At 44.6% G+C, this 126,487-nt stretch overlaps 3 protein-coding genes across 7 annotated transcripts; all 3 read right to left on the bottom strand.

The window, feature by feature from the left end:
- Nucleotides 1-857: 857 nt before the first annotated feature.
- EDEM2 (ER degradation enhancing alpha-mannosidase like protein 2) lies at nucleotides 858-20,057 on the bottom strand. Its single transcript, XM_066586163.1, has 11 exons — nucleotides 19,893-20,057; nucleotides 18,353-18,463; nucleotides 16,652-16,691; nucleotides 13,708-13,813; nucleotides 10,791-10,916; nucleotides 9,764-9,975; nucleotides 8,527-8,668; nucleotides 7,791-7,915; nucleotides 5,603-5,747; nucleotides 5,345-5,466; nucleotides 858-2,832 (listed from the first exon to the last, which is right to left on the bottom strand). The coding sequence occupies exons 1-11, from the start codon at nucleotides 19,997-19,999 to the stop codon at nucleotides 2,371-2,373; spliced, it is 1,698 nt and encodes a 565-aa protein (XP_066442260.1). The 5' UTR covers nucleotides 20,000-20,057; the 3' UTR covers nucleotides 858-2,370.
- A 2,831-nt stretch (nucleotides 20,058-22,888) lies between these two features.
- Nucleotides 22,889-32,165, bottom strand: SMIM19 (small integral membrane protein 19). Of its 2 annotated transcripts, none has more exons than XM_066586429.1 (5): nucleotides 32,109-32,165; nucleotides 27,291-27,349; nucleotides 26,562-26,725; nucleotides 25,086-25,210; nucleotides 22,889-24,387 (listed from the first exon to the last, which is right to left on the bottom strand). In XM_066586429.1, exons 3-5 carry the CDS (start codon nucleotides 26,693-26,695, stop codon nucleotides 24,332-24,334), a joined length of 315 nt encoding a protein of 104 aa, XP_066442526.1. In that variant the 5' UTR covers nucleotides 26,696-26,725; nucleotides 27,291-27,349; nucleotides 32,109-32,165; the 3' UTR covers nucleotides 22,889-24,331. The 2 variants fall into 2 exon arrangements, with proteins under 2 accessions (XP_066442526.1, XP_066442527.1); XM_066586430.1 differs by having other exon boundaries at nucleotides 32,048-32,126.
- A 16,351-nt stretch (nucleotides 32,166-48,516) lies between these two features.
- Nucleotides 48,517-125,492, bottom strand: PHF20 (PHD finger protein 20). 4 transcript variants are annotated; one of them, XM_066586627.1, is made up of 20 exons: nucleotides 125,175-125,492; nucleotides 100,078-100,194; nucleotides 99,813-99,984; nucleotides 98,069-98,153; nucleotides 97,263-97,342; nucleotides 94,846-95,218; nucleotides 94,408-94,509; nucleotides 92,870-93,076; nucleotides 92,518-92,709; nucleotides 89,222-89,278; nucleotides 82,546-82,821; nucleotides 72,438-72,623; nucleotides 69,285-69,362; nucleotides 67,619-67,768; nucleotides 65,606-65,787; nucleotides 64,269-64,368; nucleotides 62,123-62,318; nucleotides 60,037-60,430; nucleotides 54,300-54,480; nucleotides 48,517-52,974 (listed from the first exon to the last, which is right to left on the bottom strand). In XM_066586627.1, the coding sequence occupies exons 2-20, from the start codon at nucleotides 100,158-100,160 to the stop codon at nucleotides 52,835-52,837; spliced, it is 3,234 nt and encodes a 1,077-aa protein (XP_066442724.1). In that variant the 5' UTR covers nucleotides 100,161-100,194; nucleotides 125,175-125,492; the 3' UTR covers nucleotides 48,517-52,834. The 4 variants fall into 4 exon arrangements, with proteins under 4 accessions (XP_066442724.1, XP_066442725.1, XP_066442726.1 ...); XM_066586628.1 differs by having other exon boundaries at nucleotides 60,037-60,427; XM_066586629.1 differs by lacking the exon at nucleotides 89,222-89,278.
- Nucleotides 125,493-126,487: the final 995 nt, after the last annotated feature.

The following is a 126,487-nucleotide window of genomic DNA, read 5'->3' as shown; positions in this document are numbered from 1 at the left end:
TGATCACTAAGGGACTGCTATTGCAGATGCAAGTCTAACAATAGCCTCTGGGTGTGTAATTTACAGATGTCTATCAGGCCCTGCTTCAGTGTAATACTAACAGGTACTAACAAGTATTGCAGTGTATTATGTGAAAGATCCATGCATGAGCAGTTTAAGGCCTCCTTCCCACGAACGGATTTCCGCCGCATTGCCTGCTGCTATTAGGTTCTATTGAACCTAATAGCACTATGCTCACGGTACGGAATTCCACCGCGGAATTCCGCACCGTGAAATCTCCCGTCCTCACCCGCGGCATGCTCTATTTGCCGCGCGTACACCGGTGTACGCGCGGCCGGCTTCCATTGCAGTCAATGGAAGCCGTCCGTTCACGCTATCTTCCGCTGTAGCAGTGGAAGATAGCGTGAAAACGCTTCCCCGCCTACCACCGCCGCGTCACATGACACGGCCGGCTGCGTCATGTAACATGGCGGGCGTGTCACGTGACGCGGCGGCGGCGAAGCGCCATGCGGGAGCGAGGACGCCGGATCCGCTGGTAAGTATGGGGTCTCTGGGGGGCGCCGTGACGGGCTTCGCCGCGGAAAATTCCGCGGCGGAGCCAGTCACGGCCGTGTGCAGCCGGGCTAAGTCTTCCAGAGGGATCAAAATACAAGGCAAAAAAGGAAGTTGTTACAAAGAAAATCCCATTACTCCCTAATGTAAAGGAAAAAAACCCTCTCAACCCTCCTCCCGAAGAGGTTGATCGTCGAATCCACAATGACTCAAACTATAAAGTTATCTTGTTTAACCTAAATGGTAAATGCTATTAGGAAACAAAAATAAATAAATAAAAAACACAGGGGCAGAAAAACAAATAATTTGTTTTAAAAATGTATTTATTGTGCAAAAATGGTAAAAACACTAAATATTTGTAATCTTTTACTTTTTATATTTCTGCAATCGTACCAAGTCTCAGAATTAAGTTCCACACAGTGAACGCTGTAGGCACACGGAACCAAAATCCCAGGGAATGACCGCATGGAAATACCGCAAGATTTCTGCGGCAGAAATGCAGCTTCAAAACTTGGGTTTTGAAGTAGCTTCGCTGCTTGTATTCTGCTGCGGCCATCTCTCCTTATAGAGAGTAGAGAGGCCGCCGCGGAAGCAGCGATACAACTGACATGCCTCGGCTTTGATTTCCGCGCGGCATGTCAAGTTCAGCGCTGCTCGGCCGCAATGCACTGGCTGCAGCGTGTGGACGAGAGTTTTGCTTTGTCTTGGGATAAAAATTGGAGGCAGAATTTCCGTGCAGAAAGTCTACCATCAAGTTAAAAAAATAAAGTTAAAGAATTACTGTTTTTTCACATATTCTCCTAGAAAAGTTAGTAAAGCGTTTTCAATACATTATATGTATCCCAAAATAGTGATATTGAAAAATACAGCTGCAAAAGACAAGCCCCCATACAACTATCTCAGTGGAAAAAAAAAGTTATAGCTTGAAGAAGGTGGAGATGAAAGGAAAAAAAAAAAAAAGTACATAGAACACAACACGCTAGAATGGTCAAAACTCTCTGCCATGACGAGCTGTTACAGAGCACTAGAAAGTTTTCATTTTGGTCTGGAGAAATGGTTTAATATAGCCAAAATGGCAGCAACCAAAAATCCAAAACTGTATGTGAAAATGTAGAAGTAATTGAGCAAGACAAATAATAGAAGGTGATAGATTCTCAGTAAGCTGATATCTGTGCTGCATTTACTATAGAATCCAAACCATGTATTCAGCATTTCCAAAAACATTTATTTAAAAGTGAAAAGTAACCCGGATTTACGCATTTTGGTCATTATATTGTTCACCGTGAAAACCAAAAAAACAACTGTCACAAATAGAGATGAGCGAGTATACTCACTAAAGGCAATTGCTCGAGCAAGCATTGCCCTTAGCGAGTACCTGCCCGCTCGAGACAAAAGGTTCGGCGGGTGCCGGCGACGGGCAGGGAGAGCGGGGCTCCTGCTGACTGCCGCTACTCACCGCTCCCCCGCGCCGGCCCCCGAACCTTTTGTCTCGAGCGGGCAGGTACTCGCTAAGGGCAATGCTCGCTCGAGCAATTGCCTTTAGCGAGTATACTCGCTCATCTCTAGTCACAAATACTCTAAGCAATAATCGAGGTTGGTGGATCTTGACACAAACCTCCAGTATGATCCAGTGAGATCCAGTATGAAAATCCACAGCAGAAATTGACATCCCATGGATTTTTTTAAAAATCTGCACAGCAGTCAATCTATTCAAATCTCCTCCATATGCCTGACACTGTAACTAATTGCGGATATTCTGCTTAAAGTTAACAGAAAACCCGTAGCAATTTCAGTATATTTGGATATATGCCAATAAGATTACTCTAGAAAAACCTGTCCCAAAATTGAGAGTTTAGAGCTAAAGGGCTGACTGGGACAATGGAGAGCAGAAGTGTGCTTGGTTTTAGTTCTGTTCTGTGTTCCAGTAAGAAATGAATCCTGTTGCTTTAGATCATCAGCTTTTTCTTTTCTGAACTTCTCAGTCTTTGGCTTGACCGCGAAAAATTCTCTGACCAGGTCTTCCACCTCCCACTTCTCTGTATTGTCCTGTTTGCAGCAATGCAATGCGGCTGGGTCAATCGGATGGGCTTCTGTATTAAACACATATCCACCAGCATCCAACACACATTCCCCATAGGGAGTCACTACCAAGTCAAACTCAGAACCGTCATTGTGGATGAAGTTGTCCGGGTCAAAAAGTAGGTAGAGATATTTTATCGTCTCCGCGAGAAAGAAAGACTCCATGCGATTGTCTAGTTTATGATCTCGAACATCTTTGATCTACAAGGAGAAGAAAAAAGGAGAATAATAAACACATAAAAGTCCAAAATTAAAAAAAAGCTGTAATAGTAATTACTGAAAGTAAAACAGGCCAAAGCAAAAGAGATGACACCTTCCACAACTACCAACATTGTAATGTCTTTTACTGCTGGGGTGCAAAGACATTCAAAAAGATGTGACCATTTAAGACTTTCCCATAGGACAACTTATTGGTCAACTGATCTGCTCTCTTATGTGAGCATAAAAATACTTGCTGATCGGGGGGGTACATCTTCCTGTGTCACTGGCCTATAGGGATGAACAACCCTATTAGCGATCGTTTGCCCTCATAAGCTTGTTCTGCTTTTCATATATAAAAGTGGAGGGACACTTTCATTTAACCCTTTCCAATCCAATTTGTATCCTGGTTTTCCTAGGGGGCTTACTCTTTTTTCTGCCATTATAAAACGTCGCTATCTGCTGGCTAAAGCCAGTACTGCATGAGGTGACACGTTGGATAGGCTCCGACAGCAGAAAGGCTGGCAATATACAGTAAGAAAACCCCAATGGACGTCTTCCAACATCGGAGCTGTACAGCCTTAAATCATAATGTCTTTAGACGTCAAACAGTGGATTGGAAAGGGTTAAGCTATTGGTTGAAATCTCAAGACAAAAAATTACATATATTGTGAAACTATTTTTAGCACCATTTATACTTTATTTTTTTCCACATCAGGTCTCTGGTCTTCTATCTGGTAAATAACACGGAAACCCATTGAACACGTACTCAGTGGGCCCCATTTATCCAAAGTAATAAAACTAACAATCTTGTCCTTAGCAACCAATAACAGGGCAGCTTTCATTTTGGTAATGAAGTACTAGAAGTTTTTCACTTTTATTTTATTAAGAGCCATAACTTTTTTTTTTCCAATGACAGCCATACAAGGGATTGTTTTCTGCTAAACGAGTTGGATATTTTAATAGTAGCATTGAATGTACCATGTAATGTACTGGGAAACTTTAAAAAAAATTTAACTGGGGAGAAATGGGGGAAAAAAATGCAATTATGCCACTTTTTTTCCCCATGGGGTGGGTATTTTTTACTGAGCACACAGTGCATTAAAAAAGTTTAAAAAAAATAATACATTAGCTTTATTCTGTGGGTCAGTATGTTTATGGTGACACCAAATATATATCTTTTATACTTTTAAAAATTAATTTTTTTAAAACAAAAATTGCTTAAATTGATTTCCATTGTCATATTCCATGACCCAAAACTTTATTTTTTTTTGTCACTTGAACTGTCTGTGTGCTCATTTTTGAGAGGGTGGGGGAGGGTTAGCTTTAGTTTTTATTAGTACTAATAATACTAATTTCATAGCCATCTGTGCATGAGAGCACTGGGAGTCTTCAGTAGGCTCCAGGCTGCCATGCTAGTCCATCGGCACCCCCTGATCACGTTGGGCATGTGCCGATGGGGCAGGAAACGTGTTACCTCTCTCCTGCTGTTTGTTTAGATGCGTGGTCAGCTTTGTCCGTGGCATCTAAAACAGTTAACGGTTATAACTGCCACGGTCAGAGATAACTCTAAGGGTGGGTTGACACGGGGCGTAATTGGCGCGGAATTTCCATGCAGACTTTATGCACGGAAATTCCGCCTGCGACTTTTTATCCCGGGTTTAGCCAGCAAAGTGGACGAGATTTGCAAAAATCTCGTCCACAATCTGCGGCCGATCCGTTGCGGCCAAGCCACGCTGATATTGACATGCTGTGCAGAATTCAAAGACGCGGCATGTCAATTCTTTCCCAGTTTCCGCAGCGGCCTCTCTATGGGGAGAGATGGCCGTAGCGGAATGTAGGTGGTGAAGCCTCTCCAAAACCTGCGGGTTTTGAAGCTGTATTTCTCCCAAGTAAATCTTGCGGTATTTCCGTGCGGTCATTCTGCGTGATTATCACGGTATTTCAGTCCCGTGTGACCCAGCCTAATAGCGACAGTTGTGAAAAGCAGCTGATAAGCCACTGGCTATGGAGCAGGCTCGGCGATCGAGCTTGGACTATACACCCTTCACTACATGATGTATATTTATGTTATACGGTTGGGAAGGGGTTAAAAAGAGAAAGCCAATTGTTTGCTGTGGGCAACAAGGCAACTTGCTGATAAACGAAGCTCAGCGAGCATGTGTCCATCAGGTTTTCACGTTATTTACCTGCTCAGATTGTGTATTCTATTGTATTTCAGACATCAAGGAGTAACAGAGATTTCGCGGACAGAAATATAAAAGTAGTTGTACAGAATTTAGAAAATACGGCTGCTAGCTTCACAAAAACAAAACCATATTTGTTCATTAGCTGGGTCAGGTATTGCACCTTAGCTGTTTGAAGTGAATAGAACAGAGTTGCAATACTGCACACAACCAGTGAACATGTGCGGCGCTGTTTTTTGGAAGAGAGCAGCCATATTTGACAGTCTCCAGTAATTCACAGTATGTAGATTGTTTGGTTCTAATCTTATGTGTGACCATAAAGGACGTACAGTTGCAAATCCACAATCCACTTTACTTATTTTCTCAATGGATTCTATAGCATCTCTCCCCAGTTCCAGAAGTGTTGGGTCCTTCGTGGCTTTATACAAATACATTGCACTCTCAATCAGCTCTGGAAGACAACACAAGCAAATGTCATTATAAACTGATTACTACGAGTATTCGGTACAAAGTGTGGCATTTATAACTATTTCCTTAGTGTAAATCTACAGTAATTGGATAAAGCACAACACTTTGCAGGAACTTACCGGGCCGCAGTGGGTAGCCCTCTCTTTTGTCCACAGTAAATCCTTGAGGAATGTTGTAGAATTCTGGTAATCCCCCAAACTGTTTCCAGACTGTGTAATAGTTGAGGAACGTTCTCATGCCATTTCCAATGTCTCCTATCAAGCTCTACGGGACAAATATCATATCATTAGACGCTTATTGATAGTGCCAATCCAGTTAGGAGGCAAAGAGCAGGGTCAATTAGACTAATGTAACAAGTAAAAAGTCCAATCATCCAACCAAAAAGAGAGAAAACCTGACAGCATCCGGTAGTGCAAAAGACAAAAACTGCTTTATTCCATCCGGACGAACAAAATAACAACGATGTTTTGACTCACCTGAGTCTTTATCAAGCTTAAAACGAACATGTAGCTACACATTTAGGGCTGTATTTTGTACTTTCTTACACTATATAAATATGTAGATACATTTTAGTTTTAACCCTTTAGTGACCAAAAGAAATTTTTGGAAATCTGACATGTGTCACTTTAACATAGAATAACTCCACAAAGGCTTTGCATGCGCCGAAGCTGGGGAAAGGTCCGCGGATAAAAATCCCGTTGGATCCTGTCAAGGGTCGGATCCGTGACGGGAGGTGAAACTTTAACTTTTGTTTTTTACTTTTACGCGATTGCCGTTATCCCTTGAATAACGGCGATCACGTGACCAAGGACCATGTACCACAGCCCCCCTGCGAAATCTCCAGACTCTCAGGTACGTTTGGTTGTCAGGGGCAGGAAGATTTTTAATTACTCTATTAATCCGCAGCTTTTGCTATGTGTCCGCCATTTTAGCGACGGTGCGTGTGCAAAAGCTGGGGTAAGGTCTGCGGATAAAGCCAGGGGCCTTAGGTACATAATTTCATCTCCCCTTTGCAGATCATATCCATGAGGGAAGATGAAACAAACTTTTTTTTACTTTACATAATCGCCGTTATCCATTGGCAGCTCCCTGCTTTCAGCTACTTCTACTAGCCGTGAGTTTTTAAATTTCCCGGGCGTCCCGTCCTTCTGCGTGTGACGTATAAACATCTGGCGCGCATGCGCAGATGCCGGCGTCAGGTCTTGGAAGACCAAAACGCTGCGGGACATTGCGCTATTGATGCAAAACCATAGCTAATTTTACACTTTCAATTGAGCGTGTGAAGTCTGTTGTAGAGCTGCATCAAAAGCTGCACCAATGGTCCGGATTGTGATACATATTTTCCACTGAAGAAAATCCCAAACAATTCCTCTATGTGTGAAGTACTCTTAAAGGGGTTGTCCCGCGCCGAAACGGGTTTTTTTTTTTTTCAACCCCCCCCCCGTTCGGCGCGAGACAACCCCGATGCAGGGAGGTAAAGAAAGCTCACCGGAGCGCTTACCTGAATCCCCGCGCTCCGGTGACTTCTCTACTCACCGCTGAAGATGGCCTCTTCCTCCGTGGACCGCAGCTCTTCTGTGCGGTCCATTGCCGATTCCAGCCTCCTGATTGGCTGGAATCGGCACGTGACGGGGCGGAGCTACACGGAGCTACACGGAGCCCCATAGAAGACTGCAGAAGACCCGGACTGCGCAAGCGCGGCTAATTTGGCCATCGGAGGGCGAAAATTAGTCGGCACCATGGAGACGAGGACGCCAGCAACGGAACAGGTAAGTATAAAACTTTTTATAACTTCTGCATGGCTCATAATTAATGCACAATGTACATTACAAAGTGCATTATTATGGCCATGCAGAAGTGTACAGACCCACTTGCTGCCTCGGGACATCTCCTTTAAGAGACCAGTCTGCTACAACACTCATTTGGCTGACCGCTATTCAATCCTGACATCTAGCGATGTGTCTGAAGTGCCCGATTGGCTGAATTTATCAGCTATGCTAGCTCCCTCCATACACGTGACAACTCTTTGCTCATCAATAAAGGGGCTGTCCAGAAATAGATAAATATGGCTGCTTCATTCTAGATGCAGCACCACTCCTGTCCATTGATCGAGTCCAATATTGCACCTTAGCTCCATTGAAGTGATTAGGGTTGCGCTTCAATACTGTATACAACCAGAGACTGAAGTGGCACAGTTTTTGGAAGAGAGCAGCCATGCTTTTCTAATCCTGGACAACCCCTTTAAGGCTGGAGTATCAATGAAAAGTGTTCAAGCTGTATAAAAGGATTTAACAGAAGACAATTTACCTGTAATCCCGGCCAGAAGGCTTCCAAGGACTGAAATATTGGCATAGAGACAGTGCCTTTATACATCTGCACCCAGACGTACCAGTCATCATACTTGGTATAGTTCTGAATAGCCTTATTGTAATCTAAAGAAAGGAAAGATTTGCTCATAAGATCTGGGATATTAAATGCCTAAAACCATGGTTGTATCAACAGCGCTGCCAAGAGATGTTTTCTTCGGCCTCCTACAGTAGAATTAACTCCCCGATTTTAGTGGGATCATTCTAATATTTAATGTGCATGCAGCCCTCCCGATTCTTCGTCGGTGGCGTATGCTGGGGAAAAGAGTGATCAGGTATGTCGGATTGCAACATGTCCAATCCTTTGTTCTCATGGGAAATAATCCATGGGGGTATTGTGTGGCTTACCTCCCTCTCCTAAATAAAATAAACCTGAATGAGTGGGTAAGTTTATGGTGGAGTAAAAAAAAAAATATATATATATATATATATACACTATTCAGCCTTCTCATGTGCATAGTTGGCTTTAGGGAACTGCAGGAACTGGGATTGGAAACTGACACTACATTAAAAAATTCAAAGTGCACTTTAGTTGATGTAAACTTGCAGTTTATACTGTTTAATCTCTGTTGTTATTGTATACTTTTGTATTGTACCCAAGTTATTTTGATCCTTTATTAAAAATAATAATAATAATAATAATAATAATAAGTCTAAACACCAGCATGCTTCCCTACCGAGAAACATGGACATCATCTCCTCATCCTGTAAAAGAATGGCTCCTTTAACAAGATATTCAAAATAAGAGTCAATGCCAGCACCAATCCCTGCATCTTGGGCCACCCATTTAGAAGTCATTACATCTATGTGATTCCCGACCTGCAAAAGAAAGACATTAAAAAGATTTGAACAAAAACTCAAAATCACAAGCTACCCTTTTTGCTTTCTAGCTGCATAAGAGCAACTCTCCGAGAAGACCACCTATTATCTAGACCAGATTCTTTTTCAATGGATTGTCAATTCCAATTCTACCTTGTTTTTTTTTGCCTTCCTCTGTATCAACGTTGGGGGGTTGATATTCTCAACTGGGTGGGCATATATCTTTTTTCGGCCTTACATACTATGTTTCTATATGTTAATATGCGGACCACCCCCTGGAAGACCGTTTTTATTGCATTTCTGGATGATTGCTTCAGAAGTCTGTTGCCCATTACAGTGATACCTTGGCTTAAGAGTGCCTCAGCTTACAAGCTGTTTGACTTGAGCAGGCTCTCTCCCAAGTTTTTGCTCTGATTTAAGAACAAAAACTTGGGTTACGAGCCTTGCTCTCAATGGGGCCACCGCTGCTCCCATTGAAAGCAATGGCCTGCCAGCAACCCCTGCAGTGATTTTTAAGGGAAGGGCTTTAAATATAAGCTCTTCCCTGAAAAATCATCCCTAGCTGTAGTAAAAAATATATACTCACCTGTCTGCCACGGCTCAGGTGTGTCTGGCCCCGCTTGTTCTCCCTGCATTTTTAATCTCTGCCTGCTGAAAAGTTTCAGAGCAGTGCAGGGAGAACAAGCGGCGGCTAGACGTGCCTGAGCCTTGGCAGACAGGGGAGTATATATATATTTTTTTATTTTTCTACTACAGCTATGGATGATTTTCAGAGTAGGGCTTATATTTAAAGCTTTTTCCCGAAAATCACTGCGGGGGTGCTGGTGTCCTATTGCTTTCAATGGGGCAACTCCATCCCCATTGAAATCAGTGCGAGAGCTTTGCAATCCTGAACGGATTAATGGCTTTTCCATTCATTTCAAGTGGGAAAATTGATTTGACTTAGAGTGTTTTGGGTTAAGAGTTCCATCACGGAATGAATTAAAATCTTAACTCAAGGCACCACTGTAAATTGCTGGATGCTGTAAGACTACTGAAATAATTGTGCATCAGTAAGTGTCTCTTTAGAGTAATAAAACAATACTTTCTCCTCACCAATCCAATCTCAGAACGACTCTCCCACAATCCTTTGAGGGCATGTCTTGCTACCCTTTCAAACTCTGGATTTCCTGTTAAGCGACTAAGTGTTGCAAATTCAATGATGTAGGTTCCAACACCAGCAGTGCATGTTACTGGAGTCTCTGTAGGGTTGACACCTTTAAGGAGGTTGACTGTTCCAAATGGCATTCCAGTCGGCGTGTCAAAAGCTGCGAAACAAAAGGTAAAATAATGTGACACCATGCTATATGTATAAAGGAGAAAATGATTAAAGGGGGTCCTTCTATGAAAAAAAATAAAAATAAAATGTATCCTCTACTACTCAATATGATCAGTGGGAGGGGTGGGGTGTTGGACTGGGATACCCACGAATCAAGAGAACAGGGGTCCCTGAGTGTGTCAGAATGAATGCAGTGGTGGTCACACACGTGCACTACTGCTCCATTAATTTCTTTGGGACTAGAGGAGATGGCAGCATAAAAGTTCTACAGTGAACACTCACTTTATAAAGTTGTTTCACCTATAGTCCAATGCAAGGAATATGTAGTATAATAATCTGGTTTTTCAAATGAATAACTGAATATTTAACCCTTTGCGATCCAATTTTGGGTTCAAGATTTCCTAGGGGGCTTTTCCTTTCTGCCATTATACAATGGTGCCATCTGCTGGCTACAGCCAGTACTGCGGTATGTAACATGTTGGAGAGGCCCCTGACAACAGAACGACCAGTAATCTTCAGCAAGAATACCCTGCCGGACGTCTTCTAACATCGGAGCTATACAGTCTTCAATCAGCATGTCTTTGGACGTCAGACAGTGGATTAGAAAAGGTTAATACACGAAGGGGTTTGTGCCTGAACGACAAACATCCTTTTGTTAGCACCTCTCTGCTGTGGCTCATATAAGGGGGCTCCACAGTGGGAGACCCCTTTATGATGCCCAAATATCCTTGATAGAAGACATGGAAATAGGTTGTTGAGATGAGACAACCCCTTTAACTGAAGTTAAATACTCCCACTATTTACCTGGAAGAAGCTTCCTGGCTGCATCTTCTGCCATGCGAAGTAAAGGGCCAGAGCATGGCCAACCGGGTTCCAGCTCAATGCCAGCTCTCTTCGACAGGAGGTGGGCAGACAAAAGTCCTCCTACCACTAAAGTGAAAGTTATTGGAATGCTAATATGAAGAATCCACTACAAAAAAAACTTAGCATTACATAGTGTGATATTACAGATTATGCGATTATCATTTTTACGCCTTCGTGACTGCAATACGCCTTTTTACTGATCTCACCTCACTAATGGGGGGGGGGGGGTAAGGGGGGTTAAACTTGCACATACATCTTTTTAAGGCAGTGTCTTAGCTAACTACTGACAGCCAGGCTCCTGCGCTAACTGCCAGGAATGGTAAAGCCTCAGGACCTGGCAGTTTAACCCCTTACATGCCACAATCAATAGCAAGTGCAGCATGTAAGCAGATGACAGCGAAGGGGGCTCTTTCTGTCACCCATCGGAACCCCACAATGCAATCGCAAGGTACTAATGGGTTCCCATGGCAGCTGAAGACCTGACAAAGGCCTCCTTGTCTGCCAAGTAACTCAGCCTATTTGACCCTGCCTCCAGCAGAGCCTAACAGGCTACTGTCGTAGGCTTAATAGAATGCACTGCATATGTAATGCAGTGTACTATGCTAGCGAACCAACATTTATATTTACAAATCCCCCTTCAGGGACTAAAAAATATCCTCAAAAAAGTTTGATGAAAGAAAAACCATCCAGTTAAAAAGAATATGCATTTTTCTCAACAAAAATCCTTTTTCTTTTGGATAAAATGCCAAAAAGCAGCACATTAGAAGTATTACTGTGTCCGGAACAACACAAACAGTGGAAATATTTTGTTATTTATTCAGTATAATTTCCGTTACAAAAATGAATGCCAGAAGTGCCATTTTCATTTTGTCCGTCTCCCAAAAAATGCAATAATAAGCAACCCAAAAGTCACATGTACCCCAAAAAGGTATCAAAGGTATTACAACTCATCCCACAAAAACCAATCCCTCATATGACTGTCCACGAGTTATGGCTTTTGCACTGTGACAATGAAAATCGGTTGGTCCTTAAAGCACAAAATAGGAGTCTCACTAAGGGGTTAAAGAAATCTCGTCCACATGGTGCGGAAACATTCTACATGAAATCCACAGCAAAATTGACATGCAGATTTTAAGTCCGCAGTATGTCAATTTATGCTGCATATTTCCAATGCAGATACCATCTCTTCAAATGTAACATAGTATGTTAGGCTGAAAGAAAACAATGTCCATCTAGTTCAGCCTGTTTCCACCCCCATGTTGATCCAGAGGAAGGCAAAAAAAAAAAACCCATGAGGCAGAAGCCAATTAGAATATTTGGGGGAAAAAATTCCTTCCTGACTCCATAATAGCAGTCAGAATAATCCCTGGATCAACGTTTGAAAGTTCCTACTTGTCTCCAAGACCCGGATCAACAACCCTGCTTGTTATTTAATGCCTATATCCTGTAATATCATAGCGATCTAGAAACGCATCTAGTCCCCTCTTAAAGGAGATGTCCCGAGGCAGCAAGTGGGTCTATACACTTCTGTATGGCCATAATAATGCACTTTGTAATGTACATTGTGCATTAATTATGAGCCATACAGAAGTTATAAAAAGTTTTATACTTACCTGCTCCGTTGCTGGCGTCCTCGTCTCCATGGTGCCGACTAATTTTCGCCCTCCGATGGCCAAATTAGCCGCGCTTGCGCAGTCCGGGTCTTCTCCTCTTCTCTATGGGGCTCCGTGTAGCTCCGCCCCGTCACGTGCCGATTCCAGCCAATCAGGAGGCTGGAATCGGCAATGGACCGCACAGAAGCCCTGCGGTCCATGAAGACAGAGGATCCCGGCGGCCATCTTCAGCAGGTGAGTATGAAGACGCCGGACCGCCGGGATTCAGGTAAGCGCTGTGCGGGTGGTTTTTTTAACCCCTGCATCGGGGTTGTCTCGCGCCGAACGGGGGGGGGGTTTAAAAAAAAAAAAAAACCCGTTTCGGCGCGGGACATCTCCTTTAAACTCCTCTATGGATTTTGCCATCACCACTTCCTCAGGCAGAGAGTTCCACAGTCTCACTGCTCTTACAGTAAAGAACCCCTTTCTGTGTTGGTGATGAAACCTGCTTTCTTCTAGACGTAGCGGATGCCCTCTTGTTACCGTCACAGTGCCGAGTATAAACAGATCATGGGAGAGATCCTTGTATCGTCCCCTAATATATTTATACATAGTTATTTGGTTGCCCCTTAACTGTCTTTTTTCCTGGGTGAATAATCCCAATTTGGATAGCGCCTCTGGGGATTCCAGTCCTCCTATGCTGTTTATTAGTTTAGTTGCCCTTCTTTGTACCCCCTCAAGCACTGCAACATCTTTCCTGAGCACCGGTGTCCAGAACTGTACGCAGTACTCCATGTGGGGCCTGACAAGTGCCTTATATAGTGGGAGGATAATGTGGGGGTGAAGTCTGCACCAAATGGAAGATTTGGTGCGTATTTTTTCTGCGGTGGACAATCTGCAGCATTTCTGCCCTGTGTGGATGTAGCCTAAGGGTATGTTCACAAGACGGAATTCCGCCTCAAAAACCGGGTCAAAATTCAGGGCTTTTGGTGGGGATCCACATATAGAATTTGTCCAATCAATGGGCAAAATCCGCTTGTGAACATGTGTCAAAAAGTTGCAGATTTCGACACGGTTTTTGAGGCAGAATTGCAGGAGAAAATTGTGCAGCAAATTCTGCCATGTGAATATACCGTGAGAGGGCCTGTTTGAGGTTATTAGTAGGTGACTGGGATAACATATTTTGACAAGTTTTTACTATGTAAAACAATAAAATTGATACAAAGACATCATTAATTAAAATAAAAAAAATATATAAAGTGAACCTCGGATGTTGGTCTCAAACACTGAAGCGTTGACATCGATATCAAAGTCCACCGTGTCCTGTAGAACATTCACAACTCTCTGGAACTCTGTGGTATTCCCAATAATCTGTAAATCCCAAAACAGATTAGATTTTTTTTTCATACACGCTACCATTCACAACATTTAATAATGCTACAAAGTCAGATTTCTGACTATGGAGATACCATTATTGTTCAATTGAATAATTCAGATTAAGGCCTTAGTCAGACGGGCGTTTTTTCTCGCGATTTGCGCATGCGATTCGCGCATATATAGAACCAATGGTTCGCTATGGTATCGGTCACATGTCCGCTTTTTATGCGGATATGCGATAAATTATAGGACACGACGATTCGCAGATCGCGCCTATCTGCGTTCGGCGTTTTATGTGCGCACCAAAATCATTTTTTTCGCCGGCCAGTCTAAGTTTCATGCGCATTTTGATGCGCACGGCGATTTTTCTCCGGTCAGACAGGCGTTTTGCTGCGACGATTAACGCGGCTAGGTGCAGATTTTTCCCGTGATTTTTCGCCCCCGGTCACGCGATTTGCGCATGCGCATCCGACATGCGATCCGCAAATCGCGCAAAAAAACGCCCGTCTGACTAAGGCCTAAAAAGGTTGTGAGACTGGAGGAATAAGGATTAATTAGCCGAAATCACTGTGTGCTCAAAATATGGACTGTATTGGTACCCATCTTGATGGTTGCAGCTAACAGGGCTGGTAGTTGTGTAGAATGTTTATTGACTAGTTCAGAACTTTTGTGGAAACTTCTGTTTGTTGTCAATGAATAAGAATATTTTAACCCTTTCCAATCCAATTAGTATCCTGGTTTTCCTAGGGGGCTTACTCTTTTTCTACCGTTATACAATGGCGCTGTATGCTGGCTAAAGCCAGTACTGCATGAGGTGACACGTTGGATAGGCTCCAACAGCAGAGAGGCTGGCAATATACAGTAAGAGAACCCCGACGGACGTCTTCCAACATCAGAGCTGTACAGCCTTAAAGCATAATGTCTTCAGAGGTCAGACAGTGGATTGGAAAGTGTTAATTTACATCCAGAGGATGAAAAATTATTTTAACCAAAGACAGCTGAGAGTTTGCTAAAACTGTATAAAGTAAGAGTAGATGAGCTGAACAGGAATGACTGGACTGTCACATTTTACTTACACTAATATATTGTAGAAGGCTATCAGTACAGGAAAGAAGTAGTAATGTTCAGGGTGATTCAAGAATGGTGTGCAAGTAAGGCTGGGCTCACGAGACTGTAAATAGCTGCACGCAATACATGCCAAGATAGAACATGCTGCGATTTTTTTAGTGCATTTTTCCTGTGACTTGGGTGAACGTCAGCAAGAAGGTGTATGCGAGATTCCGGAGCGTGTAATACGCAGTAGCAAATACACACTTGCCATATAGTTGTGTGAGCCCAGCCTAAAGCGGATTTATTTATACATGAATTACCACACAACAGTCAGAATAACACGAAAAGACAGAAGAACACTTCAAGTTTTTAATCGCATCTTACAGATGTTCCACCTCCGCTGCAGTGGAATGGATAACAGAGGATATGCTGGGATGTGTCTGGGCAGAACTGGACTACCGACTGGACATTTGCCGTGTCACCAACATCTGCGAAGTGTATTAAAAATTAGGAGCTCTTTTATCTTTTCATGTCATTCTGGCTGTTGTGTGTCACTTCATGTAAAAAGATAATAACTAGAGATGAGCAAGCATACTCGATAAGGCAAATTACTCGAGCGAGTAGTGCCTTATTCGAGTACCTGCCCACTCGTCTCTAAAGATTCGGGGGGAGAGCGGGGAGATCTCTCTCTCTCACTCTCCCCATCCCCCCCCCCCCCCCCCGCCTCCCACCTGCTCACGGCCGCAACTCACCGCTCACCCGCGCCGGCAGCCGAATCTTTACAGACGAGCGGGCAGGTACTCGAATAAGGCAATACTTGCTCCAGTAGTTTGCCTTATCGAGTATGCTCGCTCATCTCTAATAATTACTTTTGAACCATTCTTTTTTGAATCAACCTATATTTACCTCTTAGACTAGATACATTGTCACAAAATCTCAGCTGTCAGAAGTATCAGGAGCGGAGGGATGTGGATGTTACTCTTCTCTTACATCAAGCAAAAATCATAAAAATGCTAAGGAGTTGAAACCGGATACTAAAAAGTTATATAAGATTTCATTATGCAGTTGTTAAATGTGTTTTCTAGTTTTATGCAAATAAGGCCTAATCATTATATAACAGTTCATCCCCACTGGCATTAGCCCTCGTTAATCATTTCCATTTCTCCCCCGCCCCCTGAATAATAAAATATTTAGATTATATTTTAGGGGACACTACCTTTGGGTATTTTTTGCCTTTGGCAGTTAAAATTATGTTTGTATGTCCCGAAGTATGCTTAGGGCAATTTTATAATATATTCCTAAGATTTTAGCTTGATCTAAGAGCAGCTTTCTAATATACTTTGTGTCTCAATGTCTTATCATTTTAAAAGACTTTTGGTTGCAAACCCCCAGTTGTCCTGCGCTCATCTGAGGGCGGATATAATGGTATCCAAGGCCAACAATTCTCCGTGAGCTAAGCATTTCAATGGCAGCACAAATCTCTCTAGTAGATCGCTACAATGTATCACCTATATTTTTTCTAATAATTAAAACTAGGGAGTGAAAAATATTCTAATTTCCTAGTCTGTTTTTATCTTCTGATTGTAGATTTTTTTTTAATTGTATTTTCTGTACATGACTAAACTCCAGGCTTCCAACGCAGCACTGCAAAAATGTGCATTCATCGGAAAAAAGCCCTTGGTGATCGCTGTAAAAAGGCATCTGAGTGGTCACTAATGGGTTCAGTCAATATGTGCAATAATAAAGGTTTGGCTTATGGGAGTTCCACCAAGAAATACCTACCAATAATGTATCCAGTGCATCAATTAAAGTCAAAGAAAAACTGCAATGAAAGAGAATACAGTAAATACACAGAGGAAGCGTAGGACTTACACAAAGTGAATAGAAAACTAAGCAAATGTCTAGTAAGTGTGTCCCCTGTAAAGTGCACAGAGGTGTAATGTAAGAGGCATTCGGGTTCTCCCTACATGACGATGGAGCAACAGTTCTAGAAGGAATAACCTACTGGAATTGCTTTTGTTACTGCAGAACTGTACAAACGTAAATTAGGCAATAGGAATGTCACTCAAATGGTGGCCATACTCGTTAGGCCTCGTTCTCATGAGCTACAAAATCATTGCTACAAAGCGCATGTATGTGAAGCACATGGTTTCCAATGGGGTCTTTCAGGCAACAAAACATAGTGATGATTGTATAGCGAGATTTTGTAGCCCATGTGAACGAGGTTAGCACTAAATACGGTAAATGCCATTTTGGGGGTCATGGCCTTCTATCCAAACCAAAGACTTACTAAGATAGGAATGATATAACTGTTGTATATAATGGCATGTAGAGGCATTATTTTACTTGTTTAATTGCCCAATACGATGTTAAAATCAGAGATACTAAGACTCCTTTTAGACAATACTGTTATAGTAATCATGTAATAAAGGTGATACTTAAGGAGTATCGTAGCCTTATCCATCATGTATGCCTGATTATTATTTGATGCATCAAAAAAAATTACAATGAGAAACACTCAAGTGATGTTTCCAATCACTTCTGTATTATAGTTACAATGCAAGAGGTTATATGCTGTGTCTTCCCCCATAGTCAACAATTCAAAGTCTCAAGCATGCGTGGTACTTCTATCTTAGTAAAACATTATAAAGGTTGATTATGTCAAAACTGCATGCTCAGCGTCTGGTACCCCGCTAGTAAAACTACAATACGTGTCTTTTGTACACGTACGTCTTGCTATGTACACGGCACAAATATTATGCACATGCCCCTACTGCATAAAATATAATTCAATACTTTCACACTATATACTCAATACTTTCACAGCACAATCTCGTTTGCATGAGCGAATGAGCTGGCAACAGTCTGTTTAGAAAGGCATATTCATTGTTGACTCGTTCAATGCGAATCGTTTACTTTTCATTCAGTGATCAACGGATGAGAAGCGAACAATTCTCGTTCATCATTGGCTCACGTTTAGGGCTTATTGCCACGAGTGTATATCGGCCTTCATTTTCACGGCCGGCCGATATACGCTTCCATCTAAGCAGTCCCCCCTTCCCTCCCACTCACTGACTCTTTGCCTCTCTCCTTCACTCCTGCTTTTTGCAATGGGAGGGGGCCTATTCCCATTGGGGGCTATGGACAAGGGGCAGGGAGAGGGTGGGAGCTTAGCTCCACCCCATCCCGCCCACTCCCACTGCAAACCACTCGGAGGGGAGGAGAGAAGCAGAGATCCGGTGAGTGGGAGGGACAGCGTATATCGGCCGGGCGTGAAAACCTGGCTGATGTACGCACGTCTGAATAAGCCATTAGACTGAATGATACAGTTCTCTTTTGTTAGTTTGAACGATAATCTTTCCTTCTAAAAGCACCCCAAGTGCGACCCTCCTTAAACATCATTCACTAGTCACAACGTGACGTTCAAGACTCTGGAAACCCATAAAAATAATAAGTTCTAGGATGATGCTATAACTACCTCACCTGCCCCATGTGTCCTGTCCGTCACAGGTCAGGGGTCTCAGCTCATCATAGGGGAACGCATTGTCCAGGTAGTTGTTGTATGCATGATAAAACATGGACTTCACCCGATCCCTGGAAATACATTTCTACACTGAATATAAATGACAAAGAAGACAAAACAGATAGATAGACAGACAGATAGGCAGGCAGGCATGAGACAGACAGGCAGGCATGAGACAGACATGAGATAGACAGACAGACAAGGGTTTGTGTAGTTTTGCTCACAGAAACAAGAATAAAGCCCAAATATTATCAGATTCTAGTTTAAACAAAAAAAAAACCCCATTTATACTGAATTGGGGGTGGTTATTCCAAAATGTTACCTTATTCCCTATCCACAGGATAGGAGATGATGAGTATCTAATATGTAGAGGTTTAAACACTGCGACTTCCACAGATCACAAGAACAGGGGTCTGATGTACCTCCAGATGAATATAGCAGTGATCAAGCATGAACGCTGCCTCTTCATTCATATCCCCATGACTGTCACAGATAGCGCAGCACAGTACTTGGCTCCTCTTCCGCAGTCCCATAGAGATGAATGCTCGGCCGCTGCTCTATTCATATTGGGGGACAGAAGATCCCTGTTCTCATAATCAGTAGGGGTGCCAGGGGCCAGGTTCCCACTGATCAGACACTTATCACCTATTCTGTAGATGGGCGGATAAGGTAAGAGTAGCTGCACTTTCACAAACTTTCGAAATGTCAGAGAGACATGTCAAAAGTTTTGATCAGTGGGGGTCTGGCTGTTGAGACCCCTGTTTATCACTAAAATGAGGAGGCTACAGCGCTCACCCAAGTACTGTTCCCACTTGGCTGTCTTTACTGCTTTTCGGCACCTTCCAGCAGCTGAAGACAGCTGCATACAGGTTAATAGAAAAAGTCAGTCAGTCTTCAGCAGGTGGGGGGAATCAAACAGTGCCGCAGCCCCCTCATTGTAGGGATCAATGGGGGACTCAGCAGCTGGACCCCACTGATCAAAACTTTTCACATGTCTCACCAAGATATCAAAAGTTTGTGAAAAGTGCAGCTACTCTTCAAATGATGCCCCTTTTAAATTGGTAATACAAGTCAATTGTACGGCATTGCGTCAGGACTAAAGCCAATATTCCACGACAAGGCTATGTTCACACGCAGCAGATCTTCTATGGTCTAAAATTAGCTGCGGATTTTGGTGCAGCTCTGTGCTGAAATCTGTATGTAACATGCGGATTTCATGGTCTAATCGGAGATGAAATTCATGCTGAAAATCCACAGCATAGATTGATCCATCATGTCAATTCTGCAGAGAGTTGATGAGAGCAATTTCTACTGCTACCCCATTAAGCAGTCACTTGTAATCACATGGCAGAAGAAAATATCCCATTCATTATATTTATCATCAAGGTGCTTTTATAAAGAAATACTATGGCATGGGGGAAATCACCCAGGACTACACAAAAAGCATGCCAGGGGTGTACAACTCAGGACATGCTGAGCATTATAGTCCCCCAGTCTTACCTATACTTAGCCATGTCCTGCTGTGTAATCGGGCTGTGCCTGGCATTATAAACGGGCAGCACAGCGCTCAGCAACCCCGCATACACCAGATACACCACCCCAATCATCAGACACCCAGCCACTACTTTTGCTGCTCAAAGCATCTTGACATTGGCTCCGCCTACTTCCTGGTGCAGTCAGCTGCGATTGGTCCACGTCACTTCGCTGTGCTAAGGACGGATAAGACGTTGCGGCCATCTTTCTTTCTACTGGAGGAGTGGTTTGGACTGCGCAGACTCAGTGCAAGGATGGATCCTAGTAAGGCAAAGGACCTTTGATGATGTCATGACCATGTGATCAGTCATGTGACTGATTAAAGAGAACGGGGAATTTCTCTGTATGTTGCGTACAGCAGAGCCGAGAATGTTTGCTGCTGTCAGGTGACCCTACAGGGGATCCGCATGGATTGCAGTACAGATTTGTTTTTGCACATGTAGTATCAGACCCACATACAGGAAAAAAATGTGACATGTTGCTTTTTGCTGCGGATTCTGATGCAGCTTTTAGAATCCAGAACACATCCAGATGGTGACGCAGAATTCTCTCAACTATATATCTTATATTGGTCTTCTAATCTGTACTGGGGATGGGCCGGCTGTCGCACATGTGCAGTACAGATTATGCAATGCCGTCGCTAGGTGAGGACGCGTATCCCGTGAACTTTCTGCAATGGTGATTGTGGAAGCCGCCCGTGCGGAGTCCACACAGAATCGCACCATGCCGCGATTTCTCCTCCACAAGCAGAAAATCACAATCAATTTCCGTTCATGTAAATGAAATTGCATTTTGCTATTGTATGCTATGGGCGGTTTTGGCTGCGGAATCTGGAGGTGGACTTCTGCTTCATGTTATGCAATGCAACTCTGCTGTTTGTGCAGGTGGCCCTATGCTGAAGATTTCTCCTACGAAATCCAACCCTTAAAATCCAAGGGTTAAATCATGCGGCAGATCCACTTCAATAACCGTAGCCAAATCTGCACCATTTAGGTGTGCATTGGCCACTGCAGTTTTTCAGCATAATTGCTGTGGGTCTTCCATTGCGGAGCGCCTGCAGCGATTAGGCTGTGTGTGAAGGCAGCCTCATACCCCCTGTGGGGTTTGTTGTAACCGCATTCACAGATGTTTTACTGTACTTTTATTTGTGGAATTTCAGCGCACAATCCACATCTGAAATTTTGCGAAAACCATCTAGAAGGCTTATATTAAAGGCAACACGTCTCCTTCATGGACATCCGCTGATCGTGTCAGGGGAAGTTTTCCTCTCAAGTTCACAAATCCAAGAAATGGAATCCCAGCGAAGCCCTTTACATGGTAACAGGAGTGGTGGAGTGGTCTTTTAGAGGAGGATGGCATATTAGGGTAGCAGTAGAAATTGCTCTCATCAACTCCCTGGAGTAATTCACAATCCCCTGCATCTTGGAACTTACTGGACTGGGTCATGTCTGCTGGACACAGCTTTCATCCGTATATTACTGGGGAAAGCTTTGGCCATATACTGGGTGTGAAACCATATGGGCGGTTCCCACGCAGCAATTTAAGTGAGTAGGGTTTTAACAACAATTCCCAATCACAACAATGATTGGGAATTGAAAACCAAGCCAGAATCCATACACAGACAGCTGTTTCAGGGTGTTTGCCCTTCATTAGTGTGCAGTAGGTTGCTGGCTTGGCTAGTAAGAGGTCTGTGACGTGAGTTGGGAGGGGTATTGTCTCTCCTTGAGGACAGCACCTAGAACGTGAGTGAGGAGGCTTATAAGCTACGTATATTCCTCTGGGAAATGTATGCAAATAAGGAAAATGGAACAATACATCTGCAGAATCCTACTGCACACTGATGAGGTGCAAACACCCCGAAATAGCTGTCTGTGTATGGATTCTGGCTTGGTTTTCAATTCCCAGTCATTATTACAAAGAGCTGTATAAAGAGTCGGACATTGATTTGCAGGAATGCTGTCATCCAACAGGTGGCGTTGCAGAGGTATTGTTCCATCTTCCTTATTTGCATATATTTCCTAGAGGAGCATAGATGGCTTTATAAGTGTTCTCACTCCCCTTAAAGGGGTTTTGTCTTAAAAAAAACATTATCTTAACTTCCCTATTCCTTCCCTGTCAGTCTCCTTATCACATCTCCTGGTTGAGCTTCTCCAGTGCCCCAGGTCAGCTCACTGCAGGCTGAGCCCAGCTTGTTATGAATGCTGCTTTATCACAAACTCCTTCCTGCTGGGTCAGTGAAGGTCAGGTCCCTGTGCTGCAGCTTCACTGCCAAGGAAGGAATTGTAATCTATTTCAGAGGCAGCTCGCATGAGCAATCTCTGAAGAAGATAGGTAGTCCTCCTGCTGACCTGTGACATAACCTTACAGGAAGGAGAAGAATCAGGCAGCTGGAGCAGAAGTGAGCACCCGGACTGCAGGAGAGAGGAGAAGATTAGGGAAGTGAAGATCTGGTAAGTAGACTGATGGGGGAGGAATAGATAAGAATAGCATTTTTCTTTTTTAGTGACAGAACCCCTTTAAGAAGTGATGATACCCTTACCCATTTGTTGCTGAAATGCCACAGATTTTTACCACGGAACTCATTCCTTGCAGGAAATGAATAAATTCCGTTCACTCATTTTCTGTAGATTAACTCTGCGATGTATGATCATATCCTAAATCAGCAACTGAAGAATTATACAAAACTAGGTGAATTGACACATCTGAAATCCATGATAAAAATTCAGATGTGGATTTTGCTGCGGATTCTTACTGCAGAGGGTATCCACGGGTACAAATACACCACAGTGGCATCCAGCATGGAAATAAGTGAGCGTGTGCCACTGTGAGGATTACGTGGGATGGGGCAGACGCTGTCATGTCAACCCAGTCCAATCCTCCAATATGGTCGGGGTGTGTGTGTGTGCTCGGAAAATGAATGTATAGATTGTAGCCATGCAAATGCTGGACATTCTTTTTCCATCTATATTTCTGGCGTGCCTAGCACTAGGCACACGTTTATTATCGTGCTGATAATAGCAGCTTTATTAGTACAACAACACAGCCATAATAAAGACACAATGCTACAGATAAAACATCACTTATGTCCTCTACTTTCCTAAAACAGGATTGTTTCTTGTTAACTGCTACAAGCTTCTTATGAAATAAATCATTCGGCAGTATAAAAACATTTTTCTTTCTTGTACATGGTTCACAGGTAAATCCGCTGTGAAATCAGGTGGCCAGGCTTGTGAGATTTGGAATCAGAAGTGAATTGTCTCTGCCAATCTACTAGTTCTTCATTAAAGCGACAACCGGATATAACTGCATCACTACTCCGACTACCTGATGCACATTGTGCATTGCTATACATCATTGCACTACAAGCTGCTCCGATTGGCCAGTGCTGCCCACATGAGCAGTGCTGGCCAGTCAGAGCAGTACGTAGTGTCGTAGACTACCAATGCGGACTAATAATTTACAGTGTGCATCATGTAGTCAGAGAAGTGGTGCAGCCATCTTTGTTTGTCCAAAACTGGAGGGTTGCTTTAAGGGCATGTTCACACATAGCATATTTTTTCACAATAGAGAATTGGCTGCAGAGTTTGCTGGGGAGCCGCATCCAAATCTACATGTAATGTGTGGATTTTGATGCAACGTTCACCCCCTCATTTGAAGGAGTGAAATCATCCACGAAATTGCATATTTGTTGCTGCGGTAAATCTGCCATGTGTGAACAGAGCCTAAAAATACCTTTTACATTTATGTATGATCCGTTAACCTTAATGAATGAGAAACAATCATTTTGTTGCTTGCCATCCAAGTTGGTTTACCTACTAATAGTGACTACATGTAACACGGCTTAAAAGCCCTTTCAGTACTGCAGATATAAGGACCTTATATATTAGATAAATGCAATTTCTCATAAAGGAGGTTACCCACGTCCTGGGGTGCAGGTTGCACACAAATTTGCTGCAAAATCCACATGTGATACGTATGCATTGCAAAGAGTGAGATCTGCAGGGAACATCCGCAGAAAATTTGATATGCTGCAAATTTCAAAATTACATTTATACTCGCGTCAAGTTTGTCATGAGCCCAAAACCACAACGTTTATTAGCACGGGGTCATGTTCCTGTCAGAAACACAAAGCGGGAAAAAGTTGGAGGGGGCAAAAGAATATTTTTGAACTGCCTCTATTGAAAAGTGAGCAGGAGGGTAAAACCATTCTCTGTGTGCCAGAAAGATGCATATATACACTGCAGTACCAGATTGCTGTAGAATTTTAGGACTACACACATTGGGGTTTTTTTGGCAAATTGTCAGCTGAATTTAAGGTGGCACCAGGTATTGGCCTCTGTCATCCATAAACCACCAGTACAAACAAAAGCTCCAAGTGTCCGCTCTACAAAGTCCTCCTCCTTGTGTCACTCCACTGTAAGTTGAACGCTCTCACTTTGACCATGTTGATCATGTTTCCGTGCTGCAAAACAAAAATACATACTGACTGTTTCCTTTAGATTATTCACATGTTATATCAGTTAAGAGAATAGGAAGAGGGAAACAAATCAACGATCCCTCACCGCCAGCGAATCGGAACAACTGAATGATAGCATTTTACACATAACGACTTGTAAACGACTGAGAAAGCCATATGACGTCACCTGACCTGACTGGGGTGCCCTTTAAAGGGTTATTTCATCAAAAATATTTTAACGAATGCTCACTGGGGGTCCAACTGATCACGAGAACGGCATACGCTGAGTTCTATGTTTGTCTATGAAGATAGTTGAGGGCATGGCTCACATATCTCCCTCTGTCCCATAGAAGTAAGCGGAGCGGTGATCACGCATGCGATTGCCACTCCTTTCACCCAGACGACTAGGGGTGCATGGGTCCCATGATCCCTGAATTTACCAGTAGTCAACCCCAACAATTATATATTTATCACCCATCCTGTGGATAGGTGATAAAAGTTTTGTTGAAATAACTCTTGTTGGCCAATTAGTGTAATATCTAATAACTTTTTCTGGCTTCTACTAAGATAACTTGAATATCGCCCATGCTGCAATTTTGCTGGACTTTACACATTTATGTTCCTGTAATTTCCACTTTAATGCCCTCTAATTTACCTGTTCATTTTTTTTTTTAATGGAGATGACAAAATGGTGAGAAGCTTACCAATGTAATACATTTCCAGCTGCTGACGGAGGCGAATCTTCTTCATGTCGTCATAGAAATTGGACTGGGATGCAGGTTCCACTGTTGGCGGCACAGTAAAAATTCTCATGATCTTTCTTTTATTCCTGTAAGGAAAACATCCTGGAATGTTACTCAGGTCCTAAGACTGCCCAATTCACACCACATGGGCATCCCTCAGAACTGGATCAAGGGTTTTCCTAAAATGCTGTAGATTTTTCAGTAGGGGATGCCGGTTTTTAGCTTGCTCATAGATACCTGGCAGGGGTCATGTACAGCAGTCTGCCGCACATCTCCCCTGCAGCTCTGGCAGACTTGCTTGTAGTTTTCAGCAAGTGCTTCCTGGCTTGGAGGTTCAAAAACCCCCACCTCCACAAAGCGCTGGCTGTGATTAGTCCTCGAGCGCCGCGGCTCAGCCAATCCGAGTCAGTGCTCGATGAACCAATCACAGCCATTCAATTCGATGGCTGTAATTGGTTCATCGAGTGCTGCAGTGATTGGCTGAGCCTTCCTGGAGGCAGGTTTTTTTGAACCTCCAAATCAGCAAGCGCTTGCTGAAAACTACAAGCAAGTCTGGCGAAGCTGCAGAGAAGACGTGCGCCAGATCGGACATCGGCTGTTCACACGTAACAGAAATGGTGTAGATTTTCTGCAGTGGAAAATCCACACCGTTGGTGCGGATTTTGGTGCAGATTCGCAACACACTTCAACCATCTAATTAAAAAAGGTGTAATCGGCACCAAAATCTGATGCTGAAATTATGTGAATTTTGGTACGCAAATTTCTGTAATATTTTCTGCTGCAGAAAATAAGCAGCATTTCCTTTACTTATGAACGTACCGTAATATACAGTATCTGAATAAAACTGTACTGGACAACTGTTTAGAATTGCACTAATATTCGGAGGATTTGTTTTTTAATCCATAATTACTAGAAACTTGAAAAACGTCACCAGGGGCTGAGCATGAGAAGCACTCACATACTCACTGACAAGTGGTTTGATGGTGGATTCTGCTAACCGTCTAATGTGTACAAGTTCTGATACCTGCTATTGCATTTTAACAAGTGTCTCGCTAAAAAATGTGTGCTTCCACCATAAAGGCCCATTTACAGGTGTGTATATTCCATCCATGTATTTCACGGAAGGCACACAGGCACCTTATAGCCTAGGAGGCCATTCACATGTGCGAGTGTGACAAACTGTTCATGTGGGGAAAAAAAAAACCGGTATGTCCTATTGTGATCCATATCACAGACCAGAATTGGACATGCAATGCCCTCTGCCCATAGGCATCAGACAGCACATGGACGTGAGTTTCTTGGGTGTAACTCGCTCAAGGCCATATAAACGCAGCCTAAAACTTTGCCATGAACTTTTATGAATGACATGTGTTTTTAAAGCATCTTCCAGGCATAAAAAAACAATGTTGCTTCAGAAAACTTGGAACAGAAACTCACTTTCTCGCATACATGAAAAGACCAAAGCTCACAAGAATCACTATCAAATAGACATTGGTGGCTTCATTCCAGGCCTCATGTACAGAGTAGTCAATCGCTCCATCGTCTGCCATTACTCCAAATCCTTGTGCCATATCCCGTGCAAGGGACGTCTACTGTGGTGCCTGCAATAAGAGGACAAAGAGATGTACAAACAGTAGTCTGACATCTGAATGAAGAATCTGAGTAGGCAGTGCAAGAGTTAATATAGGACAATAACAGTGATGACCAGGGGTGTAACTATAGAGGATGCGGTTGCACCCGGGGGCCAGGAGCCTTAGGGGGCCCATAAGGCCTCTCTTCCCTATATAGGGAGCCCAGTACTAGGAGAAAACATATTTGGGGGCCCCGTTACAAATGTTGCATTGGGGCCCAGAAGCTTCAAGTTACGCCTCTGCTGATGACCCAACCTTACAACACACCATCAAGGTGAGAGGTCGATATCAGCTGCGGATCGGCAGTTGATTTCAAGTCAAAATCCAAACCTATGCGGCAGATTTTGAGTCGGTTTTTGAGGAAGAAAAGTTGAGGATTGTGCAAGGGAAAATCTGCAGCATTTACGCTACATGTGGACATGCCCTTAAAGGGGTTTTCAGACCATTAAAGAAGAAAAAATAAATAAATAAATAAAAAAAAAAACTTCTTGCGAGGTAAGCAATAACATAAAAAACTAAAACAGCCATTACTCACCGTTCTACTGCACCCCTGGTCCAGCGCTGCAGACCTGGTCCCATCCACTGTGGTCCCCGCTGAAACAGGAAGCAATGATCGTTCATATAACCGCTGCACTCAACTACTGACCTCAGCAGTCACCGTCCGTTCATACTAAAAAACATGCTATAAGTTCACAATACCATAAAATATACTTATTATTAAAGAAGTTGTCCAGGACTTTTAGTATTCATGACCAATCTGCAAGATAGGTCACCAATCGTTGATCAGCGGGGGTCCGCCGGCAGCACAGACATTGCTGGAAGCAGAACATGCTGTAAGTATTGCAGCTCTCAATGTGGCGCTGGAGACATACAAGAGCTGTGCTTGTATTACCAAACCGGGCCGCTGCAACGCCGACCGTGGCAGCACAGCTGGTGAACAGCGGCTGTAATAAAAACTGATCAAAAAGTCTACAAAAAATATCAAGAGGCACTTTTGCCTATATTATTAGCGACCTACAACGCAGCCTTCAATAATAAATCATTGCCCCCCTCCTTCTATGAGGCCACTATCGTACTCATCCTAAAGCCGGGAAAGGATGAGCTAGATTGCGGGTCCTACAGGCCCATTTCTCTCCTCAACTCGGATTATAAACTTTTAACTAAAATGCTTGTACGACGTCTTAATAACGTCATCTTAGATCTAATACACCCAGATCAAACCGGATTTATGCCGGGTAAATCTACAAGAGAAAACCTAAGACGGGTCTAGGTTATAACACAAGTCGGGTCAGAAAGGAAAGCGGATTGGGCCCTGGCCTCCCTAGATGCAGCTAAAGCCTTCGACTCTATTGAATGGCCCTTCCTGCTCCAGGTGCTGAAGAGATTTGGGTTTGGAAATAAATTCATCCAATGGATCTCCCTAATTTACAAAACACCCATAGCGGCAATTTCGGTGATTGGCATCTGCTCTCCGTACTTTACTTTATCTAGAGGTATGAGACAGGGATGCCCTCTCTCCCCACTCCTCTTCGTCCTGGCCATGGAGCCGTTGGCTATTATGCTTCGGACATGCCCGATCTACCGCGGAATAGTGATAGGAGACCGAGAAGATCGAGTGGCGCTATACGTCGACGATCTCATGCTATTCATGTCTGATCCAATAAGTTCCCTACCACGAGCCATGGACATCATTAACAAATTCGGACACTACTCGGGCCTGCACATCAACTGGTCAAAATCCGCCCTGATGCCAGTTACGGCGCAGAACCCTCTATGGCCTGTGGACATACTCCGGAACCTACAGGTCTCTAATGACTTTAATATCTGGGAATCCAGATTACCAACACAACGAACCGATCTCTGGATTTAAATATATTCCCCCTAGCTGACCTTTACAGGTCTAAATTCAAAGTCTGGGATCTCTACTAGAGATGAGCGAACGTACTCGGATAAGCACTACTCGTCCGAGTAATGAGCTTTATCCGAGTATCTCGCCGCTCGTCCTGAAAGATTCGGGGTGCTCCGCTGCTGACAGGTGAGTCGCAGCGGGGAGCAGGGGAGAGCGGGCGGGAGAGAAGGAGAGAAAGATCTCCCCTCCGTTCCTCCCCGCTCTCCCCTGCAGCTCCCCGCTCCGCAGCGCGTCCCGAATCTTTCAGGACGAGCAGAGAGGTACTCGGATAAAGCACATTACTCGGACGAGTAGTGCTTATCCGAGTACGTTCGCTCATCTCTAATCTCTACCTCTATCGGTCGTAGGCCGTATTAATCTAATTAAAATGATTGTCCTACCTAAATGTCTCTACACCCTGCAGAACATCTCCGTACCTGTCCCGATGAAGTTCTTCCGAACCATGAATTCTCTCATAACTTCCTTTATATGGGGAAACTCCCGTCCAAAACTCAAACTATCCACGCTTCAGAGACCCAAAGATAGCGCCGGATCAGCACTCCCAGATCTATTTCTTTACTACGTGGCCAGCCAAATACTACACCTAAAATCTTGCTTAAGTGATAATCCATTGCCTAACTCAGAAGCCCACCTGTCCCACGCCTTGAACATCCCCTGTCTTTGGCCAATACTAGAGTTCCCTACCTCTGTGAAGGGCAAGATACTGCCCGTCCATAGACTGGCTATGCGAGTCTGGCACCGGGTTCTTTGACGTCGCAGCGGATATGCCTCTATGGAGAAATCCGAGATTACAGGAACTACAGTCACTAGAAGGCCTTGAAATATGGGAACAATACGGGATTACCCACCTAGGCGATCTGTATAATTCTTACATACTATTATCCTTTGAGCAATTACAGAGCCAGTACCAATTACCGCAAAACCACTTTTATAAATATCTACAGATTCGACACGCGCTCCAGTCACAATTCCCGCCGGCGAGCATCACCATATCTCACTATCCATTAATTGGGATATTAAAATCACAAGGCCCCCGGGGACTCATATCAACATTATACTCGCACTTAACGACCTCAAAAGCCGCGTGAGAAATCCCCCCAGCCCTGGTTAGATGGAAGTCCCTAATTCCATCATTGACAGAAGAAACATTTCAAGAACTATTAGAATCTCCACTAAATGTTTCACCCTCAGCAAACAATAAAATGACCCAATTATACATAGTCCACCAATGCTACCTTACCCCGGCGAGACTGTATAGAATAGGCAGAATCCCATCCACTAGCTGCATCAGATGCACATGCACATATGCCGACCTCTGGCACATGATCTGGGACTGCCCGTCGATTAGGTCATATTGGGGAGAGGTAATGGATTTGCCATCTGCGGTACTGGACGTCCCGGTTCCCTTCACCCCGAAAATTTGCCTCTTCGGTATATTAGATGCAGAGCAATGGCAACACTACGATAGAATCTTTTTACAAGAGGTCTTATTCTTGGCTAGAAAGGTTATTGCATTAAGATGGATGGACCAAAGGGGCCCGACTCTGGCAATGTGGAGGCAAACTACCAACCTAACCATACCCTACAATAATCTAGTATATAAAGTGTGTAAATGCCCGGAGAAATTCCAAAAAGTGTGGGGCCGTTGGTGCGACTCATCACTAACCCTGTTTCCACCACAGCCGCTCACCTTGGCCATATCCGCACTAAGTAGACGACGTTAAGAGCCCATGACTACTGGCCAGAACGAAGGGGGGCCTGACGCCTGCGCATGAATACCCACTCGGGGCATCGCACTAAAAAGTACCTCCTAATATATTCCACTCCTCCGATGGACGCATTGACACGCAGGCTGCATGCGTGTGTATATGTAGATATATATGTGTGTAAGTGTGTATATAGCTGCTCCCGTAGCAGATATGTGTCCCCCACTACACTCTTAAATGTTACTAGCCTTTCTTTATAAGCCACTACCACCTTGCACCATCTACCCCTCCTCCTTTCTTTTACTCTTAGGCCTCATGTCCACGGGGAAAATCAGGTCCGCTACGGATTCTCCATGGAGAATCCGTAGCGGGTCCCTCCTGCCCCGCGGACATGAGCGCTGAAAAGAAGAATTAACTCACCTCTCGCCCGCTCCGGAACTTCCCTTCGCCGCGGCTTCATCTTATCTCCGTCGTGGCTGGATCTTCTTTCATGGCACGTCGGTTGCGTGCCGCGCGCATGCGCCGGCCCGAAGAAAAAAGATCCGGCCGTGACGGAGAGAAGATGAAGCCGCAGTGAAGGGAAGATCCGGAGCGGGTGAGTATATGCTGATTTTGGTCTCCCGCGGATCCGGACGGCTTCCATAGAAGCCCGCGGGAGCCGTCCCCACAGGAGACCCGCACCTCAATGGAGCATGGTCCATTTTTTTTCATGCTCCATTTTTAGAAAAATCACTTTTATTGACGATCCGCAGGTATTTATCTACCTACGGGCAGTCAATGCATCCCTATGGGATGCGGATCCGCATGCGGGTGATCCGCTGCGGGTCCTAAATCATAATTTGCCCGTGGACATGAGGCCTTATCCGTGAATTGTACCCAATAATGCAATCAATGTAGCCTGTAAAGTCAACCGACCCTTAATATTCATGCATAACTCTGTACTGCAAAAGTTTTTTTTTACTGTTTTTGACATGTTGTTTACTTGTCAATAAAACGAGTTTTTAAAAAAAAAAAAACAAAAAAAAAAAACGATCAGAAAGTCGTCCGCTACCAATAGAAACCACAGATCATCCATAGAAACATTAAAGAATTACGGCGGTCAGAAGAGACGGCCACAGAGCATTTGTGCGATTCTCGGCTGTGTGAGGGTGCTTGTAAGCAGGCGTTTTTGTGGCGCAAGTTTTGCGTGTTGTGAGACGCGCAAAAATAGAATCTATTATTCTGGATGGGTCTATGTACAGGAGGGATTTGTCTCTTGCAGCACTTCCTATTTTTGGGGCGATATCGCCCAATATTGTCAGCGCACCTGCCCTCACGTGCCATTCGATCCAGAAGTGAGAAAGATGTGGCTTTTCTATTTTTTACTACTGAAACAACACACAATTGTCACACGTGTGAAAACCGCAAGGGCTGCCATGCATTTTTCTTGCAAAACGCAGCACACTTGCAATAAAAGTGCAGCTCTGCAAGCGAGATATCGGTCAGAGTTTATCGTACGGATATCGCACTCGCCCGTATTAGGGGGTTAAATAGTACCATTACTATGGCTCGTGCAGCAAAAAAAAAAAAACAACTTTCATACGGTGACATTAACATAAAAATCTAAAACATTAAAGGAACATTTGAGAACTTGCTGGTCACTAAAGGGTTAACCCCTTCCTTCTTCGCCGTACTTACATATGAGGCGCAGAATCTACTGCAGGCGACAACCAGCTGCCACCATTGTGCTCCGTCTTACCTGTTCATAACACCAGCCAGTACTGGGGAAGGACCTGCTGACGTCACGGGATCAGGTGATCTTCTCCAGTCACATGACTCCAGCAGAGGCGTGTCTCCACTGGTGAGGGGGAGGAGATGCAGAGGGAGACTTGAGAAGCACATGGGGGGCAGTGCGATACCTGTGCAGTGCAAAGTAAGAGACCCTCCTGTTTAGTGGCCCAGGCCTCCAGCTGGCTGTATGTGAATAGACAATACAGGAGGTGTTTTTGCAGCAAATTTGCGAAAAAATTGCAATTAAAGAAATTATGAACAAAACCCCCCACAAACATGGCACAAAGTGAATCAGAGACCTACTAGATGGAGGGCAGAATTAGGGGTGTCTATCCCCTCCTCCCCATGTATTTTTTCCCCAACTACCTGGAAATCACCGCCCGAATACCAGTTGCGACTGTCAGCTACGTCCAGGGGCTCCAGGGACGCGGCTCACATGGGGATTTGTCCTAATGACCAAATCACTTTAAGATACACACACTGTCCTACCAACAGTATTTGGCCCCCCCTATGAGTAGAATGGATGGAGCATGTCATGTCCTAAACCATGCTACATAAGCTGCAGAGCCCTGGAGGTGTCAGGCATAGTTTGTGATGGGAACTGCTTGCTGCTGGATATATGGGTTAGACCTCACGCATACGGGCAGATTTGAATTGCGGAATCGCCTCCAGATTCTGCAGCAAGTGCCGTCCATAGAATGCAATGCAAAAGTGATTTTTCCTGCACACCAGGATAAAAAAAAAAATAATTAAAAAAAATTAAAAAAATCGCAGCATGCTCTCAGTTTCAGAACTTCCTTCAAGTGCCCACCTCCGTGGCGCACTACTCACATTAGCCCCTCTCTCCTGTCCTCCCCTTTGCACAGCTCGCATGCACTCTATACTTTCTTACTTAGCCTCAAACCCCCTAATACCACTAACAAACAGAACAGTCGCCCTCATAAATCTCCTAACCATCTCTTTACCCTTGCTATCCTGCTGCTACTAGGAGCTGGGGATATCTCTCCCAATCCTGGCCCACCCTCCTCTGCTCCTAACTATTACCCCCTACCTGACTCACTAAGAAAATCCTCAAGCCCAACTGCTCGCCCATGCGAACCCTCCCCTGACTCCTCTAAATGTTCATTCTGGAACTGCCAGTCAGCATGTAATAAACTTCCCACCATCCACGCATCTTTAAATCTGCTTGCTCTCACAGAAATGTGGATACAGCAGTCTGACACGGCCTCCCCTGCTGCACTGTCCTACAATGGCCTGCAGTTCTCCCATACCCGAGACCAGATGACAGGTGTGGTGGAGGAGTAGGTGCTCTTCTCTCCCCAAATTGTACCTACCATGTCATCCCCCCTGTACCCTCACTCACTTTTCCATTATTTGAGGTACATATGCTACGGCTTTTCCGCCCGCTGTCCATGCGAGTAGCAGTTATCTACCGCCCCCCCAGGTGTTCCTCACCTGTTTTTGGACCACTTTGCTGCCTGGCTCCCCCACTTCCTATCCTGCGAAATCCCAACCCTCATCTTAGGTGATTTTAACATCCCCACTAATGACCCTATCTCCGCATCTGCCTCTCAGCTTCTTTCATAGTAACATAGTAACATAGTATGTAAGGCTGAATGAAGACAATGTCCATCTAGTCCAGCCTGTCTATCCTACTGTGTTGATCCAGAGGAAGGCAAAAAACCCCAAGGCCAGAAGCCAATTAGCCCTTTTGGGGGAAAAATTCCTTCCCGACTCCCTAATGGCAATCAGACTGTTCCCTGGATCAACCCCTAATAGTTCCTACCTGCCTATATACCAGGATTGACACAACCTAATATTTATATCCTGTAATATCCTTCTCCAGAAAGACATCAAGTCCCCTTTTAAACTCCTCTATGGATTTTGCCATCACCACTTCCTCCGGTAGAGAGTTCCACAGTCTAACTGCTCTTACAGTAAAGAACCCCTTTCTGTGTTGGTGATGAAACCTACTTTCCTCTAATCGTAGCGGATGCCCTCTTGTTACCGTCGTGGTCCTGGGTATAAACAGATCGCGGGAGAGATCCATGTGTTGTCCCCTCATGTACTTATACATGGTTATTTGGTCGCCTCTTAACCTTCTTTTTTCTAGAGTAAATAGTCCCAATATTGATAGCCTCTCTAGGTATTCCAGTCCCGTCATTCCATGTATTAGTTTAGTTGCCCTTCTTTGAACCCCCTCAAGCACTGTGACATCTTTCCTGAGCACCGGTGTCCAGAATTGTACGCAGTATTCCATGTGAGGTCTGACAAGTGCCTTATATAATGGAAGGATAATGTTCTCATCCTTCGCCCCTATACCTCTTTTGATGCACCCCAAGACTTTATTTGCCTTTGCAGCAGCTGACTGGCATTGGTTACTCCAGTTTAGTCTATTATCCACTAATACCCCCAGATCCTTTTCCATATCACTTTTCCCTTGTGGTACCCCATTAAGTGAATATTGATGACATCCGTTCCTCCTGCCCATGTGCATAGTCTTACATTTTTCAACATTGAACTTCATTTGCCATTTTTCTGCCCAAGCCCCCATCTTATCCAGGTCCGTTTGTAGCCGTACATTGTCCTCCGTTGCATTAATTATATTGTATAATTTTGTGTCATCTGCAAATATTGATATTTAGCTGTGCAGCCCCTCTATCAGGTCATTGATAAATATGTTGAACAGAGTGGGGCCTAATACTGAACCCTGTGGCACCCCGCTAGCGACTGTGGTCCAATCAGAGTACGAACCATTTATTACCACCCTCTGCTTTCTATCGTTGAGCCAATTTTTTACCCACTTACACACGTTTTCGCCCAGTCCGAGCTGCCTCTTTTTGTATATTAGCCTATTATGTGGCACGGTGTCAAAGGCTTTAGAGAAGTTTAGATATACAAGATCAATAGATTCTCCCTGGTCCAGCTTAGAGCTTACTTCATCGTAGAAACTGATCAGATTTGTCTGACATGAGCGACCCTTCATGAATCCATGCTGGTGAGGAGTTATTCCCTTAATCTCCTTGAGGTACTCATGGATGGCGTCTCTCAGAATCCCCTCGAAAAATTTTTCCCGTTACTGAAGTGAGACTTACTGGCCTGTAGTTACCAGGCTCACTTTTGCTCCCTTTTTTGTAAATTGGAACCACGTTGGCAATGCGCCAGTCCAATGGTACTACTCCGGTCTTGATAGTGTCTAGAAATATTAGGTATAGCGGCCTAGCTATCTCGTCACTTAGTTCCTTTAGTATCCTTGGGTGTAATCCATCTGGGCCCGGTGATTTATCAATTTTAGTTTTCTTTAGACGCTTCCGCACCTCCTCCTGCGTTAGGTATGAGATATTTTGTGAGGGGTTCGTTTTATTCCCCTGCATCTCGTGTGGCATTTCCTTTTCTTTGGTGAACACACTTGAGAAGAAACTGTTTAGTAGATTTGCTTTCCCTTCGTCATCATCAATGATTTCTCCTGCATTGTTTTTTAAAGGGCCAGCGCTCTCCCTGCAAATCCTTTTGCTGTTTATGTAGTTGAAAAATAGCTTCGGGTTGTTTCTGCTCTCTTTTGCGATCCGTCTTTCTGCTTCCTCCTTGGCAGTTTTGATCGTATCTTTGCATATTTTGTTTTTTTCCCTGTATGATTTTAGCGCTTCTTCGCTGCCTTCTTGCTTTAGTAGTTTGAACGCTTTCTTCTTTTCGTTTATTGCCCCTCGTACCGTCTTGTCGAGCCACATTGGTTTCCTTTTAGCGGAGTTTCTTTTATTTTTAAAGGGAATGAACTGCTCACATGAGGCGATTAGGATCCTTTTGAACTTTTCCCATTTTTCCTCCGTACTGATATTTTTGAGGATGTTGTCCCAATTAATGTTACCGATAGTAGTTCTAAGCTCATCAAATTTTGCTTTACTAAAGTTTAGTTTCTTTGCCACTCCCTGATAAGGCTTCCTATTGATTGACAGCTGGAAGTTGATTATATTGTGGTCGCTGTTCCCCAAGTGCCCCTCAACCTGCACCCCCTTTATACGTTCCGGTTTGTTAGTTAGCACTAGGTCCAGAATGGCCCTCCCTCTTGTTGGTTCCTGCACAAGTTGGTTCAGGTAATGGTCTTTAATTACTCTCAAGAACTTATCACCCCTGTGAGATTTGCAGGTTTCGTTCTCCCATGTTATATCTGGGTAATTAAAGTCCCCCATGATAATTACTTCGTGACACCTCAATGACACCTCTTCTATCTGCCTTAGTAGTAAGTCTTCAGTTTCTTCTGTTGCTTTTGGTGGTCGATAGAAGACCCCTATCAGGATTTTGTTATTTTTTCCTCCCTGTATTTCTACCCACAGAGATTCCACCTGTTCGTCTCCTACCCCTATATCCTCCCGTAGCCTCGGCTTCAAGTTCGATTTGACGTACAGACATACCCCTCCCCCTTTCTGGTTCCTTCGGTCTCTTCTGAAGAGATTGTACCCCTGCAAATTCACCGCCCAATCGCACTTATCATCAAGCCATGTTTCAGTAATTTCGACTATTTTATAGCTTTCATCAGTCATTCTCGCTTCAAGCTCACCCACTTTACCGATCAGACTTCGTGCATTCGTGGTCATACAATTTATATCATTTTTTTTGTTTTTTAAAGGAGATGTCTCGAGGAAGCAGTTAATTTTTTTTTTTGCCCAGTCCCCCCCATTAAACATACATTACAAAGCCCCCCTGTAAATGACATTTCTAGCTGGTTCGTACTTACCGTTCCAGCGTTTCAGCAACTTATAAAAGTTTCCTCAAGATGGCCGCCGGCTCTTTCCCCGTCGCTCGCTGCAGCCCGACGTGCGCGCTCCCGAGACGCCGCCAGCTGTCTCCATGGCAACCGGACGCATCGCAGCCGCCGACCAGACGCCCCGCAGCCGCCGACCAGACAGCAGGTAACCGGCGCTAGCCCCCGGCTCCCCAGCGCTAGACCCTCAGCCCAGGTGAAGGCCCCGGAGCCCAGCGCTAGGTTCCGGAGCCTAGCGGCAGCCCCCCCCGGCCTAGCGACAGCCCCCCCCGGCGCAGCCCGGCCTAGCGGCAGCCCCCCCCCGGCCTAGCGACAGCCCCCCCCGGCGCAGCCCGGCGCAGCGGCAGCCCCCCCCCGGCCTAGCGACAGCCCCCCCGGCGCAGCCCGGCGCAGCGGCAGCCCCCCCCGGCCTAGCGACAGCCCCCCCGGCGCAGCCCGGCGCAGCGGCAGCCCCCCCCCGGCCTAGCGACAGCCCCCCCGGCGCAGCCCGGCGCAGCGGCAGCCACCCCCGGCCTAGCGACAGCCCCCCCATCACAGCGGCAGCCCCCCCCGGCCTAGCGACAGCCCCCCCCCGGCCTAGCGACAGCCCCCCCGGCCTAGCGACAGCCCCCCCATCACAGCGGCAGCCCCCCCCCGGCGCAGCGACAGCCCCCCCGGCGCAGCGACAGCCCCCCCCGGCGCAGCGGCAGCCCCCCCCCGACCCATCACTTACCTGGGACGCTTCTCGGGGCTGCTGGGCTGGGCTGGGCTTCTCCGCTGGGCAGCTCCAGTTTCTGCACCTTCCTCTAACAGAGGATGGTGCAGAATGGCCGCTTCAGCGCGCTCCCGAGCAGTGACAGCTCGTCTGCGCATGCGCAGAAGAGCTGTAGCGGGGAGCACACTGATGCGGCTCGCGCTGAGCAGAAGACCGGACTGCGCAAGCGCGTCTAAAAAAGCAAGCTGCCAGCGAATTTAGACGGAACCATGGAGACGAGGACGCTAGCAACGGAGCAGGTAAGTGGAATAACTTCTGTATGGCTCATATTTAATGCACAATGTACATTACAAAGTGCATTAATATGGCCATACGGAAGTGTATAACCCCACTTGGTTTCGCGAGACCACCCCTTTAAGTTTGTTTTGTTGCTATTCGTACTTATGGCTGATCTATCAGTTCTAACTGTACTAACCCCACCCCCTGCTCGTCCCCCATTCCCTTTGCTTGGACCCGGATTGCTAATTACACTGGCTACCCCACTATTTCTCATTTTACCCTCCCCCCCAGTCCCGAGTTTAAACACTCCTCCAGCCTTCTAGCCATCTTTTCCCCCAGCACAGCTGCACCCTCCCCATTAAGATGCAGCCCGTCCCTACGGTAGAGCCTGTAGCCGACCGCAAAGTTAGCCCAGTTCTCCAGGAACCCAAATCCCTCCTTCGTACACCAACTCCGGAGCCACTTGTTTACCTCCCTAAGATCCTTCTGCCTTTCTAGTGTGGCTTTAGGTACAGGTAGTATTTCCGAGAAAACTACCCTGGAGGTCCACGCCCTGAGCTTGGACCCTAGGTCCCTGAAATCATTTTTGAGGGCCCTCCATTGACCTCTAACTCGTTCATTGCTGCCAACGTGCACCATGACTGCTGGATCCTCACCAGCCCCTCCCAGTAATCTGTCAATCCGATCCGCGATGTGTCGAACTCGAGCGCCAGGAAGACAACACACCGTTCGACGATCCCGGTCTTTATGGCAGATTGCCCTCTCTGTCCCCCTAATAATTGAGTCCCCCACCACTAGAACCTGTCTAGCCTGCCCTGCTCTCCCCGTCCCAGTCTCACTGGAGCAGTCATCCCCCTGGCGTTCAGAGGGCATGTCGTGCTGCAGCGGTGCTGGCTCTGTAATGGCATCCCCCTCATCTGCCAATCTTGCAAACTTGTTGGGTTGTGCCAGTTCAGGACTAGCCTCCCTGGTTCTCTTCCCTCTATCCCTCATTCTTTCTGTCACCCAGCTTCTTGCCTGCTCCCCCTGCTCTTCCGTACTACCATCCGCCCCCGCCTCTACCCCAGCGAGTGCCTGCTCAGTGAGCACCAAACTCCTTTCCATGATGTCAATGGCTCTCAGTGTTGCCAGTTGCCCATTTAGATCCAGGATTTGGGCTTCTAAATGTGCGACGTGCACGCATCTTGCGCAACAGTGCACCCTCGATCGGCTGATCAAGGACCGCATACATTGCACAAGTAGCACACTGGATGGCATTGCCAGGCATGGAGCTCATCCTAATGGGGACCTACAATTTACTTGTGGAAGTAGTGAAGAGAGACTTGTTTACACTCCGCTCACACGCTGCCGCAACCGCTGACCCGCTGCCGCAACCGCTGTCCCAACCGCTGTCCCAACCGCTGACCCGCTGTTGCAACCCCTCACCCGCTGCCGCAACCCCTCTCCCGCTGCTACCTCTGTGCAACCACTCACACGCTGCCGCTCTCGTGCAACCTCTTACCCGATGACACTTATGCGGAACCAGTCAAAAAAAAATTTTTTTTATTCCCCCCTCACAAACACTTAGACCCCCAGACACACACACACACACACACACACACACACACACACAGAAGACACAACTAACCAGATACACAGAAGACACACACTTAGCTCACAAACACACACAGAAGATACTTATCAGCTCCTCCGCTCCTCCTGGTGACGTCACCCGCTGTCCCGGCGGCCGCTCACTCTGCCCTCCTGTCTCAGCTGCTCCGCTGAACTCCTGGTGGCCTCTTGGCGCCGGCTGCTGCGCTCCGGTCTCACTGGTCACTCCTGCCCCCGCACCTGCTTCGGCTGCTGAGCTGCTCCGCTGTCCCCTTCAGCCCCCCGCTTGTGCCTCCGTCTCGTGCCGCTGCTCACCTCCTCCCTTGGTCTCTCTCAACTCACAGCTTCTTCCACTCACAGGGATGGAAACACTCTGGATCTGGTCTTCCTCTGTCTCTGTCTCTGCTCTGCTTCCAACTTCACTAACTCCCCTCTCCCGCTCTCGGATCATAACCTCCTCTCTTTCTGTGTCACGCTCCCTAACATCTCTCCAGACCTACCTACCTACTGTACCTACAGAAACCTTAAGGCCATTCACACCCAGGACTTTGCTGAGTCTCTACAGTCCTCTCTATCCCCTATCTCTCTCCTCTCCTGCCCCAACTTGGCTGCTGCTTGCTACAACACCGCTCTCAAACATGCCCTGGATGAAGCGGCGCCCCCCAGGACCCGAGCCATCCGATGTAGAACGCGGAAACCCTGGCTCACGCCTCAAACGCGCTTCATCCGGCGGTGCTCTAGAAGTGCTGAACGGCTGTGGAGGAAGTCGCAAATGTCTGTGGACTTTCTCCACTACAAATTCATGCTCAAAACCTACAACCTCACCCTCAATCATGCCAAACAAGTCTACTTCACCTCTCTCGTCCCCTTATTATCGCACAACCCTAAACGGCTCTTTGATACTTTTCACTCTCTCCTCAGCCCTAAACCGCAGCCCCCTGGGATAGATCTCAGTGGTGTAGAGCTGGCTGCCTACTTCAAAAAGAAAATTGATGACATCCGTCAAGAAATAACTTCCCAATCCCAGACTAGCCCTGACCCTAGTCTTGTCAGCACTGCATCTAGCTCCTGCTCACTGTCTGTACTCAGACCAACGACAGAGGAAGAATACTCCAAATTGCTCTTCTCTACTCACCCCACCACCTGCGCTAGTGACCCTCTCCCCTCACACCTCCTCCGATCCCTCTCCCCGGTGGTTATCTCCCACCCCACCACTATATTAAATCTCTCTCTGACTTCTGGCATCTTTTCCTCTTCTTTCAAACACGCCATCATATCCCCACTGCTGAAGAAGCCAACTGTTGCCGCGACTGATGCTGCCAACTACCGACCCATCTCTAACCTCCCCTTCATCTCCAAAACTAATAGAACGCCTAGTTTACTCCCGCCTTGTCAGTTATCTATCAGAGAACGCTCTCCTCGACCCCCTACAGTCTAGCTTACGACCCCAACACTCAACAGAAACTGCCCTTACAAGGCAACAACCTACTGACAGCCAAATCGAGGGGCCATTACTCCCTACTGATCCTCCTCGACCTTTTGCAGCATTTCACACTGTCGACCACAAACTCCTCCTCAGTATGCTTCGCTCCATCAGCATAAAGGACACTCATCTCTCCTGGTTCTCCTCCTACCTATCTGACTGCTCCTTCAGCGTCTCCTTTGCTGGCTCTACCTCTCCTTCTCTTTCCCTTGCTGTTGGGATCCCCCAAGGCTCGGTCCTTGGCCACCTTCTCTATCTACACAGCCCCTATTGGACTCACCATCACGAGATTTGGCCTCCAATACCACCTCTATGCTGACGACACCCAGCTATACACCTCTTTCCGTGACATCTCTGAACCTTTCCTCCTAAACATCACCGACTGTCTGTCCGCGGTCTCTAACATTATGTCCTCTCTTTACCTAAAATTAAACCTCTCTAATACGGACTTATTGGTATTTCCACCCTCCACTAACCGACCTCCTCCTGACATCTCTATCTCAGTGTGTGGCGCCACCATAACTCCCAGACAGCACACCCGCTGCCTTGGGGTCATATTCGACTTTGATCTCTCATTTAACCCCTACTTCCAATCTTTTGCCTGAACATGTCAGCTGCACCTCAAGAACATCGCAAGAATCCGCTCTTTTCTCACTGTAGACACGCTAAAAACGCTTATTGTTGCCCTCATCCACTCACGGCTCGATTATTGCAACTCGTTGCTGATCGGCCTCCCCTGCACCAGACTCTACACTCTCCAATCCATCCTGAATGCAGCAGCCAGGCTTAACTTTATGTCCAGCCGCTACTCGTACACCTCTGCCCTGTGCCGGTCACTGCACTGGCTGCCCATTAAATACAGAATTCAATTTAAACTCGCTACCTTCATCCACAAAGCCCTCCACAGCACAGCGCCCCCCTATATTGCCTCCCTCATCTCAATCCATCACCCAGCCCGGGCGCTCTGCTAACGAAACTAGACTGCGCACCCCTCTAATTCGAACTTCTCACTCCCGCCTCCAAGACTTCTCCAGAGCAGCACCGGTCCTCTGGAACGCACTACCAAAGGCTACCCGAGCAATCCAGGACTCGAAAAACTTCAGGCGTGTTTTAAAAACGCACCTCTTCAGGGAGGCATACCGCATTCCTTAAACAAACCCCTCTGTACTCCGCCTGATAAAATGCTCCCTGACCTATTGACTGCAATTTCTGCTAGCCGTCATAAATTGCTCCTGCAGTCATAACGATTCTGCCGTCACATGGCTAAATGTTTGACCATTGTGTGTATAGCATTCCTCACTCTCCACCCCGCCATACTGTGCACATCATCACCAGCCCCTTTACCTTCTGTATTACCCCATTATTTGTAGTATGTAAGCTCGTTGGAGCAGGACACTCACCCCTATTATTTCCATCAACTGATTACTATGTAACCATGGTTCTGTAATTTTTGTACTTTTGTCTCTCTGTATTCCCCGTCTATGTAAGTGCTGCGGAATATATTGGCGCTATACAAATTAAGATTATTATTATTTTCCTGCAGATTCCGCACGGACGGCTTCCATTGAGGTCAATGGAAGCCGTCCGACCCGTGGCCCGTCCACAATTGACATTGTAGACTGGCCGCGTATTCCGCGGGAAAAGCAGGAGTTTAGAAGAAAAAAATCTTTACTGCGCATGTCCGACGGCGAGCCGTACGGACCATCTGCAGTACAGAAAAAAGAAAATGAAAGCAGATACGTGCAGCGGCTGCTAGGACCGGATTCCACTGCAGGATTCTGCATACGGCCTCATGATGGACAGGACACAAGCTATCCATCATGAAGTACGATGCATCGGCCCGTCTGCAATGGTGCATGGAGCGACGTCATTGGACAGCTGAGCGATGGAAGAAAGTACTGCGGAGGGATAAATTCCGCGGCTTCCATCTTCAAATCAGATGGACGTACCTGGATGTCTAGGATCCTGGGGAACACCTTGTGCCTGAGGGTGTTATGCTAACAGTTAATGGGGTATTCCAGAAAGTGGACATATTTACATCCATCCACTAGTTGGGTGAAAATTGATAGATCAATTGGGGGTCTGACTGTTGGATCCCCCACTGATCCCAAGAATGGGCGAGCTGCTACTGCTCCATTCATTTCAAGGGGTCAGACAGATAGCCAAGGACAGCACTCAGCTGTTTCTGTCAGTTCCATTGATATGAATGGAACAGCAGCGGCCCATTAATTTCTTTGGGCTGATGAAAATAGCTGAGCTTAGCACTTGGCTATCCATCTGTGCCAGGTAAATCACGCAGCACAAAGTAGGCCTTATTCACACAAGGGTTTTTACACAGCTAATTTAGTGATAAAAAAAAAATCGTGACCATGTCACACATTGGATTGCAATGCATTCATTTACATGGCCCATTATAGCCGCATAAAAACGCCCGGCTGGCAAAGATAGGACATCGGCAGCCAAATACGCCGACCGATGTTTTGATGCGGAGGGAAAATATATGTCTTGCCCTATCTTTTGGCTGCGACCAGCTGGCAGCTCCCATAGGCTTCTATGGGAGATGCTGGCAAAGGGAGGGGGGAGTTTGGCAGCGGCTAACACTGCTAAACTATGTCAGCTGGCTCTATTGAGCCAGTTGAAGGATTTCTCCTTGCCAAAGGAATTCTGGTGTGTGGCAGACGACGATCGCGACACTTGTGTTAAAGAGGCCTTAATCTGAAACTGGTTCTCTGGGACTTAGGGCTCATTCACACACGCGTAATATGAGGTGAATGGAGTCAATGCATTTTCATTGATCCATTCGCATAAGCGTATAAACACGGAGTGTGGATACGGGGGAGAAAAAGATCGCAGCGTGCTCTATTTCTTCATGTACCACGCAGCGTGAGCCTTATTCTTTCCTGTGTGCAGCGTACACAATGCTGTCTATACACAATGCATTGTGTATGGCTGGCGATACAAACACATCCCCGCTATAAATAGTCCAAAAAACTTTTAAAAAGACAAGGTCACGCTCGCTGAGCATCACCATGTGTGTGAGATACATGGTCATGCCCGATGTACTCTCTGCCAGCATCATACAGACCTGTAAAATGCTGTGGGACACCCGCAGCGTTGTACGCATACACTCGTATGAATAAGGCCTTAGATACTGATGACTTATCCTCATCAGTTGTTTGAACATATCAGGATGCTTGAGTGAGCGCCACAGCGGCAAGGCGCATGAGTTTGTATATGCTTGTGCGCCTTTGACTTCAGGGATACACATGTATGATGCCTAGACAGGTGCTACAATTCACATATTCTCTTCTTGGAGCAATGCACCAGTCAATGGAGTATGTCGTGCGTGCGTGCGTATGTATATTGCACACACTGCGTTCAAAAAATAAAAATAAAGGATCTTGCGGTTATCATTTTGCTGCAAAACTCAGCATTTAGTTACATCTCAGGGAGATACACAAATGATTAGAGTTGTGAAGCGAGTAGATGAATGGTCTCCCCACCGGACATCCTAAAAGAGGTTTCCCCCTCGGCCTATACAATGCTCTGAGAGGCTTCTTGTGTGTAGTGACCTCTTCCTCCTCTTGTGTGGAGCTTGTTGACCACTAGACGCCTCTACAATGCAATAAAAGAGATTTCACCCAGTTAATGGACTTTGAGAAGGACACATAATTGGAATGCGAGAGGCCTACTGTTTCGTTGTCTGCCATCCAGACACAGGTGTTACCATCATTACAGGCCCGTGTGTGTCAGAACCATTTTTAGGAGCTTGGCTGAAGGACGTTTGGTCTTACAGTGCCCATTACATGTACGGTCTTTGACACCTACACACCATCACCTCCATTTGCATTGGTGTCGCGAATGACGACACTGGACTGCTACGGAATGGGAACGGGTTCTCTTCAGCGGAATGAATCCAGGTTTCGTTTGGGAACAGTTAACGACTGTGTTCATGTCCGAAGACCAAGAAGTGAGCAGCTCACTGCTGGGGACAGCATTGCATATAACAGTTGGTCAACCCTAGTAGTGGTATGAGGGACAATGACAGCTCAGCGATCTGTTCAGGACATCCTGCAGCCACCTGTGGTCCTCTCACGATGGCTTCCAAGAGGCATTTTGCAGCACCATAAGAATCAGTAACATAAAATCGGGGTGTCACAGGAATGCCTCCATGCTATTCTCACATTTCCGTGGCCTTCATAGTCACCAGATTTATCACCAATAAAACATATTGGTTTAATCCAACGTATATGTGTAAGTCTGTCCCAAAATTGGTGTTTTTAAGTAATATTTAATAAAGTTAGTCATATTAATTAAATTTATTTTTTGGTGACTAGAAAACCACTAAAATCTGCAAACATTTTAAATTCATTTCCAGGATAGATCACAGGTGTTGTGTGGTGAAAATCTGCACTTAGAATCCGGACGTGCAGTGTTCAGGCAGCCTTAATGTAGCAGGGCATGAAGAAGTTAAGTGAACAGGCTTAAAAAAGCAAGACCCAAAAAAAAGGAGCTGGGGAACGCAACTGTTTTTTGCCGATTGTCTGTAATTTTACAGTTTGCAACCTTTGCGAGACAGTGACGGGTTGTATTTGAGCAGCAAATTGCAACAAAAATGGGAGCATTTCAAGTGTGTGGTGGAGGGGCTTATAAAACACATTGTGGCTAGATTTAGGGAACCTGCACATTAACTGATTTGCATTGCTGAATCCATGGTCGGCATCCGCACACCGGATCAGTAGCAAATACAGTACATAGCATGCTATGGAAAAATGCTTTTTCCTGCACACTTGCGGAAACCAATTGCAGTTTCCGCAAGTGGACGGAGGAAAAAATAAAAATAAAATCACAGCACACTATTTTCATGTAGTGTTCGCAATTAACAGACGGTCGAGGATTCTGCATTTAGTTTATTAAACACACGGAAGAGGCCCTCCTCCATGTACTGTCATAGCAGTCTGGGGCCTAATGAAGAAGCAGAGCTCTGCCCTCTTTCCACACCTATTTGTGCTGGAGGCAGCACCTCATAGGTATAAGACACTGCAATGCAGAGGTATTGCAGTAAATTATGAGCAGTCAAGCTCATACATAGTTCTAAACATTTTTATTTTAAAAACTTTAGCAAAAATAAGCTTTAAAACTAACCCTATTAAGTCAATGGACAGCAATGTAGACTGTACTACTGTTGGCCACTAGACGCAAAGCCTATTACCAATAGAAATGAATAAGAGGTGTTATATTTTATGTACTTTAGGCCTCTTTCACACAGGCAACAGTGATATCACCACGAGAAAAATCGCAGCGATATCAGTCCTGCAATTTGTGTGTGATATCGCTTTGTCTAATGACATCACAGCCGCTCGCAACTTTCTAGCGCAATTTTGCTGCGGTTTTCGCGAGAAAGAATTGGACTTTTTAATGTTAAGGGCACATCACACGAAAATCGCGATTTCATTCGATGTGATAAAAAGGAAGGCTCCATAGAGAAACATGGACTAACAAGACAAAGCAAATTGCAGCAATTTATATTACCGCATTTTTAATTTTTTTTGTACTCTCAAGATAGCAGCAGACAAAACATCGGTAATGTGAAGGAAGCCATAGGAAAGCATGGGCTTCACATACAACAGCGCTAAAAAATGCATGTATCGCAAGAAAATTGCACGATTTTGTTGCTCGTGTGAAAGTGGCCTTTTCTGAGCATGATCAATAGGAATGTATTGGAAACTTCTAGAAAAAGGGCTCTGAGGAACTATATAAAGAGGCTAAGTAGAAGAGGTGTTGCCGAGGACTGCTGGAGCCAACAATAGCTGATGCTATCAAGAACCTCTGGTTCAACAAGCTGCCAGATTATCCAACTTCAGGAGTAGCTTGCCCACCACCACCAGACAGGGACTGCTGGTGACTGTCCAAGAGGGTACTAACCAGGTCAAGCCCCCATTGCTACAAAGCTTGCAAGGAACTCGCTTGAGCTATATCTATCTGGACACAGCTGCCAGACACTTAAAGAGGTTCTGTCACAAAAAAAAAAGAAAAATGCTATACTTATCTATTCCTCCCCCATCAGTCTACTTACCAGATCTTCCCCTCACCTATCTTCTCCTGTATCCTGCAGTCCGGGTGCTCACTTCACCTCCAGCTGCCTGATTCTTCTCCTTCCTGTGAGGTTACATACATTTGGTTGGCAGTCTTCCAATGTACGTTAGGTCACAGCTCACAGGCCAGCAGGAGGACTGCCTATCTTCTTCAGAGATTGTTCATGCGAGTGGTCTCTGAAATAGATTACAATTCCTTCCTAGGCAGTGAAGCTACAGCACAGGAACGTGACTTTCACTGACCCAGCCGGAAGGAATTTGTGATAAGCAGCCCTCATAACAAGCTGGGCCCAGCCTGCAGTGAGCTGACCTGGGGCACTGGAGAAGCTCAACCAGGAGATGTGATAAGGAGACTGACAGGGAAGGAATAGGTAAGTTTAGATAGCGGGTCCACCGCAAATACAGTCCATAGCATGCTATGGAAAAACACTTTTTCCTGCACACTTGCAGAAACCAATTGTGGTTTCTGTGAATGGAGGAAATATCACAGCATGCTCCATTTTTGTGTTGTTCCATTGAAATCAATGAAAGCCGTCTAACTCGCGGCCTGTCCACAAGTAACATTGCAGACAGGTCGCATAATCCTCTAGCGACGGCGGTGGGGATATCTGTACTGTGCGCATGTCCAACAGAGCTGCTGGGTTCCTCCGCAGTACAAATGAAGACGAGAGAGGTCCACAGGGACAGGCCTATCAGGGCCGGATTCCGCATGTGGAATCTGGCTCTACTGTGTGCAGGTGGCCTAAGAGACCAGTCTCAGACTACTGGTGTGTGCACACTAATTGGAACAGCTGCTTTATGAACTGTACGGCTGACAATGACTCAATTACTCTGGACTAAGACACATTAAGGGAGTATCTCCTTAAAGGGACTATTGCTAACAGTGTACTTGGTGGCCGCCAAGTTGCGGACTTCCTCAGCGGTTTAAGTTACTATAGTGATATTTTTTATTTCTATAACCTTTTTAATGTGTGAGATTTGCTTGCAAATAGAACAGTAGCCTGTATTAGCATTGTTATTGATGAATTTGGGCTAAGGAGGTACGAGGAGCAGGTAGTCAATTTTTAATTAGTCCTACTATGTGTTTGTTTTGCTGATATTAACAATTCCGTCCTTTCTATCCTCAAGAAAACCATTTTGTTTCCACGTCGCCCTATTCCTCATCATATCCTAAACGAATCTGGTGGCCTTGCCAGCGACCCATTACACCACATCAGCTTGACAAAGGGCTTGTATGTTATAGTCTGAAACAGTGCTGTTGACTTCTATCATGGTGTATTGTGAAACTGTATAGAAATAAAATCACCAATTGCATTAAAAAAACTTCTGCCCTTCCAATGAAGAATCTGTAAATCCTGGTAATATACCATCGATCTATAATGAGAATAATCCTTGAAGTGTTTGCAGCTTCGTCGTAATTAGAATAGGACCATCCTACCATTCATTCCAGTGTAATAATGTCCCGTCACGCACAAGTACAGTTAAATATATTTGTTTTTTATTTTAGGAAGAACAATTTCATAAAGGAAAAAAACTCCCCTGCAAAGACTAAACTTTATGCAGCTTGGAAACAAAAGACATGTAAAGTGGGCTTGTCAGGTTGACCCATCTGCCCCATCAGAGAAACCTTATTAATAGTGCCGCAGAAACATTACATTTAAAGGGGTTTTCTGGGACAGGTCTTGAAGATCTATGCTTAGCAGAGGTCATCCATATCAGATTAGCGAAAGGCTGATTCCCAGCGCTCCTTTCGATCGGCTGTTGGAAGGGGCTGCAGTGCTGCGGCCTCTTCATTGTATGCCAGGCACATTGCATAGCAGCTGTATCTAGTATTACTAGTCAATCCCATTCACATGAATGGGACTGAACTGCAGAAAGGCCAAGTGATTGATAAATGTGATGTTACAGGCTAAGGCTGGATTCAGACAGCGTCTCTCTCTGCAGTGGTGGGAGGCTGGAAGAGCCAGGAGCAGTGCACTGAACTCCTGCCCCCTCTGCACTATTTGCAATGAGGAGAGGCGGGCCCCACCCCGTCCTTCCTCCTTTCATTGCAAATAGTGCAGGGGGGGGCGGAAAGGAGGCAGAGAGGGGGCAGGAGCTCAGTTCCTGCTCCTGGCTCTTACATCCTCCCCCCCCTGCAGACAAGGACACCGTATATCGGCTCAGCGTGAAAACAGAGCCGATATACGCTCGTCTGAATCCATCCTAATGAAGAGGCACAAGTGCTGCAATCTCTGTAGCCCATGACCTTGCTAAACCCATCTTATCAATATGTGAGCCACAGAAAACCCATTCAAATCCCCTTTCCTAGGCTCTTCTGAGTGCTAGTGAGTATGGAAGGATGTCTCATTTTCCCCACACAGTGAATAACAGTTTCCTCTGTAGGACCTATATAGGAGAAATTGTTAATCCATGTGTCCACAGAAAATATCACTCTCTGGACACAGAAGTGCAGCGAAACTTATTATAGATCCTAGACTATACGTTCTATAATATGTACTCTTAAATGTTCGGATAGGGCAGCAGAATTGGCCCAACAAGTTCACTTTACTTTGTGGTTTTGCCTTGTACCACTAAATTTTATAACAAAGCACTGCATGAGAAGTATGACTAAATCCCCTCATTGTAAAAGGGAAAAAAAAACAAAAACATACAAATCTTCATTGAAAATATTTTAGTCTGTTAGAGTTACACAAATTATTTGCATGTTACCAAAACAAATAGAAGGGTACCTTGCCCAACCAAATGGCATTATTCTGTTAATGACAGTTTGGGTATAAATAAAAGAACCAAAACGCCTATGAACAGAAAGAAGAAAAAAAAAATGCATGATACCAAATGCTTGGCATCCAACTTTGATTACTAGAGATTTAATATGTGGCCTACAAAGGGTTCTCCAGAACTGGAAGTACCAAAACACAAATGTATACTCTGTTGCAATATAGTCCTGGAGCAAAGATGTTCAGGCCTGTGCTGTATAGAGGCATGTATGTCCATACAACACAGTAGCAGGGATCTTCGAGAACCCCTTTCTTAAACCAGCACTCACTTTACTCCAATGGGACATCTCTTTTCACCATATGTCAGTCTGGGCTTCAGTAACAACTGTTGCTTGGAGATATTCTATGAGTGAAAGACATTCATCTTTACCAATTCCAGGTCTGATTAAATGTTACACGAATATTGTAACAATGTTATACGCCTAATAAAGCTAAAAGAACGGGAATTTTATCAGGTTTAACTTTGTGAGTTTTATGGATAAGCATTACTGTTAAACGTTGTCTAATCAAGTCTCCAGCAGCATCGTCCAAGATGCATGATCCAATGGGGGCCTCTCAAAATACCTACTACAAAGAAAGATACAAAAGGGTAACAATCGTTCCTCTTCCTTACAAAGCCGTTTCTTTTTCACTGCCACGCAGCCTCAACCATCAAATCATACAGATCTTACAAAAATTAATACAAATCGAAAACAAGATCAACTTAGACCTGTCCACAGCCCATCTTTCATCAAGCCGCGACAGGGTAAATAAATATACATACATATTTACAAGAACCGGAAAAAAAAAAAAAAAGTTTGAAAAAAAGAAAAAGAAGCTGTAATAATCTGTAGACTATGGAAATTTGCAAATTGTCCTTTTGGGATGTCATACATACAAGCGTTTACAACTAAGGGAGCGGTCATATGGCTGCATTTTCAGTCCGTTTTACTTATTTTGGAAGATTTGGAGTGGATGCCATCAAAAGCGATTCATCTGATAGACACATTTTTGGCAAAAAAACCAAAAAACGGATGCAATGCAGACCAAAACTACGGCTATATGAATGCTCCATAAAGTACAAAAAAAAAATGTAACTGAATTACAAGTCTCCAAGGGTACGTTCAATTCACATGTTGCAGCAATTGTGTTAACGAAGCAGGAAATCTTCCCAGAATTGCTTTTCAAAGAATACTGTTTTTTTTCCCTCTTCTACTAGGCCATACAAAATTGTGTGATGCGGGATTCACTATGCTGTTCCATCTGCATTGCAATAGAATACTACCGCAATGTTGCGTTTGAACGTACCCCAAGGCTTCTTTTCAAGCAGAGCACGTACTCTCATTAACTATGAACCCTATAACAATTCTTCAGTTGAAACCAGTTAAAATCACTGGCTCACCTTACATCCCGTAGAGCCAATATGGAACGTCATGTTATATACAAACATTCATTCGAATATATTGATTTGTTTCCCTCACTGTGTAGGTCCAGCTTTACCATAACTTATTAGACTTTAATTATACAAAAAGCATAATGCAGAACATTTACTAAGTTTGCCGTAAGTCATGCCCTAGTAAGAATAACCGTGCTCATGTACCACTACTGCAAGTACAACAAGCAAAATATTTGGAACATAATGCCTACTAAACATTGCAGCAATAAAATACAGTTGAAAGAAGAACGTTTTTCCACTGCGATAATTGAGAAAGAAGCCAGGACAATATTCTCGGTGATTAAATACTGCTCTAGGAGTTGACCACAATAACATGTGAGCTGTAAAACAATAGATTTAAAGGGCTTCTCTGGGCACAAGGCAACTTTCTCACAAAAATCGATGCAAGCCTGTTTAATTAAAACAGGGGTAACTTTTACCTGTCCTCGCTGGATGACCCAGCGCTGCAGCCGCGCAGTCCTCCCGGTTTTTGTTGCAGAAGGGCACCACCTGACCACTGCAGCCAATCAGACGTCACAGCGGTCTGTAGCAGGTTTTCCTGGGACCCATGGTACCAGGAGGACAGCCCCTGACTGTTACGGCCTGTGATTGGCTGCAGAGGACAGGTGGTGCTGTTCCGCAAGTAAAGCCGGGAGAACGGCGGGGCTGCAGTGCTGATCGCCCCAATAGAGTACTGGTAAGTAACCCTGCTTTTATTGTTTTAATAGGCCTGGATAGATTTTTAGAAACGTTGCTTTGTTCCCAGACAACCGCTTAGAGAAAAAAAAAAAGAGGTAATTCCCATATTGTAAAGTGATGGTACAGTGTTAGACATACCATCACTTTATGATCCAAGCTCTTGAAAACGAAAGGGCTGCAGTGCCAATTTCACATTGCATCGCTCTCCTGCACAGTGGCGGCCTGGCCAGGTAGAACAAGGTTACAAGGGAAAGCATAGCCAAGGCCCCTTCATTCTCAGAATCCGTCGAGATCCCACCAGTCAAAGTGATAGCTTAGCCTAGTGATACACCACCACTTTGTAACATGAAAATCCCCTTTAAAAGCAAAAAAAAAAACAACAAAAAAAAAAAACTAAACCTAAATTAGGCTTTTGTTTTTTTCAACACTCTTCTTTTAGTGCAATTTTTAAGTTCAGTATGAAAGAAAAAACAAATTCTACTTAAGTTGATGTCTTAAACCCATATTCTTCCTGCATAGAGCATGAAGTTAATTTTGCTGTATATACCCAATAGCAGTTTAAGGAGAGAAAAAAAGTAAAACACAAAATACGGCGGGCAAAAAGCATCAGGTGAAAGCAAACAATTTTGCAACTAACAGTTCCAGACAACCAAGAGAAATATGAACAAAATGAAAAAAAAGAATACAAGCCTTGTTACTACATTCAGGTAATAATCTATCCTGTTATCAAACAGTATGAGCAGCTTGCTCCCTTTATACTAAGAACAAGCTATATCCTCCATCATCCCAGCAGTCTGTCCACGTTACATGCAGCCTGCATGCTACTCTCAAGGCTCTGCAGTGCTGGAGGCCTTGCTTCTCTGTTTCATAGAGACGGGTTCCATCATCAGCTCCAGTCTCTTCATGTTGAGCAAAGAGCTATTTGCTCTACTTTGCCGAGGTCCATTAGAAGTTGTTTGATACGGTGCTTTAGTTGTGGAAGCCTTGCAAGTGGTTCTGGTGGTTCAAGCTCACCAGTGTAGTCCAAAAAACTTTCTAAAACTGCAAAACAAAAAAGTAAAGTGAACATTAAAACTAATATATAAGAAGCCTTTAACTCGGGTAACAAAAAAAAAAAAATTAAAAGAGAAAGCATTGGAAATGAAGAGTATAATCTAAAGAAATCTCGCAGTTTACAAGCCAGAGATATTTCAGGAATCACACAAATCAATGGCAGAGAATCAGCCGCCTGTATTCTGTCAGACGGGTAAGCAGAATGGAACGGCTTACGTAACCCACAAATTTTGCTGAGGACAGGACGGCAGGGAATGTTGAATCCCCACTTGTGCCCTCCTGTACAATTAGTATGAATACCTTCCCTGCAGCAGTAACATTATAATAAGACTAAGAAAAGTCCAGTATATTCTAGGGCTTTTTACATAGGCAGATTGTGAATAAATAGTCATCTGCCCATGTGAAGGTGCCGATCAACCAACAAAACAGCAAACGGTCGTTCGTTGAGTTGCATCTTTTATGCGGTACAAACACTCACCGTGTAAATGGGGAGTGTTCTGCAGGCCGATTAATCTATACGAGGGACATATAAATGATCATACATCCCCCATACTTGGCAAAGGCTAGTTAAAAAAAAGACTGCCAATTATAGATGAGCGAGTATACTCGCTAAAGGCAATTGCTCGAGCGAGCATTGCCTTTAGCGAGTATCTCCACCGCTTGAGACTGCAGGTTCGGGTGCCGGTGGCGGGCACGGAGCTGCGGGGGAGAGCGGGGGCGGAACGGAGGGGAGATCTCCCTCCTCCCCCGACAGCTGCTACTCACCGCTCCCCCGCGCTGGCACCCGAACCTGCAGTCTCGAGCGGGGGAGATACTCGCTAAAGGCAATGCTCGCTCGAGCAATTGCCTTTAGCGAGTATACTCACTCATCTCTACTGCCAATCTCATCAGTCGGCGCTCGTCACCAAACTTGTATCAGACCCATTTAAAAAGGACCTTAACCCCTTTCCAATCCACTGTCTGACGTCTTCCTACATTCTGATTGAAGCTTGTACAGCTCCAATGTCAGAAGACGTCTGACAGGGTATTCTTACCGTCTATTGCCAGCCACTCAGCTGTCGGAGCCTCTCTGGCACACACACACTGGCTTTAGCCAGCAGATGGCACCATTGCATAACAGCAAAAAGACAAAGCCTTTTAGGAAACTCTGAATCCAAAATTGGGCTGGAAAGGGTTAAATCTCTAGCACTGCTCTCCAAAAAAAAGTTTTCTTTATCTCCTCACATTAAGGTTATTCTCCCTGTTAAGGACCATTGGATGTAGACAATAAGTAAGATGAACAGTTTCCATCCCATTACTTCTAAAATACTCACCATCAAGTTCCTTCTCTATAAAATCCATTCTATGAGTGACCTCGTCCTGCAGAGACTCCAGATGGGTTAGAAGGTTTAGTTGCCACTGTAGCTGTGAACTGACCGTAGCATCTCCGTTGTCTGCCGGCTGAGGGTGGAGCGATTCCTGAGGTGGATTCCTCTTTGATAAACACTCTCTTACCTAAAAGACCAAAAGTGAATAATGATGGAACAAATTACAAGTGCATTCTAGATTTATAAGACATTGATATCCCAGCGACAACCATTTAAAGGTGAACTTACCTCCGGTCCAGGTGCAAAATTCTGACCAGAGGGGAACCTAATATATTATTACCTGCCACTGGTCTTCCACGCTGTAGTCCCTCTAATTCACCAATTTTGGGCTTTATTTTCAGTTGTCCAAGATGGCTGCCGCAATCTTTTGGCTATCTAATCCAGACAGTGCATTGGTAGTGTTAGACTCCCGATCTGGTAAACCTACTGACTGATTGACCAGATCAGCGCTGGCCAATCAGAGAGTAGTGCACCGTGTGGAATAAATAGTTGGAATATTGTGGTGGCCCTCCTGATCGAGTGAAAACAGGGTCCGGATCAGCTGATGGGGGAACCGCAGCACAGAAGACTAATGGCAGGTAATATAACATACAAATAAAAAACAGATCTGCCTCTGATAACTGGACAAGACCAGAGGGCCACTATAAAAGGGGTTGTCTGGTTACTGAACAACATTTCCCCGATAGCTATAACTGTTACATTAAAAAAAACCAAAAGAAAAAAAGACACGCCCTCTACTAGTCCCTCCTCTACCGCCGCGATAAAGCGCTGAAGCCCCACCGTGGTCCCAGTGTTTGTTGTTGCAAACGTCACCAGAAGTCAGGTGACCACTGCAACCAACCAGAGGCTGCAACGTCACTTTTTTGAACTCCTGGCATCAAGGCACATAGGATGTGAGTGCTGATGCCAGAAGATCGGGTGGTAACATCTGATAATATCTGCCACAACAAACACAGGGATCACAGCGGGGCTGCAGAGCTGATCGCAGCGGCAGAGGACTGGCAAATGGAGCCTTTTTTGTTTTTAACGCAGCCACAGCTATACGGGGAATGCTATCCAGTAACCACACTACCCCTTTAAGGCTACAATGCCAATCAAAATAGCGTAGGGGCATTAAAGTATCTTATATTGGTCTAATTAAAGTCTGTAATAGTTTGTGTGGCTGACAGGTTTAGGTTTGATATTCTGCAAAGGCAGAGACTTCAAGAGTTATGGCATAACAGCAATAAACTAAACTGGATGCTTATGCCGCCCCCACATATGTTCACAAAACGCTGTGATTTTGGGCAACGTTTGTAATGCATTGTACAGCATGCGCGGTCTGCTCTATGTTACAGCATTTTATAATGTACCCCATCATTGTGATGGGTGAGGAGATACAAAAATAGAGTGGATAGCACTCATAGCGGAATTAGAAACTCCATGTTCAAGTGCTAGTCTGCAACCCATTGAAATCAATGGAGGTGTTGTACCACGATTAGCGCAGCATTAGAAGCCCCGTGTTAATTGCAGTAAAAATCAGAGTGTGTGAGAGCGGCCTTACAAGCCCTGCCGTGATCCCACCATACAGAAGCCGTAGACGTATCACCACAGAAGGATAGCGTTATAAATTTTGACATGGTCTCCTTACAGGGGTTGTCTCGCGAAAGCAAGTGGGGTTAAGTACTTCTGTATGGCCATATTAATGCACTTTGTAATATACATCGTGCATTAAATAAGAGCCATACAGAAGTTATACACTTACCTGCTCCGTTGCTGGCATCCCCGTCTAATTTCGGTGTCTTCTTGCTTTTTTAGACGCTTGCGCAGATGGGTCTTTTCCCTTCGGCTCCGTTCGGCAGCAGCGGCGGTTTGGCTCCGCCCCCTTGTAGGCGTCATTGCGTAGCTCCGCCCCCGTCACACGCGCCGATTCCAGCCTCCTGATTGGCTGGAATCAGCACATGTGATGGGGTGGAGCTACGCTATGACACGTACAAGGGGGCGGAGCCAAAACGCCGATGCTGCCGAGCCGAAGGGAGAAGACCCATCTGCGCAAGTGCGTCTAAAAAAGCAAGACGACACCGAAATTAGACGGCACCATGGCAACGGGGACGCCAGCAACAGAGCAGGTAAGTGAATAACTTCTGTATGGCTCATAATTAATGCACGATGTATATTACAAAGTGCATTAATATGGCCATACAGAAGTGTATAACCCCACTTGCTTTCGCGAGACAACCCCTTTAAGGGTGAATGCCCATGGACGAATTTGTACTGAGGATCCCGCAGCCATTAGGTTCTATCGAACCTAATAGCGTTCTGCCTGCCAACGCTCACATTCGGAATTCTACAGCAGATTTCCGCAGCGGGAAATAAATCGTGGCATGTTCTATTTGCTGCGGATTTACACAGCGGGAGGTCTCCAATAATATAACATCCGCGATCACCAGCAGGCACTTTTTGAACCCTTAGTGTTCTCTAATGATAGATATCCCCTCTGAGTCTAATTCATCATGGATTCTCAGCTATTGTACATTTTAGTGCATTTTGAACAAAGCGAACATTTTAAAAAAGGGTCAGAGAAGGTTTGAACAATAATTCTTTCACTTATTTGTTTTATGCTGGCATAAAAATCATTGGGACAGTCTATAAGACGATCATTTAGTCGCTTGCAAACCATTCCCCGACTCCCGACAGACCGACAATGAACTGAGTGAGCCGTGATGGAAAAAAAAAACGCGGAAAATTGTAAACGATCTGCGAGTGTAAACTGACATCAATTGAAAGTAAACAGCTTGTTGGCTTGTTTCAACCATTAATTGCTCTGTATAAAAGGATGCTGACTCACACAAGCACTAGGCAAACAAAGCAATCACCATCTCAGGCAGGAGAGAGATAGATGAACTAATTAACATTACTGAAGTGTCATGCCTGCTGATAGTCTGCGCTGCGACGAGGCCTCATGAACACGCAAAAAGTACCAACCCCGTATAAACTGCTCCAAGGAAAATCCATCATCGGTATCTAGACATACTAAATACTGACAGGCCCTGACAACGAGCATTAACGGGTATGGGATATCTACATACATGGACACTTCAGAGCGAAAGCAACTCAAAACTAGTGAGAATATATACACATACATAGGAGATCATCATAGTAAATTCTAACATGAGAAGCCACACAGGTCAATATTCTTAATAACGTGTGTATTATAAGCTACCCGCTACTAGATCTAAGCTGCTGCAGAACCTCATTTATGGATATAAAAGTTACCCTTATCTGTCTCATAATAAAGGTCATCAGTAACTGCATTTTTATGTTCTGCAGCAGCTGCAGCCAACACACTGTTTAAACCGCACAGCTGCTGAAGACCAATATCTTAAAGGGCTTGCACCAATAAGTTATCCCCCATCCATAGGATACCTTGTTAACCTGTTTAGGACCAGCCACTGTAAATATACAGCGCCTGGTCCAGGACTTAAAGCCCAGCCATATGTAAAATTACGGCGGAGATTTAAGCTTCTTTCCTCTGCGATCAATCAGAGTTTGCAGAGGCAAGGACGGACTGTCGGCTGTTAGTAACAGCTGATAACCCGCAGGAGAAGGCAGGGGTGGTTTTAATCCCGCCTTCTTTTTTCCAGACTCACAGTGCTCAATGAGCACCGTGTACTGAAAAGTGAAAGCAGAAGTGTAACTTCCACTACGAAAAGTTCCACACCACCTCCACACCATTCGCAAACTGATTGGTTGTTTGGGTTGGCTGATTCACGGTGATTGGTTATTTGGGTTGGCTCGAGCAGAGGTGGTGTGGAATGTAAATATATGCCCGGGGTCACGTGACCGCCAGTATTCCCTGCTACAGCAGAGCTACAGGGTCCCAAAAGACCCTGACCAGCTCTGCCAGTGACTAATGTCACTACAGGAGAGGTTTTTCCCTGTAACTGGGGCTCTTATGGATGCCCAAGCTACAGTGGGAAAATGTTTAAAAAAAAACCAAACAAACATGTGAATGTCCCCCAGACGTCTTCTAGGGCATCATGGGGGACCATAGATAGTATAAAACATAATAATTACATAAATAGGTAAAACAAAATTCCAGAATAAAACATTATATATATAGAAAATAACCCGAAAGTCGAAGTCAACCAAAACAGTCGCCGTAGGCACCCTGTAAACCAAAGCCATACATATTATATATCAAAACGTCCGAAACAAAATGAGGAACCCATTACCATAGTGTTAGTGTACATATACTGATTTTTTTAAAAACTGAAAAGGTAAAAAAAATAAATTTTATTTTGTTTTTTACCCCCCAACAAAACTAAAAGGGGAAAAAAAAGTGAAAAAGATATTTAAAAAATAGCCCTATATGTCACAGGGGGGAAAAAAACACAGCAAAAATAATTTTGGTATCTGAAGGAGAAAAAAAAAAAAACATTATGGCAGTAAAACTACCACATGGGTAAAATCCCTAAAGTGTCTTGTCCTTAAGGTACAAGACTGCCTGGTCCTGAAGGGGTTAATTTGGTGGGTATGTCACCACCCATCAAGAACAGAGAGCCCTCTCCCGATCTGCCTGTCACATGATTGTGCAAATACAAGAGATTGCCTGCAAAGTCTGCATTTCCGTAGGATCTGTGCACACAATCCAAAGATGTGAAAAGTTTCCTCCAAGTGGGTGCCACAAATCCTTCAAGACAATGATCCTGCTCATCAGGCAGCAATCAGTTAGGGGTTTCTTCATGACCACTTTGAAGTGGTTCCTCCTGCTCTCTATTTACCAAAGTTTGCACCTAGTAATTTTGGGCTTCCCCCCCCCCCCAATAATGAAGGGCACTGTCCGTGTCGCCCGTTTTCTAGTCGTGCTTCTCTTACATCAGCAATTTTCCAGTACGCAAATTAACCCCTGAAGGGTTTGCAGCGGCCACGCAATGAATGCGTTGACATTGTGAAAAAGGTGTATGTCAAGAGGGATGAGTGACAATTAGAGATGAGCGAACGTACTCGGTAAGGCCGATTTCACAATCGAGCACTGCGATTTTCGAGTCCTTCACTACTCGGGTGAAAAGTACTCGGGGTCGCCGGGGGGCGGGGGGAGGCGTGGCGGAGCCGGGGGTAGTAGCAGGGAACAGGGGGGAGCCCTCTCTCTCTCCCCCTCTCCCCCCCACTCCCCTCTGCAACCCCCTGCTCACCCACAGCGCCCCCGAGTACTTTTCACCCGAGTAGTGAAGTACTCGAAAATCGCGGTGCTCGATTGCGAAATCGGCCTTACCGAGTACGTTCGCTCATCTCTAGTGACAATACTTCAGCTTTCTGAAATCAATAAAATTTTTTTAAAAGGAGAAAAAAAAATAAATTAGGAGACCTTAGAACTTGAGATTTTTGATAGGGATATGGGCAGTGGATGCAGCATGATTTTTTTCTGTTAAAATGGCAGACACCTCGGCAAAAATCGGACAGATCCCATTACAATGAGTCAAAACTTGTCTGTAGGGCGCTGCTGGTTTCACAACATAAATGTGAACATAGCACTAAATGGTACATTTCATGGGATTGACATACGTTTAAAGGGGTTGTGCAAAGATGGGTATACCCAAATTTATATGCCCCCTTTAAGACGCTTCATTTCGGTAGAACGAATGAAAGAAAGACCGAAACCTGCAAGTTTGAGTGAGAATACTTCCAATTTATAAAAACTTACCTTACAATAATTATGCTTTGATTCGCTCTCTACCTTTAGCAACTCTCTGTCTAGTTCCCAGCCAAGTCTTTCCGCAATGGAGTCTTCCCTGTTCTGCCGTATTCGGTCTACTCCGCCATCCAATGATGAACTGCGAGTTTCTACAACCAGTCTCTGCTCTACTGCAGGATAATAGGTCCGAGGTTTTTGGTAACAGTGTTCACTGGTGATATAAGATTCCTCCACAGAAGGAATTGGGGAAGGCTTATCCACTGCACCATTGTAAGTCCTGTAGTTTGTGGAATCGTCTTTCCAGGAGTTCTCCTCCACAGTTCGTCTGATGTAACATCTGTCGTTCAATGTATGTTGCTTCCATGGCTGGCCCCAAAACCGCAGATCTGGATGCTCCTTGCTTCTGTTGAAATCAAACATGAATTAAATGGTCTGCATCTCAATGTATTATGCAAAATTACACCCAAAACCTCCCCTAAAGTCATCTGTCCGGGAATGAAATGCTGTTTAACTGTTTTTATGTCTTAAGGGGAAAGCAGCGTAGGCAACCAAAGTGTCAGCTCCCCCAGATGTCACTCAGGTATGATAAAGTATAAAGTCAGGAACTGCCTTGCTATAAAACAATAAGTCACACAGCCGTATGAGAGTTGTACTTAAGAAACTTTGGTGCAACTCACATCAGACAGCATGTGGCCGCCCTTCCTTGTGCTGTCCAATCGCCATGGACAATGGACATTGCATGTCCTTTTCTCATTCATGAAAAAACAGACAATAGGACATGTAGCGATTTTTTTTTATTTTTAAAAACACAAGGTCGTGTGAAAAATCATGTGAACAGCCTCATAGGCTATTAGGAGTCTGTGTGCTGTCAATGGATTATGCAAAGAGAAGAGCCCCAAAACACGGTTGTGTGAATTCGCCCCAATATAGCACCAATCCATGATAGGCAGTTAGAGGTCTTTTTCTCAGTGGACTTCAACTCTCACACCGACAATAATCATCAGAAATGAATGAGGCCGAGCTATGGTGCCAGGCATGCCTGCACACATGAAAAAGCATGGACTAAGTGCTGGGGCAAACCCCATAGAGTCACTGACAACCTTCAATGTTTGATCAGAGGTAGTTCAACCACTCAGGCTTGTATGGATAATAAAAATGGACAGACTAAACTATGATGATCACTCGATTTCAAATCATTAGGATTGTCGCAGAAATTTCTGCAACAAATCTGTCTTGTGTGCTTATAAAGGCCCATTTAGACGCTCAAAAGATGTCGCTCAAGCAACTTTTGAGCGATAATCGTTGTGCCATTTGCAGCCCAAGATGATCACTCAAGATGAGCGATCACCTTGCGCTGCCAGCGAAGGATGCAGAAGACAAGCGGGGTGTCCCCGCTTGTCTTCTGCACCCAGTTGTTCCCCGCTTGTCTTCTGCACCCAGTTGTTCCCCGCTCCGAGCGCCCGGCTGTTCTACAGCCAAGCGCTCAGAGCGGAGGATGCAGAAGACAAGCGGGGTGTCCCAGCTTGCCTTCTTCATCCAGCTGTTTTCTGCACAGGGCGCCCGGCTGTTATACAGTCAAGTGCTCAGAACGGAGGATGCAGGAGACAAGCAGGGTGTCCCCGCTTGTCTTCTGCATCCAGCTGTTCTCTGCATGGAGCACTCGGCTGTTATACAGCCAGGCGCTCCGTGCCGGGTATGGAGAACAGAGCTGGACTGCTCTGTTCTTCATACCCAGCTGTCATCAAGGAGCTGGATACAGCTGAAACAATAGTATCAGCTGTATCCCACTGGGAATCCCTGATAAGACTCATTGTCTTTCAGCACGTTGAAAGACAACGATGAGCGACGGCTTAACGAAAACTGCACGATGTAAGTGCAGTTACACACAATGATTATCGCTAAAAAGATGGCTTTTGAGTGAATTTTGAGCGATAATCTAAATGGGCCTTAAGATAGTGATTTAGCTAATATTTCTCTGAGGTCTCTGTAATACAGCAGGAAGTATAATTGTACTTGCTACTTTAAATATACCTAGATTTAGATTTTTTTTTTTTTATAGATATTCCAATCGTATAATGTGCTGGTATGTACTCACTGCAATATGCTCATCTTCAGCTGCAATCCATGCAGAACCTCAATGACACGCTGCACATCTCCCAAGAGCTGGTGTGTTGCAACTATTTTCTTTGCATTTTGGTGAGAGTAGTTTTCCTCTAGAAATGACAAGCCATGCATGTGGCCTTCATTAAGCCACTCTTTATCGTACCAGTACTTCAGGCTCACACGCTGCCCTAGGAGAAAGTACAAAAGCCACATCACAAAACAGAGGCAATTAACAAAAATCCCACTCAAAACACAAAGTGGTGACATATGTGATTGTTCCCAGCAAGAGAAGCCAAGTAATCTTGTAGATATGATACCCTTTAATGGCTAACACAAATACATGTTATAGCGAGCTTTTGAACCCATCAGGGTTCTTTCTCAGGCTTAATGAAAGAAATCCGAAGCAGCACGAATATATATACACATACTTCTGGCAAGGCACAGACATGGATGTGATTAATTTGCACTTAAAATACAACCACAACAGGATGAATAGAAAAATAAATTCTTAAATAGTCCACACATAATGATGTGAAATGGTGACATATAGCATGTGTGAAAGTATCTTGCCCCATATACATTAGTGATCGGGATATTGATGCCATTGAATTATTTGTATAATCCAACACCATTAATTGCCAGAAATGCAAGCTTGTGTCTCTACTGAAGGAAAAGGTTCAAAGTCTTCAGGAGAGAATAGCTACATTGAAACTCAAAGGAAGATGAGGATTTCCTTGACAGAGTAGAAGAAAGTCTTCAAAATGTTGAAGGAAAAGAAATGTCCAGTGTACCTGCAGAAGCCGAGGAATGGAAGCATGTGACCTAAAGAAGCAGGAGGATCAGAAGTCAGCCAGCACCCATACTGCTCGGGAACCAGTACCAGGTTCTCATGCAGGGGGAAGTTGGTACTGGTTTCTGAGCAGAAGAAAGAGGTACAGCAAGAAATGATTCTACCCACAAAGAACTGTGAAGTAAGCACGCAGAGTCTTCTTGAATGGAGAAAAAGAAGTGCTGTTGTGAAGAAAAGGAGAGTGGTAGTTCTCTATGGCGAGGAACAGAAGCCGCTGTCTGCAGACTTGACACCTCACGAGAGGTACACAAAGCAAAGATGTGTCTGATAGGCTGTCAAGACTCTTCAGTCCGGGGTGGCCGGGAAGAGCGGGGGAGTGGGGGAGATCTTGAGACCCCCCCCCCAAAAAAAAACACCGCTCACCCCTGCTGGCTCCCGAATCTCTTTGAGGACGAGCAGGAAGATACTCGAAAAGGATGATACTCGATCGAGTATTTATCCTTACCGAGTATGCTCGCTCATCTCCAGTAAGAACAAATGGTACTGCAAAAAAAGGACCTTGCAACTATCTGCAGAGACATTGAAGACCTCAGACAGAAGGTGAAGGAACTAGGAGCACAGGTGGTCTTCTCATCCATCCTTCCAGTGGATGGCCATGGAATAAGATGGAAGAGGATTCTAGAGGTGAACAACTGGCTACGTCGATGGTGTCGTCAGCGAAGATTTGGATTTCTAGACGATGGAGTGAATTACCCATACGATGGACTGCTTGCTAAAGATGGGTTTGCACCTTACAAACATTTAGTAATCCCAAATAATGATTGGATCACAGCACACGTAACCCCTGTATATCTCCAGGGAAGATATTCCACTCCAGAAGGTGCTCGCTCTCAAGAGTCCTGGATCCTGGACCGTATTCCAAATAGCAAAGGAGAGTAGATAAGAGCAGCACTCAGGGGTTGATTCCAGAAAAACTTTATTGCCCACAACGTTTCAACTCATAAGAGTCTTTGTCAAGTGCTGGGTTACATACACACATGCCAACATTTAAATAGTCACCATAGCTCCGCCTCCACCAATAAAGTTTTTCTGGAATCAACCCCTGAGTGCTGCTCTTATCTACTCTCCTTTGCTATTACAAACATTTAGTGAATCCTGAACTGAGGGTTGGGACCAGATAACCCTGGAGGTCCCTTCCAACTCTACCATTCTATGATTCAATGAATTGAATGAGATTACTCAATGGTGAGCATATTCAATTAAGAAGGTATTCTGACAAATCGTACAATATTCCATTTTTTTCCATAATAAAGGGACAGAAAAACAAACAAAAGGGACCAACACATACCTGGTGGATCCTGGCAGACATAGCAAGTGTATTTTTCAGGCACAGTGTCTTCTAATAATCCCATGCAAACTCCATGCTGCCAGCACAAACATTCTTCACACTGCAAAAACCATGAAGGAAATGGAGAAAACACTTGGTGATAATTAAGAAGGATTTGCCCCTACACATTATAGCAGAAAAAGGGAGTGCAGGGCCCTGCTGGGGAAGCCTTCAACTTTCTATTAACATAATTAAAGTGCATATGACACAGCTTCTCTGGCTATGCAAAGCCCTACAGCCCTACAAAGGCCCTAATTGTCAGAGTAAGTGCCCCCACCATAAAGAGTTGCCTCTGACAGACAGTTTATAGGGGGGGGGGGCATACTACGTTTTACAGGCAAAACACACCATATTTTACACTAAAACCTCACACAGCTGTGTTCAGGGGTAGAGTTTCACTTGCAGGGCAATTTTCCAGAAATCGATCCAAACCAAAAACAAACAAAAACAGGGGCACTTAGGCTGGGATCACATGGGTCATATTCCCACTGGAAATCTTGCGGTTTTGCAGCAGCTTAAAAACCGCGAGATTTCCACCGAAAAAGCACAGCTTCAAAACCCGCGGCACTTAGATGTGGGTTTTGGAACGGCTTGGCCGAATGCTTTTCCGTTGCGGACGGCACTCCCATAGAGAGGGGCAAGGCTGCAATATAAATAATAATAATAATAAAAAAATAGACATGCTGCGGCCAAGGAATCCGTGCCGCAGCGCTGGCTTCTGACAGCTTTGACACGACGGATTGGCCGTACCATGTGGAGGAGATCTTTGACAAATCTCATCCACATGACTGGCTAATCCCGGGATCAGCGGTCGCAGGCGGATTTGCCGCAGCGAAATTCAGCTGTGTGAGCCCAGCCTTACACATCCTGTGTCCCGGTAATCCAGCGCTTCAGCCCCATGGCCCTTTTTAGTTTTTGCTGTACAATAGATACAAAACTAACCACTGCAGTCAGACTACAGCGGACGAGTGCGGTTCTTCTGGCATCATGACTCCCAGCATCAGAGCAGTGATGCCAGGTGAATAGCATTTGACTGTTGCAGCGGTCAGGTAGTATCCGTTACACAACAAAGACCAGGACGACAGTGGTGCTCTAGCGCTGGATCACCAGAGCAGAGGATGGGCGAGTACACCAGCTTTTATTGTTTAACTGGCCTGGACAACCCTTTCAAATACTATTAGAAACAGTTATTTTGTGTTTGCATACCTGTGCATGCTTAAAGGTGGTGTGAGACATGATAAACCATGCCCCACCAGCAGAAATTAAGGAAATAACCATCCAAAGTCTCCCTGTTCTACCTGAATCATGAAGTCATTTTCTTCCTGCACCTCACACATGCAGCGAACAATTTCACATTCGGCTTCACCATCCTCCATATCTTCATCTGCATTTGTAACGTCAATTTCTTCATTGTAATCATCATCATCCTCTTCACTCCAAAGCAGACTTTCTGTGCATGAATCACTTAGAGTTTCCTCATCTGTTCAGACCCAAGAATAAAAAGTTACCACTAGGTACTAAGAATTTCACTAAAAAACATAATATTTTATGTATAGAAAAAAGCAGAGCTAAAACTGTGGGGGGGGGATCCCAAAATTTATATTGTACTTTTCAAGATCTCCTTTAGTTGTCAGTGAATGAAAAAACATTTTAATTAACATGCAAAGATCTTGAAAGTGGTGTGGAATTGAAAGACAAAAGCATATTAGAAAAAGTACATAATCATATAAAATACGTGCATCTAGTGTCTCCAATACTTTTTTTTATTATGATCTTGTACCAAAGTAAATAAAAAAAAATAAAAAAATAAATAAATTGTTTTTTGAAGCTCATTTCCTAGAGTGAAATTTGCCACATATAAAATGTATCCACCATCTACCAGATAGGGAATAAGTGTCTGATCAGTTGAAGATGGACCGCTGGGACCTCAACCGATCATGAGAACATGGGTCCAGTGTCCCCCGGTAGGAATGCAGTGGCAGTCAAGCATATGCTGAACTCTGCCATCTCCTTAGTCGCATAGAAATAAGTGGAATACAAAACCTTTCCTAAAAAGATAAGTTGGTATCCCGGAACTTATGGCAAAGAACTGGGAGGAGGTAGTAAACAATTTATAATTCCATCTGTAGTCCGCATTCTTTACCCTAATCAATACAAATGCCTCTACAGAGCCTACTACACCCGTCAGGCTGAAAGCATCAAATATCTTTAATAATGACACTTGCTTTTGCTGACAAGCAGCACAAGGCTGCTTCATCCATGTAGAGTGGGTGCAAAGCAAAGGGTTACCTTTCTGGTCGGCAGTTCTCTTGTTTTCCTGCATCCTGCAATTGTGTGCTTGTAAAATCATCACAATGACTTGGCAGTCCGCAGACCCTCCCTCTCTGAACCGCTGGCTCAAGCTGGTTAATTCTTACATTCCATTCTACAAAGTCGAAGACATAACTTGCAATTGTCTACAGAATTTTTTTAAAAACTCTGGGATGTCTGGCCTAGTACTCCCAGCCTCCACAGACGTATCTGGGGATAGGGTCAGCAGACTTGTCTGCGTCTTAGCCTTCTAGTCTGACTTCAAAAAAATGAGCACTCAATCCAAATTCATTTTATAGTCCTTTTATTTCAGGATTGTAGTAAGCAAATATATGGATGGAAAGTACCTCCACCTGTTGGAACGCTACTTCCCTATAAGTCAAAGGCTGAACATTAACTTTTATAGAAATCTTTAAATAGGCGGTGATGAAAAGGTACTTTTTCCATCCCCTATATGCACACTCCCCCCCCCCCAATGAAGCATTGTTGCTTCATTCATTTTTCCCTTTTCTTGTTTTGTACTGCTTAATTCAAAAATGGAAAATAAAAACCTTAAAAAAAATAAAAATAAAAAAAAAGCACATTCATGGAATGGCAGGCAGTCTGTTCTGCCTCTAGACTTTTTCCTTTGGAATGGTCAACGTGAAAGCTGCTGATCTTGGTCTAAGCCAGGGCTCCCCAACTCCAGTCCTCAGGGACCACCAACAGGTCATGTTTTCAGGATATCCTATGGTAAGAACACCTGTGGCAATGTCTGAGGCACTGACAATAATTACATCACCTGTGCAACACTGAGGAAATCCTGAAGACCTGACCTGTTGGCGGTCCCTGAGGACTGGAGTTGGGGAACCCTGGTTTAAGCAACACAATAGACCGGTCACTGTCATTATAAAAACACTGAAAATATTTTTTTCTTCATTCCAAATGTATGTTTTTTAAAAATCGAAAGTACTTCCCTCATAAAAGCAACTGTAATCCGCATTTAACTTACAATTACTCACCACTTAGTTTGGTTACATCTCTGCGCTTTGTAGGATCAGGTGTCTTCATAGAACAAGAAATTTTGTAATCTGTAGCAAGCTTTACTGGGCTTGCTTTTTTGGGTGACAGCTCCTTTGAAATGTCAACATTTTCTTCACTACCAGATAGCTCTATGGTGGAGACACAGGAGAGGAGACGAGAGATAAACCAGTCCAATTAAGCAGTAATGCGCAATATGAAGTTCATACAAGGACATTAAGAAAGGTCATCGCCAAAGGTAGGATTGTCACTGGAAAAGTCCATTAGCTTAAAGCTAGTCTATTCTTTGTTCAGATTAGCCCTACTGTTGTCTGTCGGAGGGGTTTCAATATTTTAGATGTCAAGAATAATGCTGTCTGAAACACTGCGCCCATTTGCAAATGGATCCATCATATCAGTCATGGCTTTGTTATAAACAGAAGCCATGGCTCTAATATTAACAAAAGCCTAAGGCCGACTGTCCACGGGCTGACCGCGGAGAATAGGGGGAAGTCGCAGCATGCTGCGAATTGCCTGCCGCGAGCTGAAAAATCGCAATGATTCTCTGCTCGAGGACAGGTGCTGGCGCTTTCTACAGCAATGCTATGGGAAGCGTCGGCCGGCATGGACAGGGGGGCCTAAGCCTTAGATGCAGGGGACTACAACTTGGGTGACGTAATAAGTAAAAGGTACTCTCTGTAAACAGGTCTTTTCTAGAAGAGAAAAAAAATGATATATATAAAACACATTTTCTTTAAAATTCTTCAGATACAAATTATTGGATTGAGCTTTCTAGTTTGTGAAAATCAGGTGAGCCTTCTTATTATCTTGGCTTAGTTTGCGGGACTCAGGTGCAGGCTAACAAACTCTAAGTACTGAAATAAGAGGCAATGGCAATTTTCATCCAACAACTACTTTGGAATCAATGCAAGACATATAATCTAGCATGTAAAACACTCAACATGTAGACGCTCCACAAGGGCTCGTTCACATCAGCGCTGTGGGTGCGCAGTATAGCCGTGTGAAAGGATCATGGATCTTAAAAAAAAACAAAAAACACACACCACTGAATGGGTTAATTCCTGCTACTTGAAGTAATCTGTTCACAAGTTCGAAGGTGCGTCCTTTCCAGCTCCCATAGGAGTCTATGGAAAGCACGTACACAAGATAGGTCAGGTCCTATTCCTGCTCGTACTACGAAGCTTAGATGCGAACTACAGTCGCTTGTGCTGTCTTTTTGTCGAATTTAGAGCATCTAACAATCGTTCATATGAACATTTCTATAGGAACCCATTGGTTCCTATAGAAGCACACCCTGTCCGCGCCTATAGAAATGCGTCCTGGGCGCGCCTCTAACGCACGCGGACAGAGCTTGTGTGAATGCGGCCCAAGGATCAATTCAAGCGACCATATTTTGAGGTCGTGAACTGTCTGTATTCCATGGACGGCACACAGGTTCTATGAGAGTATTCACATGAATGTTTTTGGACAAACAATCCAAAAACAAAAATTTAAATCCCTGCATGTCCTATTCGCCGTTTTCATGGATAAAAACAGGATATGCCATGTGCAGGTTCCATGGAGATCAGACAACACACGAATACCCAAGTCATACATACGGCTGTGTGAATCGGCCTATCTGTAAAATTTATAACAATGTTTAGTTACCGGACTTTGTTCTTTTCTTCTTTTTCTTCGATTTCAGACTCAAAAGATCTTTGAACTTCTCCTTTACTTTGTCTTTAACTGTCAAAAGGTTGAACATTAAAATTAATAGTAGAAAACAATTAGACTTGAAAATTCTAGGCTGTTCGGCATCATCTAAAGATACATCAAGCTCTGCATGGTTTTAGAATATGTAAAACAATCAATCAACAGGGAGAAAAGCCCCATTAGACAGATTTGCTCCTTCTGTATGTATTCAATGGAACCCAATCAATGGACACCAACTCGACTGTACATGTAAAGACGCTGAGAGGGACACGAAATATGAGAGACTTTAGTGGTTATATTAATGTATGACTAAGGGCCCATTCACACCTGTGTTGGAACAGAGAAACTGACTTAAAACAAAAATAACTGGAACCCGCCAAACACTCCTCCCCCACCATGGTTTTCTAATTGAAGCAAACTGAAATTAAAAGAAAAATGTCAGTCTGCAGTGCTATTTGTTCAGTTCGGCTCCGCTCGGCAGCAGCTGCGTTTTGGCTCCGCCCCCTTGTACGCGTCAATCAGGAGGCTGGAATCGGCACATGACGGGGCGGAGCTATGCGATGACGCGTACAAGGGGGCGGAGCCAAAACACAGCTGCTGCTGCCGAGCGGAGCCGAAGGGAGAAGACCCATCTGCGCAAGCGCGTTTAAAAAAGCAAGACGACACCGAAATTAGACGGAGCCATGGAGACGGGGATGCCAGCAACGGAGCAGGTAAGTGAATAACTTCTGTATGGCTCATATTTAATGCACGATGTATATTACAAAGTGCATTAATATGGCCATACAGAAGTACTTAACCCCACTTGCTTTCGCGGGACAACCCCTTTAAACAATGGAAATGAAATGAAACAGAAGCAAATTGAAAGTCTCACCTTTTTTTCTTTAAACCCATTGAAATCAATATTAGGGAAAAAAATTAAAGTGTACATTTTCATTCTAATTCCATTTCTTTGCTCCAAAAGTGAAAGACAGAAATCCGTAACAAAGCCCTAACAGGTGTGAATGGGCTCTCAGGCACAGTTATTCTAAAGAACTATTGGCCTTTATCTTATTTTTATGAGGAGATGGCCGGTTTAGAAAACCCATTTTCAGATAGTGAGAATTAAACACAGGTGAAACCCATTCAGAATCCTTATGGAGGAGTGATGGGGGTGATGGTGGTGGTCGTTCTCTGAATGGCAAACACATGGGATGATCATTCATTAAAAGCAGTTATTGGCTGCAAAATTCCCTGGCAAAAAAACCCAAAAACAAACAAACAAAAACAAATCTGGTCGCCACTGCAAATTCTAAAATGGTTTTAAATTACTCCTAAGTGTTCAGAATAGAAACAAAGCAACTTTGCTTTGCTGGCACAGAATTTTGTCCTGAAGCTGAAGCTGCCTGTCCATGGGCGTTGCGATATCCCATAGCAGATCTCTGCCGGCGGGGAGCAGAAGCCAGCTGACAGGCTCACCGCGGAGAATCGCAGCAATTCGCAGCATGCTGCGATTTGCCGTCCGCGAGCATCGCTATGATTCTCCGCTTGTGGACAGGGGGGGCTACATTTCCATAGCAACGCTATGGAAAGCTTCCACTGCGTTCCCCGCGGCCGGATTATCACCGCGGGGTATACAGTGAAAATTCACCAGTGAAGGAGTCCTAAAGCAGAATTTGTACTGCTGATTGGCCAGTGCTGGTCACAAGAGCAGCAGTTAAACACTATCAATGACATTCTGTGTCAGACTTAAGATTGCATTGGCCATCTTAAATAGCTGGAAACGGGATCTAAACAAAAAAAAGTTGCTAAAACTTTCTCTAAGAAAAAAAAATACAGGATCAATGGAGAATAGTAGTAGCCAGGGAGATACAAACTGTAATATTCCACAATGACGAGAGGACAGGGCCGGACGGATCTACTATAAAATTCCCTAGATTCATCCACTTAGTTCTTCTAGTAGCGAAAAGACTTCTGCTCAAACATTGGCTTCTGCAAACAATCCCGGGAATAACAGAGCTGGTAGCCCAACTTAAATACCTATTAAAGGGGTTGTCCCGAGGCAGCAAGTGGGTCTATACACTTCTGCATGGCCATAATAATGCACTTTGTAATGTACATTGTGCATTAATTATGAGCCATACAGAAGTTATAAAAAGTTTTATACTTACCTGCTCCGTTGCTGGCGTCCTCGTCTCCATGGTGCCGACTAATTTTCGCCCTCCGATGGCCAAATTAGCAGCGCTTGCGCAGTCCGGGTCTTCTTTTCTGAATGGGGCTCCGTGTAGCTCCGCCCCGTCACGTGCCGATTCCAGCCAATCAGGAGGCTGGAATCGGCAATGGACCGCACAGAAGCCCTGCGGTCCATGAAGACAGAGGATCCCGGCGGCCATCTTCAGCAGGTGAGTATGAAGACGCTGGACCGCCGGGATTCAGGTAAGCGCTGTGCGGGTGGTTTTTTTAACCCCTGCATCGGGGGTTGTCTCGCGCCGAACGGGGGGGGGGGGTTTAAAAAAAAAAACCCGTTTCGGCGCGGGACAACCCCTTTAAGCGTGGAACGAGTGGAGACAGAGAGGCACAAAGAGAAGAGCATTTTTCAAATGGCAGATCTTCCTCCAGTCACACTACACCGACCAAGAAATTAGTAAGATAGTGACGCCCTTTCAGTCTACAACCTGGTACCTAATAGAGGAGGCTAGAGACTCTCTGGGAAGACTGAAAATCAGCAGAAGGCAGGATAACGGGACGGACCGAAACCGAACATGTGGCATAGGATAGGGTCTGGACGGGGACAGCAGGAGAGGACAACAGAAATATTGAAAGTACCCCTTTCTGGTTATTTCCTTTTCTTTTACATTTTATTATGTTTTATTTGAAACTCAGATTTATACAAAATAATGGGAGGATTTAAAATATCGAGTAAACTTTGGCAGGAAAGAGGCACAGGAGATCAATATGTTTGATATATCATTGTATCTTTCCAAGATGATTTGTTTCTGTATTATTTTATTAAGATTTCTTTCTTCTTTTTTTTTTTTAATTGAATGGTAATGGAAAATATTTGCGAAAATTTAAAATAAAAAAAAAGTTTGGAAAAAAAAACCCCCAAAAACCTAGAATGCCCCATACCATTTTCGGAGCCTCTCTCTGGCCTGCGACACGACTTCTGAATTTGATTCTCTTTGCTCTTCTCTTTAAGTGTAGGTCTTTGGAGGTTTGAGCTATTTGTGGCTGGGCTTGAATGCCGTCTCTTCTCACCAATTAAGCCTTTACCATCATGGGGTGAGCTTCGTAGAGATATCTGAAATGGTGGGTCTAAAGAAACCACACACATATCATAGAAGGTTTAATAACTATTGATTTCATGTAGCACATATAAAAGTGAATGACATACACATTAATTGACAGGACTAAGAAAAACAAGAACAGACGCTACAAAAACACATTTATCATGCTTCACGGTACACAAACCAGGGTTGAGACCATCAGGCAGAACGCTGAAAATTTTAGGTTGTGGACAAAATCAGAGTCAGAATCACTGAGTAGACGAAAATCAATAGTCAGCGACTATGCCACTGGCTATTTTCACGGAAGATAGAAAAAAAAATAAATTGCTGAAGATGGTTGACGAACCTACTCTGGTCAGCTGTTATACACGTAGGGTGGACAGCACCAGTGAAAAAGAACATGCATTGTTAAACAGGTCATATTTAGAATAAAGAGAAAATCGCAACTGCAATGATTGGGTGAACTATCTATATGCAACCACTCACATCTACATGCATTTAGGAATTCGATCTAGACAGGTGGAACAAAGTCAGCAGCCAATATTCAATCAATGATCAGATTCTAGACGTAATGTTACATATATTTGTATACAAAAAGAACATCACAGCTAATGGAGAGCGCAGTCTACACAAAAACTGCCCAACAAATAGCTATTAGGCTTATTTTGGACGAGTGTATTTTAGCTCCCATTTGTCCCCAAAACACGGAGCCAATATAAATCCATTCACGTGGCTGTATTTTTCAAAGCCGATTTTCTATCCTAATATATTTTACGGAGCATGACCATTTTTTTTAGTTTCTGCTCCGTATTGCTATTTTCTGTTGGGCAAATATGGATCAGTATTTACCCAGTAAAAAATAAAAACAGAAAAAGGCAAATACTGACACCATACTGTGTTAATGTCATATCTGTAACAAGTGTAATATGACTATATAGTTAAATACCCTCGTCTGAAACTGGCCTTAGGGTAGGTCTACAAGCGGCAACATTTTTACAAGAATTTGTAACAAGGTGCTGTTGATCTGGATTATGATTAATTAATTATCATGTCTATCACACTGTATGTATCAATTTTGCTGGGGATTCACTGCTACGTAGGAAGGGGTAAAATCTGCAACTGAAACGGACATGCAGCAGATTTGAAAATCCATACCGGAGGTCACTTTCTGGGTGCAATGATTCAGATAAGCCATTGATACTGTGCAGTAGAAACCGCCCACTTGACAATTGACTAGTATCGGGCTCTTCTGCAGGCATATCAGTGAGGCAAGAACAATGGATGAATCCGAGGGCGTGACAGGTCTTCTATACCACAGCAGAGGGGACTACGATTTTCTTCATGTTCCTCTTGAAAATACTTACCACGGTAATTTACAATAAAAGTTCAGCCAAAGCCAACTTCTACTTTTAGACTAGATTCACAAAGGCATTTTGATTTTTAATATTCCAAAATAAAAAATTTAATGGAAAGAATTACAGCTTTCTTGTAGCCAACCCTGGTTAAGAAGGAAGGAAAAAAAAAAAAAAAAAGACTGCATGTGTGAATCTAGCCTTAGAGTTCTAAAGTTTGCTATACGTGTCAGTAGTTTGGCTGACAGCTATTCCATATGACTCTCCTGCACTCGTTAAGGTGTTTTGTTTTGTTTATTTTAATGGAGAGAGAAGAGTTAAGAGGGTGTTGAGACAGATTTGCCATTTTGTTGCAGATTTTCATGTAGGGTTGCAATAGATTTTGCTCCTTCACTTTGCCGATTTGCTGCAGATTTCACCCTTTCAGTTAAATTCAATGTGTGAACACACCCTTAGGCGCTTCGTCGCCCGACAGTAATCATGTGTAAAGTAACCCTGTTTTCCAAATGGCTATTGCTTCTGCGCTTTTACAAAGGAGCAACAGTTTAATGATGGAGGTGGAGCGGGCTGGAGATCTTCCGGCTACCTGTCCCCATTCACAGTGAACAGGTAGTTGTTTATAGACGATCTACTGCCTGTTTACACTGAGTAAGAACTCTCACTAAATCGCTTTATTTCAGACTAGCGACTACGGAGTGATTTGTTGCTCAGTACCCTGTTGGATCAACTATCACAAAAAACAAAATCATCATGAAAAGTTTTTACAGCCCACAGTTGCCCCATGTAAAGAGGCTTATCTCCTCTGAGAATAAAAGGATCAGACATGTTGAAACCCAACTTCCCCTGCTCCTTATCTCTCCAGTCATTTGCTGTTGAGAGAGGAAGGCTCCCCCTCCAATACATATTTGATGACTGGCCAATCCTGCCCAAAAAAAATTAAAAAATCAGCAGGTTCAGCCTTGATTAATCTAATGTGTATGGCCGGGCTAAGTCCTGACATTCTAAAAACCTCAACATTTAAAGGCGAGTTAAGGGCTGTTTACATAGGCTAAATTTTCACTCCTGTCACTCCTGTCCCTTGTAGAGGTGCTGGCGATCAGAGAAAAATTAGCAAATGCTCATTTGTTGGGCAACAACATCTGGAACCAAGAATCGTTGTTGGCAGGAAGTCTTCCGAAAGGATGCACTACCGACAAGAATGAAAGTTAAGGGGGACAGACGATGGCATTGACGATGGATTACTCCCCATACAGATTTTATCACCCTAGGTGATGGCCTTTTAAATTATTTACTTAAGTTTGGGCAGTGCAAGTGTATAAAAACACCCTTACATAATGCAAGTATAATAGACTTCACATGCAAATCAGTACGCCAAGCTTCAAAAGACAAAAAAGTTATTAACAGAAAAGAAAAAGCTAGTGTCACTAGCTTACCAGGATAAGCTCTAGTGTGTAAAATGACGAAAACTCATCTGCTTGATACTGGCATGGATATCACACAACTGAAAGAAGCAGTGCAAAACCGAAAAACATGGAAGGAGCTCGTCTTTAGGGCCGTGAACAACTAAATGGCTAACAACAACTATATCTGCTTATTATATGCCTTGTAGTTGAAGGGCTCGGGCAAAGAATAAATCAAAGTTCACTTTTACTGGTAATTTTAACTTTGACTCCAACTCCAGAGCCCTGGATTGCAAAAAAAAAAAATACATTTCTACAGTCCCATTTTGGTCAAAGAAATGTACTGGCTCCAGCTTTGTAAAAATCTATTTACTATATAAATATATATTATACTAGCCGATATACCCGCTTTCACCCAAGTAATTTGGTAACTTGCCTGTTCGTACTGAAAATTTTGTGAAGTTGTGGTTACTTCAGAGGAACTAAGGATTAAAATATGTTCACCACTTTGCATGGTTGTTCGCATTACGCAGGAAACACCATGTGGAGGTGACCTTACGTTTTTCGCACTTCGAATTTTATAAATCAAGCTGTGTCCACTTTAGGACCTAAAGAATATTCACGGCAAATTGCAAGTCTGTACAACACCGGGAAGTTAGAGAATCCGTGATGAGTCAGTGAGTGAAGAAATCAGCGAGAGCTTTTGCGGAAGGCACTCACTGAATCAGCTGAAACCTGCACCACAAACATTTAGATGACGCAGTAAAAGGCACGCAGTTGCAAAACTGCCATACTAGCCCAATGTGGCAACACAGCCTAAGGTTTGTTTCACATCAATGTATTTGTGCAGCATTTTGTGTGCACAAAATTTGTGTGGGCAATGCAGTAAATAGAAGCCATTGGTTTCAAGGTGTTTGTTCACATCAGTGTATTTTGTATGCACATTTTATTGCTGAAAAAAGGAAGAAAAAAAAACACATATGCAGCACATTCTAGTTTCCTGCACATTTGTGCGGGGAAAGAGAAAATATTGCACTATTTACACCAATTGCCCATTTCAATTAATGGGAGCACGGCTGCAAGATTTAAAAGCGCAAGTACAGTAAAACACAGACATGCGCACGCAAATATGTGGCACAAATGCACTTACGCCCGTGTGACACCGGCCTAACTCCGTAACACACAAATAACACCAACAATAAAACATACAGCAATACTGAGCAGTGTAGGTGCAATTTCAGTAGCTGTCTATCAATTACTAGTAGCTGCAGCCATGTCTGTGTTTCTGCCTCTCTCCCTACCTCCCCTTGCTTTTTATACACTACTATGGGCGGCATGAATAATCCCCCTTCTTTATTTTCTGCCTTGTCATCTGTTACTGGAGATGGACTTTAAATAACAGGCAGTGGACAGCAAATTAACTGGAAGGGAAACCTCTAGTGACCTGCACTTTTTTAATGCTGGGGGAAAAAAAAACAAAAAAAAAACAACTAATTTTGGGCCATTTTTAGGTGCAATTTGCACTTTTGCTAGTTTTCACATAAGCACAAGTTTTTTTTTACTTAGGCTACAACCACAGAACTACAGTGGAACTGAAAAAATGTAGAACATTGTTGTAAATAAAAGGTACTATTCTGCAACCCCAACTCTACCAATAAGACATACTTACTGGTGCAAGGTGCATCAGACTGCTACAAAACCTAGAGCTGTCGTAACTGGAAAGTCTTTATCCAACTAGGACAGCATACGTGCATCATAAAGATGGATGCCCTGCCCTTAGCCTGAGCAGAGCCATTGGAGAAAGCACGGACCATTAATTAGAATGAGTGCAGAGTAATACTATATACCACCGACAGGGAAAGTGTTGTTGGGTGCATATGTGGGATGTAACAATAGAACCAGTAATTTCTTTCCTTGTCTGCAGACTCTATGCAGATGTTCAATAATCTAAGTACCGAAATTTATTTTGCACTTGTCGTAAAATATCTCTAGCATACAGCTGAAGTCCGTAGGTATAGCTTTTATTATTAGGAGGGAGGCACTAAGCAAAAGTGGGTTAGCTCTTCCTACAGCTATACCCCTCCCTGCAGGCACCAAGCTAATCAGTTTGTATGCAAGCAGCAGAAGCAGAGTAGGGTGAAAACACTGAAAAATTTCACATTAAAACAGTAGAACATCATGTGGGACACTTGAAACAAACGCTCTTACAAGGACAAAGGTCTCGGAGAATTCTAAAAACCAAATTGGGCAGGTGATGTCCCCCAATGAATATGACGAGAAAGAGGTTACAGCCAGTGCAAAAAATAAAATAAAAATAGAGCTTATTTTCTCATGTGTGTCATTGGGGGAGACAGCTGTAGACCATAGGACATTCTAGAACAGTGGGAAAATTAGATAAGTTATATTTCCATCTGCAAAACACGGCGATCAAGAGAGATCAGTGGATGCATATGTGTAAACTTTGCAAAAAAAGTGTGTAGAGAGGTCCAAGTAGCACGCAGCCTGAGCCGGATGTGCAGTAAACAGAAGGTTCCCTGCCCTTTGTACGGTATGCCTCGACCACGGTTGACCTGATCCAACATGAAATGACAGTTTCGGAAGCCGCAAGGCCCCATCCGAAATAATAAAAAAAGGGGAGTCAGAGCGTCTGAAGGCAGACATTTGAAAAAAGTAAATTCAAACTAAACCCAATTTATGGATCGTGCGTGCCTTCTAGTGAGAATCTGAAAATCAGAAGGGGGGTTGGGGGTGAAACAGTGTTCTCAGTGATGGACGATACCACCTACAGCAAAAAGGAGGCACAACACAGAGGACCACTTTTTCGTGATGTAGTATGGTGAAGGAAGGTTTGGCCAACAATACGTGCGAGTTCAGAGAAAAAGCAAATTGAGGAGGCAGCCACCAAAAATGCCACCTACCAGGCCAGGAGCCAAGTTATGATGTCAGGCAGAGGATGGAAGGGATGTGATTGCAAGGTGTCTAGAACCAGATTAAGGTCCCATACATGAACTGGAGAACAGTAGGGAGGGGCGGCATGCATGACACCCTGTATGAAAGTGCGGACAGCCTTTTTTAACACCAAAGGGAGTTGGAAAAGAGTGGACAGAGCAGATACCAGACTTTTCAAAGCACTGATGTCCAAGTCCATATCTTTTTGAAGAAAGTACAGTAAATCGGAACAGAGAAAACGTTCACACCAGAGGAACAAAGCTTTCTACACGCAGTGGTAAACCAAAGAGGAGGAGGGATTCCTAGCTTTCAAAAAAGTCTTGATGGGTTTTGTGAACCCACGGGCCCCCAGCATTGTGGATTCAACCGCCATGCCATTAAGATGAGTTACCAGGTGAGTTAAGACTAGTCTAAAGCCACCAGGACCACTGGAAGTCCAGTTTGATCTTCGTAAGGGGTTGAGAAATTAGCAGGGAACAGGCAAATATGTAGGGAAACTTGAAGCCTGTCCACGGCATTATGAGGGCATCCACCATTCGAGCCTGGGGGTTTTGCGACCTGGACATGAAATTTGGAAGCTTTCAATTGATTCTGGATGCCATTATGTCGACGTCTGAGCGACCCCATCTGTGGCAAATGTCTTTTAACATGTCGGATAGAGTTCCAATTCTATTAGATTATTTCCTGAGCAGAGAGAAAGTCATTCTATTCAAGGGTTTTCACCTATGATAGGATTCTTTTCAACTTCCTCAAAGACTGCTGTACTGATGATTCAAGTATGAATCCACGGTCGCATTGTGACAGCAGACTGGGAAAACCGTCGCGGTGCAAAGTGACTAAATGACTGTAGCATGGCCTGAAGCTTCAAACACATTTATCAGGGAGGGACTTCCACATTCCTTGTGCTGTGAGCTTTTGTAGAGTACCACCTCCTAAGAGGAGCCTAGAATCTGTGGTGAGCTTAGCTATTAAAATGCCAGAAAGGACCATGACCGGTGAACTTGAGGAGAGTCCAGCCACCATAGTAAGAAGTGTCAGTGTCAGATGGACAGATTTTTCAATCGAGTGAAAGTGCAGATTTGGCCAATTGTGAGCGGATTGTCCACTGGAGAGGGTGGGTGTGAAATTGGCCTAAGGAAATAGCTTTGAATGAACAGACCATCATCCCCAGGACTCTTGTGCAATGTCGAATGGGGATAGGATTCACTGTTTGCAAGGAGTGCACCCGTGATGGAAGCAAAACACAGGCGCAGCACAGAAATTCTAGATACCAAGATGGGAAGTGGGAGGATTTGGGGCGGTTGGTAATCCACCCTAACCAGGACAAAGCGTCTTCCCCTCACCCTTCCTGACTGGGGTGGGGTTTTCCCCTTCATGCGGAAGATTTTGTAGAGAAAATTTGTGGACGTGGACGCCAGGGGGATCGGAGTTTGAAGGAAGGTTTCTTCCTGTGATCCTGTGCAGTTTTCTTTAAACAAAACCAATTATTTCTTCCAAGTAGACCTTGGTCGGATAGCCTTAGAGATTATCTCATCCAGTCAGGTGCCGAAAAAGTGGTAATTGACAAAGATAAATCCAAGATTTTAGCCACAATTGTGATGCGTTACTATGTAAGCTGCTGAGGCCCAAACTAAAAGCCTGGCAGCATCCAGGAAAGCCTCACAGGGAGGGAAGATCTCTTCCTGTCTTGCCGATTTGTTGCGCAATATCGGCCAGTTCTTCTGGGAAACACCACAAGAGATTACCGCAGCACAATTGCTTGGCTCGTCCAGTAGTGGCCCTGTTGATTCAAGTAGAAGCACCACCTCGAAAAATGTTTTGGTCAGTAATTCCAGCTTCTTTTGCGAGCTTACTAAACAAAAAGAGGTGTCCGCCATAAGTAGAGTGTTGTGTTTCACCAAGTTTGACACTGGAGGGTCTACCGCTGGAGATGGACATTCAGAAACAGGTACTTAAAGTATTCATAAATAAATGGGTGAAGTGCTTTGGTTTGGTGAAAGGCTTGCCAGGGAGATTCCATTCCCTAGTGAGGACATTTAACTTTGGATGTCTGAAAGACAGCCCCTGCAAAGGTTTCTAGGCCTGATCTTTCACCTGTAGGGTATTCTTCACTCTGACTATTAAGCTTTCAACTAGAAAAGATAGCTTGGCCGATTGCTCCTCGTTAGAGTTTGAACCGGACGGAGATTCTGATACCTCGCCTTCAGTGCGGAAGTCATCTCTGGTAGAAAGCTCCGAGCACGTCTCAGAGGGGGCTGGGGAGTACGAACCGTCTGGCAACTCAGAGGATTGTCATGAGTGAGATGACCTAGACCGCTTTCTGGGACTTCCACCAAAGGGATAATTGGTGGAGGGGTCACTTCTGTCAGAAACGTGTGGAAGTGACTGACAAGGCGGCTAGTTTAGCATTAGCACCTCAATGATTGTCCTGGACTCATTAGTAAGTTCCAGGTCAGCCCATGACAGGGCGCACCCAATCCAGTTTGGCGGGTAACTGGGTTGGGTGTAGAGTCTAACCAGTAGACAGACTGCTAGGAGCCTGTCTCAATGCAACTCAGTTAGCACAGAGCAGTTTAGACTGTCTGCATAAAAATGTGGCGTTACATCGAGAGCAAACAAAGCATGTGGCTCTGGTTTATTTGGAGCATTCTGCCCTAGGGTTAGACATGATGGGACTGCAATAGGCCTAACAGCTAGAGGTGCTGGAGAGGTGCCAGAGATAAGAGGAGCTATCCACCAAGCAGATTACCCCGTCCAGAGGAGGTGGCTCACTAAGGCCAAATGACCACCAATGCAGTACCAAAGCAGTGAATAGGGAAGGAGAATGAGGATGGGAAGGGAGGAGAAAGGACCTGGAGGCAAGCACTGCACAGAGGGAGTGTGGAAAGGTCAGTGAAAAGGCACCCGAGGCCCATTAGAGGGGAGGAAGAGAAGTTCCTCCCCAGTCCTGGGCAAACTTGACAGGCTGAGAGGGTGTCTCTAGGTCCACCCTCTGCAAGAAAATTGCCTACAAGGCACTTGCTTGCCCTCTCGCGGGGGAGTGGCTGCTTTAGGCCACAGACCACAGCCTAGATTAATACACCCTGCAAGAATTTCTTCCCTCCCCACCCCCTCCTAAGCGCAGCCTGTGGAGAAGCCACAGATGAGCGGCATAGAAAACCTGACCTGTACAATGAGCAGGGGCCAGAAGCGCCAAACACTTAGATGCTGCAGGGTGCCAGGGGAGAAGAGCAGTGATGGCAGGACCCCCATCAAGCGTCGCAATGCATCCGACAGTTGGTGGAGGACATGTGCAGAAACTTACACTAGGCAGATGACATAACCCCCATCAGGAGGAAGGGTATGGCAGGGAAAAATAAATCTTTGTGGAGGAAGGGAGCGCTCTGGTTAATGGAGGGGAAGGGACACACGCTATGGCTGGTGGGTCGCAATCCACTTGGCCTGCACCTTCTTGTCTTTTGAGGGTAGGGCATACAATAGGATAGTTGACTCCATGCTGTTAGCCCTCCTCAGTGGGAAAACAGGGAGAGTCTTGTGCCAGCCCTGTTTTCCCAATTCAGAAAGGACACACCCAGTTGAAGACCTGCGATGGAAGATATCTACCTCCTATGGACACCAAGATAAAACAGATTAGCTTGGTGCCTGCAGGAGGGGTATAGCTGGTAGGAGGAGCTATCATCCTTTTGCTCAGTGTTCGCCTCCTAGTAGCAGCAGCTATACCTACGGTCTTCAACGGTATTCCCCAATGATATAAACAAAAAAAAAAAAAACCTAAGTAGAGCAGAAAGAAGGAATTAGAAGAGGCATGCATACAGTTTCGGTCCCAGTGTCTATGGGACTGCATGTTGCGAAAGGTTGGTGGCAGCAGAAGCAGAAATACATTTGACTGGCTGAAAATTTTGAACACAGCCCTATCATTACAGCAAGACAAGCCCATCCACTCAGCAGGCATGGAGAGAAAAGGGATTTTGAGGCATGGAAGAAAAAAACAAAAACAACCTTCTGTACTTTCCTTGGTCTAAAAAGAGTCAGCCATTCTGTAATTAAAATTACAGCAAATATATATTAATTAAAAATAAACAAGACAGACAAGAGGTAAGAATAACGTTTGACACTACAGGGGTAAAACATCTAGGACAGGGATTCACCTGAGTCTCAACCATGATCCGGTAATCATAGGACATGACTGAAAACACTACAGTCTACACCTAAAAACAGAGCCACAGGACATAAAGGCGAACAGTCTTACGCAGAGAACCAGATGTGGTGCGCCTCCTTTTTGAAGTTTGCTGGTTGTTCCTTTCATGCGCTAAAGAGCCTCTTGTCTGCATATGCCTGGTCACAGGCATCTGATCCTGCTCTGCCTTTTCAACTCCATGGAAATACTTCATATGATAATGCAGCAATTTGGCTTTGCGAAAGGACTTGGAGCAATCCAAAATTTTGCACTTAAACCTGTTGGCGTCCATTTCCAAGTTCACAGCTTTGGCAGCTGGATCATCTGGTTTCTTCAAAGTATTTGTTACTGTAAGGACATAACAAAACAAGAAACAAAAAGAAAAGAAAAAAAGAAAGAAAAAAAAGGAAAGTAAAAATGAAGGAACTTAAATCAAAAGGGAAGGAAACTAGAAACAAAAAGGGCAACTAAAGAGAAGCTAATGTCCATTAACCATTTATTATATAAGGGACAGGGCTACAAGGCCGTATTAAAACAGAGTTCATGTGGCAGTGTACAATACATAAACCCTTGATGCTTAAATAGATACAAGACAATTTAGAAATTCTTAATTGTCAGACTGCACTAGCTCATGCGGTCTTTACTCCCCTAGCTCTCATCTATGACATGCGCTATTTTGGGGGCAGTTGCTTACTAATGGATTTACATCAGGTCAGATTTACTAATGCAATTACAGCTAGACATGGCCATAAAGTGCGCCAACATCAGGCGCATAAAGTCGAATAAAATTGAAGATCCATTTATGAAGTAAATAAACCGAAAAGGCCAATTCTTTGTGGCTCACTCGCATGGCTTATAGGGACTGTGCCAAGGACGCAGTGTCCATTTGGTCCCCTCTACGAGTTGGATCGAGGAGACTCAAGAGTGCCTCCAGTTCAGGCAAACTTTGATCTGCCCTTGTAATGTAGGACAAGCAGTCACTAATATGTACAGAAAAGACAGAAAGTTGTAAAAACAAATAGTTGACCGGTTTTGACTGCCCATTGAATTAGCCTTTTCTCTTTTTTTGTCACTCGATCCTGCCTGTAGCTTTCATCTCCTTCAAAAGAAATGAACTGTAGTGAAGTGTGCATACTTCTTTATAAAACTTTTTTTTAATGCAACAATTTATGCATTTGTAAACCACACTTAGCATCTGTAGGCAAACCCGGCCTAGAAAGAGTATATGAAGATTCTACAAGCTGCATGCCTCTTTGATACCCTAATAATATGTCCACACGTACCAAAAGAGGAAAAAGACTTTGCTACAAATTCCATGGCAAAATCCACATTTCGGATTCCATAGCGGGTTTCACTCTATGCAATGCAAAGGGTGAAATCCACAATGAAAAAGCCACAGAGCTCTAACAGCTACACTGCATGCCAATTTGCTAGCATACGTTTTTCCACAGGGTGGGAATGAGATTTGTCCACTTTGCTGCTCCTATAATACGCTGTAGATTTACTGCCTCCAAATCCAGACTGAGAATCTACAGTGTATCCACTACGGGTGATCATAACATTAGAGTTACTAGAGTAGTTCTGCAGCAAAAATAAGACACAAACACAAAGGCCGCCTGCAGTCGGATCCGGCTGCAAGAATTCTCGCAGCGGGACCCGACCCGAGCGTCTGCAGAGAGCAGCGCGGGCACTCACCTCTCTCGCGGCCCTGGCTCTTTTAAATGCCGGCTGCCGGCGCATGCGCAGAGTGGAGCCGGCGAGTGATAAATAGAGCATGCCGTGATGTTTGCCACGTGAGATTTCGCGCTGCCAAATCGCAGCTATCTGCATAGGATTGCGTTTGTTAATGCAATCCTATGGCAGCTTCCAGTGGCGGAAATCCCACCGCGGAATTTCCACCTGTCAGCAGGCAGCCTTAGGTTAGTAAAAGTCACTATGAAAAAGTATAAAATACATCCTCCATACATTCCTTAAAACTAAATATTTTTTAAAAAGTGCTCACTATGGTGGAAAAATAAGACAACATACTGGCATCACCTGATTCCCAGTGGCACCCATGCAAACGTTGGTCAATGTCTATATCCGGCTGCAGCAGCAAATTGACAACGGGGCACGTGAAAATTGGTGGAGATCAAAGAGGTGAAACCCCCACTGATCAGCAGCTCGTCCCTATCCAGTGGATAGGGGATAACTTGTGATTCCAGTACCAATTCCTAAATGCTGCACAGTAGTGGCGGGCACTAGTGAACCATGCACCTTCAGAAGGGGAGCGGAGGGAGATCAGTCCAGATAAGTTTGTCTTTTATGCTTTTACACCATAGTTAGGACTTTTCCAAAAACACTTGTTTTGCCTGGGTAACACTTTGAATACCAAGCTCAACTAGGTTGCAGTTTCTTCTCTTCAGATTGCCTACTCAATGGTTTTCCATCAAGTTAAAAAGGCAGGCTGTTCTTAAACCACTTACATTACAAGACAACCTGTTGGTAGAATGGCCTCATAATAGTGCTTACTACCCCAACATGTAAGCGTGCAGATAAGCAAGAACAGATATTGGATCTGCATAATAGAATTATTGGTTCCACTTTGCAGCCTGGAGAGCTGAAGCAGGTAAAAGGTATGGCATACGTATTCTCACTAAGGCCCAATGTCTACCTGCGGGTTAGCTTTGCAAAATTCGCGCGGGTGACTTTCGTGGAAGATCCGCAAGTAAAGCTGCCCATAGGGATACATGGGCATCCGTAAGAGAAACGAAGCATGCAGATTTGATTTGCGGACCTGCACGGACGGCTTGCACTGAAGTCAATGGAAGCAGTCCGATTCGCAATTCAATTGCGGACAGGCCACGGATTCTGTGGGAAAGCAGGAGTTCAAAAAAAAACAAAACACTGCACTGCGCATGTGCAGCGGCGCACACATCCACAGTGAAGAAAATGAAGACCTGGACAAGTAAAAGGCCCGCAGTGTCCTCGACCGCGAGCAGGGTCGGATTCCACTGCGGGGTCCTGCATGCAGAATCCGATCTGTGAGGCCTTATGCACTGTAATTGGCGATTATAGGTGTAAAGGTCCCAGCTATTTTATAGCCTTACATTTAATGTTACATACACACATTTTAATTGTATTCTTCCCTTAAGACACATTTTAAGTGTCACTGCCCACATTATTCTAGAGGTTGTCCAAGAGTTAAAAATATGCTTACTGCAGTTAATTACATGTGCTTTACAATAGGTCACACACTTATTGAATACTCAGTTGCACCAAAGTTACGGTGGTCCCCTGCCCTTCCTTATTTACCTACAGTGATGACTTGACGCACATACATGTGAGCACAGCAGCCAATCACTGGCCTTAGCAGTAAGGCTAGCATGTATTTATATGCAAGGCTTAAATTCTAACAAGGGAGCATCATCTAGATCTAGAGGAAAGAAGGTTTCTACACCAACATAGAAGGGGGTTCTTTACTGTAAGAGCAGTGAGACTATGGAACTCTGCGCCTGAGAACATGGTGATGGTAAACTCAGAGTTCAAAAAGGGCCTGGATGCCTTTGAGTGTAACAATATTACATGTTACTGTCACTAATTACTTTAGAAAGGTGGGTGATACAGGGATTAATCCGGGTGCCAGATTTGGCGTCACGAAGGAATTTTTTCCCCCTTAAAATGAGCAATATTGGCTTCTATCTCAAATCGAGTATTTGCCTTCCTCTCGATCAACATTGGAGGGGGACTAGTAGGCTGAACTAGATGGACATATGCTTTTTTTTCAGCCTAACATATTATGTTACTATGTACGGTATGTAACCACTGGTAGTTGGCTGCAGTGGTCACACGTATGTGTGTCACATAAATCAGTGCAAGAGAAGTGATAAACTGTTGGGGACTACGGAAGCATCGCTGTGGAAGTGGCATCACCGGAGCAGTGGTAATACGCTCATTAAAGGCCGCCAGGTGCCGAGGGGGAGCGCGGTATCTTTCAGAATCAGCTGCGGAAGCAGAGCTGATTCAGAGAAAGTTTGCACCGATGGTGTGGAGTTTGACTTGTTTTGGATGCGGAAATACTGCAGTATTTCTGCTACGTGTAAACATATATTTAAAAGCAGCTTAGTTTGCTCAGCCCCTGCACAGAAGCAGCTTTGCCCTGTTCTCCGCTGGAGTTGTTAATGAACTTGATGACACGTCTTCAACTTAAAGGGGTATTCCAGTTAGTTAACGTCATCCCTTATTCACGGGATATGAGATAAATAGCTAATCGGTGGGGTTCCAACGACTAGTACCCTCACCAGTCACAAGACAGCAGGGTTCCCATTTGCCCCACTTGTCGGTCACTGGAGGACCGTAGCTCCTACTCAATATGATTTGAGTAAAATTGCATTCATTGGAGCTGATGGAAATAGCCAATCATACGTAAACGCCTTTCTAATCCTGTTGGTTGGTATCATGGCTGTAAAACAGATGCTAAAAGGCAGTGGTAAAAAGGGGGATTGTCCAAGATTGTAAGAAAGTTAGTCAAGAGCAGAAAATGGTAATAAAAAAAAAAGCAAAAAAAACCAACACACATTACTCTGTAAATCTGGGGCAGTCGTACCATGACTCCTTTAAAACGGGCTGTCCAGTTGTAAACTATTGATGGCCTATCCTTAGGATTACCCACCAATAGTAGATTAGCAAGGGTCAGCTGCCCAGGAACACCGCCAATCAGTTGTTCGCTTGACCAATGCATTCAAGAACTGAGCTCATTATTTCTTCTTTTTTTTTTTTAAACTCGTTTTATTGATGTACATTCCACATACAGGCAAAGCCCAGCAAAACAGAAATGTAGTACATGCAGCACAATAATTTAGTGAACCGAAAGAGCAAGTGAGGGGAGACAGAACAAGGCCCCCTCATCAATTACCGCAATTGAGCAACCAGAATTTACACGGTTAACATATATCCAGAGGACCACAAGTCTCATCTGGAAGTACACTAGCTATAGGAAGCCCCCCTGGAGCACTGATATTGATGAAGAGAGCAAGCATGGAGGATAACAAGTGAGAGTATACTTTCTCAAACTTTTCAGGATATTGACGTCCTTTATAGACCACGCAGTTAAATGGCACGACTGAATTTACCAGTTTCCTCCACATAGACAATGAGGTGGTTTTTTGATCTATCCATCGGAAAGCGATCGTTTTCCTGGCTAAGAACAGAGTTTCCCTCAGGAATATTCTTATGTGGTGTTGCCATATCTCTCTGTAAGGTACCCAAAAACAGGCAAATCTCAGGACTCAAAGGTAAAGGAATTCCCAAGATCTCAGAGAGAAGGCTCGTAACCTCCCCCCAAAAATCCTGAATGGCAGGGCGCTCCCAAATCATATGCCAAAAATCAGCATACATGCATGAGCAACGAATACAGTTCATTGATGACTATCCATTTTGTGTAGCCTTGCAGGGTTAGGTAGCATTGGTGTACAATGTATAGCTGTATCAGCTTATTATTTGCAGCCTGAGAAACAAATAAAAGGTGATTCCAATACCTCTTGATAGGTATCGTCTGTTAATGTGGGTATAAGCGTCCTACATTTTCTTAGAGCTAAAGGTGTTGCATGGGATATTTTGTCTAATATCAGATAGGAATATAATGCGGATATGAGGCCCCTAGGGCCTTGGGAATGCGATATGCCAATTAAGGGGTAGTGTGATATGCAAAGGTTGGCAGATGTCTAATCCGTAGATACACATAAAAGTAGGTACAAGGCAATTCATACTTAGTTTGTAATTGGTCAAAAGAAACAAGGGTAATCAATCTATACAAGTCCCCTAGTGTCTGTATACTGTATTGCCCCCATACATGTATGTCCCACGGGGAATATAGCTCCCAAAGTCCAGGATTATGCCACTATATCAGACAATTTGCAGATAGACTTGGATTGTCTCCAAATATGCGAAGCCAGCCTATGAACAGGGAGCAGCCTACTGGATAGCCTCTAATACCGGCCACAGGCTAGAAAGGTTTAGGAAATGCGCCAAGTGGGTCTCCGAATTAGGGAGGGAGTCATTTCCAAGCCAACAGCTTAAATGTATAAGTTGACTAGCCACATAGTATACGAACAGGGCCCGAAGCGCAGCCCCCCCCCAAATAAAGGAGGACATACTGGAGTCCGTTGACTGAACTAAGCTTATTTCTGCAGGAAGCAGACAGCTCTGTTTCCCAATGTAGTGGTCAGGTTTCATAAAAGTAAAGTTCCCATTGCAGAAAATGACCTGCAATACTGAACCTGGCCACTACAGTGGGAACGGAGTTGTCAACTTCATACAGAAATCAGCTCATTCCAGGAGCACATTGGCCCAGCAAACAGATCAGCGGAGATTCCAGGCGGTGGACACCCCGCCACTATACCATTTTTCTATCCTAAGCCTAGGTCATCAATAGTTTACAACTGGACAGCCCCCTTAAAAGCCACATGAAACCAGCCACTCTAAAAGTTTAATGTCAAAGAACGCATTTAATGTTCTTTAAAAAAAAAAAAAAAAAAAGGCTATTTTTCTTTAAATGCAGCCAATATAATTACCGTAAGCGAAAAGTAAAGTATGGAGATAAAGAAAAGTAAACTTATGCAATAAAGCTTGCCTTTGGAGAAAAAGAGCAGCACTACTTCTATAGGTGCGTGCACAACTGTCATCTTATTTCACTAGATCACTATTGGGCATATTCTTCACAGACTATATACATTATGATAGTGCAAAGCAATTAGGCAAAGCATCTTACAAGGTTCTCTGCTGTATTTAGCAGAATTGTCAGATCGTGGATTCCGCTTCATAGGAGCTAGGGGGAAAAACCCAGACAAAGACGTTAGCACTACTGCTACTACAACTCACTTTATTTATCAGTTGTGACTTCTAAGATAAGACCAATTGTCTGGTGTTTTAGAATGATTCTCCACCTTTTATTAACATGGACTCTGTGGTCAGCAAATATACAATATGGCTTTTTTGTAATTTTTACATTAAGGCCACAGTCACACAGGGCGGATTGCCGACGGAAACGTTGCGGCTTGGCCGCAGCAAAAACTGCGACATCTCCCCCGGGAGAACCGCTGCGGCAAAAGCCACGGCGGCTTTGAAGCGGCCTGGCCGCTCGCTCTTCTGCTGCGGCCAGCGCTCCCACAGAGGATAGCGCGGCCGCAGCAGAAAAAAAAAAAATTGACATGCTGCGTTCGGCAAATCCGCGCCGCAGCAGCGGCTTTGCCGTCCCGTGTGGACCAAATTTTGGAGAAATCTCGTCCACATGGCTGGCTAATCCCGGGATTAGCCACCGCATGCGGATTTGCCGCGGCAAAATTCCACATGGAATTTCCGTGGCAAATCCGCCCCGTGTGAACCCAGCCTAAATATATTTTCTGCACTGTGCAGAAAAAAAATTATATTTTTAATTCCCACCCCTATGCATAGGCAAACAAGTTGTCTCATCAGTATCATGGAATAACTTGCAGATAAACTCAAGAATATGCATAGTGTTTAATATATGAATGCTTAACAACATCTGTCTCAGTTGTATCCTTATCACCCACTCACTGGGGGACCTTGAATAGGTGGCAACTTTTACACCAATTGCTGGGACCAGGCACCCAATCTTAAGGTGTCTGTGTACCTTCAATAGCTGTTGGCCATACAGCCATCGCTCCAGATTTCCACATACACATGAATGCCCAGTTCAGCTGAGTGTTCATGTGTTTAACCCCTTCATGACCCCACCCCCCATATTTTTGTTCCCCCCCCCCCCCCCTTAAAAAAAAATCGTAACCTCTTAATTTATCCATCGACGTCGCTGTATAAGGCTTGTTTTTTGCGGGACGAGTTGTATTTTTCAATGGTGCCATTTAAATGTACCATATAAAGTACTGAAAAACTTTTAAAAAATTCTGGAGTAAAAAAAGGGGAGTAAAATGAAAAAAAAAAAACACGACATGCCGCCATCAGTCAGTGCGTCTTGTTTCTACAGCGCACAAACTGCAACAAAAGCGTCATAACTTTATTCTATGGGTCAGTACGATTACTACGATAACAAACTTGTATAGTTTTGTTGTTTTTTTTTAACTATACTATTTTTTGAAAGTCATTTTTTTCAATTGTTTTTTGAAAGACATTTTTTTCAATTATTTTCTGCGGTCATCTTGTGTGCGCAATAACTTTATTTTTCGCCCCGCGACCTCTCTGCATACGTACCCCGACACTCCAGGACATAAATGTACATCCTGGAGTGGGAAGAGGTTAAAGGGTACCTTTCTTCCTTTTTCTTCACCTATTAAAACACTCATATATAGGTGATAAATTGGCATTTATATAGCTACTTTGATTTTAGAGGTATGCTCTGCCCTGGATAATTGGCAAAGGCTTTAGTGTTTCCGCGCCGCATGCATATTATCCTTCATTGGTCTGATGGGTGTGCTGGACAGTCTGTGGTGGGCTGGCTGAACAGTCTCAGGAGGATCGAGCGCCTCCCCATCTACTATGCACAAGTACAGATATACATAAGAAATACTTATCCACTAAGATAGTACAACACTATTCTGTCAAAAACTAATGACTCTGCATCGGAGGCTCACTAACTGAGCATCTGATGCACGTGTGTGGGGGGAAAAAAAAGACTCACAAGATGATCGATGAAGAGAAGAAGAAAAAAAGATAAAAAGCACAAAAAATCCAAAATGCATATATACTAGAGCCACCACATAGCTAGTGTTAATCAAAGGTGGAGTCTGGACAAAAAAAAGAAAAAAAACCCTTAAATTTGACACCTACTCTTATACTTCTAATGTTAAAGTTATAGTAAGAAGGAAAGACTATTGTTACCAGTTAAAGGGGAATTCTGGGACATTTATATGACCTATCTTTAGCATAAGTCATCCATATGAGATTGGTAGGGTCAGGCACCCAGCGCTCCTGGTGTAGTCACCATGAAAGGTAATGCAAGCTCCGTCCCATTGAAGTGAATGGGACTAAGCTTGCAGCACCACTCTGGGCCACTGCTCAGTGTATGGAGCCAATTAACGACGGTACCAGAGGTCCCACTCCATTAAATATTGATGACCTATCCTAAGGATAGGTCATCCCAGAATACCCTTTTAAAAGTTTTAAAATTTATATATAGGTTTGAACATATAAAAGTTTTACACACGTAAACCACAAATCGGATACTTTGATCATTCATTGACTCAAATAGTTACCAAATATTAAAACATCCGTTTGTGTCCCCTACAATTAGATTAGTTAGTGGCGATTGTAATATGTAGCGCAACCAACAGGGTGGGCATGTGCAATTGAGGCTTGGCAAGTAAAGTATGTAAAGAAACCTAAGAATGCAAATAGTGCCAAGTAAAGTGGCTCACTATTACCTATTTGAGCAGCAAGAAGAAAAAGCACTTATTTAGTAAAGCAACAAAGCACTAGGGGTGTAGGGAGGAATTGATCAAAGCTAGCATCTAACAACTGTAGAGACCCCTAACCTATACTCTGAATGAAGAGGCTCCTTCCCCAATTTACCATGTATACTGACACTCCTAGTAACTTTGCAGGAAGTGGTCACTGTGCAAAATGGATCTCCGCCCCTTGATTTTTAGAATCTGCAGAGGTCCTGGGGCTCGGACGCACACCAATCAATGCTATGGCATATCCACCTAGCAATATGCCTTAACATTGATGGAAATATCCTTTTAAAAAAAAACGGTAATAAAGCTTCGCAATGCCAATTTCACAGTGTAAAAAAGCAGGTCATGCTAGACACAGATGACAGCAGAGAAGTGAGAATGAAGACATCTTCTTAGCCCTTCATGCAGACTATTATATAGAAGATAACATGCTGTCTAGAAGAGCCAAGCCACTAAAACAAGCTCCAAAACTGCTAGCGCAAGGCCTACACACAGCAGACACGGATATTATATAGTGTAAGTCAGAAGCAAACATAACACACTAGTCTTAATGCTAGGCTTAGTTTGTAATACGGAGGACACAACAGCAAGTACATATCATTAAGACAGCGACTACGAGACTATGTCACGTCTTCACCTGATATTGTAGTGATCATCTGAATTTCATTTGGTCCGGGAAGTTCTTTCTCATCGCCATCGGTTTTGATGTCTAGGACAACACCCGACTCATCGGCTGCGGCAGGCTTGACAATATCCTCTGAAGGCAATGCTTGCACTTCAGAGGGTTCAGGTTTCACATGATCCACCGGTGTAGAGTCCTCTGTTTTTACTTTGAGGGAAAAGGATGTCAGACAGGGAGAAGAGAAATTTAGCTCAGTTTACACAATGTATCCAAAATTATAACTTTGTATTAAATATCGAATGTAAAAAAAATCTATATTATATATAAAAAAGAAAATCAAGAAGATTGAATTACAGAAGCACCGCACCTTCTTCCACGGCCGGACCGTTCTCCTGCACCAGTTCCTCCTCTGGTGCAGTTTCTGCTGTCGCCTCCAGGTCAGCAGGGGCCTCCTGACTTCTACTAGGCGAGAGAGGTGAGAGTTTATGATCCTTCTCACGCTCATCATCTGCACACGCCTGTTCTCCATCAGACACATTTTCAGTTTTCGGGGACGTAGCGGTAACATTCTTTCCTAAAAGCATTAATAGAGTTAAGTTACGCCTTTATTAATTATAAAAGCTTTTAATACATGGCAATTGACTTGAATCCAGGGCAATGCCAATTTAAAATGGGTTTTATGCCAATTATTGGGGCATTCCAATGAGAGACGTATGGCATATTATTAGGATACATGATAAATATCCAACAGGAGACGTCTGCAGTTATTAGGAAACGGTTACCTCGTAGCCCCCTTTTTAACTATAGAAGCGGTCCTTTGATTAGCCGCAGATTCTCACATGATCAGCGCTGGCCAGTCAGAGAGCGCATTAGGTAGCTAGAAAACTGCGGAGCCCATCTTGGACGGCTGAAAACAGGATCCCAAATCGGCATACCAGAGGGACATCCCTAGAAAACAGCATGTAAAATCCCCCCCACCCCCAAACCAGAGGGTCACTACAACTAAACATTCCAGAAGTTCTTAAGCCGCCTTTTTTGCGGTTGCTGCCAGCTGGTTTCTACAGCTTAACCAGGGACAACAGCCACGTTCTCCCGATAGGTGGTGGTGGGTTTCTTCCTCTGGAACGCATCAAGATGCCATACATTACAAAATCAGCAGCTCATATTTCTGTGCCAATCTGTTCTGATATTTGCAGATGGCGATTTGAAAACCCCGTCCTCATTTGTTGCACGATATATGGCTGAAATTTGCAGCAATTGCACCATGCTTAGACCCAGGTTAGAGGTATTTAACGCAAGTAGACAGAAAAAAAACAAAAAACACACTACTGTACATACTGTATGTTAACAATCGTACTCCATTTTGCAGAAAGCACAATAGACTATGGCCAATGTCGCACTGCAAGCCGAGTATAAAATAGGCACAGCGCCAACTTTGTTGCACCTATTTATCGAAACAGAACAGCGTACGGAAACTTATTAAAGGGATGCGCAGCGTGCAGCAATGTAGCACGGATAATGGCAAGTCTGCCCAATCAGCAAATTAACAGTTTACAGAAAACAGGTAAGGTATTATCAACTAATATCATCAGTACACCACCTGCTCCAATTACATTAGTGGAGGTAAAAGGCTAGTTCTAGCAGTTTCAGGCAATACAAAATGAACCAAGAGGTTTGTTTTTTTTAAAATCTAAGTTATTATATTTTAACCGACTTTTTAACATATTTTCAATAGCAAAACAATAAAGTACACCCTGATAGAATTTGCAAGAAAGGCTTCTGCAGACAAATAATAATGATCAAGCCATTATAATAGACCTCTGGTCAGTCATACATTGACAAGTCAGCTTCTTCCCTCCACCTGTAATGGTCGCATGCAGACATTAGCATCCTGGGCTTACTAACTTTTTTCCAGCCGCGGACGTTTGGTATGGGTTTCTGAGGCTATAGAGATCTTCCTTCTTCTTAGTTCCAATGTCACCGGTTGAAGAGTTTGTGAACTTGGATCTGTCAGTAACATGTGAAGAGTTAGACATTTCATCCATTCAGAGTATTTAGGAATGATGAAGGAAAAGTAAAGATTTTAAAATACTATATCTAATCTCCATCCTGACAGGAGGTCAGCTGAAAACATGACCATAAACTGGGAGCAGAAGAGGTCCTTGCAACAATAACCACAATCAGAAGACTAGACAGCCACTTTAGTTTATGGAAGAGGACTACTACTATTTTTATATTCTTCTAAACCCCTTTGGAGGTTTTAAAAACTGCAGCTAGATCAAAGCTACAAGACAGAATTACCCGTTGTCTCCCCCAGAAGCCCTGCTCGCTTCTGTAACCTACCAGATGTTAGAGAGGATGAGCGATCGCGTTTCCTCCTCCGGTCTCCATTTTCATGTGGTGCTTTCAAGCTGTCGTTTTGTCCGTTTCTCTCTTCTGGCCGAGTCTCCGCAGAAGAATCTCTTTCGTTCTCAGATATGTTCTCTTTGTCCTCCTTCTCATTTTTTACAGAAGGTACTTTGCTCTTTTCGCAGGGTACAGGTTTCTTATCTTTATCCGACTGCACCGCTTTCTTATCTGTGGTCTGCGGTTTCTCCTTCTCGATGGTCGTGTTCTCTGAACTTTTCCTCTGTTCTCTAAATTTACCTCTGTGTTTATCAGAAGGTGAAGTGCTATCTGTGGGCCGCTCTCTTTGTCTTGAACGAGCAGCACCCGCCTACAATGAAGTCAAACAGTAAGATACCACAGGCATTTTAAAGGGGCTGTCCACGGTTAGAAAAACATGGTTGCTTCATTCCCAAACAGTGCCACCCTTGTGCGTGGGTTGTGTCTGGTATTGCAGCTCAGTTCCTATTCGTGTCAATGGAGCGGAGCTGCAATAGCAGATACAACTCCATGGACAGGAATGGCGCAGTCCTTGGAAGAATGTAGCCATGTTTTTCTAAACATGAACAACCCCTTTATTAGTACAGCTGTAATACTGGCAAACGACTTAATAAAAAAAACTTACATTGTAAAATTTAAAATAAAAAAACTATCCATATCACTGTAGCTTATATGAACATACGGTATTATGCTCTTGACGTAGCAGACTACATAAATCCATTTAAGCCAACATCAGAAGATGGTTTTAGACTCAATCAACAGAACAATGTGAATAAGTCTATGAATATTACAGAGGTTATGATTAGAATGCTATTGTAATAGTGCTTTTCCTTCAGAGAAGTCATTAGGCGGAGCGACTGCAATCTCTAATGCAAAACAGCCAAGTATTATGTGATCTCAGTAGTACATCATTCTCCATCTTGCTAAAATGGAAAAAGAATTAAAAAAAACTTGGGTTTCCCTCTTAACCCCATAACACTGCCTATTTTGAAAAGCAGGACGTGACGATTTTTGGGGGATTTTTCATCTCCACTTCTCAAAAACTATAATATATATATATATATATATATATATATATATATATATATATATATATATATATATATATATATATATATATATATATATATATTATATATATATATATATATATATATTATATATATATATATATATATATTTTTTTTTTTTTTTTTTTTACATAGACTCGGCCACACGAAGGCTTTTTTTACGTTACAAACTGCAGTTTTTATTGGTACCATTTTTTGGTTACATATAGAGATGAGCGAACCTACTCGGCCACGCCCCTTTTTCGCACGAGCGCCGCGATTTTCGAGTACTTCCGTAGTCGGGTGAAAAGATTCGGGGGGCGCCGTGGGTGAGTGGGGGGTTGCAGCGGGGAGTGGGAGGGAGGGGGGGGGGGGGGTGGAAAAGAGGGAGAGAGAGAGGGCTCCCGCCTGCCCCTCACACAACTAAAAAAATTTGTAAAAAAGTTATTGGGGTCAGAAGATGGAAACAGAAAATTAGAAAAAAATTTAAATATATGGCTTTGAAAAAAATAATAGTACAGCAAAAAATAAAAAATAAATAAATTTAAAAAAAATAAAAAAGGGATACGACTGGTATTGTAGTCATCGTACTGACCTACAGAGTAAAAAGTTAATCAGGTCATATTTGTTGCAGTATGCACGCCGTAGAGACAAGACACACTCAAAGATGGTGGAATTTGGGTTTTTTTCCCCATTTCACCACACTTACCAGCACATTATATGATACATTAAATAGTACCATTGAAAAATACAACTCATCCCACAAAAAACAAGCCCTTAGACAGCAACAGATAAAAATGTGTTAGGATTTTTTAAGGAAGGGGGTGGGACCGAAAACAGAAGGAAAACAAAAAAAACACACACACACACACACACACACACACACACACACACACTTTATAAAAAAAAATTATATATAATATTTTGCATCACTGCAAATTCAAAGTCTAATAACTTATTTTCCATCGACAGAGCTCTGAGGGCTTTTTCTGTAACGAGCTGTGGTGTTTTTTTAGTAGATTTGGGTACATACATCTTTTTAATTACTTTTTTTAATACTTTTTTGTCATGCAGCATAATTGTTGTGTGCAACAATCACGTATTATGAAAAAAGTCAGATGGTGAAGCTAATAGCCAAAATGTATGAAAGAACAGCAAAACAGACAAGCTAAACGTAAAACAGATCAGGGAAGATAAATGATCAATTCTGAATAGTACGGTTTATGGAGAATATTAAAGTAGAATGTGGCCAACTGAATAATATGCAGCTACTACTACTAGACCCAATTAATGCAATTACCAAAACCAGAAGGTCCCCAGTCTTACCTGATCTTTGGAAAAGGCTTTCACATGAATATTTTTAACTGTCTGAATAACACCATCAAAAAACTTTACAGTGTAAGTGCCTAAAATGTAGGGAAAAAACAAAATATACAATTAATACTACAAATTAATACATATTTCTTTACAAAGATGAAAACCACATAGTATTTAGAAGCGTTTTCCGGAAGCTAAATAACGATTACCTATCCTTAGGGTAGATGACTAATATCTGATCAGACAGGAATTCAACTCCCGTCACCCGTTTGAAGAGGCAGCAGTGCTCAGTCAAATCCAGCGATCCCCCCAGCCAATAACATCACATTCGTCAGTCACATGGCCGCTGAGTAGCGCAGTTCCATATAGATGAAGGGGATTAAGCTGCAATGCCAGGAACTGTCATTATGAAATGTATACGATGAACCTGAATATGGCGGCATCTTTAATCAGCTGATGGAATGAAGAGCCACACCCCTTCCCCACTGATCTGATATGGATGACCCATCCTAAGGAGGAGTCCTTAATTGTCAAGTTCCGAAAAACCCCTATAAAAAGTGTATCTCCCACAGATATATGGCGCACCCAGTCATAAGCTATGTCTCAACGACAACCTGAAAAGCGTACCCCTGCAGCAGCCGTTACACATCAGCGTTGGGGCGTCATTGCTGCAGCAGGAAATAGAGAAGACGAAGAAGACCTGGCTGCATCGAGACAGCAGGAGACTACGCCTTATTTAGGCTCATCCACCATGCTAAGCTGTAGGGCAACAATTTTCTTTTAGCAGGACGACCCCTTTAAATAGCAGTACTCACCATCTTTGTTGACAGAGGTTATTTTTGCTGGATAAAACCGACAATCGGACCAACAAGCCAATACTTGCTCGTTTACACGAAAAACCTACCAAAAAAAAAAAAGAATATATAATACTTTAGAGTGACTAAAAAATTTTTTTTAAAAACCTGTTCACTCTGCTGACATTTGATTTTCATAAATATCTGCATTCTCCATACAAAAAAAAAAAAAAAAAAAAAAAAAAAAAGATTCTGTTTTTTTTTTAAACTGCATTTGTGGGATTCCTCTTCGTAAAAAATGACTAAGGCCTCATGTCCACGGGCAAAAGAAGAATTAAAATCCGCAGCGGATTTTAACCCTTCTCCTGCACGCGGATCCGCATCCCATAGGGATGCATTGACCACCTGCGGGGTAGATAAATGCCCGCGGATGGTCAATAAAAGGGATTTAAAAAAAAAAAAATGGAGCATGAAAAAATCTGGACCATGCTCCATTTTCGTGCGGGTCTTCCTATTTTAGGAGAATCCGTAGCGGGCCTGATTTTCCCCGTGGACATGAGGCCTAAGTGAGAGCTGGGTGTCACCACTTCTCTAGTCAATCATCACCAAAATGACCAATTAGGAAGCCAAACTATAGTCTATAGTGACCATCTGTTTCAGGTTATCCCGTGTCCACAGAACAGGGGATAAGTTGCTGATCGGTGATCTTGAGATTGTGTGTAAGTGGGTAACTGGCTTAGTGATAGAAAGCAGAGGACGATTTTTAATGGTATATACTCCGGTTGGATCGCTATTACTAGTGGGGTACCACAGGGGGGCAGAACTGGGTACTAGACATTTTAATATATTTATTAACAGCGTTCTGGAGGGATTGCACAGTAAAATATCAATATTTGCAGATGTTACAAAACTACGTAAAATAATTAACACAAGAGAGGATGCAAGGCAGTTACAAATGGATCTAGATATGTAGGAGGTTGGAGAGAAAAGTGGCAAATGCGGTTTAACACTTAAATGTAAGGTTATGCACATGGGCAGAGGAAATACATGTCACCATTACATACTAAATGGGAAACCACTGGGAAACACTGATATGGAAAAAAAGTTGGGGATTTTTAGTTAACTGACTGTAAACTTCAGTGGAGCAACCAGTGTCAGGCAGCTGCTGCCAAGGCAAATAGGATTATGGGCTGCATTAAAAGAGGTCTTGGGGCACATGATGGGAACATTGTTCTTCCTCCTTACAAGTCACTGCTTAGACCACACATGGATTATTGTGTGCAGTTCTGGGCGCTGGTACTCAAGAAGGTCATAGCAGAGCTTGAGCGGGTACAAAAGCTGGCAACTAAAGCAATAAATGAAATGGGCGGACTACAATACCCAGAGAGGTTATCAAAATTGGGATTATATAATAATAATAAAAAAAAAACAAAAAAAACTGATGGGCGACAGAAAGCTAATTATAATATCAGGGGTCAAAACAGGGATCTTTCCTACAAACCAATAATACCAAAAACTATAACAAGGGGGCGCCCTCTGCATCTAGAAGAAAGGGTTTTTTTTTGGCCTGCCTCTCTGGATCATCACAGGGGGAAGGGGTATAATAGGCTAAGTGGACAAACCTTTTTTCAACCTAAAATCCGATGTTCCTCCTAAACATGGATCATCAGTACATAAGTCTAGAACAACCCATTTATTTAAAAAAGATAGCAAGAAAACCAAAAGCACAAGACAATTCTTCATGATACACAAAAATGCTAATTACCACAGTGGGCTCGTCTTCTACCAAGCCTTCCCTTCTCAGCTGGATCTTTTCTAGAGGACGAAGGTAAGGGCTGTCCCAGCAAAACCATTCATCGTATCTGTGATTCCACCGCTTAAAATGGATCAACACTTTACCTTCTTCATAATCTATTTCTTCAATGTGTGCAGCATACCTGAGGGCAACAGATGCAAGACCACCAAAAATATCAGTATAGCAAAGGTTAGAATATTACAATACTGAGTACATGAAGTGTAGCAATGCATACCATTTCTTCAACCGATCGCGAGCTTCCAGTTGTGCTCCAACCTCAAAAGAGATGCCTCTACGGTTTGGTGGGTGCTTCGTCATCGTACCCTCTGTCCTTTACTAAAGCCATTCAAGCCTAAAAACGTATATAAAAAAAAAAAAAAGTTACTGTTATTGCAGGAGAGCATCTATTATCTCCATGTTACAATGGGTAAAATTGGTTTACTAAAGTTAGCCTTAAGTTGAGGAAAACCCAAGACCTTTTCATAATTGGCAGAGATAATGGAAAACCCAAGACATTTTCTATGTAACACCATCCAAAAGGTAGTGACAAAGGACTATTGAAATGGCATGCAATTTTCACAGGCGAGAAAAACCGTATATAGCAAATGCTTTTTTCCTCGCCAACTGCATTGCATAGAAAAATTGCATGTTTAAAGGCCCATTTAGACACAACGACTATCGTTTAAAAGCCATCTTTTGAGCAATAATCGTTGCGTCTAAACGTGCGGGCCATCGTGCACTATTCGTTCATTGGTGATTTCCAGCAAGCTGTATGTCTTATCAGCGCCTCATGCTGATTTTCTCAGTGGGCGGCGCTGACCGTATTCTTTCAGCTGGTATCCCGCTAGCAGTTCTTAGCGGAACACCAGCTGAAAGCTCTGAGAATAATGCAGCTGTTTGCATATCCAAAACAGCTGTTTGGTCTCGGAGCTATGGCGGCGGTATCCAGAAGCCTGCATTAGCTCTTAAGTAGCTAATTAGCTACTTAAGAGTTATGCAAACACGATCGCTCAAAACTGTCACTCAAACTGTCGTTTGAGCGGATCTTGAGTGATCGTTCCGTGTAAATGGGCCTTAAGACTGTGATATTGGTCAATTTCCTGGACAGATATTACACAGCCTCAATATACAATGTCAAACGGTCTACATCTGCAGCATTGGGCACTTTGGGTTAATTGTCTTTCATCTTCACATTATATCACTTTTGGTTGACAATTAGAGACGGTTATCAGTTTTCCATATGATTTTGGCATCTACATATTTCAGTCATTAGAACCCCAATCAATATTGTATGCGGAAATAAACTGCAATGAAAGAAAGTCATAAAGGAAATCTGTGAGCAGGAAATATATCCTGTGATGTAGCCATAGGATTACATGGGACCCATTCATGCAAAAAGACTCAGGCCAGGACACGGACCTGTAAGAACAGCGCAAAGACAAGCTGGATGTGAAGAGCATGGCATGAGCAGGACGGGCAGGCCTATTCAGTACGTGTAAAGCTCAGCGCCTCGCACCTCAGTCGGACAATGGAGGTTTGCAGCTGAACTTGTGTTTATAAGGGCTGTCCAGGTGGGACAACTAAAAAACGGAGCCAAATCTGTTAAAACAATTGGATACCGAGGTACTTAACCGTTTTCTCCTCCCTGTGATCCAGTGCTGCAGGGTCAGTGTCCTTCAGGTCTTGTTAACCCCTTAATTACCGCCCATACGCCTTTTCATGGCAGCCATTTATTCTGCAGCACCGTTTTTTTGATGGTGCTGCATTGGAAGCCCGGCATGGGTCTACTATAGTGAATGGAATGGGTGCTTGGCTGTCGGATAAAGAAACCTGACCTCCCCAGTGTTTAACCCTCTGTCACCCATCGGACCTCCTGGCTAAGCTTCATAGGCTTTCTAATGCACCATTATAGTAGCGTATTAGAAGAACAATAAAATGTGGTGATCATTAAGTCCCCTAGTAGGACCATTTTTCTTTGACAGCGGTGGCCCCTTTGAAAGCAATAGGAGAACATCGCAATCCTCTGGCACAGCTGTGGCAGGGGATTCTTTACTCCCTGCAGGGAATCCCCTTGCACTGATCACTGTGACAGTGCTCTCACAGTGTTCAGGGACAAGGGGACTCCCTGCAGGGAATATTGACACGCACCACGAACCTATGGTGTACACATGTCCTAGGCTTAGTAGGTACACATGTTTACACGCCTGTAAAACACGGACATGTGAACACAGCATAGGGAACCAATGGTTTTAACAGACGTGTGGTTAGGTGCGCACGATTCTATGCACATAAACACGCTCGCCTGAATGAGCCCTAAGAGTTCAACTCATCTAGCAAACAAAAAAAACCCCCTTTCACAACACAACTGATTTGAATACAGCAATAAAAGAAAAAAAAACAAAACAAAACACCTATATAAATTTGGTATTGGCCTAATCGTACCAACCTGCAGAATTACTATAACATTAGACTGAAAAAAAAGGCAGAATTGCAGACCGTTTTTTGGCCCGCTAGAACAAAAAAATGGAATAAGATGCAATCAAAATGTTATGTGTTCCCAAAAATTGAATAAGTTCATCATGCAAAATACAAGCCCCAACAGAGCATTGTCTATGGATGGAAAAATAAAAAGGTTTTGGCTCTGAACAGGGTGCCACAAAAACAAATCTTGAAAAAAACTAAAAACACACAAAAACAACCCCCAAAAAACAAACACTGTATAAACTTGGTATCATTGGAATCATGTTGACCCAGAGAATGTGATTATTTAATTTTGCAACCTGAACTCCATAAAAATGAAATCCAAAAAACAGATAAATAGCAGAATTTCCCCCCACCCCAATACGCTTTAAAAATGAGAATTAATAAGTTAGACAATACATGTATCCAAAAATTATGCCGAAAAAAAAACATACAACTTGTTCTGCAAAAAAACCAAGCTCTTCTATGGCTATTTCAACGGAAAAGTTAAAAAGTTATGGCTCCTGGAATGCAACAATGAAACAAGCTGAAATATCAGTTGCTCATTAAGGAGTAAACAGGCTTAGTCACTAAGGGGTTAAGGAATGACTACCACTTGATGCAGCGATGTGGTGCCGTTCTCCTGGCATCATGACTCCCAGCATCTGAGCGGTGATAGCAGGAGAACGGCACGTGACTGCAGTGGTCAAATGGCAGCCATTCCTAAACAAAGGCAGAGAGGATCGCAGCGCTGCAGCAGCTGGGGCAGAGGACTACTTTTATTGTTTTAACACATTTGGCTCACCTTATTAAGAAGTTGTCTGACATCCAGGCGACCGCTTTAAAGAGAAATTCAACAAGTTTAATATCAGCCAATCAGGTGGCTGATATGAAACGTCCTGCAGCACCGGGGCCCGTATGGAGGGAGATCGCGGGACGATCGCTCTTCATACAACGTGGGTGCCGGCAGCAAGAGCTCTGATAAGCCACACGCGAGAAGAAAAAACCGAAAATGGAAAAAAAAAAAAAAAAGGGCCATGTCCTTAAGGGGTTTAATAGAAAGTATCCTTAGGGGTGGGACGACACGCTGTGCCAGATTTCTTCTGGATTGACTGCAGATTTTACACCTAGCAATGCAAAGAGTGAAATCTGTAGCAAAGCCACATGAACACATGGTGATCTGTCCTGGTACCCAGTAAGGATGGCTTCACATCTGCATTGGGGATTCCACTTTTCTGCTCCACTCTGGAAGCAGGAAAGGGGAATCCCCACGTCCGAACAGTTCTGTCTCAGGACAGAATGAAACTGCGCCGAACGGACCTCCATTGACAATAATGGGGTCCGTCCATTTTCTGCTCAGTTGCCCGGCTTTTGTACGGTAGAAAAAAAAAACGCTTTTTTGGTCACCGTTTTCAGCCGGCTCTGCAACGTGACTTTGGGTCGGAGGGTCCAACACAGATGTGGAACCAGCCCAGTTCTAACCTAGTATTTTTTTCTTTTTACTAAAAATCCTGTATACAAATGGTCTCAAAACTAGAAATACAAATTGTTTTAGGCCACCTGCACACGGGCGCGTCGGATCCCGCATGTGGGATTCCCGCAGCAGAGTTCAACAAGCTGCTTGGCCGGTGATCCCAGCTTACCTCTCCACAGTCTTCTCCCCTGCTGCTGATGTGCCGCCCGACATACCAGCACAGTAGAGGATGCTGCACCGTGGCACCGTGGCTATTGCAATGACGCGGCTCCTGCGACCATTCTGCAATGATGATTGCAGAATGGCCGCGGAATGGACAGCACCGCCCGGAGAAAAAAAAAGCGAGTGGGGAAAAAAAAGAAACATAATAAAATTGCAATAGATTTTCACTCGTGGGCAGGAAATCGCGTTCTCATAGCATGCTACGGACTGGATTTGTTGCAGAGTCCCGCTCCGGATTACAGAATGCAAATCTGCCCGTGTGCAGGAGGACTGACCATCACTCCATTCAGACTGCATCTAGCTGTCAGGGCTGGGCACTGCAATCCTAGGGATTGGTTGGGGTCCCATCAATCCCTGCTGATCTAGTATTTGTCACCTAACCACACTGTCTTCCTACTTTAGACTCGGGCAGCGAGCACAGCCCATTACTCATCGCTATGCCTACAATCTGTGACACGACTAACCCATGTAACGATGGTAACAGACAAGGCTACTGATGGGCTCCACTAAAAGGGTTAGATTTGCTCCTTTGGTTATTAGGTTACACGATCCCTTTAATGGCTCCTGATCGATCCACCACTGATATCCCAAGAGGTCTTTATTGTTGACAGAAACACTGAGCCATTTCCTGAATGACTCAGATACAATAAAGCCCTAATGCGCCTCAAGAACGAATGTCACAGAAAGGAGTACAGACGTGCTGTGCTGAGCAGGCCGTTCATGAAATAGTTTTATTTTAAAATGGATCCTGAACTTCAGTTTTAAGTAATAAAGTTTCTTCTCTCAGCCGCAATCCTGTTGAAAGTAACCTGGGAACTCGCCGTCCTCACTAAGCAGATGGCAATATGGAGTCCTGGAACTTCTGGAGGCCCTGATGGTAGACACGATTTACCAACTTTACAACTCGCTTAACTCCTAAACAAGTAAAAACAGGGCAAAACTGAACGCTTTCCCATTTCAAAAATCTGAGATGAATCAATACGGTAAAGTTAAAAATGGTTGCACCAAAAAAAAAATAAAAAAGCAGCCTCCCTCCAAATTAATACTTTCCCACATTGGAAGTCAATTTTCTTACCATTAACCAGTTAAAAGGTTATTATTAGAACCCATATAAAATGGTTTTAATCTTTTCCCTATTCTGGCATCACTGCTTATTTCCTTGCTGTTTAAAATTCTGGTACAACCCCTCTAACCCAAATTATACCCAATCCACAGGGTGGGGAATAACTTGCTGATCGGTAGGGGTCCAACTTCTGAGACGCCTAGCAATCTCAAGAATGAGACACACACACACAAAGAAAACTCAACTAGCGCTCCATTCACTTTCAATGGTACTGCCTAGATACCAGAGCGGCACCCGCTCGGATATTTCCATCAGCCCTATGGAAATTAATGGAGTGCTGCGCGAGTGTGTGAGCGCGCAGCCGGCGTTCCATTCTGAGCTATGCAACTGGGGGGGCAGAAGCGACAGCAGAGCGAGACATGGGAGTCCAGTTCTCAAGATCGGCGGGAGTCTCAGCAGGTTACCTCCTATGTGGATAGGGGATAATTTGACAATCTGGTACAATCCCTCTAAGGAGGAAGCCCCTTTCCCTTCTCAAATTGAGACAGGGCCATCTACTACTCTTCCTATCCCCTGGGAAGTGACCACACTGTTTTTTCCCCATTTTTGTTTTTTCTTCCCCGTTCTAAAAATCGTAGCTCCTTTATTTCTCCATCGACGTCGCTGTATGAAGGCTTGTTTTTTGCGGGACGAGTTGTATTTTTCAATGAAACTATTTATTGTACCATATAAGGTACTGAAAAACTTTTTAAAATTTACAAGTGGAGAGAAATGGAAAAGAAAACGACATTCCACCATCTTTTGTTGCGTTTTGTTTCTACGGCGCACAAACTGCAACAAAAATGCCCTTATAACTTTACTCTATGGGTCGGTATGATTCCTACGATACCAATTTTATATAGTTTTTTTTTTTTTAAGATATTTAAATTTTTTTTAAATTACTTAGTCGCCATCTTCTGCGCACAATACCTTTTTTTATTTTTCCTGCAGACCTAGTTGTGCGAGGGCTCATTTTGTGCAGGATGTCCTGTAGTTTGCATTGGTACCATTTTTGAATATATATGACTTTAGGATTGCTTATTAGATTTTTTCTTGGCAACTTGGTGACCAAAAAAGGCGCATTTCTGGCGTTCTGATTTTTTTTCCCGGATGTTCACCAAGCGCGGTAAATAAGGCGTTCCTTTAATAGATTAGACTATGGAATATGTATTTTTGTTTGATTATTTAGATGTTGTTATTGTAAATTTGCTATAGCATTACATCATACTGCATTCTGACAGGCACTATATAAAGCCACCCTACAGGGATGGCTTGATAGGCATTCTGCCACGACAGCCCTGGGGCTTTTCAGAAGGACCCCGGCTGCCATGACACCCACACAGCTCTCCTGATCTCATCGCAGCGCGGGTGGGGGTTGTACGGGACCTCTGAACATCGTTTGTGGGATTTAAATGCCGCTGTAAGGTCTGACAGCGACATTTAAATGGCCAACAACCCCGATCGGCTGCGTGGTTTGTCGGGGCTGTTGCCTGCGGGTTTCAGCTGTAAGAAACAGCTGACACCTATGGTATATGGAGGGAGATCTCCCTCCATACACGTCCTGCAATGGCAGGATGTAAAAACACGATAAGGCGGTCACTAGGGGGTTATAATCCTGATTCTAGACCCTGTTATGGCAAAAGGTCTGTTCCTTTAAATAACTTATCCTACTGGAAACCTTTTGCTCATCCGGCACTTTTAAGAATTCTGTTCAGAATGGGTCCAAAAACATTCTTTTGATAATGTTATATTTTTTCATAGCAAAAAAAAAAAATAAAAATAAATAAAAATCGCGCGGGAGATCAAAAAAATAAAAAAATATAAAATAAAGCATGCACGACGCATGCGCGCAGCCCGCTGCCGAGCACAGCCACCGGGCCAAAGAAAGTAGATCCGGCCGTGACGGAAGGCAGATCTGCAGCGTCCGGACAGGTAAGTAATGCTTATTTTTAGGCCCATTGTCCGCGGGAAAGGAGGGACCCCCTGCGGGATTCTGCATGTAAAATCCGCGGCAGGCCTGATTTCCACGTGGACATGAGGCTTAAGGCCGGTCTAACTCGGGCAGACAGATTTCCAGCTGTGAGCCCGGGCCAGTCACACTGCGCACCTGCAGTATCCGTATTGCGATGATTGCGGCGGCTCGGAGTTTGTCATGCGCAGTGCAGGTTTTTTCTCAATATTTGTATTTCCCATGTCATCTGTAACCCGCCGCCCATATGTAATGGTAATAGTCTATGGGCTGTAGGTCGGTCGTCTGCAGAAAAATAGAGCATGCTGCAATTTTTCCTCCGCTCACAGAATACGCAATTCGATTCCTTATTGGGCTTCCGCTCGGCGTTCAGTCGGCGCACGCTTTTACAATGAACGACTATTGTTCAGATTCTCGCAGAAATCTGGAGGATCTCTCTGCACGTGTAAAAGGCCCCCTAGGCTGCATTTACATCTACAAGCGCAATATAGCGCGCAGAAAATCTGACCTGTTATCGCGCTCGTTTTGTCTACGATTTTCATGCACCTGTGATGAGTTTGCATATAAAAATGTGTCATTTGCACCATTTTTTTTTTTTACACGCACAGGAAAAAACAAACATGTGCATACAATAATTAAAAGTGGTAAACGCAGACAGCAACACATTAGGGCAATACAATTTTTTTTATTCTTCCCACCATGAGAATTAACAGGAGATTCTCACTGTAGAATCACCAAAATAGCACAAATACACCCGTTTAAATAAGCTCTTCTGAATCAGCCATAACGCTGATGTGGCCCTGATGTGACCACAAGTTTGGCCCCTGGGCTAGAACTACCCGTCACATACCAGTCTACTGACAGCAGCCTCTAGTTCTCCTCGAGGTGAGCAGCAGCGCCCTCTGGCGGCCCTGGCACACAGCACAACGTGCCATTCATACCCTCTGACTGCAATGAACGAGCGCTGGCAGTGCGGTGCCCACTACACACTGCTGTCCCGACCGGTCCCTCCCCGCACAAGCCTTCCAAGTCACGACAGGCGACAACCACGAGGCAGCTGTGTGCTGTAGCCATGCGGCCGCCCCCGTGTCAGCAGTACCTGGTGCGGGGAGCCGCTCACACAGCGCGGCAGCCGGGGCGCTCCCATAGTCTCCAGCTCCAGACAGTCTCACGTCAGGCCGGCGCTGCCTCCTCTTCCCCCCTCAGAGCTGGTGCGCAGCCTCGGATGGTGGGCACTGCGACCCACGTGGAGAGCAGCCGCCGCTAGCAGGGCGTGTGCTCGGACTGTATGCCCGGCTCCGTGCACTACATGCGGGCACGCTGCAGCGGACAGGAGCCGCTGAGCAGAAGGTGGGCGCCACAAAAGGTTAACAAGCTGACGCATCCTGTGCTGTGCAACAGCGCCCCCTGCTGCTGAGAGTGCAGAAAGCAGGGAGGTAGGGGGCACGCCGCTCGCACTCAGTACATTGTCATGTGTGGCGGGGCGGAAGGATGCCAGAATCTCCTCATCCTATTCCCAGGATGCCAATCAGTGCCCACACACGGGCAACAGCCACTACAAAGTTACCAGGAACGGCCATGGATTAGGTTCACAATCAGGCACAAAGTCCAGCCAATCACAGCGCAGCTTTCATTTTACCTCAGCAGTATAAGAAATGAAAGCTGTGCTGTGATTGGTTGCTATGGGCAACAAAGACAGATTTTCTTTTAAACAGCTTTCATAAGGGGGTGTTGCTTGGCTACTTTTTCATGGCCGACCCTATAGTTACGTAGTCTGGGATATCAGAAGTGTGATGGACCCCCACTAGTAAACAGGGCCTATAGGGCACCATTTGGGTTCAGGATGTGCCTTAATTGGCGTGGTGGCTCAGTGGTTACCTTGTTTCTTTGCAGTACAGGGGTCCGGGGGCTTAAGGCCGAATGCCCACGGCCGGGTTGGATTCCGACTGCGAAATCAGACCCTGTGCCCTTGCAGTGACCCCCGCGTGCCAGTCTTGAAGGCTTTTTTTTCTGCTCTGCGGATGTTCCAGCTGGCGCACATGCACAGTGCAGAGAGTCGCGACGGTGATGACGCAGATACGCTGCGACTCGCCGCGGGACGGATGGCTTCCATTGACTGCAATGGAGGCGGTCTGTGCGAGCCTCGCATTAAAAGAGGACATGTTGCGATTTTCCCCCGTAAGCAGATACCGCAGTGCAAATACGGCCATGGGCATTGGGCCAAAATCTAACAAAAAAAAAAATCACAATCTGCAAGCCCTGTTTTGTGGGTTTCCTCCAATAGGCGAGCCCCCATGGGGTGAGGAGAATCTGTGTACCGCGTCGTGGAATAGGTATGCGCTACATAAATGAGGAAAACAAGTAGTCGTCTTCGGCAACTATGAAAAAAGATGAGCCCTTCAGCTCGTGTGCATGAAAACCCGCTTTACATTGAATGCTTATGGCAGGTATTTTCTGCGGAAGCCCGCTCCAGAGTATGCAATGCTAATTCGGCCGTGTGCAGACGCCCCAAGTCGGCTAGATGTTACCTTTAGGCTGGGTTCACACGGGGCGGATTCCCGTCGGAAAATCTCACGGTTTGGCCGCAGCAAAACCCGCGAGATTTCCGCCGGGAGAACCGCCGCGGAAAAACCCGCGGCGGCTTTAAAGCGGCCCAGCAGCTTGCTCTTCAGCTGCTCCCATAGAGGAGAGCGCGGCCGCAGCGGAAAGAAAAAATAAATAGACATGCTGCATATTTGAAAGCCGCGGTTCCAGCCTGATTTACCGCAGCGGATTGGCCGTCCCGTGTGGACATGGCTGGCTAATCCCAAGATTAGCGTCCGCAGGCGGATTTGCCATGACGAAAATCTGTGTGGAATTCCCGCGGCAAATCCGCCCCGTGTGAACCCAGCCTTAGGGCTAATGCCCACGGGTGGATTTCCGCCGTGTTACACTGCAGCTATTAGCTTCTATTGAACCTAATAGTACAATATTTACACTGCGGGATTCTGCAGCGTGAAATAACCTGTGTCATGTTCTATTTGCCGTGGAAATACGCAGGGGGCTTCCCCTGTAGTCAATGGCAGCCAGCCATCACACTATACTTCAGCTGTAGCCTGAATACGCTTCCCCGCCCACCGCGTCACATGACACTGCACTATTCCACTAGCAGAGTCCGTCACGGCCGTGGGCATGAGGCCATAGTTATTGATTTATCACCCGAAACTCCCAGCTCTTCTTTTTTAGGTGGTCTCTGTTCTGACCAGCGCAGATCTGCTTGGGGTTATGGATTCCTTTTGTAGTCAATGTCTCAGTCTGTGTGATGCCATTACATGGACCTCAGGGGGAATACAAGCACTCCTGTCATGGGGACTGATAATTAAAAATGTTTTTTTTGCCAGAGTGTCCATTTAACAAATCTAACACGGAAATCCCTCAGGAATACCCTAGTAAACCCCATACTGATCCCTGTATATGGAGCACCCACCCCAAAAAGGGGCAACCTTGTTCCAGTATCAGACCCTGTGTCGCCCTGCAATGTCCCATCACCAGATCAGGAAACAAAACAGTGATCACAAATACGGAAGGCCTCACGCGACCAAATTTGAATTGCGAATTCCCCAATCTGATTGAACAGCGTATCACCACAGATAATACGCTGTTCAATCAAATACATGGGATCACACAATTCTGCTCACATTAGTGGGTTGGAAATGCGTTATGCGCTCGCAGAAAACAGGACGCAGCATGTTGTATTTTACCGTGTATATCCGCAACATAGAGCCCACTGTGCTTGATGGTCGCGGATACACTTGCAGCCTATACGCAACTACATAACAGATGGGCTGTAGGTACGGGTTGGGTATAGGCTGAGGGTACCCGCATCATCGCTAGGTGATTACGCAGGAAATACAAGACAAAAGCAAAAAAGCTCTGCACATGACCATCTTCGTGAGTACGCAGTACATTATATGGCCATGTGCAGGGGCATCGGCCTGGGCTTACAGCTGGAATCAGACCCTGTGAGCCCGGCCTATTACAGAGCCGAAAAGAAATATTCAAAAATAGATGTAGTGTGTGACAAGAAAACACCAAGCAAACCGATTGCAAATTTACCCAAAATTAGATGATCCCAGATAACCAAGCAAATTCCATCAAAAAAAAAAAAAAAATCAAGCACCTAGAAGTTGTTGTTTTGCTGCAAAATTGGCATGCAGTTACATCTCAGGCAGATATGCAAATAATCAGAGTTGTGGCGTGACTAGATGAACGGTCTTGTCACCTGAAGCCCTAAAAGTGGTCCCACCCATGGCTTATAAAAACCCCTTGTGTGCAGTGACCTCTTCTTCCGCTTGTGTAGAGCTTGTTGCCACTAGACGCCTCTATGACGCAGAGAAGAGATTTCACCCAGTTAGCAGAGTTTGAGAGGGGAGCGTTATTGGGATGCAGAAAGCTGGATGGCCGTATTGCCGAATAACCCGCCACCTGGGCCGCTCTAATCACACACTGTTAGATGGCATTTGGACCAGTAGATGCATGAGGACACACAAGGCGACCGGGCTCAGGACGCCCTCAACAGACCACCTCAACCGACAAGCACAAGTAGCTCCAACTGTTTAGTTGTCCCCCATCCAGAGAGAGGTGGCGCCATCATTACAGGCTCCTGTGTCTGTCGGAACCATTTCCAGGCATTGGCTGAAGGATATTTGGTCTCACGGCGCCCATTATGTGTACTGCCTTTGACACCAACCTACCATCGCCTCCGTTTGCAGTGGTGTCACGAGCATTGAAACTGGCCTGCTACACAGTGGAACCGGGTTGTCTTCAGCAACTAATCCAAGTTTAGTTTGGGCACAAGTAACAGCAGTGTTAATGTCTGGAGATCTCGGGGTGATCGTCTCAATCCTGCCTTTGCTGTGGAACAGCACACTGCCCCCTGCTGGCATGATGGTCTGAGACACCATTGTATACAGCAGTCGGTCACCGCTAGTAGTGGTACGAGAGACCATGACAGCTCAGCGATACGTTCAGGATATCCTGCAGCCACGTGTTCCTCTCATGGCGGCTTCCAAGAGGCATTTCCAAGCAGGAGAATGCTTGGCTGCACACACAAGGGGGCCACAGGAATGTCCCCACAACATTGTCACACTTATATGGCTGCCCGGTCACCAGATTTATCACCAATAGAGCATGTATGGGACCATTTGGGACTCCAACTTGAACAGCCTACAAGTTTGCACAAATTGGAGGCTCAGTTACAGCAAATGTGGAGCAATCTGCCACAGGATATCGTATGGAACCTGTATGCCTCCATGTCCTCTCGCATCACATTTTGTATCCAAGCTAGAGGCAGTACAACAAGGTACTAGAGCCTCCATGCCCACCTGTATCATATCTTGTATCCAAGCTAGAGGCAGTACAACAGGGTACTAGAGCCTCCATGCCTGCCTGTATCACATCTTGTATCCAAGCTAGAGGCAGTACAACAGGGTCCTAGAGCCTTCATGCCCACCTGTATCATATCTTGCATCCATGCTAGAGGTGGCCCAACAGGGGACTAGACCTTCCATGGCCGCCTGTATCATATCTTGTATCCAAGCTAGAGGCAGTACAACAAGGTACTAGAGCCTCCATGCCTGCCTGTATCACATCTTGTATCCAAGCTAGAGGCGGTACAGCAGGGTACTACGGCCTCCATGCCCCCTGTATCACATCTTGTATCCAAGCTAGAGGCGGTACAGCAGGGTACTAGGGCCTCCCTTCAAGTGTTCAGTTTTGCACAATTATCCTTTTGTTCCATAACAGTAATCACATAAAAAGGTTAATCTGATTCCGACAACTCCTAGGTGCTTTTTGTTTCTCTACAAATGAGTGTACAAGTACACAGTCAAAATATTCCTCAAGCATCATAGCTTGAACAGAGTAGCACCGTATCACGGGTGATGACTATGAAATAGTCATCTACAAGAAACCACACTATCATCGGGGCATGAAGTAGACAAGACATAGGATCACAGAATTCGATAACTCTGGCACTCATGAGGTTCAACATATCCCTGTTATCCATGTGGCTCCTTTAATCAAGTCACAGAATTATAGCAAATGAGATCTATTCGAATGCAGTGAACAGAGACAGTACTTTAGTAAAGCTGATGTACCAAAAAATAAAATAAACTGACGTCTCTCGATAATTCCCACATTCTATTGCAAGATCCCATATTATGAAATTCTTACCATGCCTAAGGTCGAAAGACGAGGAGTGTGGACGCGAACATCCCTATGGTATCGAACAGGATTTGCTCCATAGTATTCTCCTTCCAGGTTGGATGCAAGTTTGGGCCGGGTTCACACAAACGTGTGTGCCAGCGTGCCATGCAGCAAGTACGCAATTACATGTGTACTTGCTGTGTGCCGCATGCCATGATTATTTTTGGCACATGTAATACAAAAGTGGAAAGAAAAAAAAAATTGCAGGCGTGTGTTCCAATCAATGGGCTATTGGCATCGCATGTTGTGCGCAGGAAAGTAGATTTTTGTTTCGATGAAGGATTCTGAGTAAAGCCGAAAGCTCACTATAACATCATGCATTTTTGTTAGCCATTAAAAGGTATCAAATCTACAAGATTACTTGTTTCTCTTGCAGGGAAAATTGTAAACGCGACACAATATACCTTAGGCTTAGTGTCCATGGTCAGGTTAGATTCCGAATGTAGGAGCCCGAAGCGGAATCTCACCCTGCCTGTGGGACAACTCCTTTAAAACAGATGATAATTACAATGACCACTCAAGTACCAGCAGCTGTATAAAAAAAACAAAAACAAAACTGAATACACGAATGCACATTGTTTCCCACAGACAATGGAAAAAGTGCTGTTTTTACAGACCGACCTGGAATTTCTAGATGGTTGGCAACCTTGGTGAAACCTCCCAAACTAACCCAAGTTATAATTTGAAGCCAATCCTGTCTCAACCCGAGTGCCTAAAGCTAGTCATACAACTAGATTTTCCAAATTGTTACAAGAATTGGTGCCACCTTACAACTATTCCAAACTATTGGCCAAACAGTCGTGCCAGCAAAATACCAGCCATAGTACTGTGCCAACCACATAACACTGTCTATAAACGCATCCGTACTAGTTAAAGCTATAGCGACCAATCAACATGCCAGCTAGAGCATTGTCCACTGAAATTAGGTCTGCTCCAGTGGCCCAAGTTGGGATAGGATGCCACTATGAGGGTTACCACTACAGTTCTCCCTTGCACTAGATTTTCTTCCTCTCCTCCAGTACTAGTCATTGAGGTCTGATAGCGCCATGTAGTCCTTTCCACCAACTTTAACAACTATTTCTCTAATCTCTTCTGGAATTTCCTCTGATGCTGGTAGTATATAATGTGCAGAAAGTTTGTGGATACAACTTCACTCTCATGTCAAGTCTGATTACCATCAGTGTCAAAAACGGACCTCCAGAATTACAAGCGGTGGGATCCATCACAAGGTTTAGGATGCCTATCTGAGGGCAGCATAAACTAGTGGCAGACACTCAGATGCCATAACTTACTTTATTTGCTACTGTGCTTTTCATTTACAAAAAAAACCCAAAGAAAAAAAAAACAAGAAAAAAAAAAACCACACAGCACCTTTTGGCAAATCCATAAAAAGCCAAGTTGTAGCCCTCGCAATGCTGCATGTCTTGTGTAGGCCCTGATAATAATAATAAACCTTATTTATATAGCGCCAACATATTCCGCAGCGCTTACATAGACAGGGGGAATACAGAAAGACCAAAAAATACAAACATTACAGAACCACGGTTACATAGTAATCAGTTGATGGAAACAATAGGGGTGAGGGTCCTGCTCCAACGAGCTTACATACTACAAGTAATGGGGTGATACAGAAGGTAAAGGGGCTGGAGATGTGCGCGGTATGGCGAGGTGGAGAGTGAGGGATTCTATACACATAGACAATGGTCAGACATTTAGCCGTGTGACGGCAGAATCGTTATGACTGCAGGAGCGGTTTATGATGGCTAGCAGGGATTGCAGTCAGTAGGTCAGGGAGCATGTTATCAGGTGGCGTACAGAGGGGTTTGTTTAGGGAATGCGGTATGTCTCCCTGAAGAGGTGCGTTTTTAGAGCACGCCTGAAGTTCTGCGAGTCCTGGATTGCCCGGGTAGCCTTTGGTAGTGCGTTCCAGAGGACTGGTGCTGCTCTGGAGAAGTCTTGGTGGCGGGAATGAGAAGTTCGAATTCGAGGGGTGCGCAGTCTAGTTTCGTTAGTAGAGCAGAGAGCCCGGGCTGGGTGATGGATTGAGATGAGGGAGGCAATATAGGGGGGCGCTGCGCTGTGGAGGGCTTTGTGGATTCTGTATTTACCGGACAGCCAGTGTAGTGACTGGCACAGGGCAGAGGCGTCCGAGTAGCGGCTGGACAGGAAGATGAGCCTGGCTGCTGCATTCAGGATGGATTGGAGAGGGTAGAGTCTGGTGCAGGGGAGGCCGATCAGCAACGAGTTGCAATAATCGAGCCGAGAGTGGATGAGGGCAACAATAAGCGTTTTTAGCGTGTCTACAGTGAGAAAAGAGCGGATTATTGCGATGTTCTTGAGGTGCAGCTGACATGTTCGGGCCAGAGATTGGCTATAGGAGGTAAATGATAGATCAGAGTCGAATATGACCCTAAGGCAGCGGGCATGTTATCTAGGAGTTATGGTGGCACCACACACTGAGATGGAGATGTCTTGAGAGGAGCCCCTATTCCTATGCAAAGCATTTACTATGAAGAGGGACCTGGCAACATTCACTGAGTTGGTTTGAAACATGTCAAAGGAACTACATACAAAATCCACAGAATATCACGGTAAGCTGGAAACATCTGGAGTGTTGGTTTCGACCCGCACCATACGTCGCTCTATAGACGAAGGCCAAAGAAGGACTCCCCTGCTTAAGGGCTTGTTCACACAAGCATATTTGTACAGTCTAATTTTTACTCTCATATGGGCCAAATACACGGGGCAATTATCACTCGAAATTCGTTCAAACGAACATGTACAGCAGAACAATGACCCAAAATGCACACGCAAGAGTAGACGAGAATGGTAAAAAGGGGGAAAAAAATTGACTATTTTTAATGGGTCTACAATGAGCCCTGATCTTAACCCAATTGAAAATCTTTGGAGAGCGGAAACATGCTATTAAAAAAAGGAATCTGCAATCATTCAAGAGTGCGAGAGAATCACAGTGGAAGAATCTAGCAGCAGACAGGTGCAGGAAGCCGACAGATGGCCACAAGAGACGCCTGGAGACAGTCATTGTTGCCAAAAGTTGTGCAACCAAGTACTAGGCCAGTGTTACACAACCATATAGCAACACGCCTGTAATACGGATGAGCTACAGAGGACATCGCAACAGTATGTCATTGGGATTTCATCATTGTCTGATCAGTATTTGCCTCCATATTTGCTTTCATTGGGTTAATTTCTACTGTGCAAATACGGAGCTGTATTTGCCCAAACAGAAGATAATACCAACGAATACAAACAAAGGCAAAAAAAACGAACAAACAGTAGTGCATGTTACATATGGAAAACACGGCCAAATCCATAGATTTACATTAGCTCTGCATTAATCATCTGCAAAACAGACCAGACATGAAAGAAAAATATCCTCGTATGAAAGCAGCTTCACGGCACGACCACAGGTAGTGGAAGGAGTACGGATATTATGCAGAAGGAAAATCCATACCATTTCTACTACATGTGACCGTATTTTACTGATACAAATAGTTAGTATCTAGCCACTTATTTCTGAAGTTATAGACTTCTTCATTCTAAACTATCAAGGCTGCCAATAAACTTCACCACAGCTGTATACATAGCACCTTTTGCTGTGGTACTCATAGCGCAGCCCAGGATCACACTATAGCCCCGCTACATCACAACCAAATGTTAGTGAATGCGGTCACATTGCAACTTACATCTTGCAGCGATCCAACGATTACAAGAAATACAAATATGACAAATTTTCTCTATTCTCGGGGTTGTGGCAAGACAAATATATATAAGAAGTACATCTTCTGACTCATCGCTCCTTCTCAGATGGGCCTATAATTTTTCGAGCTAGTTTCAGGGTCTTTATTACTGGCGCATTTATATGAGAGCGGCCTAAGAAAGAGCTTCCATCATATGTTCTAAGTAAAACTGCTTCCATGGCTAGGCTATAGATTTTTCTTGTGGGGGAATCTCTCTGGCCTCCTTCACAAGATTTTGTGTGCATTGAATAATGTTGCAATTTGATTTTTAATGACAATTTTGCAACAACAAAAAGCCAAACCTATTATGCTGCGATTTAGGCCTCATGTCCACGGGGAAAAGAATTAAAATCCGCAGCGGATCCGCACCCCATAGGGATGCATTGACCACCCGCGGGGTAGATAAATACCCGCGGATGGTCAATAAAAGTGAATAAAAAAATTTCTGGAGCATGAAAAAAAAAAAAAAAATGGACATGCTCCATTATCGTGCGGGTCTCCCGTGGGGACGGCTCCCGCAGGCTTCTATTGAAGCCTATGGAAGCCGTCCGGATCCGCGGGAGACCCGTACCAGAATTAAACTCACCTGCTCCGGACTATGCGGTTCTTCCCTTCTTCACGGCTGGATCTTCTTTCTTCGGCCCGGTTGATGTGCCCGGTGCATGTGCGCGGCACGCTGCCGGAGTGCCGAGCACATCGGCTGGGCCGAAGAAAGAAGATCCGGCCGCGAAGAAGGGAAGAACCGCATAGTCCGGAGCAGGTGAGTTTATTCGGATTTTTAGGCCTCATGTCCGCGGGGCAGGAGGGACCCGCTACGGATTCTACATGGAGAATCCGTGGCGGGCCTGACTTTCCCCGTGGACATGAGGCCTAAAACACATCGTGTAACTACTATTAAGGCCTCATGTCCACCGGCAGATTTGATTTGAGGAATCCATGATCGGTCCCCACGCAGACGATCTGCTGTTAAGGCCGGCCTATAGGAAAGCATGCAGCATCTGCACCTCCACGCACACATGCGGATTTGTTTTGCGTACTTTTTGTGTGGAAAAGAAATCACAGCATGCTCCATTTTAATAGGATTTCACGTGGATGGGCTCTATTAATCTCTATGAAAGCGAGCGATCTGCAATTCAATTGCGGATTTGTAGGCAGATACCTCTCTGGTTGCTTGGAGACCAAGCAGGGAGGTGGGAAGGAGAGGGAAGGCAGTCACTTTGGCCTTGCACGTTTTTTTCCCCCGTGCAGATGATCCGTAGTGCACCCGCGATCACTGGTGAGTATTTAAAAAAAAAAAAAAAAGCCTTCCACTGCAGAAATCTGCATGCGGAATTCGCGCATGCCGTGGACATGAGGCCTTAAAGAGGCATTCCCACCTCAGTCATTTATGGACAGAAAGATCAGATGTGGTGCCCATATTTATCGCAAATGAGGAATTGGGATCCCCACTCCTGCCCACCACCAGGCAAATCCAGGTAGGGAATGAGTGGAAAGGTGGCTATGCATGGCTATTCTCCAACTGGATGCAGTGGCAACCTCACCAGGCAGGACGGGAATTGAGGGGGTCCACATTCTGAAGATGCCTGAAACCCATGAGACTTCTGTTATACCCTCAAAATATACAGAACATAAAAACCTAACCCAAAAGAGTATGCAACACAGATGTCATACTAGGGAAAAATCCTGGAGTAAGGCCAGTTTCACACAACAAAAGAAAAATCGCGCAAATGTGTACATTTTGGGACGCACAAATAAGTACCCCATTCATTTGAATGAGGTCCTACACATCAGCCATTTTTTCCTGCATAGCACCATAATGCAGGAAACATATCACGGCATGTTCTATATCTTCCTGCGTGATTTCCCAGTGCAGCCCCATTGTTTTCAATAGGGCCAGCAGCAGCGCCAACCCCACTGAAAGCAATGGGAGAACTCTGCGATCCTCTGCTTGGTGAGTATCAACTGATCACTGGGGATCACGGGGTCTTCACTAGCAATCACTGAAATTAATCGATCAACAGTGCACATGCGGGACCACCACTGAATCCAAAACCAGATACTCCAGACCCTCAGGATCAGGGGTAACTTAATTCTATGAGACAACCCCTTAAGGTTGCTTTCACACAGCCAAAGAACTTGCGCAAGATTTCTATAATCTGAATTTCCCACTCCAGTCTCCTAAATTATTTCCAAGCAGCACCAGTTCTCTGGAATGAGCTACGCCAGACAACCCCTTAACGCCACAGGATGCAAGTTTACATCCTAGCTGGGAGTGGGGTGGTGGTGGTGGTGGGAGTACTGAACACAACAGGACGTAAACTTACGTCCCGTCTATGGCGTGGGCTCACTTCTGTGACTGATAGTCAGCCCCCTGCTGCAACAGCGGGGATTGATGACCACATCGATCCCTGCTCTTAACCCCTTACATGCCACGATCAATGTACATCACACCATGTAATGGATTCACAGAGGAAGACTCTCTTCGTGAGGTCATTGGCACTCCATGATATAATTATTGCTGCACGATATAATCAAGGAGGGCTGTTGGGCTGCCATGGCAATCAGTTGCCATGCACTGGTGTCCAGGCCTGCCATGGCCTGTGATCGCTATTGTGAGCAATAATGCACTGCAGTACAGCAATATTGCAATGTATGATCATAGCTTTTATGGTTCAAATTTCCTACAGGGACATAAAAAAGGAAAAATCTGAAAAAAGCCAATAGTGAGGAGAAAAAAATTAATAAAAAACAGGCCCTAACAGAGCTCCATCCATTGAAAAAAAAAAATTAAAAAAGCGTGTGTGGTTATTCTGCTAAAGTGAAAAGACTACGCATTGTTATAACTGCAGTAGCCTGCAGGAAAAAAAATATTCAAGGGCAGAATTAACTTTTTTTCTCTAACTCACAGCGTTTTGCAGACGCTATGTGTGAGCGTGGCCTTAGGGGTTAAAGGGAACATGTCAGCTTGAACCCGCTGTCCAATCTGCCGGCATCATGTTATAGAGCAGGAAGAGTAGAGCGCTGATACACATGTGTGGGAAAAGATTCTGCGGTCAACAGCCATGACAGCGCATACAGAAATAACTGTCAGTCACCGATAGGACCGCCCACTGGACTCTTCAGCTCAGGACGAGCAGAGATGGAAATGAATACAAGTTATACTAAATCTTTTCCTACAAACCTATCTGCTCGGCTCTATGACATGTTATCTGCAGAATGGACTGTATTTTCAGTGTCACATGTTCCCTTTTACAACACATAGGGAGGCCCATCATATAGCGAACACGTCTCACGGTGGCTTTGTCATTAGCACTGTTGCTGGGATCCAGAGTTCAAATTCTACCAAGGACAACATCTGCATGGAGTTTGTATGCTCTTCTGTTTGTGTGGGCTTCCTCTGGGCATTCTGGTTTCCTCCCACACTTAAAAAAAACATACAGATAGGCGAATCAATACTGTGAGCCCCAATGGTGACAGAACCCAATATCACGTGAAGCACTGCGTAATATGCACATGCTATATAAATACAGGCCACTATTCTCCATTAACCCCTCTCCTACAGAACCTGATCCCTTCATCCCACTGTATCCCCCATACATGTATACAGATAGCAGTTGGTGATGGCTCATACAGCTTTACGTATACAAGACGGTCAGACCATTGTCTCCTACGTCTTTACGCACACACATTGATTTCAATGGGCTATTTCGGTACGTAATACGCATCAAGATAGGACGTGGGATTTTTTTTTCCCCCATGCAACTGAAAGTTATGTGAAAAATATACAGCTGTGAATGAAGCCAATGAAATCAATGGGCTCTATTCACTGCGGGGTACGTGCATAAAAAATAGGCGCGCAGTATCCTGCGTATTTATATTCGTGTGAAAGAGCCCCCAGACAACACACTGATTTGATTGTCCACGTTAGTAACACTGGGCAGTCAGATCAGCATGAAGGGTCTTAATCAATGCGTGCTATGCAGTGTGCATCAGGTAGGTCAAGAGGCAGCATGGAGGGTCACTTTAATCAGTAATTTTTGGACAGCAAGGCCTCCTGCAGACGGCCGGGTGGGATCCGGCTGCGAGAATTCTCACAGCGGGACCCGACCCCAGCGCCTGCAGAGAGCAGCGCGGAACTCACCCGCAGCTTCGGCTCTTCCATGTACAGAGCGGAGCCGGCGGCCGGGGAGTGACGTTTCTGTGTGGGGCTCTGCTAGCCCGCACAGAAATAGAGCATGCTGCAGTTTGTTTTCTGCGCGTGATTTCGTGCGGACAAACCGCGGCCGTCTACACCGGATTGCGTATTGTAATGCAACCCTATGCAGGCGTGTACGGGTGGAAATTCTGCGGGGGATCCTGCCACAGAATTTCCGCCCGTCTGCAGGAGGCCCAAGATAGTTAGTGAAACTTAATAGGTCTACTCATGAGGGGTTTTTTTTAAATAACATCCATGCTTTTAAAACATGATCTACTTCTGTCAGATTTTCAAGAAAAACCATGCCCATTATATTCTATGGAAAGTGATAAAAGGGACTGTCTGGGTTTGGACGATTCTTTCAAAACAGGGGTCCAACTCTATTTAAACAAAAGCAGCCGTACTCCCCTGTTGGCTCCCCCGACCATCCAGTGCTGCAGCCCCTGCCACCCGATGGCTGCAGCAGTCGTGTCCCGTACCCCTGGCGTCACAGCCCAGATGCTGGAATCCATCATGCTAGAAGAACAGCACATGACTGCCGCGGCCCAACTAGCTGCAGCCGTCAGATGGTAACTTCATAAGGACCAGGAGGACCCTGCGAGCGGCAGCGCTGGATCACTGGGGGAACCAACGTGCGAGTTGTGGCTGCTTTTATTGTTTTACCACAATTGTACTGAATTTCAAATTAAAAAAAGGCTACACCCAGACAGCGCTGTAGAACAGATACATCTTTATGGGCATTCTTTGGTAGGAATTTTCTATTTGCCAAAAATTATTTTTGGGGGCCCAGCAGAAAATAAGAACAAATACAGATGAAACACGGGAGCAATTAAGGATGTATACAACATGCGCCCATGTGAAACTGAGCGTATTAGAAGACATCCGTAATGCAGATGTGTTATAGAGGACATTACAACCAGATGTCTCCATATTGACTGTCATTGGCTTTATATCCTACTGGATAAATACTGATCCTTAATCACCCAATACAGAATGGCGAAAATGTAAAAAAAACGAAAAAAAAAAACAAAAAACACACACATTTATATGGCGCACGCACATTACATCACATGATATTGGGTTCTGTCCCCATTGGGGCTCACAGTCAGACAGCACACAGACGCCATGTAGGTCCTGTCCAGTTTTCCCAAAGCCCCATTTCACTGCATGCCCTACTGAGCTTTGAGGACAAGAATGCTACATGCAGCAATCTTCTTCGCACGGACCACCGGTCTATGTGAAAATACAGCCACATGAATAGTGGGATAGATCACCTGAGGTCTACCAGGTAGGATCGGCTGCCGCTGTCACAAAGCATAGGGATATGGAGCCGAAGCGTTTAGCCCCGACCCGTGTAGTGGCCGACACTCGTAACTGCAGGTGCATCTCTCACATTTATTGGAAGCGCAGCGGGCGCTACAGGAGGGTCAGTGCCAATGTATCCCTATGTGATGCGGCAGGGATAGGTCATCAATAGTATTTGTCTTGAAAAAACCCTTTAAAAAATAGTTTGTTGTACGGAGGAGGGGCCTGAGGTTCTGTTCACAAGCAGAGCTAATTAATACAGCCTTTCCACACTGTAATCTGCATTGTGACACACATTTTGCTGCAGATTTCAGCCTTCCACCTCGTGCTGTGAATGACTAACCAGGACCTAACAGAGCGCGGTGCACACCATCAGCCGCCAACCGCTGCTGAGTGCCGCCATCTGTCCCAGATGTTAGGCTACCCGCTGAGTGTGTCACATGACACTTGGAGACCGCCACTTGTTGCCAAGAGATTTATCCCCAGCAACCAATCAGATCAAGAATCCACAGCGGATTTCAGCCTTTCAAATCCATAGCAAGACCACTCTCACACTGGCCTTTGTAAAAAAATGCCGCATTTTAAAATGTGCCATTTTATGGTGTTTCAGAACGGCGTTTTTAAACGCGGTCAACAGCATTTTTAACACACCCCATCATTGCAATGAGGGATGCGGTGTGCGCAGAATTATGAAACCAATGATTTTCGAAGGTTTCATTCCCATTTACGATGTTTTCACTTAAGCGATGTTGCACGGGAAAAAAATTGAAGCATGTCCTATCTTTCTGCATTTTGTGTTTTTTTAATCTCCCACGTTCCCCTATGGAGCTTCCTTTTTATCGCATTGCAAAGCATGAACTTGAGATCCTTGTGCGTTGCGTTTTTAGCATTAGAAAGTCCTGTTGACTTTCACGCTAAAAAAACTCACGGCAGAAAAAAAAAAAAACGCGTGAGAAATTGCAGGTGGCAGTGGTGTTTTTGGGAGAGATAACAGCATTGGCGCTCAAAAACCGCGGGGAAAAAAGTTACGATTTTGCTGCAATTTTCTCTCGGCGATATCGCCAACTCCAGTGTGCAGGAGAACTTAGAAGCGCAGTGCCAAACCGCTCATCTGAGAAGCATCATTGAAGTCAATGGAGGATCAGCACAGCGTTTCAAACACCCGTTAACCTTTTCCAATCCACTGTCTGACGTCTAAAGACATTCTGATTAAAGGCTGTACAGCTCCGATGTCAGAAAACATCCGGCAGGGTATTCTTACTCTATATTACTGTCCGCTCTGTTGTCAGGGGCCTCCCCAGCATGTCACATACCGCAGTACTGGCTCTAGCCAGCAGATGGTAGCATTGTATAATGGCAGAAAGAAAAAGCCCCCTAGGAAATCCTGAACCCAAAATTGGATTGCAAAGGGTTAAAATGCTGTGAAAACCACCTGCGTAAGAGAGGCCTAAGGCTGGCTTCACACAGGTGTAAGCGCAACTGAGCTATGAACATGAGTTATAAATGTCGGCATATTTTGCGGAAGGACACAAGCCAATCCTAAAATCCAAACCAATGGTGTCGTGTTTGATACAGACTTACACGTGTGAACGGACCCTAAATATATATTTAAAAAAATATTTAAAGAAACAAAAAAAACAACAAAGTTGACCAGCCCGGTAACGTTATGTACCTGTGGATTGGCAAAGTTGTGAGACACATGCTGACTTGTCATCAGTGTATTATATGGCGTCCGCAGGCGGAGAATAGACGCATGGGAAAAGTTTAGTCATGTCTAACCTACTCCATAGAAACCCTACAATGCCATATCCATCCATGTAATAACAAGCAGGAGGAAGCTGGAGACTGCAGACATGTGACCTCCAGACATGACAGTTCCCATAATACCCATTTCCTGCAGGTCGCTTTCCTTTCGGGCACCCGGCAGCAGACGGGTTAATCAGCCTGGTTTGGGCCTGGCATCCACCAGCCTGCCTGGTATAGCAGCTCAGCATTACCCTATGAGGGGCAGCCATAGTCCTGCCAGCCATGACACCTTCCCAGGCCACACCGGAGAGAACAGCACTCCGATTACCGGCGGCTCGTGATGCGACAACCGGCTGCGTCACAACTTCACGCCACCTATTAGGAAGCGACAAGCCGTCTATCACCGGCGCTGCCCGCACTTCCCGATAGTCGCGATGAGCGCACCAATACTACCAGCTCATCATTAACCTGTTAGTCGCCAGAAAAAAAAACGAGTCTATAGCAGCATGGACTGTAGTTTTAAAGGGACCTGGTAAAAGAATCCCTAGTCCCGCCCACTCCTCTCATTGGACGGCCCAGCTGTCACTCAGCCACCCGCAGTCTCTGATTGGCTCGCTCATGTCTCCATCACCACCAGGCAGAAAGAGGGAGACCGGTCGTTCTATGTCGCGCCCCCCTCCCTTCACCCCATTAAACTCTACATCCCCCACCGTGATCACAAACCGGAGCGGGGACCGGCGGTGAGAATAACATCACAAACCCGGGCAGCAAACACAGCCGCTGCCCATCCCACTTATGGACACTCATGCCAACGTCATGTAGAAGCAGGCAGTGGGAGAGGGTTGTGGTTACCTGCGTGCAGCTCAGGCCGGTGACATCTTTTTCTTTCCTCTTGCAGGTTTTGATTTTGCCGACAGCTGTTTAGTAAAGAATAAATAATTGTTCTCCCTTCAGCGCCTCCTTCGCTTTAACACTGCGCGGCATGGCCGGTGCGCGCTCCCGGGAGGTGTGCTGGAGAGGAGGCGGCGGCGGCGCGCACAAGACAAGTACTAGGCGCCGGCTGGGGAGGGGGCGTGGTCACCAGCTGACGGATTTGACTGATAGGCCGCACGGGGGGCGGAGCTTCTGTGTCTCCTCCTACCTACAGAGCCGTTCTGAAGGCGGGGTAGTCACGTGGTGTGCTCTTTGGCGCGCATTTTCCTTCCTCAGAGCGTGGCGTAGTTGTGAGGCGGCCGGTTGTTGCTGAGTCATGTTGTGAGGGGAAGGACTCTGCTCTCCCCAACTGTTTAGTACGGTTCAGGTAAAATGTATATAGACTTGTGCAGAATTCTATACGTTGCTGCCCTACAGACAGCGGCTGCTCACACAGGCGGCTGTTAAAACGGCGCGGTTTAACTCGTTTTCGCACAGCATTGTCAAACGTATTTGAGGGCGGTTTTTAACGCACCCATCATTACAATGGGTGATGATGAGGGGCGCTAGAGAGCGCTGAAATGTGTTTTGAGGCAAGACAAGCAGGAAGGGCATGTAAAGCGAGCGGTGAGCCTCCGGGTATTATGGGTAATGCGTTCTTACACCAATTCCTGTCTCATCTTCCTATATTTGAGAAAGGTGGCGCCGCTATATTTAGTTTTTTCCCCCCAGCCTTCCATTGGTTCACAAAACGCAAACTAAGGGCTTATTCAGACGATCGTATATCGGCTGGGTTTTCACGCCGGCAGATATACGCCGTCCCTCTCTACAGGGGGAGGAGGCTGGAAGAGCCGGGAGCAGTGCTCTGAGCTCCCGCACCCTCTGCCAACTCTCCACCCCTCTGCACTATTTACAATGAGGGGAGGTAGGATGGGGTGGAGCTAATTCCCAGCATTTGGCCCCACCCCTGTCCTCTCATTGCAAATAGTGGAGAGGGGGCGGGAGCTCAGAGCACTGCTCCTGGCTCTTCCAGCCTCCTCCCTCTGCAGACAAAGACGCCGTATATCGGCCAGCATGAATACCCGGCCGATATACGGTCGTCTGAATAAGCCCTAAGAACCACAAATAAATAATATGTAAGAATATTCTCTTTAGTCAATGAAAAAAATACCCAAGGACAAAAAATAAAGCTATTAAAAAATAAGTAAACCAAAGTTTGTTTTTTTTTGTTTTTTTTTGAGGGTGAAAGGCTA

Source organism: Eleutherodactylus coqui, chromosome 13, assembly GCF_035609145.1.
Source record: "Eleutherodactylus coqui strain aEleCoq1 chromosome 13, aEleCoq1.hap1, whole genome shotgun sequence".
Classification (NCBI taxonomy): Eukaryota; Metazoa; Chordata; class Amphibia; order Anura; family Eleutherodactylidae; genus Eleutherodactylus; species Eleutherodactylus coqui.
This window is presented reverse-complemented; position numbering and strand designations above follow the sequence as displayed.

What these genes read in the sequence shown, in the direction of transcription:
- SMIM19 (XM_066586429.1), bottom strand. Translation starts at nt 26,695, where the DNA reads ATGGCACAAGGATTTGGAGTAATGGCAGACGATGGAGCGATTGACTAC. An exon ending in CTTTTCATGTATGCGAGAAA is followed by an intron (nt 25,211 to 26,561) that starts GTGAGTTTCTGT and finishes TTTTCCTTACAG; the next exon opens with GAATAAAAGAAAGATCATGA. An exon ending in GCTGGAAATGTATTACATTG is followed by an intron (nt 24,388 to 25,085) that starts GTAAGCTTCTCA and finishes TTTGTTTTGCAG; the next exon opens with CACGGAAACATGATCAACAT.
- EDEM2 (XM_066586163.1), bottom strand. Translation starts at nt 19,999, where the DNA reads ATGATTGGGGTGGTGTATCTGGTGTATGCGGGGTTGCTGAGCGCTGTG. An exon ending in GATGATGTCCATGTTTCTCG is followed by an intron (nt 7,916 to 8,526) that starts GTAGGGAAGCAT and finishes TCCTTTCTTTAG; the next exon opens with ATTACAATAAGGCTATTCAG. An exon ending in GGGCTACCCACTGCGGCCCG is followed by an intron (nt 5,467 to 5,602) that starts GTAAGTTCCTGC and finishes GTTGTCTTCCAG; the next exon opens with AGCTGATTGAGAGTGCAATG.
- PHF20 (XM_066586627.1), bottom strand. Translation starts at nt 100,160, where the DNA reads ATGACGAAGCACCCACCAAACCGTAGAGGCATCTCTTTTGAGGTTGGA. An exon ending in AACCTCTGTCAACAAAGATG is followed by an intron (nt 97,343 to 98,068) that starts GTGAGTACTGCT and finishes CCTACATTTTAG; the next exon opens with GCACTTACACTGTAAAGTTT. An exon ending in AGAGAGAGGCTCCGAAAATG is followed by an intron (nt 69,363 to 72,437) that starts GTATGGGGCATT and finishes ACCTTTTGACAG; the next exon opens with TTAAAGACAAAGTAAAGGAG.